Source organism: Cervus elaphus, chromosome 20, assembly GCF_910594005.1.
Source record: "Cervus elaphus chromosome 20, mCerEla1.1, whole genome shotgun sequence".
Taxonomy (NCBI): domain Eukaryota; kingdom Metazoa; phylum Chordata; class Mammalia; order Artiodactyla; family Cervidae; genus Cervus; species Cervus elaphus.
Genome location: NC_057834.1, coordinates 119,882,636 through 120,023,322, shown reverse-complemented (window position 1 = coordinate 120,023,322; position 140,687 = coordinate 119,882,636). Strand labels below are relative to the sequence as shown.

The following is a 140,687-nucleotide window of genomic DNA, read 5'->3' as shown; positions in this document are numbered from 1 at the left end:
AGAGAAGAGGGAGCCTCGGGGAGTGAGAAAGTGAGGAGGTTTTAAGTCAGTACTGGGGGAAAGGCTGAGAGATGGTGGGAAGAGGCCAGGAGCTTGTAGGGGATTTGGGGAGCGGTTGGAGGCAGGAACTGGTGGGAGGAAGGGGGCCCCCAACAGGTAACAACTCCAGCTAGGGGGAAGGACCCGGGCGCACGGCAAATAAGTGGGTGTGGGGGGGCACTTTGGGGGTGGTCAGGGATGGCCAGGAATACACAAGGGTATCTTTAGGCCGTGAGGGGGCAGTAGCCGGTCGTAGGGACGGAACAGAGCAGGTAGCTGCCCCGCGCTGGGGTAGGGGCGGGGGGCAGGGCTCTTTAAGCGGCGGCCGCGCTAATAACCTGTCCAGGAGATGGCTCGTGGCAAATTGCTTTGTTAGTCTTGTCAGCGCGGCCGGGGCCGCCGTCAGCGCGCGCCATGGATCAAGATGATGAATCGCCGCGGACCGCGCAGATGCGGGCGGCCCGCGGCCCTGCCCGGGGCTGGGGGTGGGAGTGGGAGGGCGATGGAGGGGGCCGCGGGGGGCCGGGCCGCAGCCATTAGCTCTCGAATTAGCTCTAAGCCGCCCACCACCTAGCCACTGCCCCCGGGGAGAGCCAGCCGTGGGGGCGGGAGCGGGCCAGGATGGGGAGTGGCACCGGCGCCCCCACCCTTCCTCCCCCCTCCAACCCCAAGCCGGGATCAGGCCTCCGACTTCCGACTCCCGGCAGGTCGGGAACGTAGACAGTGAATCTCCGGGAACCAGCGCGAGGCGGCCGGGTCTCCAGTCTCCCGGCTGAGCCTCCGACATCCCGGCCGGGTGTTACCGGAATTCAAGGGTCTCCTCTGCCCGTCTGGGGCGCCCAGAGGGTGACCGCACCCGGCATCTGCCCCCTCCCCTCTGGTGTTGTGAGTGGGGGTTTTCTTTCAGAATGTGTACACTTGCGGGGGCGAGGGAGTGGGGGGGGGGGCGGTTACGTTTGGCATCGCTACTCTAAACCGAGCCCAGAAAAGGCAGGGTTGGGGTCTGACCTGGAACTTCAGGAAAACCTCGGATCCAGACGTCTGGCACCCCGGGGGTGTCTGAGTTTCTAGGCCTCCCAGAAGCCCTGTGAGGACCCGCTTTTCCAAAGTTCTCAAGTTAACCCATCCCTGGCCTACCCATCACCATGGTCCAATTTAGGGACAACTCCTGGAACACCCATGCTCAAGGCTCACAAAGGCACAGTCTGCATCCATGTACTACATATTAATATTTAAACGTGTACACACATACATTACACACACATATAGGATTATGTAATGTAACCACAACATACAACTCACAGAATAATGAACACACAGAAACATACAAGCCTAACCCAAAATGCCCCTGCTGCCTCCCCTCCCAAGTCCCTGCACCCCAGGAAAGTCTTTTGGGGGCGGGTCCCCAGCCAGTCTGGGACACCTTCCTTTTAAGCCCTTTGAAGGTGTCAGCTGCAGCCCTGGGGCGGGTGGGTGGAGAGGCTCCAGGAACAGGCTAGAAAGGGAGGCCTTGAATCATTTCCACTTCTTAGCTCCTGTCTAGACGGTGGCATCTTAGGAATCATTTTGGTAAATCAGTAAAACCCACCCACATTGTGTCATGCCCAGCTCTCCATCGCCCCAGGCCTCCCCAAGGACACCTACCCTTTAGTCCCCCTACCCTGTTTTCCTCTCTGATTTTCTGTCCCGGCACAGGCCAGCTATTTTTGTGCCCCACCCCCCATAAGAATCCACCATCAACTCAGAGCTCAGCACTGTGTTACAGTGTCTCTGGAAGTGCACAGGGATGGAGTGTGACTGAGCAGCCCAGGGTGTCCCCGTGTGGGGAGGCCCAGAGTATATCATGAGACTCTAGGCATACTGGCCGCCCCGCCACCACCTCCAGACCTCCAGGACTGGGAGAGCTGATACTGGTGAGGGTCTGGGATACGAGCCAAGCAAGGGATCCCCCCAATAGGCTCAGAGGCAGTGTGGCAGGCAAGTCCCTTCAAAGAGCAGGCACCTAGGTGAGCCCTGTGACCCACCGGCTGGAGCCTTCCATAGCCCTCAGCTCACTAGCAGAACCTGTGCTATCCTCAACAGTCTGCTCCACGAGTCTGGGCCCAGCCCCACTTCAGACCCAGGCAGGGGTGGGGTTCTCAGTCCCAACCCAGTCTGCCCACCAAGTCCTCTCCCGTCTGGAGAGGGGAGGAATGGGTTGGAGTTGGGTCCCTGGGCAAAGAAAGATGATGCTCCCTCCTGCTGGAAGGGGAGCCCCAACTGAAACCAGGATTGCTTGGGGGGAGTGAGCTCAGCAACTCCCACCCGCCCCGGGAATACCAAGTAGGAATGACTAGGGGCAGGGAGGGACTCCACATCTGGGTTACCATGGGAGAGACTTTGGTGACCCCCTCCCCTTCATTTGTGTGTTTTTAAATGTGACTGTCTATGTGGGCACCTGTATCGAGGTCTGTGAGTGTAACTGAATGACTGGTGTGCATTGAGGGTGATCTGTGTGTGTGTCTGTGTGTGGAGGGCAGCCAGGTGGGGGCGCGGTGTCCTTCCCACCACTTCTCCAGCATGAGAAGCACGCCCCTGGCCGCCGTCCCATTCCCGATTCCCTAAGCCAAAAAGTCAGCCTGTGGTACCCTTCCTTTCCCTTCCCTTCCCTCTTCTCCCCTCTCCCTCACAGGGCCAGATCCCTGAAGGGAAATTAAAAGGTTATTTAAAGCCCCCGCCTCCACCTTTCTTGTCCCTTTAAATGGAGCCTAAACGGTTTTGCTTTGGCAGAAGAAATCTTTTCTGGAGCTTGGGGGTGGGGGTGGGGGATCCTGGTGGGAGAGAAGGGTCTAAGCGGCCTAATCCTCTTACCGCCTCCTCCTCTCCCCTCCCTTCAGAGGCCCACCGCTCCCCGCCCCCCTCTGAGACTCTCAGTCCCTAACTCTGCCTGGGGATGGACCCTCAAATCAGTCTGTGGCCCCTTCTGGCCCGCCTAGGCCAAAATTCCTGACCTCTTCCACCCAGGCCAGAACTCTAAAATCTACTGGCAGCATCTACTGCCAGTCAATACCTCCTGCATCTCCATGCCTTTGCCCCTAAGGAAGCAGCCAGCTCCCAGGAGCTAGACCCAGAAGCATCACTCACAGACCAGAGGGAATACCAGAGTCAGGGTCCAGCTGCCGTGCCCTGAGCGTCAGACCCTGGGCCTGCCCTGTGTCCATCCGGCACTCAGCCACCTGGATTCACAACCACGCTTGAGCTCACATCCGCACCAGGATTCTAATACACACAAAAGAACTGACAGCTGTGCGAGGCTCCACTGTTACTCCACGGTGGCCTTGTGGTCACAGGGGCATCGGTCACAAGGACACACTCCAAGTGTGACTTAGTCGCTGCCACTGTGCCCAAAGGCAGGCCACACAGAATCCACTGTACGGAGGCACACACAGCATACACCACCCCCCACCCTTGGCCAAGCACCTCGAAAGTCACCTCCACACACACAGTCTTAGTGCAGGTCCTTGCCGCTCCAACAGCACCAGCAGTGTAGGCGTTAACCTGCCCCTCGGGCACACCTTGCAGGAGGCCGGCCTTCCTCACTGCCAGGCCCCAGAGCCAGCTCCAGAACATGTCTTCCTGTGAACTGGTCCTGCGTGGAGGAAGTGAGGGGCGAGTAGGCACGGGAGGATCCCAGGCCCAAGGCGTTCCCCATATAGGCCAGGCACGGGGTGTCCCTTGCCCTTGAGACAGGTGGGTGAGCTTCGTGTGAAGCTGAGTCCCAGGCCAGCAGCCTCCCTAAAAGGCCTCCAACTGACAGATAGGTGACCAGTTGCTAGGAATGCAGTCCTGAGTATGGGCTGAAAGTGTGGGTGGTGAGCTCTGATCGCTGGTGGTGGGGTGGTGGCATGGCGGTGACAAGGCTGCGGGTAGTGTGGAGCTGATAGGGGGAGAGAGAAGTGTGTGGTGTATGCGCATGCATAGCTCGGGACCGATCCTGGAGAGATGGTGGGCGTGTGAGTCAGTCAGGGCACCCCCAGGCCATCACTTGCTGACCCTGTCTGGTGCCAAGTGTCCAGACGCGGGTGAGGCTTTTAAAGGGAGAAGGTTTCTTAAGACCCCCTCCTTGCCCTAGGGATTGGCCTACGGCTTCTGAAGACCCGAGGGAGACAGAGATCCGGGGACCGGGAGACGGAGATTCGGAGATTCGGAGGACGTGACCGACGAGGCTGGAGCCCACCGACCCACGACCCACGGACGGTCGGACCCCGGCAGCCTAGGCCGAGAGCCGCTCTGCAGCACCAGCGGGGCGGGGCGGGGGCGGGGGCGGGAGCGGCGCGTGATTGGCAGCCACCCGGGCCATTGGGGAGCGCGTGGGCCCGCGCGGGGCGCCCGGGAAACGCCGTTTAAAACTCCAGCCCCGACCAAGGCGCGCGTAGATGGCAGCGGCGACGGCGGCGAGGGCCGGGGAGACCAGGTGCGAGCGGGTACGGCCGGCGGGGCCGAGCTGGGAGGGGCGCCGGGACGGGGAGGACGCGGGCGGAGAACTCTGGGGACCGCCACCCCTCTAGTGGTCCTGCAGTCCCCGATCCGCCGGGAGGACCGGAAAGTTTGCTTGGGACCGGGGACTTGAGACGGACAAACAGACTGCGAAGGACAGAGAGGAAGGAGGGACAGGCCAGGGAGACAGAGGCAGGGAGAGATCGGGAGACGCGTAGGGTGAGACGGAGGGAGTGATACCTAGGGCTGACGACGGAGGCAGAGAGAGGGAACAGCCCAAGGAGCCAGACCGAAAGCAGAATTCGAAATTCCGAGGCAGAAAGAGGGAAAAGAGAGAGCCGTGGGCAGAAACGCGCGGAGGCCCAGACGGAAGCCGCGGCTCGCGGAGACGCAGGCACCCGCAGAGAACGCTTCGGATCCGTCACGGTTTTGCCTCATTTGGAAGATATTACTTCGCCCCTGAAAAAAAATAAATACAAAAAAGGTTTGGATATTAAGCGGAGACAAATCCTTCTCAGTTTGGAGGGGGGCGGGGAGGAGGTGGCCGGGGGTAATGCGGAGCAGATGCGGCCTCGGGGCGTCGCGGAGCCCGGGGCCGGGGCTGGGGAGGGGGCACGGCCCGCAGCCCAGGTCCCTGCCGGGAAAGCGCAGGGGTCGCCCCCATGCCTCCCCAGCTTCCGCATTCACGCCGCCCAGCGAACTGCCCGATGCCCCGGGCATTACCCGGGATCCTGCATCGGTCCGGGCTGCGCGGTCCCGGTACACACGCCACCCGCGGCGAGTGAGCCTTTTCTCTCCGGACTTCGATTCTGCAAGAATTCTCCGGTTGGGGGTGGTTCAGCGCTCAGCCAGCTTCTGTCCTCTTAAATGTAGCCTAGGGCTGGAGTCCCCCAGGTGGGTGTTTGGGGCGCAGCGGGCCTAGTCCCCCGGAATTCGTTTTGCCTCCCGCGGCCTCGACTGGAGTGCGTCGGGTGAGCTACGTGTGGAACGGCAGGCTGGGGCCAGCACCCGCAGCCTCTTTGTGGTGCTTCGGGTGAAGCGGTCAAGGGGCAGGGGGCATTGCCTGCCCAGGACTCTCCTCCCTGGGCCTCCCATGGCGGGTAGCTGTGACCCAGTTCTGGACGGGGACAGGCGGTTTCCCGGACTCTGCTAGCTGAACTTTCTCTTCCCTCGGGAGTTTCCGGGCTCTGCGCAGGGGCCGCTGCGGCCCTGGTGGTGCGCTTAGGGGGCCGAGCGGAATCTCTCCTCCTCTAAATTGTCCCCACATCTGGGACCCGAACTTGCCCTGATTCTGATGGTGGTGGTGGTGGTGGTTGTGTGTGTGTGTTCCTCAGGTTCCTTGTTCGTCCGATGGGGGAATCCCGCATTGGGGAGTGGGAGGAGGCCGAAATCTGCGCCCTTCCCACCCTTTGCTCGGGTTTCGAATCCCCCAAAGTAGGGAGCCAGTGGAGCCTCGAGCGCCGGTCCGCCCAGAGCATGGGACTATCTTTTTCGTTTTAGAAAAATTCTGCAGAGGCACGGGGTCTATCGGGCTAGTAGTGCTGGTTTTCTGAGGAGGCCCTGGGTTAAGGACGTCGGGGAGAGCGGAGGGGTTTACTGCCTCTATGGGCCTTTCGAGCTGGCCGTAGAGTGGCCCGGTTGGCATGTTTGCCCCGCAGCCGCGAAATTGCATAGGTTCCCAGTTTGCAGCCCTGACGGCCGGGTCACCCGGTGTCTTTCTTACTGGAGCTCTGGAGCCTATGCGCTGTAGCCGGGTTGGCTGGACCCAGCATCTTCCTAGGTTTTGTCGCCTATTAGTTTTAGGTGGAGTGGGCTGAAGAGTTGTTTTCAATTTTGCAGGGATTTGCATTTTACTTCTCTTCATCCTCAGTCTTCCCCCAAAGGAGAAGGCAGTCTGACCAAAGGGTCGGTGAATTTGGTTCCTACCTCCTCTCTCTGCAAACCAGCTGTGCTCATGTGCATGTAGGAGGTCAGAAAAAAAAAATCGAATTTGCTGCCCAGTGAGAGCAAATTTTCCGAATAATTGGCTCAAATCTCCGTGGCTGGGGCAGATACAGTCTCTGGACAAGAGGCAGGGATTCACTACTCCGATTGGGGGTAAACACCTTCCGTCACCCCCTCAGACATTATGGGCACCGAATCCTGCTGGAAAGGGGGAACTGTGCAGCCGCACAGACACTGCGGAGAAAGTGGAACAGAGGACAAAAGTGCATAGGAGAGGAAACCCGCCCTGGGCGAAGGCGGCTTCAAAGGTGAGCACCCGGGCCTCCACATGGGCCCCACCGGACCTCAGGCTGGCCAGTCAGCTTCGAGGGTGAAGGGTGAGTTTTGGGAGAATCCCTGCACTGGTGCCCACCACTTTCATACGCAGAATCCTGTGTAGTCTTGAAACTGTAGCCGTTTCTCTGATCCGATGCGAACATAACTGGCTTCGGAGACCTGGCCCCGTACATCCCGTCACACGACGCTTAGTGAATCTTTAAGAAACAAAAGCTTCCAGAGGAGCCTGAACTTACAGTTCTCTGGTCCTGTCAGGTCTGGAATGGAGGATCAGCCTACCACCCTTAAACCAATTGAGTTTGGTGGTTAGAGCACTCGGACTTGCCTGTAGGTTGCAGAACCTGAAGGAGGGGAAGAAACTCCCCCTCAATCTCTGAGCTAGTCCTGTACACACACTCACACATTTTGTAGCCATCCAGATGGACAGACACACAGGGACACACACACACATGTATAACTGACCACCACCCAGAGTCAAAGGCATGGGTTAGTGTTACCTGAACTAGGGGTGGCTAACAAGGACACACCCAGGTGAGAAGTCACGTAGGTAGAGAAACATACACATAGGACACACAGGTAAATCTGCTGGACACACACTCACAAAACTCCTTAGACAGACACTGCTGTGTGTATACAGGTTGAACTTACACGATCACTCAGGCATATCACACCAGACACTCCCAGGGCACCTATCTGAGGCCCAACAGCCCCCCTTCTCCCTTCAACCATTTCAGCCCATGGGCTTCAGTCCATAACTCCCATCCTCATTTCTGCTCCCCCCACCCCCATTCCCACCACTAGCCTGGGGACTCACCACTCTCTCCTCCTCTCACCCCTTCCAGGAAGTCTCTGGTCTTGGTGGAGCCAACCCCCACTTCCCCCAAGTTCCCAGTCCTCTCCCCCTCCTTTCCCCTCTCCTTCTCACAGTCCCGCTCGGCCGCCCTGTGGTGCCCATGTAAATGACAGCAATAAATATCTAATCAAGGCCCCGGGCGACGCCTCCCGCTGCCCGCCAAAGCCCATTACTGAGTAGGCGGGCGGGTTAGGGAGGGGTACTGGGGGGACCGTGAGAGGCAAGCTGAGCGTGTGGTCCGGTCTCGACCTTCGTCCTGCAGTGAGTACCCTAATCTCTGACCTTGGGCAGGTCATTGCTCCTCCCTCAGCCTCAGTTTCCCCTTGGGTAAGACGGGTGAGTTGGGTTCTCTGTTATCCTATTCTGCACCCCCGCCATCCAGCGAGCTGTCTTTCCACTTAGTCACCCCTCTGCTCTTCCGACAACTTATTTGACTTGGCCCAGTGCTGCCGGATGGGTGGACATTCCAGCTCGCACAGACCCAGGATCACAGCTCTGGCCCACCTGTTCTTCTGGCAGCGGCAGGGAAGAGTCCCCTGGATCTGGCGTCACTTGGCCAGAGTGCATTTTTCCCAGACAGAGTCACTACTTGCAAGTAGTTTACTGCTGCCACAGGCGCTGCTTCGGTGTGTTGCTAGGTCATTGGAGCCCACGGGGTCTGGAGGCCCCTTCCAGCTCCCACAGCTCTATGCATCAGGGTTGTCTGAGTCCCTGTGGCTGTGTGACCCTTTACCTACCTATCCATAGGTCTGTCTGTGCACAGAGTGGGATCCAGGGTCTCCAAGTCAGCAAGACACCCCACCAGTTGCCGGAGGCCCAGACCTGAGCTTGGAGCTGTGGCTCTGCGGAGACTCTGCAGTCTCTGTTTCCGGGTTGGCCAGGCCTGGGTCTCCATGATCCTGGAGCGACCCAACTCGTCCGTGCGGGACTCCAGACCCGGGGCAAACCAGGCGAGTAGGGCCAGCTCCTCTGTGCAGGTGAGACGCGGGAACGTGCTGGCGGCTGACTCGTGCGCCGCTCCACTCCGGGTCCGTCCTGGTCTCCTGGGTCTTCTCTGGCTTTCTAGCTGCATCTCTGCTGGAAAGGAAGTGGAGAATCAAGCAATTATCCCGCCAGTTCGGTTCCCAGGGCCTGCAGTCAGACCTCCCCTGAGCCAGCCTGTCCTCCAGAGCACACACTGGATGGGATTCGAGGAGAAACAAAAATTGGCCCTTTTCATCTTCCCGTCCTACCCCTGACGCATTTTGCTGCCTTAAAAAAAAAAAAAAAAATCTGCAGCCGCCTGATTTCTTTGCACCGTACCCCACCCCCAACATTAAGCACCTCAGAAAATCCGAGAATAGTAGGTGGAGGGGCCTCCCTCAGTCTCGGCCCATTAGCCTGCAGGGGGCTAATTACCCCAATTAGCGGCTGATTTATAATTAATGGCTCGGACCGAGGGATAATTGGATGTTAATGGATAACAGTTTGTGTAGGGAACTAAGCGCCTGGGCTCTTCCAGAGGGCCCCAGGGGTGGGGTCTGCCCTGAGACCCACCCAGAACTCTGGAGCTCTCCCTGATGGAGGTCTTTCCCTCCCCTCTCTGTCAACATCCCAAACCGAGAGGTGAGCATCTCCTTTCAGAAACTGAAGAGCTCTAGGGCTTGGAGATCTGACCCTGGCAAAGCCACACAGTCTGAAGCTCACCGTCTGAGGTCCTTGGCTCTAACTTTGGGGCCACTTTGGGGTCCCTCAGCTGAACTGGAAGGAGGATGCTGGAGATTTTGGACCCCAACAGCCCGTTCCCTCAGCACATGGATCAAGCAGTGTGGGGTTAACGGTAGCAATGTGCGAGTCATGGTGCTGGTATCAAATGCCGCTTGGGGAGCGGGGACATAGTCAGGATGGGAGCAATGGCCAGGGCTTGGTGTGGGACAGGATCAGGGCTCAGTCTGTGGCAAAATCAGGGCTGAAGCTATGGCCAGGAGGTGGCTTGGCTTCTGGTGGGGTCATGGGGTCGTCCATAGGAGTAGGGCAGTACAGGCAGGTGAGGAGGAGACTGGGGGCCTTAGCTCACTCAGTTCTGGGTTCTGCTGGCCTTCTCACATCTCCCAGAGCTGGTCTCCCCTCACCCAGGACTTTAGACCATCTGACCATTCTGCTAGAATTGGAGCCTCTGAAGCTGCTACTCCTTATATTACCCCAGAGTTTATACCTGACAAAGAGCGGCTCTATCTCTACTTGTGGGATGAATGCCTAATATTTTCCTTGCTGGGTGCTGAGTCCTGGCTCTGGAGCCAGACCCTACTTTGCAGGAGCCCCAGACTGGTGAGGTTAAGGGCTCTTGGTGAGCATGGAGTTCATGGGAGTTAGACTCCCTGGATTCCATCTTGGCTGAGCTGATTAGCTGTGTGGCTTTGGGCAAGTGACTTTATCTCTCTGGGTTCCTTGTCAGTCAAATGGGATGAGATTGTTGTGAGGAGTAAATGAGATGCTGCCTGTCAGGTCTCTCTCAGGATGGCTGGTGAAAAATAGTCATTATTAGATCTTGGGTGAAGGACAGGCAAATGGGCAGCTACAGTTTGGTGAGGTAATGCTACCATGGGAGTTCCAAGAAGTCACCTGACCCAGCCTGGCCCATCAAGGAGGGGCCTGGAGAAGAGGGTACCCAAGCCTAGTATGAGGAATCAGGAATTCTCCAGATAATGCTGGTGGAGGGACAGTGTTCCCAGAGGGGAAGGCAGTCACATGGTGACTTTGGGGAGCTGTGTCTCAGCGGGTGAGAGGGTGCTGGTACAGTGGGTTAGGAGGAAGCAAGAGTCGGGGAGTGGAAATGATGAATATGTGTGTCTCTAGACTGTGTCCTTGACTGTTTTCTGTGGTCTTGCTGGCAGTATTGAATCACTGAATTGTTGGTGCCCAGGCTCACCCTCCTGGGAAGGGTGGGGCATAGCTGGGGAGAATCTGGTGCCTGGCAAGGGGAGAGAAGCTGGTTCCTGGACTTTCTGCACCTTTGTATGCCTGATACTGACAGCGGAGATTTGGGAGGTTAGGGGGTTTGACAGTGACCTGAGAATGGATCCAAAAAATAAACAGCATCTAAGAGGGAGCAGCTGGGGGTATCCTCATCTCAGGTCTGCCCTTATCCCTGGCACCTGCAGAGTCCCTGGTCAGAGTAAGGCCAGGGTCTCGATGCTCCCTTAGAGCATATGCTCCCATTGCTGATTCCTGGCAACTCAGAAGAGGTGTGGGAATAGGGGTGCTTTCTGGTATGGCAGCTCATCCTTTCCAGTTCCCAAACAGATAAACCAAGGGTGACTTGGCTTCTTAGAGCCTCAATTCCTCATCTGTAAAGTGGGAATAATAATAGTGCTTCCCTTACAGAATTGGAATAAGAAATTCATGAGATTACCACTATTCAGTGTCTGGCATGTTCTGGGCAGAGAGTTTCTCTTAAAATCCTGTAAACTAACATAGTATTATAAAGCAACTGTAATTAATTAGTTTTTTTGGCTGTGGGGTGGCTTGCAGGAACAACTTAGTTCTCCAACCAAGAATTGAACCAGATCCTGGCAGCAAAAGTGTTGAGTCCTAACCAGGGATCACCAGGGAATTCCCAGCTATACTCTAAGAAAACTTTAAAAATTATTTATTTATTTGGCTGCATGGGTCTTAGTTGCGGCACACAGGATCTTCATCACAGAGCGTGGACTCACTAGTTGAGGCATGCAGGCTTAGTTTCTCCTTGGTACGTGGGATCTTAGTTCCCTGACTAGGGATCGAACCCATGTCCCCTGCATTGCCAGGCAGATTCTTAACCTCTGGACCATTAAGGAGGTCCCTAAAAAAATGTTTTGAATAAAAAAATAATCCTGGACCCACCAGCTCAGAGCTGGACAGCTTCTAGGTCATCTTCAGCTACCCCCACCCCAATACATACACATTCATGTGTGTGTGCACGTGCACACACACACACACACACACACACACACACACACACACACGAAGGACTCTCTCCTCCTCAGTATCCTCAGATGGCTGGATGGTCTTGGATTACACACTTCCCCTGACCAAGATTTCGGTCAATGTTGTGTCAGAAGAGGTCAGGGATGGCAGGTTCCTAGCCAAGGTTGCATAGCGGCCTGGGGTTGGGGCAGGAGCCCTGGTCTGGACCTCCTGAGTTTATGTGTTTATGTTTTTCTACCTGCCGAGCCACAGTCCTTTTGGTTTCCCAACTACTCAGTAGGGGGGACGGCTGCAGGGGCCTTTTCCCCGGAGGGTCTTGGGCGAGCCTCTGGGGCTGAAGGGGAGGCAGCATTTCTCAGGGCAGAAAGTCTAGGGCAGCAGGCCCCCTCCCACTGCCCTTGGCACCAGGGCTAGTCCTCACCAGGGCCTAGGTCTTGGCTACACTCTGGAAATCAGTACAGGTAGATCCTCTGCCACCTACCCCGTTAGTCACTACAGAGCCTCGGGCAGTGTCAGTTTTCTCATTCATACAGTGGTGATAAGTCCTATCTCGTAGGGTTGTGCTGAAGCTTGTTAATGTGAGCAGAAGAGGGTTTAGCTCAAGGTGAATGTTCAGTAAACGGTAGCTGTCATGGGTAGTGAGGTAATGTGTTTGACCACACTTGGAACAGAGAAGACAAGTCACTCAGAGAGTGCTGGTTCCTCCCCTCCTGCTTTCTTTCTTTTCCTTTAAACACAGTTGTTCTGCTTGGTTCTTCACTGTGTGTGGGAATGAGAAGAAATGGAGAGGGAATGAAAAGTTCAGAAAAAGAGAGGAAAGGTGAAGAGAGAAGGGACAGGCCTGTGGAGTGGCTGAGCTGGGTGCAGCTGAAGGGAGGGTCCACTTTGCTTTTAATCAAAGACGCCTTACGTGTGGTTTTTTAGCAGTGCTGCTGTTAATTTATAAAAAATGCCCCCTAATAAAATTCTGCTTGATTCTTCGATTGGCTGGGCATTAGGCCGCAGCCAGCAGCGACGTGGGGACATAACGGATGCATTTGCAGATTTGGAAAATTAAAGCCATCTATATGGCGCCTGTGGCGGGAGATCCGCCGATCTGCTTGCTTAATGAAATATAAAGATTCTTTTAACCAATGTAAGCACAATTCGACAGCTTGTGAAACACGGCCGCACCATGATGGATGGCTCTCCTGGCTCGCCAGGAATTGCGGGGCGGCACCTTTTAAATATATAATTGATTCTGTTTGGAGTGTGCAGTGGGCTGAGCCCACGCAGGGCCTGGCCTGGGGCCAGAGGTGCTGGGCCCCCTTTCGAGGCTCCAACTAGCCCTGCCGGACTCCAGCCTGGGCGGCTCTTGGCTTCCCCTTAGGACCCACAGCTCTCAGAACTGGGGGTGGATGGAGCTCCAGTTGCTGGGTCTGGCTGAGGACCCCAGGGGGGCAGGTCTGGGCTGCCCTATTGCTGGAAAAGTGCCTGCTGCACAGGGCTCCTCCAGTCCCAGACTCAGAGTCCTGAGGCGAGAGGAGGTGGTGGTACCAGGACCCCGAGGACCACACTGGGCTGTGCGGGCCCTGTGTCTTGGGCTGTGTGTCTTTCTCCTCTGTGCAGATTTATTCTTTACTAAGCACTGACCGTTTACCAGGCTCTGTGCTAGGTGCTGCGGAAACCCAAAATGGGTAAGGGAGATCTGTTTATTTTCTGTGTTGATCTGTCTTGCCGTCTGCATCAACTCCATCTCTGCTTTATTTCTTTCTCTTTGTTTTTCTCTCTCGTTCAGACCCTGTCCAGGGCCACATGACTTCTGAGGGTACATTTAGAGTATGTTCCTCTGGTCACACACACATGTTCACACACACCGGCCCACAGATATGCACACCCACATGAACATGTACATAACCACAGATGCCCACCTAAACACAGATGCCTGCGGTCACATGCCCGGTCACAGTCATGCTATGTACAAGCATGATCAGTGAGATGAGCTGTAAGCATGTGGCCTGGTGGTCCCATGTGTGTGCAGCTCAGATGGTAAGCAGCATCGTCAGCCAAGGGCCCCTCTGTGGCCTCAGAGGAGATCTGGGGCCCCGATGTCCACCTGGAGAAGGAAGAGAGCATGAAGGTGGGGAGAGAGGAGCTCAGCTGGGAGGATTCAGGCTGGCACGGCCTATCTTACAACATATACGCACGCTCACATGTGCACACGTGTGTGTATGAGCAACACCAGGGGGAGGTGCTTTTTCTCTGCTGTTGTCCTACTGCCTTGGACCAAACCAGAGATGCTAGACATCAGGGAATGGAACACGCTGGAGTAAGAGCCTGTGACTGGGGTTAGGAAATACTAGCTGGTGGGAAGAGCCTCACCTCACCTGTGGAAACCTGTTCCACCACCTCCTAGCTGCATGGCCCTTAACAAATTATCCAATCACTCTCACCTTTCGTTTCCACATCTGTGAGATGGGGGTAATAACAGCCCTTACTTCCTAGGGCATTGGGAGGATTGATGGGGATGTCTGATGTATCTGAGGCACTTAATAAATAGTTGTTATTATTAATTCATTCACCGGATCCTCATCTCCTGAGCTCTGCCTCTGTGCCAGACCCTGTGAGTGGGCTGAGGTGGGGAATCCAGAAAGGCATGAGTCACACTTTCTGCCCTCAAGGAGCTCAGCCTTGTGGGGGAGATAGAAGTGTCACACTACTCTGGTCCGGGGCTAGAACTGAGAAAATCCACATAAAGGCTTTGTGTGGTGCCTGTTCGGTGTGTCCAGTAAATGGCAGCTGCTGCTGCTGCTGTTACCATCCTTCCTGGGACCTGAGAATAGTTATGTGGAGCGTGAAGAGGAGAGAGATGCCTTCTCAGGGGCAGGTGGGGAAGGCCCGTCTTCTGAAGAGAAGGTGTCACTGGGGCTTTACCAGGTCCCGGGGGAGGAAGGGCAGTGACATCTCAGTCTGGAGGCCCAGTGGGAGCAAAGGCATGGAGCTGACAAGCCGGTAAGGGGAGGGCGTCAGGCTGGAGGGGAGAGGGAGGGGAGATGTCAGATTGGGAAGGTCCTGGAGGCCTCCAGAGGGCCAGCAGTTGAGGTCGGAGAGAGGCACTGCTCCTGGGTTCCGTTAATAAAGACTTGTCGTGCATCAAAAACTGTGGGATCAGCAATAATTAAGTCAATTAAAACGTCACTTACCACATTAACAGCAGCCAGTTTTAAGGCAACACAGCTCTTGAGTTTGGTGGGGGAGGGGCATTCCAGCCCGGCAGGGGGATGGGGGATGAATAAAATTACTTCTAAACCCTTGTTCCTCTTTCCCAGGTGGCCCTTGTGACATTTTGGAGACCAGCTCCGTTTCCACATCCCTGGAAACACAAAGATAACCCTCCCCCATCCCCACTCTCAAAAAAAAAAGAAAGGGGACTTCCTTAGTGGTCCAGTGGTTAGGAATCCACCTTGCAATGCAGGGGACTTGGCTTCCATCCCTCGTTGGGGAACTAACATCCCACAGGCTATGGGGCAACTAAGTCCGAGAGCCACACCCAACGCAGTCAAATAAATAATTATTTTTTTAAAAAGAGGAAAGAAGGAAAGAATATGAGTGTGAAGATCACCTGTAATCCCATCTGCTGACTCCCAGAGATGACTTCTGTTAGCTCTGTGTTACTTCCATATTTCTTTCCTCTGCATATTTATACATACATACATTACAGAAATGGGATCACCGCATGCATACTGTTACCTATTTCTTTCACTCAACAATATACTGTGAGCATCAGCATGTACAGATACACATCATTGTTTTAAACCGTGGCTCCGTCTTCTGTGGCGCTCGTGACTGTCTCCTCATTTACTGAACTAATCCTCTGTCTATGGACAGTGAGGATTCCAGTTGTTTGCCATCATAAGCAGAACCATCATAAATATTCTTATATCCATATCTCTGCATACTTGAAGGATAAATTTCTGGAAATGGAATTACTGAGTCCAGAGATGCTCTCTCTAAAAGCTTTTGATGCAGGGACGAAAGAGCTCTTTCGCCAGTGAGGTAGGAGAAGGACCATTTCCCACTCCCCTCAATAACCCTGCGTAATTGTTTTTCTTTGTATTTGCTAAACTGGTAAAAATTCTTATTTTATTGTTTCTATTTTTATTTCTTTGGTCACAAGGAAGGCTGAGCTCTTTTGTCACCTATCAGAAAGCTATTTTTCTCCCTTAATTAGTTGTCTCCTCATTTACTTAGCCTGTGTTTTATTTTTTATTTCGGTTGTGCTGGGTCTTTGTTGTGGTGTGTTGGCTTCTCTTATTTCAGAGCATGGGTTCCAGAGTGTATAGTCTCTGTAATTGCGGTCTAATTGCGGTATGTGAGCTTAGTTTCCCCAAAGCATGTGGGATCTTAGTTCCCCAACCAGGGATGGAACCTGAGTCCCCTACATCGGCAGGTGGATTCTTAATCACTGGACCGCCAGGGAAGTTCTTATCTCATCTTTTATTAAGGTGACCATCTTTTTGTTTCTATATAAGAGCTGTTTATATGTTATGGGTATTCTCTTTTGTTTTTAGTTGTGCTATTTATTTTTTGGTCAGATTTGCTATGTCATGTATGGCAAGTTCTCTCCCAGGTTTGTTGTTTGCCTTTTAGCTTTGTTTATGGTATATTCTGTCACACAAATGGTTAAACATTGTATTCTGTACCATAATTCTCTTCTCCTAGATCTCTGCCTTTGAGGTCATGTTTATGGTGCATGGAGTGGGATTCTGTGAGTAACTGTCATTGGTAGGTGTCTTGTGTGAGTGTCCACTCAGAAACCTATAAACCCAAACCTCAGCTCCCAACTTGTATATCCAGTTACCGATTTAACATTCTTTTTTTTTTTTTCTTTTCTTTTCTAGTGGTGCTGTGCAGTTTGTGAGATCTTAGTTTCCCAACTAGAGATTGAACCATGCCCCCTGCAATGGAAGCGCACAGTCTTAACCACTGGACCACCAGGGAACTGCCCTCAACCTAACATTCTTACTTGGAAGTTAGCCATATTTTATACCTATCATGTCCCCAAAAGGCTTCCCAGGTGGCTCAGTGGTAAAGAATCCACCTGCCAATGCAGGAGACATGCATTCTATCCCTGGTTCAGGAAGATTCCCCTGGAGAAGGAAATATCAACTCACTAAAGTATTCTTGCTTGGGAAATCACATGGACAGAGGGGCCTGGCTTGCTACAGCCTATGGGGTCACAAAAGAGTTAGACATGACTTGGCGACTAAACAGCAGCAGCAACGATGTCCCCCCAAGGCCTGGTTTCATTCTCCTCCTTCCCAGACCTGCTTCTCCCTGAGAGCTTGCAATTCGGGAAAAGATCCATCTTCACTCAGTTGTTGTTCAGTCACTCAGTCGTGTCCAACTCTTTGCCACCCCATGGAGTGCAGCATACCAGGCTTCCCTGTCCTTCACCAACTCCTGGAGCTTGCTCAAACTGATGTCCATTGAGTTGGTGATGCCATCCAACCGTCTCATCCTCTCTTGTCTCCTTGTTCTCCTGCCTTCAATCTTTCCCAGTATCAGGATCTTTTCCAGTGAGTTGGCTCTTTGCATCAGGTGGCTAAAGTATTGGAGTTTCAGCTTCAGCATCAGTCCTTCCAATGAATATTCAGGGCTTATTTCCTTTAGGAGGGACTGGCTTGATCTCCTTGCAGTCCAAGGGACTCTCAGGTGTCTTCTCCAACACCACAGTTCAAAAGCATCAGTTCTTCAGCACTCAGCCTTCTTTATGGTCCAACTCTTGTACCCATACATGACTACTGAAAAAACCATAGCTTTGACTTTTCAGACCTTTGTTGGCAAATTAATGCCTCTGCTTTTTAATATGCTGTCTGGGTTTGTCATAGGTTTTCCAAGGAGCAAGTGTCTTAATTTCATCTTCACTCAATAGCCCAGTCCACTTGAGTCATCTTTTTGCCCTCTTTTCCTCACATCTTAAAACTAACCTTTTAGCAGTCATGTCAATTCTGCCTTCATACCATATCCTGACTCTGACCACTTCTCCCCACCTCCACCCATCCTGCCCGAGTGGAAGGCCCTTTGGTTGCTGGGCTGGATTCTGCAGTGGCCTGGCCTTTCCACTTCTCTTCTTGACCCCTCTGCAGTTTGATCTCCATACAGCAGCAAAGTGAGCTTTTAACAACAAATCATGTTATTCAAGACTGTCCAGGAGCTTCCCATCATACTCACGATAAAACTCAAACTCCTTATTTGGGCCATGAAGCCCCCTGGGATCTGGCCCCTTCTCTCCCTCACACCTCGTCTCATCCACTTGACCCCCTCACCCTCTGAGCTCCAGCTACGCTGGTTTCCTTGCTGTTCCACACACACACCAAGTTGTTCATGCCTCAGGGACTTTGTCCTTGTTGTTCCTTTTACCTGGAAAGTCTCCCCCCACCCCAATAAGATTCATGTGGCTTATTTTGAATATCAGAGAGCCCTTTCCTGACCATACGTTCTAAAATAGCCTCACCTTTCCTCTTGATATGCTCTTCCTCTGCCCTGTTTTTCTTCAGAGTACTTATTCCTGTCTGACTTTATTATATAGGTTTATTGGTTTTATAACCTTCCCTGCTTGGGAGGTAAATTCCATGAAGGCAGGATTTCCCTGATGATCCAGTGTTAAGACTCTGCAGTTCCACTGCAGAGGACATGGATTCGATCCCTGGTCGGGGAACTAAGATCCTATATGCCTCTCAGTGTGGCCAAAAAAATTCCATGAAGGCAAGGACTTTGGTGCTTAGTAGGTGGGTGCTTAATGAGTCTCTGCTGAATGAATATGTGTAATATATGAATGTGTATGAGTGTCAGGTTTATGTGTAGATACATCTGCTATGTGGATAGGTATCTGTGAGAATGTCTATGTGTGGAACTGTGGGAATAATGACATTGCGTTTGTGATTGTTGATGAATTTGTGTGTGAGTATGACTACTTATGTGAAGAGTGTCTGCATATGTGTATCTGTGCATGAAATATGTGTGTGCATGTGTACGTGTGTGTGTGTGTGCTATGGATGTTTGGTGATATGTCCACTTCAGTGAGTGTAGGGAGCCAAAATACCTGGACATGGTCTTTCTTTTGTCAAATGGTCCATGTTCCAAAACTGACACTTCAGGCCAATATTTGGTGGGCATAAGGACTGGGAGGGTCTGGAGGAGCCCTGGGGCTGGTGGGGCCCTGGCAGCCTCGTGCCGATCTGAGCCACCTCAGCAGAAGGGATGTACTCTCTGATGTGCATTTTTTGGCAGCCAAAGAATGAGGCTGAAGGAGCAGCCTCATCTGTGGGGTGGAGGAGGCCCTGCGTGGTCTGTGTGGCTTCAACATGTCACTGCTCTTTCTCCAAGCCTCAGTAGACTCATCTGTAAATGGAGTTCACTTGCTCTAGGTCTGCTTGCTTCTTGGGCATATGGTGAGAATACAGGGAGGCAATGGCAGTGTGCATATGACAGTCATAGTAACCGTGTTCTTACAGCTGTGTGGCACATGAGGGTTGTAGTCCATTATCTCACCAGAGCAAATGCCTCACTGAGTCCAGTGACTGGAGTCACTCCAGTCCAGCTCTGGACTTGGCTCCCTGTGAGCCTCCTTGGCTTCTTGTTGAACAAATAATATGTGTGTGAGGTGCAAATTAGTAGGTGCCTGGGTGATTAATGAAGAGATGAAGAACGAAGATGGTGAATGAAGAATGAAGTAGTAAACAGATTGTTGAATCCCAGTGATTAACGTGTTTGAGCATACCCTATATACCAGACCCTGTTTATTGTAAAGGCTTCTCTTAATCCTTGCAACAACCCCATGAAATAAGTACTATTACTCAACCCATTTTGCAGATGGAGAAACTGAAGGTCAGGGAAGTTAAGTGACTTACTCAAAGCCAGAAAGCCTGCAGGTGGCAGGGTGGAGAGTCCAGCTCAGGCAATCTGACTCCAGAGCCCAGAGCATTAAGCCCTACACAAGTCCTGCTGCATGAATCAATGAATGAGTGGCTGAATGAATAAATAAATAGAGGCAGGAGCCCTCTTGCTCTTAGCTGTGGGCAAGGTGGGCCTCTTTCCCATGAGGTGGCAGAAGCTCAGGGGTGAGGTGGGCATCCAAGGTCTGGGCGAGGGGTGGTGTCTCCCCCAGGGTAGAGTGTGACCACATGGCTTCATGTCCCCTCCCTCTCGCCCGTCTGCAGGCACATGCCGTGATGCAGCACTACGGGGTGAATGGCTACTCGCTGCATGCCATGAACTCGCTCAGCGCCATGTACAACCTGCACCAGCAGGCAGCCCAGCAGGCCCAGCACGCCCCCGACTACCGGCCTTCGGTGCATGCGCTCACACTGGCCGAGCGCCTGGCTGGTAAGGGCCGTTTGTGGGGACGGGGGCTGCAGGGTGGAGGAGAGATCTGGGGGACAAGGCTCTGTTTGGAAGGTGAAGGCAGGAGGGAGCACTGGGAATGAAATTCAGGAGGACCCAGGTCACTTATGGCACAGGGAGATGTCAATTCAAAATCTGTGTGCATATCCAGAGCATCCATGTTTGCCAGGGGCCTGGGCCTGGCCTGTGCTTTCCTTCAGATTTCCTTCACAGCCCTCTGAGGGAGGGGCCCAATAGCCTCTCACGGTGGAGAGACCGAGGTGGGAGGTAAGGGACTAGCCCAGAGCCTTCCAGCTGGGAAGTGGCCAGAGTGCCCCGGGAGCCACTTCTGTAACAGCGCCCACATTTTGATCACTGATTGTGTGGCCAGGCACTGCATGAGTTGCTCTTTCTCTCTCTGTGCATTAAACCATTCAACTCCAGTAAAGGGAGGTTATTATCTCCATTGTATGGACAAGGAAACGGAGGCTCAGTGAGGCTAAATCTAGGCAGGGCTGGGGTGGGAGATTAGAATGGGACCTTATGGCTAAAAATCTGAGCTTTGAAGTCTCAGATTTGCCATCATTGTAGGGTGTGCCTGCTCTCCTCTCTTCTCTGAGCCTCAGCTTCCCCTTTATAAACAGGGAAGCTGGTGGGGCCCATTCCATAGGATGGTGTGGATGTTACTTGAGGTAACACATGTAGGGTATTCAGCAGGGACTGGTAGGTGCTCAGAGGAAATTATTATCCAGGTCCTATGGGAAGTGCCCATGAGGGAGCTACAGTCCCCCCGACTCCCATTCACCCGTGGTTGCTCTGCTGTGAGAGTGCCTCAGTGAACGTGGGAAGGATTTGATGGCTTGGGTGGGGAATGTGAGTTCCTGAGAGGTGAAGCCACCCACCCCATCCTGTCCCAGGCCAAACCTCAAGCAGCAGATGAACTGCTCTGGGCCTGTGCCAGATGGTCCTGGGAGAGCTTTAGGGTACTTCCAGGGATACCAGGTGCCCATATAGCCATGAGAGGGCACAGCAGAAAGAATGTGGCCAGGATCAAGTGGTGGGGCAGACCAGATAAGCGTGATCAGCTGGTGCGGTCAGGGAGGGCTTCCTGGAGAGCATGGGGCAGGAGCCCAGCCTTAAAAGGGCAAGGAAGAGGGACTAGCATGAGAAAGGCACAGAAATGCAATGAGCTGTGAGGCCTGGATAGGGGATCTGGCCTGACAAGGAGGGCAGGGCAGCCACTTCTACTACTTTAGACCTGCAAGGCTCTGGGAAGGGCTCAGAGGATGAAACCGAGCCCCTGGTCACTTTCTGTGGATGAGCATCAGTCTCCAGCGTGGCAATGTGTGTGCAGGCCTGCCCGGCTATGGCTGCTTCTCTGGTTTGGAGTGAGTTCCCTGTGCCCGGCCTGGTGGTGACATTATAGATCCTGACCATGTTCCAGGGCTCAGAGAGGAAAGATCAGGGACAGAGGAAGTGGAGTATTCAGTGCTCCCACCAACCCTCTAATCTTAAAGAAAGAGGCACACGAGCTCCAGGCGGGCCCTTGTATGAAGGCCTTGACTTCCAGGAGGTTTTGCTGATGGTGCAGACAGCCTGGTCTCCTAGGCGGCAACCCCCTGCCCTCACCTGCAGCTCCTGGAACCAGCAGCAGGATGCTGAGCTGTTGCTCCCGCACCCAGGGTTCCACTGAGAGGGGTTCTCTCCTTCCCCTTCCCCAGTGTAACCAGCATGAGCTTGGGGCTCAGCCCAGGTTGGGATTAGTGCTGGTTTGTGAGGGGTTCAGGGCTCCCTCTTTACATTGAAGACGGAGAAGCCCAAAGTCTGAGGCTTCCTGGAGACCCAGTTGCTCCTTCTTCCTCGTTTAGAGTGTTGTGTTGACTTTCCAGTCCCTGAAGTGAAGGTGGCCCTGTGCAAAGGCTGACGCAGCTTGGGTTCCTTTCAGCATAGATGGTCCAGGGCTTGCTTATGGGTGATGGGAGGCCGGGAAAGAGAAGTTAACTGTCCATCCTCCTGGGACTAGTCAAGCAGAAGAGCAGGAGTGTGAAAGTGAAAGTCGCTCAGTCATGTCATACTCTTTGCGACCCCATGGACGGTAGCCCACCAGGCTCCTCTGTCCATGGGATTCTCCAGGTAAGAATACTGGAGTGGGTTGCCATTTCCTTCTCCAGGGGATCTTCCCTACCCAGGGATCGAACCCAGGTCTCCTGCACTGCAGGCAGATACTTTACCAACTGAGCTATCAGGGAAGAGCAGGAGGGTAGACAGCAACCCCAGGCAGATATATATGCTGGGAGATTCCGTTCTCAGCACTTGGGCAGGACCGTGGAATCTGTTGTCTATCAGGCCTGTCTCCTCTCCTAGCCTGTGGTGGTGGTTGGTACCTGCTCTCTTTGTCCTTACCTCCTGGAGAAAGCAGCTAGAAGGGCCAAGACTGCACGCAACCAGCCTTTCTGAGGCTGCCAGCCCTGCCAGAGCCAGCCTTTCTGTTGAGGAGATATAAAACCAAGGTCTCAGGTCCTACCATCAGAGACTCATAGGCCAACTGGGATGATGAAATTCATAGCCAGAGGACATAGGATCAAGAGCCAGTGAATTCCATCTACTTAATCAGACTCCTGCTAACAAGACCTTGCAGATAGATCCCAAGCTCACAGCCTGGCTTCTTATGGTCAGGGCGGCATTCTGTTGGTATCCAGAATCTAAGGGTCATTGGCTCCTAGAACGTTTGTGACATGGACTTCCAAATTGACAGCATCATGTACTCTCAGAATGTTTTATCTTATTATTCTAGGACTTTATGGATTTTGGCTTCCCTGGTGGCTCAGAGGTTAAAGCGTCTTCCTCCAATGCGGGAGACCCGGGTTTGATCCCTGGGTTCGATCCCTGGGTAGGGAAGATCCCCTGGAGAAGGAAATGGCAACCCACTCCAGTATTCTTGCCTGGAGAATCCCATGGATGGAGGAGCCTGGTAGGCTACAGTCCATGGGGTCGCAAAGAGTTGGACACGACTGAGCTACTTCACTTTCACGTATGGATTTTAGGGTAAAGCCCGCCCGCCCACCCACCTCAAATAAGGAAGATCCCCCTCAGGCATATTCCTAACAGCCATTCTTAGAGATGAATTAGAGTTCAGTGGGCCTGATAGTGAAAGATAGTGTGGAGTGATCTTGAAAATCCAGCTACATGGAGAGGACATGGGTGATTTCCATGGGGAAGAGACCAGGGTCTAACTCTGGCAGGACCACAGTGGGTCAGAGCAGGGTAAGATTTAAAACCTATTTCCCATAATTAAATGGGCCCCCTCTCCTTGCCCTCCAACGGCTGTACATTTCAAGACATCATCTTGGAGGCCCGCTATGGCTCCCAGCACCGCAAACAGCGTCGCAGCCGCACGGCGTTCACAGCTCAGCAGCTCGAGGCCCTGGAAAAGACCTTCCAGAAGACTCACTATCCGGACGTGGTGATGCGTGAGAGGCTGGCCATGTGCACCAACCTGCCTGAGGCCCGGGTGCAGGTAGGGCCCAGCTAGACCTTGCAGACAAGCACCAGCCCATCAGTCTGGCTTCCCACTGTCCAGGAGCCAACATTTCACACTGCACCTGGTGTCTCCATGAATGACTGCAGTAACAGGAGGGGAGCTGGGGAAGGGATTGTGGGTGTGTGTTTCCCAGAGGGCGGGGTGATCTTATCCTGCACATCCCCTTGGGGAGCACCCTGCTCCACAACTCTACTGCATCCCCTCCCATTCCTGCTGCCCCTCTCCCCGTCCCTAGGTGTGGTTCAAGAACCGCAGGGCCAAGTTCCGGAAGAAGCAGCGCAGCCTGCAGAAAGAGCAGCTCCAGAAGCAGAAGGAGGCTGAGGGATCCCACGGGGAAGGCAAGACCGAGGCCCCAACCCCAGACACCCATCTGGAGACTGACCAGCCCCCCAACTTGCCCAGCAGCGACCCCCCTGCTGAGCTTCACCTGAGCCTGTCTGAGCAGTCGGCCAGTGAGTCGGCCCCCGAAGACCAGCTGGACCGGGAGGAAGACCCCCGGGCAGGGGCTGAGGATCCCAAGACCGAGAAGAGCCCTGGGGCTGAGAGCAAGGGGCTGGGCTGCAAGAGGGGCAGCCCCAAGGCAGGTGAGGTTTGGCAGGGGCTATGGGTGGTCTGGGGCCCCGCCTAGGGAGAATGGCCAGGTCTAGCCGCCCAGGGGCCTGGCTCTGCCAGGGGTGTCAGAGCAGAGATAGAGTTAACCCTGGACACGTGGCACTAGCCCTGACCCAGAGAAAGGACACGGCCATAGCAGGTTCGTGCCAGGTGATCCCCCTTTAGTCGCGGAATCCTGGCAAGGTCAAGGGAATTTGGCGGGGAGGGGCTGTGTGGCAGGGGAGGGATACTTGAAGAGCTTAGGGTAGAAGCTATTTATCAGTCCAGTATTTTAACAACAGTACAGATGTACCAGTGCATATTGGGTGAGTGCTATACGAGTACCAGAGATCCCCAAATGTAGCAGGCTCCCGGGCTGTGTTTTTTGAAGGAGCAGAACTCTGGCAGGAAGCATTATCTCAGTCACAAACCCTGCGTCCAGGCAGCGGGGGAACGGGGCTGTGAGCTGAGAGCTGGAGGGGAAGGGGAACCAAAGACAGGAGAGGGAAAGGGGAGGCAAACCCTTGGAAAGAACAGGAGTCTTGGGGTGGGACACTTCTGTACTACTGCTTATGGCTCAGCCATTCCCCATGTCAATCTGATTCTGTTGTAACGATTTTGAGAGTCAATAGAACTCTTTTGTTCCACCAAACCCAACAAACAACAAAAACCAAAACAGGAAAAGGATACTCCCTAAGACGTCAGATATGAGGGCCCTGGCAGAGCCCGGGCTGTCGGGAAGCTTGGGTCCCTCCCTCCCAGGATTCTGGGGACACCGTGGCTTCAGGGGACGCCCTGGCTGAGATGGGTGGGTATGATTTCAGCCACAGCTCGTCTTGTCTACAGCGCCAAGGGGGAGGCGAGGCCGAGGGGGAGCCCCTCCTGGCAGACCAGTGCCCTTGTCCTGAGTCCTCGGTTCGTGATTCTCTGCTTGCAGATTCCCCGGGCACCCTGGCCCTGACGCCTGCAGCCCCGGGGGCTGGCCTCCTGGGCCCCTCCCACTCCTACTCCTCCTCCCCGCTGAGCCTCTTCCGTCTGCAGGAGCAGTTCCGCCAGCACATGGCCGCCACCAACAACCTGGTGCACTACTCCTCCTTCGAAGTGGGGGGCCCGGCCCCCGCTGCCGCTGCAGCCGCCGCCGCCGCTGCTGTGCCCTACCTGGGCGTCAACGTGGCCCCGCTGGGCTCACTGCACTGCCAGTCCTACTACCAGTCGCTGTCAGCGGCCGCCGCTGCCCACCAGGGCATGTGGGGGTCCCCACTGCTGCCTGCGCCCCCTGCAGGCCTGGCACCTGCCTCGGCCGCCCTGAACAGTAAAACCACGAGCATCGAGAACCTGCGGCTTCGGGCCAAGCAGCATGCAGCATCCCTGGGACTTGATACGCTGCCTAACTGACTGCTGGCCTCCCGCTGCAGCCAGGGCTCTCAGGCGCCCCCAGCCCAGCCCCAGGTTCATCCCAACATGGCTCTCAGGGAGCTACCTCATGAGCCCAGGGATCCTGGGGCCTTGGAGTCCTGCTTCCTGTCCCCCCACCTCCCCAGCTCCAGCCCTCGGTGAAGCCCACACCTGCACCCTCTGCATGGCCCTGCTTGGATCTCACGGAGGCCAAATGGGGAGAAGGTGAGAGGCCAGTGCCCCCAGCTTTCCTTGGGGAGTGAGAGGTTCTCGCTGGCCAGACCCCTGCCTCAGTGTCGCCTCCTCCCATCCCCTGCTTCCTCCCCTAGTAAGTTGCTGTGTGGAACGTGAGATATAAATATAAATATATAAAGCTATATTTTCAGGCACCTGCCTGCCCCAGGCCCCCTGCCCTGCTCCATTGCTTCTCCACTGCCACCCCCCAGCTCTGCCTACAGCTTCTGCGTCTCTCTCTGGCCTTCCCTCTTCTCTCTGTCTCCCCTTTCCTCCTCCTCCTCTCCCCAGCCTCTGTCTTCTCCTCTCTGGATCTCCCCACCGTGTCCCTTCTTCCTGCCCCTGCTTTCTTTCTTGGGTGCTGGCTGTGTTGATGTAGACCGTTCCAAATTATGTTTTATTTGGGGTTATGGCTTTTCAGTTTTAGTCATTTTGGCTTCTTCCTGTTCCTCTCCTTTCTCTTCTTCCCAACCTCCTGGCTCCTCCCCGCCCGCACCCTCTTGAGGCAGCTTCTTCTTCCAGTAGAGGTGATACGGTCCGTAGCCACTGCAGTGGCAGGCAGGAGGGGGCCCTAGTTCCCACCCCCAACCCTGGCCTGTATCTAGAAAAGCATGTTCTCTGTCTTTTCTAGCTTTGAGACGCCCCCTCCCCATCCCCAGCCCAGATTGAGATGGAGGGGAGTGGAGGCAGGAGTCAGGCTGAAGCAGACGGTAGAAGGACAGCATCTCTGGCTGTAAAACCTCCAGGACTGGAGCCCGGGGCCAGCATTCATCCAGGGCTGACCACAGGGCTCTAGACCTCTCTCTGGTAAAACTTCCCTGGTTGGTGGGAGGCAGTAGGGCACAGGTGCTTTCAGAGAAGTGTCTTCGAGAAATAAGGTCTTCTGCCCCCAAGCCTGAGGTTCCACAGTTAGTGTCCGTGGCAGGGTGTGGCCGAGCCAGGAGGGAGGGTCCTCCACCTCCTGATCACACCATGTGGCAATGCAGAGTCTCAGGGCTTCAGCTGGCATCCTGCCTCAGAGCCCACTGTCGAAGTAAGGGCTTCCAGTGAGTCGCTGGCACAGAAAGGTGTATTCCTATTTGTGGCCAGGAACCCAGCTCAGCAAACTCCCTTTCAAAGCGGTATGACCTTGAGTCAGCCCATAGCCTCTGTGCCCACTCCCCACCTGGATTAGAGGGCCTGTAACACCCTATCCAGCTCTAACATTCCACACATCTGTGCTTTCAACCTTGCAGGGTAGAGGTTTTTAGTTAATCTAACAACCACCACAAAAAGGCTCTCACAAAGCAGTGTTTGAATTAGAGAATGATTGTTGCATGGCTGTGGAGCAAAGGGTATTGCAGGCACAAGCCTCTCCCTGGGCACGGCCTCTGGGTCTCAGTTTTCCCAGTAAGTGTAATGGGTCCCTTCGTGTTGAGACAATCTGGATTTGATCCTGCTTTTCTTGAGTATTAGTCCAGCCTCTGTGGGCACCCCATCTCCAAGCCTTCATGTAGGCTCAGGGCTCAGGGCAAGAGGAGAAAAATGGCTTGCACAGATTCTGGGTCATGATCCCCAGACCCAGCACTTTGTGGCTCACCACTAAGCTTCCACCCCCTGCTTAGAGAAGCTGCATCTGAAAACCAGGGTAAAGATACCTAAGGCTTGTCTCTCTCCCAGTAGGAGGAGAGGGGGGTCTACGGGTAGGACTGGTTTGCAGAGTAGTCGATGCCCATGATCTGTGGGGAGTTCTGGGCCAGGGCAAATGGAGAAGACTTTGAATGGGGAAAAAGTAAGGGGGATGGTAGCTTGGGCCAGAAAAGCTATTTGAACAAAGCAATGGAGTGAGGCTGTGTGGATGATGGGGAAATGGTGGCTGGCTTCATGAGAGGTGGGGCCAAGGTTCTTGAATCCAGGTTAAAGTCCTCACCTTGATGTGGCAGGGACAAAGGCAGGCAGGTGAGAGTTTCTGAACAGGGGGATTAATTGAACCAGGATTGGGTATCTGGGATATGGAAGGTGAATCTAACAGCCACCGGAGATCAGAGGAGAGACAGGCAGGGAGACAGGAAGGCAGAGAGAGCAACTCTAGGGGACAGAAGAGATTTCTGTTTTATCCTCTGGGATCAGAAAGTTCTGTTTCTGAAACGAAAGAGATCTCATCTAGCCCAGGCCTGAGGACTGAAGCTTTTTGCCTGTCCCTGGAGGCATATGACTATCAGTGCACCTAGGAATCCAGTAGCTCTAGACATGCCCACCTCCCCCAAGAAGCCTCCCCAGATTTCCCAAGGAGCAAGTCCACCCCGGAGTCATGTTCTGGCTCAGCCTAGCTTCCCTCAGAGCTTTTTCAAGCCTTCTTCATTCAATTCCACCAGCCCAGAGAAGGCAGGGAAAGTGTATGTGGTCCCCTTCCCCGGGCAGATCTCAACCTAGTTTAGGGGACCAGCCTCGGTGAACGAAAGCAGTTAGAGAGCAAGAGGGGAGCTTATGTGTAAGCAGCACCTGCGCCTCTTATGAGCTGGGGACTGTCCCACCTCACCAGAGACTGAGGCTGAAGCCTCTCCCAGAGCGGCCTGGTCACCTGCAGGTGGAGAGTCAGGCTCTGACTGTCCTTCCCAGGAAGGTCTCATTCCTCTCCTCTCCATCCCACTCGAGGCCTCTGTGTCCCTCCTCCTCACCTCCCCAGAGCATGGTCCATGGGCCTGGGTCCCCCACCCCGACTCCGCAGCAGCGGGTTGTACAGACTGCTTTCCAAACCAGCTGTTTTGTGACCTTTTGTGCTTAGAGGTCGTGCCAGCCCGTGGCAAAACCACTGTGTACTGTATTTATTTATTCTGTTAGTTGAGAAAACAAGACTCAAGTGCCCCCTCCCCTGCTCCACCCCCTGCGTAGTGCGGCATGACACTCTGTCCCGTGTACCCCTCTGTCTGTCTGTCTGACTTCCTGTGACGTTGTGACCTGTTCTTTGTCCTACTTGGCTAATAAACGAGAATCTGGCAGCACAGCCCACAGTCCAGGTTCATTTCCAGAGGGGCCCGCAGTGGACTGAGCAGGTGGTTCAGCGCTGTGGCCGGTAGGGGAGGGAGGCAGACCTGCCTCATGATTGGCCACTTCCTCCAGGGCCCTCACCTGTCTGGGGCTGGAGTGCCCTCTGGGGAGTCGCAGGGAGCAGAGGGACCTGGGCGGGGAAGGATTCCATCTCCTCTGGGTTGTTGGTCCTCATTCAAGCACCTGTGGTAGGGCAGCGGGGGGGCCAGGGCCACTAGGAGGGTTTCGGGGTGGTCTGGGGAATGGGTCTGTAGGATGGAGCAGACAGAGTTTCTGTGGGAACGACAGGAAGGCACACTAGATCTAAAGCCAGGGCTGTTCTCCAATGAGATGGGCAGCCTGTGCAGGTAGGGAGCTCTTTAGTCCTCGGAGGTGAGCAAGCAGAGGAGGAAGAAGGATCTGCTGTGGTGGCTGGATGGACTGGGGATTTGTGAAGGTCTTTCTTTTCAAGAAAAAAAAAAAACGACCAGCAATTTCCCCTACTTAGCCTTCATGGCTGTTCCCCAGGGTGTCGGCACAGGGCCCCTGAGCCGGAAGCAGTGTTGCAAGCTCAGGGTTGGGTTTGGGGGCGAGAATCCCCTCTGGGAGTTTCCTGGGAGGAGAACCCCAGGAGGGTTGAATGGTGTGCAGGAAGCTGCTTGCTGGGTTCGGTGGGGGTTGGGCGGGTGTAGGCGCTTCAGGCCACAGGGACCCACGGGGCCCTGGCCAGCCCCACCCCCCATTTCCCAGGTCACTGCTGGACCCTAGGAGGCACATTCCTCTCTCCCCAGTGGGGCTGAGGATTAGGGCGGGGATCACCCCCTTCACCTTGTCTTCCTACCTCCCTGGGAGGGGCTGGTGGATCAAATGTCTGCCCCAAATCTCCCACCGCCCCTCCCAGACCTGAGTATACACCTTCCCTGGTGGAGAGGGTGCCCCTGGACCTCTGCAGTTCAAATCATTCAAGCACTCAGCATTTACTGAGCACCTGCTGTATGCCTGGCCCTGTACTGGTATATAGAAACAAGTAAGGCAAAGTCCTCTCAAGACAGTACAAAACAGGGTGATATGGGGTTCAAAAAATAGAAAACTATGGGAGCACAGAGTTCCAGAAGTAGGGTTCCTGGCTTACTTAGCCCAGGGAGATCAGGAAGGCCCCTTGGGAGGGAGACTTTTGGGCTGAGTCCCATAGGTCCAGTGTTCACCAGGAGAGCAGGAGAGAAGAGAGTCCTGGGAGGCATAGCACCCTCAGAGCTGCAGGACCTGTGGCTGGTGAGTCCCAAGTGATGGGGGATCAAGGGCAAGGATGGGCTGGGTAGTGTCAGGGGCTGAGGAGGGAAAGGGAAGCTGGGAGCTGAAACTCAAGCTCCAGGGAGATTAGGAGCTGGGGGAGTGGGGGGGATCAGACTTGCATTTTAGGAAATTCTGGCCTCCCATACCTTTGCTGAATGGTGGTTTCAGAAGAGGCAGGGAGACCAGAGAGGAGGCCATTGTCACATCCTGATGAGAGGAGGGTGGCATCGGTGTGGACTAGGGGAGGAGGAGTGGGAGAAGGGGTCAGACTGATGAGAGATTTAGGAAGTAGAATTACCATGGGGACTACAGGCTTGGGAGGGGTCAAGGGTGCTCTGAGTCTCTGGTTTGGTGCAGGGGGAACCTTGGGCTGGGTTGAGGGGAATGAGCCTGAGCTCAGGCTGATCTTTGGGGTGTCTTTAATTTGTTCAAGGGAAGATATTGGGATGTACTGGATCAAGGTAGAAGACAGGGGCCTGTCTGCACTGTTTTAGATTTTAATCTATTTAATAAGTACTTACATGGCACTTTCTCTGTGACTGGCACCTCACAGATATTAAGTCACTTAATCCTCACATAACGCTATGTGGTAGGTATTACTGTTATCCCCATTTAATAGATAAAGAAACTGAGGCACAGAGAGGTTAAATAACTTGCCCATGACCACACAGCTAGTAATGGGCCAACCACGGTGTGAAAGCCTGGCTAACCTCAGAATCCACGTGCTTCACCTTGGCAGTTGTCAACAGAGATGGAGAATGAAGCCATGTCACTAAGTGAGCTCACACAGGGGACAGCGAGGATGGGACCTCAGAGAAACTGACTACAAAGCCAAAAAGATTCTGTTACAGAGCTGGGACAAGCTGCTCCCAGCTATTGTTGCCTTTGATCCTCAGTTTCCTCTTCTATTGACTGGGAATCATTAACCGTGTCCAGTCTGCTTCCAGGGAGGCTTGGGTGAGATGAAGGGAAGGGTCTGGAGGAGGTTGAGGGGCTGAGTGATCTGTGCCCAGCATGCAGTAGGTGCTCAGACAGCCCACAGTGGGCAAGATGAGAAAGGCAGGGTGCTCCCTGGAGTTTCTCCCTGAATCCTTATTTCCTTGGACCTTGGCCCATCTCCCTTCAGTCCAGGGTTCCCCCGGGGGCCTGTGGAAGGGGCACCATCTGAGAGGGTCCCGGAGAACCTCTTTAGGGTTGGGCCTGCCCCTCCCCCCTTTCCCACAGAGCTGCTGGACCTGGAGCCTCCCCTGGAGCCTCCCCTCCACCCATCCCTCATTCCCTTCTCCCTTCTGGGAAAGCCGATTAGGAGGCGGCCTCCTGCCCGCCCCCCTGACAAGTTTGTCTGAACTTCCAACAAAGGCCCTCAGAGGGCTGTGGAGGGAGGGCCCGCCACCAGGAACCTGACACCACTGGCCCAGCATCACCCCGGCAGCCTGGGAGGCGGCTGTGTGACTCTGCACACCGCCCGCCCCCCGCCCCACCCATGCAGGCAGGAATGTCTCCAGAGGGGACCCAGCTTCTCCAAGACCTGGGGGCTGGGGGACATCGCCACCTGGGACCCCCGTACGACAGGGACAGGGCCAACCCCAGGAGGGCAAGTGGGGCTCTTGCACACATTCTCATCCACAGTCATCCCCACACACTCCCATACTCCTCATGACACATGTACCCTCATCCCAACCCCTGCCATAACCACACACGGGACATGCTGACTTCTGCATCGCATCAATCTCAGGGTGTCTGTCTGTCTCTCCACCCCATACAAGTCCTCAGCCTCGCCGGGAGGCTGTACACCTGCCCCGCCCTGAAACGTGCATTCTTCCTGTCTCACTCACACTCCAGACAGCATCCCCCCAACACTGGGACAGCAGCTCCAACTTCCCCCACCAACACACAGGCCTCCCAGCTACGCTGCCAGCTTGGTGCCCGAGATTCTCCATGAGCTCTGCCCCAGGCCTGCTGAAGATGCTGCCCAGATGCCCACACGAGAGTCAGATCAGGGCCCGAGCTGCCATTCAACACCCATGTTCCCTGACCCCATACACCCATCCTCACACAACATCTCCTCTCTGGGGGACACTTTGGGAGACACACAGGCCCCTGAGGTTAAGCCCTGTATTGTTCTGATGTCTCCATTTCAAAATCTTTAACTTTTAAACAAAGGACCCTGAATTTTCATTTTGCCCTGGACTCGATCTACGGGGTCGCAAAGGGCCGGACACGACTGAGCATGCACACACACCACCAGTCATGTAGCTGCTCTCACTCCCTCACCTCAACCTCCCTGAGTTCTGACTCACCCAGCCCTTCTGTGGCTTTGGAAACTCAAGAGTCTCTGGAAAGATCTCAACTTCTCCCACCTGCCTGAATGCCTCCCCTTGATCTGACAGCCGAGTCTTCCCTGTCCACCCCCATCAGGCAGCTGGGTGTGATGGGTGAAGGGAGCTGCTGAGAGCATACTACGCTTCCATGCACCTCCTCCTAGTGCCATTGTGGGGCTCAATGTCCTAGTCTGTAAAATGGCCTAATGAGAACAGTGACTTCAAAAGACTTAAATAGCATCTGTGAAACATTGAGCACAAAGCCTGGCATTTATACTCGATAAATACTTATTACTGCTAAGGTTACACTACTATAAGTGTTGGTGAACAAAACTAGATCCAGCCTCCCTGGACCTATGAGGGTCTAGTGAGTAAAATAGAGATTACTTGAATAATCACACATATACAAAGGTGAAGGGGACGAGGAGCACAGGTTTCTAGTCTCATGGGGCTTACAGCTAAAAGGAGAGGCAATCCGAGGCAAGAATCAGGACTTGGTCTGGAACAAGGCCAGAAGTCTGAGGCTAGAATCAGGGATCAGCCTGGGGCACATCAGTTAGGAGCCAGAGCTAGGGCTCAGAATGGGGCCAGGGTCAAAGCTTTGTGTTTGGCTGGGATCAGGGATCATTCAGGGCAAGGGGTAGGGCTCAGTCCAGGGCAAGACACAGTTCAATTAGAGGTCAGAGTTGGGGCTCAGATTGGGGCCAGGGCAGATCTTAATTGGGGGCAGGGCTGAGTTGAGTCTGGGACTGGTACCAAGTCAGACAGACACTTCTAGCAGTCAGTCACTGTGGGGCTGTTTAATGAGCTGCAAGGAAATGGCAACCCACTCCAGTATTCTCGCCTGGAGAATCCCATGGACAGAGGAGCCTGGTGGGCTACAGTCCACGGGGTCGCATAGAGTCGGACACGACTGAGCAACTTAACTAACTAACTAACTAGGCTTCTGTGAACCTTTGTTTTATCATCTGTAAAATGGGGAGATCTCCATCTGCCCCTCGGCTCGTGGGAATCGAGTGAGCTAATAATGGAAGCGAAGGATTAAACCGCTGCCACGGCTGCTGATGACTCTAAGCCTGGTCCCCTGGGGCGCTCCTCCCCTTGCCAGGCTGGGGAGGTTGTGCCACCCTCAGCCACATCCCCAGCTGTGGGGAAACCACCACCCCAGCCTAGGATCCATTCCAAGAGGAGTCTGGATATTTCGCAAAGCCCTTTGAACAACAAAGGCCACAGGAGCGATATTTCCTCCTGGGGGCTGACTGCCCAGTGGCTCCTTTATCTTGGCAACCAGGCTTGAAGAGCCATTCTTGGAAAGAGCTCATGTGGGGCGTGTGCGAGTGCGTGTGAGTGTAAGCCTGTGCTCACAAAGCTGCTCTTTGTTGCCGTCCCCACCTGAGCGGCTGCAGACCTGGAAGCCTGGGTCCTTCAGAGGTTAACCTGTCCATCCCTCGCCTCTACACAGATGTGCTGGACAGCCAGGTGGGCGGGAACACTTTCTTTTTCACCTTAAGATTCTCCCGGAGGCGAGAACTCCAGGAAACAGGAGCCCTAGTGCCTCAGGAAGAAGGCAGGTTAGGGTGAGACAGATACTTGACAATATGGGAGAGATGAACAGGAGTTTCGGTTCTTTTAGCAGGTGCAGCACTTCCTTCGCCCTGGGGTCCGCCCCCAGCATACACAGCCCCTCTGGAGGCAGGGCCAGTAAGACGCCCGAGAGGTTTGTCTAATTCAGACTTACCTTCAGTAGGCTCTTGGTGAGCCACCTAGAGAAAGGCTGTCAGCCAGCAAGCCCTGACTTGCCTCTCAGACTGTGGGATATGAGAGAAGTCCCTCTCTGGGCCTCAGTCCCTGTGATGGCTTGGACTGTAGCCCCTGACGGGACTGGGTGGAAGCTCCAGGTACACAGGCAGGACCTGGAGTAGCTGGATCTGCAAAAGGAGTCTTTCTGTCTATTATCTCCTCTCCCTCTCTGCCGTTCCAGCTGCTAGGATCCTGCCAAGCCCAAGCAAATGGACAAGGGTAGGGTGGGGGTTGCCTACTTCAGGATCCGATGTGTGAATGGTCTGGGGATTCCTGCTACAGGTTCTCAGAAGAGACATCCTCAGGGGCCCTCCAGTCTAGTCACCATTCGGGCAGTCACTAAGACCCAGCCCCTGCCCACAAACCAGCAGGGACAAGGAGCTCATTACCTTGCAGGGCAGCCTGCCCCAGGTCTGACTGGGAAGTTTGTCCTCATTTGAGCTGAAGCCTGCCTCCTCCTCCTCAGGCCTGGCCTGGGGGAGGGTGGGAGTGGGGCACACAGAATATGTCTGTTCACAGTGTTCTGGGATGTCTGACCAAACTGGACTGTGTAGTACCTCCCACACTCGTGGGGCCCTTTCCCACCTGTCTGTTCTTGCTGTGAAAGTCTATTCACTCTTCAGAACCCACCACATGCATCCTCTCTGGGAAGCCTCGTGGGATCACTCCTTGCCCCCTCCCTCTCTTGACCTCTCTGGAGCACCAGGTAAATCCAGATGGAGCTCCCTGAGCAGGACCTAGGGGCATGGTCAGAACCAGATGCAGAGTCATTATGGAACCAGTACTGCACTGGTCTAACAGAACTGGAGGGGCAGCAAGAGGGGTGGGCTCTGCCTGGGATTCCAGAGGCCCAGTTCCTGTCTGGACTTGCTCTGGGGCCTTGGGCAAGCCCTGGCCTTTTCTGGGCCTCTGTTTCCTGTGCAGAGGTTGGAGGGTACTCTCTTCAGGCCACCTGCCTGCCTTGGATGGACTTGCTTTCTGAATGTCCTGCTGAGTGATTTTCACACCCCAGTTTCCTCAGCTGTTCCATCCAGGGCCTCTTCCCAGCCTGGACCACATACCCAGCTGTGGGTGCAGATGGTGCTTCAAGGCACTTTGGCAAAGGCCCAGCAGCTGCCCAAGGAAGTGGGATGTGTCCAGGGGTGGCACCCAAGGAGGAGTAAGCACCCTTGGGCCATGCAGGACCTCAACCTTCTTCTCCATTAAAAAAAAATACACCTTTCTTTTTTTCCTTTATTTTATTTTTGACTGCACTGGGCCTTTGTTGCTGCATGCTGGCTTTCTCTAGCTGTGGAGAGCAGGGGTTACTCTTTGTTGCAGTGCACAGGCTTCCCATTGTGGTGGCTTCTCTTGTTGCAGAGCACAGGCTCTACGCACATGGACTTCAGTAGTTGCAGCTTGTGGGTTCTAGAGTGTGGGCTCAGTAGTGGTGCATAGGCTTAGTGGCTCTGCGGCATGTGGGATCTTCCTGGACCAGGACTGAACCCGTGTCCTCTGCATTGGCAGGCAGATTTTTAACCATTGGACCACCAGGGAAGTTCCTTTCCTTCTTTAGAGATGAGACTGGCCCTGAGGCTGAGGCCATAGCCCAGCCTGTCTCTTCCCGAGGATGTGGCTCTTGTCTTGGCACAGGCTTTAGCTCTCTCCTCTCAGTCTTGAGCCCCAGTGTCCGACTTTAGGGGCTATCTGCCCCTAGTCTTTGTGAGGAGGATGGCAGGATCCTCAGTCAACTAATGTTTATTGAGCACCATCTATGTGCCAGACACAGCTTTGGGAACTGGAAATGCAGTGCTGAACAAGACAGCCCCTGATCCCAAGGCACTCAGTGTTGGTGGGAGACAGACAACAAACAGATGAAGCACTGCAACAAATACGTTTGGGGTACTGCTGAAAGGTCAAGAAGGACTCAAATAGGGAGTGGGATCAGGGTGCAACAGAGGAGAGAGATGGAAGGATCAGACCACGAGTGAGGCCAGAGAGGACCAGACATGTCAGATCAACATCCAGGTGGACAGCCGGTGAGTAAAGAGGCTGGCGCAGGCCTGGAGGCTCCAGTGAAGGCTCTGGGGGAGAAGGGGTGGGAGGGGGGTGGGATCTATTAAATAGCTGATGACTCCAGGCCCTAATCCTGTGCCAGGCCTAGGCGGGTAGTGTGTGTTGGGGGAGGGGAGCACCCCCGCTGGGGTGTAATTTCACGCTGAAGGGCCTGATGGGGCGTCCCAGGGACTGATCCTTTCTGGATCAGAAAACTCACTTCCCTTTGTCGCACGCAGGGCGATTAATGCCTTAACTCTTTGTGGGCTGGCCCAGGGCCAGCCCCGCCCCACGGCACCTCCAGCCCCTGGGGACCTACTTAGCCCAGAGCCCTTCCCTCCCTCCCTGCCAGCAGGACCTGGTCCTGTCTGCGGGGAGGGAGATGCTGTGACTGAGGAAAGCCAGGCAACAGATTCCCAAGCAGCTCGTCCACATCCCTGTTCCATTCAGTGCAGCTCACCAGGCCCTGCGCGCCCAGAGAAGTGAGCTCTCCATCTCTATCTGCAGGTTCTCTTATAGCTCAGTTCAAGTCCAGTCTCCCTCAGGAACCCAGGGTCTAGTCCACCCACCACCACAACCATCGCACGTGACATGAACAGGGACGCTCACTGTCTCCAAGGAGGTCTCCCCACTGGCAATAGGCAATACAGCCATAACTGCCTAGTACCACAGATCTCTGAGTGAGGAATGAAGACCCCCACCCCCGCTTCCCACCCTCTGACCCTGAGGTTCCCTGACCCTCACAGTCCATGACTCCAGTAGCACCTCAGACATAACCCTGGCCAGGTCACGACTGTCAGCCCCTGCCTTGCTGCCCTCTCTAGGCCCTCTTTTAACCTCATCTAGGTTCAAAGACCCACCAAAGAAGTTGTTGCACCTTCTTAGGCCCCTCCCTTCGCTCCTCCCAGCCTAACTGCCCCGCTTACCATCTGGAGTCAGGGAGACGGGCAGAGACCCGGGCTAGGCGTCCCCTAAGCTCCTGGGGTCTCTAAAACCCCAGCCCCATTAAAAGAAAGCCCCTAAATGTTATTTACACTTCGGAGTCTTAAAAACCATTAACAAAAGCCACTTAATTCAATTATCTTCCTGGCTGGCTCGGTTCTCAGCGCTGAGCCCGGGCCTCCCCTGGACGCCCCCTCCCTCGCCCTCCCCCTCACTGTCATTGTGTCGGGCTAATGAGGTAAACTGAAGCGAGCCCTGTCCCCCCTGACAGGTTTATGAGAATTTAATAAAGCGTGGCCGGGACCAAATGAGTTGCCTCAGCCTCGGAGAGCTCATTGTCTTCGGCGTCAGCGTTTTTTGACTCGAGCCGCCCCCGCCCCCGCCCCCGCCCCCGCTCCTGCCTGGCTCGGCCCCCAGCGCCCCCTACGCCTCCCCGCCCCAGTGCCTCCCCAGGTGAGCCGGGGGCGGGCCTGGCTGATGCCAGCCCGGCCTACAGGGGCAAGGCCCCAGGGCCCAGCCCTGACCTGGGCGGTGTGCCCAGGGGAGGACCTGCCTCCCCTCACACACACTGGGCCCCCAGAGTGCACAGGGATCGCTCGGACTCCTACTTCCTGCCTCTCAGCTCTTGTCTGACTGCCACTGCCCACCTGAGGCTGAGGCCTGGTGAGTGCCACCATGAGCACAATTCACTTTTTCTTGCTTGTCTGCAGGGATCAACCACAGTAAGGGGGCTTCTCTTCCTGTCAGGGTTCATGGTAGGGACACGGGACCCTCAGTCATGACCTGGTCACCTTCTCCCCTTTGTCCCTGAAAGGTAACAAGGGGTGGAGCACAGCCCAGTGAGTGGAAGGGACTTGCTTAGTTTTCTGCAGGAATCAGAAGTACAGATGGAAGGGGCACCCAGGCTGGAGGCCCCCAGACACACAGGAAGGCAGGCAGGCCCCACCTGGAGCTCCAAGCATACCTGGAGAAGGCCCAGCTGTCCTTTCCCCTTCACGTCCCTGACAGCCTAGAGCCAGCCTTTCTCTGTCTGGCCTCTCAGGGATGCAATGTCTAGGAGTTTCTGGACCATCCAAAGACCCAGAATTTCTTCTCTCCCCCTCAAAAGTGTTTCCAGAAGTTACTTCCTTCTGGGGCTAAAGCCTGACCTGAGAGCCTCATCTGGAAAGTCCTAAAGTCCATTGGGTATTTGGGAGCAAGTCATAGAGATCAAGGCTCAGTCTGTGACCATGATGAAAGCTCAGTCTTAGTTCAGGGTCAGCGTTCAGTTTGGGAACAGATTCAGGACTCTGTGACTAGCATCAGGTTCAGCCTGATACTAGAATCAGGGCTTAGTGTGTGGATCAAGGTCAGGGCTCAGTCTAGGACTGAATAAGAACTTACTGTTTGTCCACGATTAAGGTTTAGTCCGTACCCAGGTCAGGGTGCAATCTTTGATACATACAGGTCAGCACTGATCAGGATCCGTGTTCACTGTATGGATCAGGCAGGGTCAAGGCTCACAATGTGATCAGGATCAAGTTCAGGTCAGGACCTCCTATGGACCGGGGCACGGGGCTCAGTTGAAGGTCAGAGTGAGGACTGGGTCTAGGACCAGACCCAGGACTTACCTGTGTCCTTGATAAAGCGTAAGTCTGTGTCCAGTATGAGGCCTCCCTCTGTGATAAGGTCAGAATCCAGAGTTGGAGATGTTACTTAGTAAATTTGGGTGACTTTAACACCCATTCCTTCATGCACACCCAACTCTCTGCTCTCCGTCTCCTCAGGCCTGGCCTCACAGAAAAGGAAGTGGGAGAAGCTGTGCAGTCTGGCGGGACTGTCACCTCAGAAGAGGAAATGGGGGACGCTGTGCGGTCTGGCGGGACTGTCACCTCAGAAGAGGAAATGGGGGACGCTGTGCGGTCTGGCGGGACTGTCGCCTCAGAAGAGGAAATGGGGGACGCTGTGCGGTCTGGCGGGACTGTCGCCTCAGAAGAGGAAATGGGGGACGCTGTGCGGTCTGGCGGGACTGTCGCGGCAGAAGAGGAAATGGGGGACGCTGTGCGGTCTGATGGGACTGTCGCGGCAGAAGAGGAAATGGGGGACGCTGTGTGGTCTGGCGGGACTGTCGCCTCAGAAGAGGAAATGGGGACGCTGTGCGGTCTGGCGGGACTGTTGCGGCAGAAGAGGAAATGGGGACGCTGTTCGGTCTGGTGGGACTGTCGCGGCAGAAGAGGAAATGGGGGACGCTGTGCGGTCTGGTGGGACTGTCGCGGCAGAAGAGGAAATGGGGGACGCTGTGCGGTCTGGCGGGACTGTCGCCTCAGAAGAGGAAATGGGGACTCTGTGCGGTCTGGCGGGACTGTCGCCTCTGTCCCCTGTCATGTGCCCCGGGTGCCCTCTGGTGGCGCTCTCTGGCAGTGCTGGTTTTCTCAATCAGCCCACCTATCTGGCCACCTCCTCCTTAAGGGAGCCTGGGCCTCAGGTGCATCCATCAGTGTCTATCTGGCCGGCTCTATATTCCAGCCTCACTCCACCTCCCCACAATGCAGAAAATAGAAATTGGCCAGGGGACTCCCCCCCACACATAAGAACTTTTCTCCCTTCCTGTTCAGAATTGGGTATCTTCATAATTCGCTATTGCAGGAGGCCCAGAATCTTAGCTGTGTGATAACATTCACACCTTTTTACTCATTCAGTTGTTTGACAAATATTTATCAGGCACCTGCCTCATGCCAGGTAGGCACTGAGTGCATAGCTGTGAGCAAGCCAGAAGTCCCAACCTCTTGGAGCTCACCTTCTACTCATTTCTCCCTAATTCCCAACTCCTAGTGCACAGACCTCCCTGGAAAGGTGCTGGCAGAAGGTGAGATTCAGAACTAGGCAGCTTCAAGTCCCTACTCTGCCCTAGAGTCAGAGGTTGGACTACTCTAGGTTCTGGTCCCGTCTTCATCTCCCCTCACCCACCTCATCGGGATGCATGGCTTCACCACTGCCCACAGGTTAACAGCTTCATCTGCATCACGAGGGCTCTCCATCTGGACCTCGGGGGTGTTGCTCCAGCTCCTAGGGGACAGCTCCACTGGGTTAGCTGAACTTTCATCTGACCATAGCCCTTGCTTTATCCTCCACCACAGGCCCAGCTGCACAAACCAAAATTCTAGAACTTCCTCCCAGATTCCTCTCTCTTACTCCCTTAAATACTGATAGGGAGACCTCAAAAATAGGTGTAGAATCTGCCCAGCTCATAGCCACCACTCTGGTCCCCATCCCCAGCATTTCCCACTGAAGTGAGCTCCTAACCCGGCCTCTCTTTTCCCTCATGTCCCTCAACATTCTATTTTTCCACACAGCAGGCAGAGCGAGCTGTGCAGTCATAAATCAGATCACGTCATGTCCCTGCTTAAAACCCACCAGTGGTTCCCATCTCACGAGATTAAAACCCCAGCTCCTCGCCTTGGCTTCCTAGCTTTACAGGAGCAGAGCAATAACCCCCTCCCCACCTTCTCCAGCTTCATCTCCCACCCTTGTCTCCACATGCCAAATTTATTCTCACCTTAGGGTTGCACTGACCATTTCCTGAGCTTGAAATGTTCTTGTTCAAGACTTCCGTGTGGCTTTCAGAGCTCAACTGAAATGCTACCTCTCAGAGGAGACCTCTCCAGCCATCCAAGTCCCTCTGTCACTTCTTCCTATTGTGATTTGCTGCACAGCACTATCCACTAGCTAATGTTTTTGGTCTTGTGTGCTTTATGTATTTAATTCTTTAATTCTCCCCTAAGTAGAACGTGAGCTCCCCCAGAACTTGTTCACCAAGCTATGGGTCCATAGCGTGTACATGCTAAGTCACTTCAGTCACATCCAACTCTATGACCCTATGGACTGTTGCCCACCAGGCTCCTCTGTCTATGGGATTCTCCAGGCAAGAATGCTGGAGTGGGTTGCCATACACTTCTCTAGGGGATCTTCCCGACCCAGGTGTAAGATGTAAGATGTCTCTTACATCTCCTGCATTGGCAGGCAGATTCCTTACCACTAGTGCCACCTGGGAAGTCCATGGGTCCATAGTAGGACTCAGGAATTATTTGCTGAATTAATTAGTAAAAAAAAAAATGGTCCTAAGTGGCTGCCTTCATTTCTTCTAATAGGAGGAAAGGGAGAGGATCTGAATTTTCGGCCCTTAGTGGGCTCCTCTGACTTGGCCAGCAGTAGTTCTCTCTGTGGATGGGAGAGGGGCAGTGCCTTCATCCTAGGACCCCTGGGCAGCATCCCTTTGGGAGACGCCAGTCCCTGCTCAGATTCCTCAAGGTCAGGGAACTTGCTGTCTCTGTACTGTCAGAATCGCCTTCTCTCCTTCTGCAGAAACATACCCCCTATTGCCCTTCCCCTGGAGCCCCTCGCTGCCCTCAGGGCCTGGAACCTAACCCTTCTGAGGGCCCTGCAGGGGTGTGGGGACAGGGCAATCCTTCAGCTTCCTAGTGGGTGAAGACTGGGGCTGCCCTTGGGCCTTGCTGGCTCCTTGGTGGACATACTGCCCCAGAGGGCCCTGAAGAGATATCAGGGGAGGAGTCCTGGGGTGCAGCAGGCCTGGAGAGACACTGGGGGGGGCGTTCAGTATAGGGCTGACTGATTGGAGAGTGGGTCCTGGGGTGTGCCGATATCTCCTGGTGTGCCTGGGGAAGGGGAGGAGGCACAGATGGGACAAAGCATGGCCTTCAGTTGGTCGTGGCAATGGAAGGGAGACTCTTGAGGAGCCAGAGCCCTCCTCTGATGCCACCCTCCTCCTGCTCTGTTCACCATAGACCTGGGGCCCGCTGCTCTGAAACTTAGCACGTGAACCTGAGCTACTCTGAACCTTAACCTCACCCACCTCCCCAGCAGCCAGGCTCCCAGACAGGATCAAGAAGTCTTCCTGTAGAAGAGGAAGAAGCCCTGATGGTAACCCCAGGCCTCCACCGGCAGGAAGGAGAGGGATTTGGGCAGGGCCTGGCATTCCAGGGCTAGAATCTTGGGTGCCTCTTCCTAAGAAGGTGGCAGGAGAAGGGTGGTCCAAACCACACCTGAAGGTGGCATCAGTAGTGGCCCCACTCACCTCCCACTCTACCAAGGCAGCAGGTGGAGTCTGAGGCTGCCAGTGGACCAGAAGAGACAGGCCTGGAGCTGGGGAGGTGGTCTTCCTCACACATACACACACTTAGGTGGGAGGAAGTGCTCTGAGAAGGGGTTATGTTTCAGGGGTAGATGCTTCAAAGGTTAGGGCCATCAGCCCACGCTAATGAACAGAGATGATCTGCTCAGCACCCACTGAGAGGGAGTTGCTCTACTCCGGGTTCATGGGAGGGGAGCAAGGCAGCAAGGAGGTCAGAGGAAGAGAGCAAAGCCCCAGGGCTGGTGGGAAGTGCCTGGGTGGGGGCAGAAAAGCAGCAGAGCCCAGTCTGGAAAGAGAAGGGGAGGCTGATGAAGCCGAGGGTGGCTGGGCAGGGAGTCAGGGCCAGCCAGAGATGGTGGGCCACTGTGTGCCACCATCACTGGGCACTGCTTGCCTGGGTCCCTGCAGTGAGAGAGGGGCTGGCCCAGAGTTGCAGGGTCTTCTTCCCCGCCCCCAGCCCCCTTGTTTCTCTTGCAAGGCAGCCTGCATTCCTCCTCCAGATGCTCTCACCCACCTGGACAGTTCAGAGTCTGCAAGCCCAGCAGAGGCCATGAGAAAGGTATAGGCTTTGCAAGACCTGGGAAGCCCGTCTTCCCTCATCATCCCTGCTGGGTGACCTAGCCCTCAAGAACACCCCCCTCCACACATACACAGACACATACACAGACACACATACACGCGGGCGCACACGCTCCCACACAGGTGTGATGTCAGCCAGTGCCACCCAAAATACTCCCATGCTCCCCATCTCATCCACATGGCCAGGCCATCTCACCCATAGTCACACTCATATACTCATCTAGCACCCCCGCCCCCAATCTGACACTGTGTTTTCACAGTTGTTCACAGCCACACACAGTCTCAGACAGTCTTATGTTTACAGTCACACGCTCCTGGGGCTCTCTTCTAGGTCTCCAAGAGGAGCTGGTGCTGAGATGATGAAGCACCAGGCACTGGCTGGGAGGACTGCAGACTCCAGGGTTCAAGATCGGAGGTCTTGCAGTCAGGACTCGACTCCAAAGGTACTTTATTAAGGAGCAGAGCGAGGCACAGTGGGAATGCACAGTGAGGTTCAGGTGGAGACCTTCAGGGTGGGAGGAGGTCCTCTCTCCTCCCTATCTCCCCCAGCCCACCCTGTTCTGTATTAGCAGCTCAGCTCACTCAGGCTCCTCTTTCCATGGAATTCTCCAGTCAAGAATACTGGAGTGGGTAGCCATTCCCTTCTGCAGGGAATCTTACCTACCCAAGGATGGAACCTGGGTCTCCTGCATTGCAGGGTTCTTTACCATCTGTGCCACCAGCAGAAAGGATGGGAGTGTGCTCAACCCAGCTCTACCTTATGGATGATCTGGCTCAGATCAGATCCTTCCCTTCATTAATCCCAAACGGTCAGGTTGGGGTAGAGACATGGAGGAAAGGGAGGCGCGGGAGGGGAGCTCAAAGCCTTTCACAGCAGGCGGGCACAGGAGACGGCCCAGGCCGACCAGCGCGTCTCCCCGCTTCCTCCCACCCCTCCAGGGCCTTGCTGAGTTAACCCCCTCAGAGTGGCTCTGTTCACACTACCCAAATACCATGGGTGGCGGGTGGGGGAGGGGGAAGGTCCAGCAGCCCAGTTCCACGACATCTGGGGAGTGAGGTAAACTAGAACCCAGCAGACCGCACCCAAAGGGCCAAGGCATTGCCCCCTCCTTTGAGGGCTGTCAGTGCCCGGGCACCGTCATCACATTCCCCTCCCCACCTCGCCCCCGGAAGTTCCAGAGATGGGACAGAAGAGGCCACCTGTGCCCAGCCCCCAACCCGTAGGAAAAATTCCTTTTTCTTGTCTTTCTCCCCCTCCCTGTTTTTTCTTCAGTGGCACTGATGGGAGGGAACCGGGACAGGGGAAGTCGGGGTCGGCATCCTGGTTCCTTAGGGGGCGACGCCCTCCCGGGGCAGGTCGAGCCGGACCCCGTCGGCGCGCGGCGCGTAGACGGTAGCGGACGCGGGGGCGTCCAGGGTGAAGGGGCCGGGGCCCGGGCTGGAGCGGCCGGACGACGCGTCCGAGGCGGCGGGGCTAAGCTGCACGGCCGTGGTGTCCTGCGCCGTGCGCTCGCTGCTCTCCATCTCCAGCGCCACGCGCCCGCCGCCGCCCTGTCCGGGATCCCCAGCCGCTGCCGAGCGCGAACGGGGCGCGGGGCCGCGGCGGCGGCTACACACGCAGCAGGCCGCGAAGAAGCAGAGCGCCAGCACGAGCAGCGCCGGCCCCACAACGAGGGGCGCGTTGTGTCCGGGGACGAAGGAGGCGAAGGCTCCCACCAGCGTCACGTTCACGCCCGCCAGCAGCAAGCACAGGCCGCAGGCGCAGAACAGCGCCGTGGACGCCGGGCCGGGCAGCCGGTCCTGAGCGCGGCCCGCGGGCCCCCGGGCCGGGGGCCCCTGGCTCTTCTCTGGGGGCTGCATCGACCTGGGGACTCCGGGCACTCATTCAGCTTCCTCCTGCCGCTGGCCGCGGCCAGCCCACATGTCAGGGTCTCAGCTCACAGTCGTCCTGTGGGCAGAGGGCAACGGAGAGGTCAGCCGGGCATCTGGGCTTTCCACCCCACCCTCGGTTCTGCGGCTCCGTTCAGTGCCTGGGAGCGCAGAGGTAATGCCATCTTGGCTAGCCCCTGCCTCTGCCTCTGTGAGACTTTTTTTTTTTTTTGCCGCACCTCGAGGGCATGGGGAACTTCCCTGACCAGGGCTCGGGCCCCTTGCAGTGGAAGCCAGGAGTCTTAATCTCTGGATTGCCAGGAAAGTTCCCGCCTCTGCCTCTGGGAAGCAACAGCTCACCCCACGTGGGGAGAGTGGCTTCTCCACCTCCTCCCTGGATTTCCTCGTGGCAGATCTTGCTATCTTCTCTCTCTCCCCACTCCCTCTTGTCCTCCAGACAGGCGCAGACCCTCCACCTCCTCTCCTCCAAGAAGCCTTCTGGGGCTAATTAAGTGAGTGCTGTGCTTAGTCCCTCAGTCGTGTCCGACTCTTTGCGACCCCATGGACTGTTGCCCACCAGGCTCCCCTGTCCACGGGGATTCTCCAGGCAAGAATACTGGAGTGGGTTGTCATGCCCTCCACCAGGGGAATCTTCCCAACCCAGGGATCGAACCCAGACCTCCTGCATTGTGGGTGGATTCTTTACTCTCTGATCCATCAGGGAAACAATTAAATGAGTAAATAGCTATAAAGTGCTCAGCTCAGTGCCTAGGTGCTCATTACCTGGTGATCATGACCAGTAGTCCTAATCAAAGGGCAGGGGCAGCTCTTGGGATTTAGACAAATTCCTCCCCTGAGCAATAGAGGCCCTAGAAACCATCTGGTCTAGCCCCAGCTTGTCCAGAGGAAGAAACTGAAGCTCAGAGAGATCTATGGATTTACCCAATATCCAAGGCAAGGACCTTGTGACCTGCTTCCTGACCAGTGAGTGACCTTGTGACAGTGAGGAGCTCCTGAGGTTTTAGATGGCAACTGAGAAGGGACAGTCCCTACATGGGTTGGGCTAGAGCAAACCCAAGGCCCCAGGTCCTTCCTAGACTGGACATTCTACTAGATTCCAATCCTACCCCCATCAGTCCCCCAAGATCATACTGTTGACTCTAGACTTAAAAGCCCAATCACTGACTAGGATCCCCTTCTAGGATTTTCTTGTTGTAACTGGTTGTGGGATCTATTATTGGATTCTAGAATTCTGGGAATGCATACAGAAGCATCAGAGTCTGGGGAATTTAAGACATCTATTTGAGAATTCTGTTCTATAACATGGAATCACAGGTATTAAGGCCCTGGAGGACGAGATCATTGCCATGGAGCTGTGCTAGAATTGTGAAAAGTGTCAGAAGAGGGCTCTGAGTTGGAGTGGGAGGGGTGTAATCAGAGCCATGCTCCGCTGGGATGAGCATGCTGGATGCGTAACAGAGCATGACCTGGACACAGGGCCTCTCTGCTTTAGTGTTAACACCTATTGTTCTTACGCTAAATCATGTCTGAATCTTTTGTGACGCCGTGGACTATAGCCTGCCAGGCATCTCTGTCCATATGATTTTCCTGGCAAGAATACTGGAATGGGTTGCCATTTCCTTCTCCAGAGGGTCTTCCCAACCCAGGAATCGAACCTGTGTGTCCTGCGTTGGCAGGTGGGTTCTTTACTGCTGAGCCACCAGGGAAGCCCTGTGAGTGAAGTTGCTCAGTCGTGTCCGACTCTTTGCAGCTCCGTGGACTATAGCCTGCCAGGCATCTCTGTCCATATGATTTTCCAGGCAAGGATACTGGAGTGGGTTGCCATTTCCTTCTCCAGTTCACACCTGTAATTTGGGGCTATTATGAGAACCTACCTGATGACTAAATGCTTTAAGCTAAATCAAGTGCTTAGAACAATGAAGAACATAGTGAGAATTCCATATTAGTCACGTTGTTGTAGTGGTGGCTGATAGAGAAGAGGCTCTGAGACCTCAGATCTGGGGGGTTGGTCATGTCAAGTTTGGAATCCGAACAGTTTCCACCCTTCAGGTGGAAGGGCCTCAGGGACAGGCCCTGAATTGTCCTTCCTGAGTCCAAAGCCTGTACACAGTGGAGTTGGAGAGAATTTGATGACAGGGTGTGCAAAGGTGAGGACTAGTATACTAGTGAGGGACAGTTAGGGTTGTCACTCTGGGCCCAGGTGGGAATTAGCTTGGCCCAAGCAGGTCAGAGGGCCTGGAGGCCATTTCCAGGTCTGCCCAACCTGGTGACTCCAGGGCACCCTCTCCTGGCACCATGCTGTGAAGTGGCACCAGGGAAAGTAGCAGCTTTCCTGGGACTCCAGCCAGAAGCTCCTGGCTGACACACTACACTGGCAGGAATTCAGCACCCCCAAAATCCTGGTAAAGAAAGCATATGTTGACCCTTGAGGGCATCTACCGACCACAGATTCCTCGGGAAGCTCCCTGTTTGCACAAACCATCTGCTGTCTTTAATCTGTAGCTGTTGGTTCTGCCAGGCGGCAGTAGCAACTGCTGAAGGGGTACAACAATTTACAGTTTGCAAAGCATCTTCACATCCATGACATCACTGAAATACCCTTGCTTGATACTTATTAACAGCCACATCTTACAACTGAGGAATTGGAGGCTCAGAGAGGGAAGTCGATTTGTGTCTAGTGGCTAGACTAAAAGGACGATCAGAATCAGAGAACATATGGTCGGGTTCACACAGTAGGCAATCTTGTTTCATCTTTCTTTTTTTTTAAACCTTGGGGTTGATGTGGAGGTAAATCTCAACAGTTTCTTCCTGTTGCCCTCAGGGGGTGCTGTGAGATTCCCAAATTTCACCCCTTCCGCACCTCATCATTTTCTGACATTGTCCTTCTGTGGGAAAGGCTCTATCTGAGGCTGATGCAGGAAGCCCTTGAGGGAGGGATGGAGTCTAGCCCTTCAGCTCGCCTCACAACAGACTCTTGAAAGCTGACATTGGACAAGGGTAGGGAAGCCTGGGTGGTTAGAGGGTCCAAGGCTCTTGTTTCTTTTCTTTTACAGAGAAGACTCTTTATCTTTGGGTTTTGGCAGTTTTACTACGATGTGCCAAGGTGAAATTTTCTTTGTCTTTATCCTCTGTGGTCTTCCAGATGCTTCTACAGTCTGGCTTGATTTCTGCCTGTTTTGGAAAAATTTCAGCCATTATCTTTTCCTCTATTCTTTCTCTTCTCTCCTTCTGGAACCCTAATTGTGTATGTGTTCAACCATTTGGCATTTTCCCACACATCTCTTACACACTATTCTATATTTTCCAGTATTCTGCCCCCCCCCCCCATTCTCTCTGGCTATTAATTCTACCGATCTGTCATCCAGTTCACTAATCCTGTCTTCACTTGTGTCTTCTCTGCTGTAAAATCAATCTATTCAGTTCTTAATTTCAGTTGTTACAACTTTCTAGTTTTAGAATTGCCACTTGATTCTATTTCATAAGTTCCAGTTTTCTACTAAAAAACTTCCTCTTATGTATTTTCTTAAACGTATTAAACTCTTTGAAGTCCATGTCTGAAAACTCCAACATCCGGCTCTCTTGTTTCTATTATCTGTTTTATCGCTCTTGGTTTTGGGTCATTAAGTCTTATCTCCTGTAATGCTAGAAATTTTTTAATTAAATGCCCAACATTGTAGAGATAGCTTGAGCCCTGGGTAATACTATCTCCTTTTAGAGAAGATTTACTTTTGCTTCTGACAGACAGCTAAAGAAGGGACAGGCCATCTTAACCCAATCTGTTATTGCATTGACTTGGAGCTATATTTCAGTCTTCCTGAGTCTGGTCTATATCTGTTTAACCAGTATTCCTAGAAGATAGTCTTTTGGGCTCCCAATTAAAAACTGGAGGTGTTTAACAGGGCCTTTCACCTTTTCCAGCCCTAAATCCCAATTCTGACTTCCCAACTCCATGGTCGCCACTGCCCCCTACAAACTGGAAAATGCCTTAAGGAAAAAAGTGAAATAAAATATTACTTCTCTTTTCTTCAAGATCTTGGCCCCTCAAGTCCTTACTACCTTTACCAATTGCCTTGGTAGCCCTCCCATGCCTTTGAACAGATTTCTTAAATGTTTAATCCAGCCTTTTTAGTTATCCTCAGTGAGTGAGTTGGTCTGATACAGGCTAGTCTTTCTTAGCCATAAAAAAGTCTAGATGAGAATCTGAAATTAGCATTTTCAAATTGCTGACTAAGTTAGTTGTGTTATGTTGAGCACTTTGTAAAAACATCTACTTTAATTTTCACAGAATGAGATTAAGCATTACTGTCATATCCCCATTTTATATATGAGGATTTTAAGGTACAGAAAAATTCAAGTTTCCCAAGGCCATAAGTATCAGTGGAGGGGTCAGGATTTGAAAACTGGTGTCCTGATCCCAAAGCACAAGTTCTCAACCCAGTACAGTGCTAGGTTTGCTAAGTGCTTATTGAATGATTGAAGCACAGGGCACCGGCTTTATAAATAAGCTCCTGTAATTAGCAAGACAGCAGAGGACAGGGTGTGTTCTGTGTAATCTCTTAAGGAAGGTAAACTCACTTTGCTCTTTCCTTGGCTTGGTACACTCAGTTCAGTTCAGTCGCTCAGTCGTGTCTGACTCTTTGTGACCCCATGAACCGCAGCACGCCAGGTCTCCCTGTCCATCACCAACTCCTGGAGTTTACCCAAACTCATGTCCATTAAGTCGGTGATGCCATCCAACCATCTTCTCCTCTGTTGTCCCCTTCTCCTCCTGCTCTCAATCTTTCCCAGCATCAGGGTCTTTTCAAATGAGTCAGCTCTTTGCATCAGGTGGCCAAAGTTACTGGAGTTTCACCTTCAACATCAGTCCTTCCAATGAACACCCAGGACTGATCTCCTTTAGGATGGACTGGTTGGATCTCCTTGCAGTCCAAGGGACTCTCAAGAGTCTTCTCCAAACCACAGTTCAAAAGCATCAATTCTTCGGTGCTCAGCTTTCTTCACACTCCAACTCTCACATCCATACATGACCACTGGAAAAACCATAGCCTTGACTAGACGGACCTTTGTTGACAAAGTAATGTCTCTGCTTTTTACTGTGCAGAGTAAAAGTTATGTGAAGGTCATAACTTTCCATCAAAGGAGTAAGCATCTTTTAATTTCATGGCTCAGTTCAACTAAAACAAATACCTGCCCAAGATCTGAGCTTTCAGGGGCTAATTGCCAAGGAGTGATTCTTACCTGCTCCTAGGAGGCAGCACTAACTCTGGAAGACAGACTACTCCGAGTCTCCACCGTAGGCAGAGAACAGGCTACGGGCAGACGGGTGCTGGGCTCATTTCTGAAGTTGCCTGTGCTGTGCTGTGCTTAGTTGCTCAGTCCTGTCCAACTCTTTGTGACCCTGTGGACTGTAGTCTGCCAGGCTCCTCTGACCATGGGGATTCTCCAGGCAAGAATACTGGAGTGGGTTGCCATGCCCTCCTCTAGGGGATCTTCTTCTCAACCAAGGACTGAACCCAGGTCTCCTGTATTGCAGGCGGATTCTTTACCATCTGAGCCACCAGGGAAGCCCCCTGAAGTTGCCTCCACCCTGGCTAATTGGGATCTGGGGCACACAGGGGAGGTGTTGCAGTTGTTCAGCTGTTGCAATTCCATCTGCACTACCCTTTCTGTCTGGTGGACTGTAGCCCTCCAGGTGGGGCTGTTGGATGCTGTTTTGCAGTGGGTGCTCTGGTTTGCTCTGCTGTGGGTGTCACTGGTACTATTCACTAAATCGTCTTGATACTCTCCCCTCTGAACACATGTTATGATTGCATTTCCTGGCCAATTTGTGATTTCCTGGCCAATGTGTGATAGTCACATTCATCACTTCTAGGATTGTGCTTAGTTGCTCAGTCGTGTCTGACTCTGTGGCCCCATGGATTATAGCCCGCCAGGTTCCTCTGTCCATGGTATTTTTTAGGCAAGAATACTGGAGTGGGTTGCCATTCCCTTCTCTATGGAGTTTTTAAATTCAGAAGCAGGATCCTCCGAGTTTGCACCATTGCTATCTCTTCAAATATCCCTTCAAACTCTGTCTCATCCTGAGTCCAGTCCTTAACCCCATTGCCTGAGCAGGAGGGAAGGTCATCACTCTGAATCTTGAATTTTAGTGAGCACCCAAGCTGCTGAACCTATAGAAATCATCTTGTTCAATTCCATCATCTACAAAGTGGGGACCCTGAAGTTTGGAGTGAGGAAGATCATGGAGGGAGTCTGTGGCCAAGCCAGACCAGACCCTGGCCTTTTCCCACAAAGTCAGGGCTCTGACCCTTGCTGTTCGCTGTGCCTGACCCTGTTTAGGCAGCCAGACTGCCCCCTGTCCTACCTCGGCCTGGGAGACCATGTGGACTCTATTTGGGAGTCCAGGCCATAAACTCTATTTGGGGCAGAGGCAGATGCTAAGGACTGGGTCTCAGATGACCAGGGTTCTTGACTTTGGCCTGGTGGGGCAATGTGAGAGGGCCAGGGCCCCTCTCTGGGCCACAGCTATCTGAATGTAAAGGGAAAAGTTGAACCAGGTGATTGTCTCTGAATCCATCCTCCTGCTGCTAGTGGTTTGTGAGGGTGGGCATGAAACCTATTAAGAAATGACTGCCAATATGTTAAAAAAATCTAAAAAAAAAATGGTATATCCTTCTGAAATATGGCTATTCTTTGCTTTGGGATGTGATTAAGTCATTCCCCCTACCCTGCCCTGCAGAAGTAACCTGCTGCTTGACTGCCTGATGCTGGGGTGGGGGGTTCTGACTTTGGGGGAGGGGCACTCACATTGAATAGCGACTCAGTGCTAAGCCCTTTCCCACACTAACATGTTTAATCGTTACTATGACCCTGTGGGGCTTCCCTGGTGGCTCAGATGGTAAAGAATCAGCCTGGAATACAGGAGACCAGGGTTCAAGCCCTGAGTTGGTAAGAACAAACCCCTGGAGAAGAGAATGGCAGCCCACTCCAGTATTTTATGCTGGAGAATTCCATGGACAGAGGAGCCTCGTGGGCTACAGTCCATGGGATCACTAAGAGTTGGACACGACTGAGCGACTAAGCAACTAACACTACCATGACCCTACGAGCTGTTGCAGTCCTGAACCCAGTTCACCCAGTGAGAAACTGAGGCTGGGAGAGGAGAAGAACATGGTTTACTCAGTTGCAAAAGGTAAAACTGGGATTTGAACCCAGATCTGTCAGATTGAAAGTCATGTTGTTTTGCTACAGCAGACTTTCTGCTTACTGGAAGGTATAGAGGTGTTTGATTATTTAAAAAATTAGTAGTTGATTATTACTATCCAGCCAACAAGCTTGGGGCCCAAGGAGGGTGGTCCTCTTTTTGGTGGATGCAGAGCTCCTAGGGTGGGGGGCTCTGTCTGAAACCCCTTCAGGTCAGCCTGCCCCACCCAGTCCCTGAATCTGGGATGTCTGTGTTGTTCTAGAGCAGTTGCTTAACTGGGGGCAGCTGCCAGGTCTCCTGGTTCCAGGTTCCTGCTGCAAGGGCCCCAGAGCTTCCAGGTGAGCATGAGGGGGCTGGGGCTTTGGTCAAAGCATCAGGCGCTGGACCATGCCTGCTGTCCTCCATGTGAAACCAAGTGCCTCATTTGCTCAGTCTGAACCCCTTACTGTGAACCCTTCTGTTTCCCTGAGCTTTGGCCCTTCTGTTCCCCTTCAATCCCAGAAAGTCTGGGCCAGCTCCCTCCCCTGCCCTCCCCATTGTCCCCCTCCATCCCACCTCCATTCTCAGGGAGCCTCCCACATCACCATTACTCATTGCCGGCTTATTCACTACCCTGGAAACTCTCAGCTTCTGCCAACTGAATTCTGCCTCCTGGGAGCCCCCAAAGCTGTCACCACCCCCACCCTAGCCAGTCCCAGAGCTCCCATACACCCTGTCCAGGCAATAGACTCATGTTTGCGTGGACACACACACACACACACATACAAGCACAGAGGCTCACATGGATTCTCTGGAAACAAGAGAATGGAGAGAATGAAGTCTGGAGGTGTGGCTTCCCAGCTCCTGTGTCGTCAGACAGCTGCGGCCCTTGATCCTCATCCCTGAGTGCTTGTGCACATACATACACACAGGCATCACATGTGTACACTCAGTGGCTGGATATACCCAGAAACACACACACAGGTGCATTACACACAGAGCTGAAGACATAGGCCAACACATAGCCAGCCAGCCAGCCACTCTCCGTTGCCTGCCTATCTGGTGAGAGGAAGCTGCTGCCCAGCAGAGGCACCTCTGGAGACCTGTCTGCCCAGAAGCACGGAGATGGACAGCAGGCTGTCTGCAGAGGACTGCCCTTCCTGCCCACCTCCTTCCAAGGCTTTGGGATGTATGCTTGCTCTTCCAGTGCAAATCCCCTGAGGGGCTTCAGCATCCTTTGCACAACTGCCTCACCCTGCACCCTCCTAGAGCCTTGGCTCCTCCCCTCTAATTCCCAATTCCTCCCTTCCACCCCAGCTACCCTTCCCCTCATCACCCTTGGCATCTCCCTGAACCCTTTCACCTCTGAGAAACCCAGCCATCCCACTCTTGACTAAATTCTGTTGCTACCACCATAGAAACACCTGTACAGTACCTGCTATGTGCCAAACACTGGTTTAAGTCCTTTACATTGTTGTTGTTGTTCAGTTGCCCAGTCGTGTCCAGCTCTTTGCAGCCCCGTGGACTGCAGCATGCCAGGCCTTTTATATTATTAACTCATTTAAGCCCTGTGACAACCCTATAGATAGATGCTATTGCCATCTTCAGCTTTGGATGGGACAAAGAGGCTCAGAGAGGTGGAATCACTTGCCCAAGGTCACAGACATGGTGATAATAAGTGGCAGTGCTGGGACTCAAACCTAGGCTGTGTGGGGCTTCCCTGGTGGCCCAGTGGTAAAGAATCTGCTTGCCACTGCAGGAGACACAGGTTTGAGCCCTGATCCAGGAAGATCCCACATGCCACAGAGCAACCAAGCCCATGCACCACAGCTATTGAGCTCCAGAGCCCGCACCAAAGCTACTAAAGCCCTGTGCTCTGCGACAGGAGAAGCTGTCGCTATGAGAAGCCTGCACACTGCACCTAGAGAAAGCCTGCGCAGCAAGGACGACCCAGCACAGCCAGAAGTAATAAATAAAATTATATTAAAAAAAGTCTCAGGCTGTGTGTTTTCTATACCTGTGCTCCTCACCATGACTGCATAGCCTCCAGCTGTCACTGTGCTCTGATCTAAGGCCATCCGGGAACTCTGCTTCTTCTCCATAAGCCTCTTGTCTCTGCTTCTCTCTGCATCCACCTGAGGACCCACACTGCCTCACTTCACTTACCCTCTTGCAGTTTACCGTGTCTTGCAACTTGTTCCTTTGTCCTTCTGTCAAAGCTGCCAGAGATGCCTCAACTCCGTGTGGGTCCAGCTTTCTGCCTCCTCCACGTTTGTGCCCAAACTGTGAAGCTTCGTAGGTGAAAAGAAAATCGGCTCCTAGGCAGCAGGGCCTTTGTGCATCCCTGTCTTTGGTTTGACTCTGGCAGCCCTCAAGGCTCCCAGGGGACATCCCCCTTCTTCGTCAGAGTCCATCACCCCCTCACCATGCCTGCATCTCCTCCTGGAGGCACTAGAGCCTCTCCTTCTTGAAACCAAACAAAGCCCCCATCTTCCCCACATCTGCCTCGATTTAACCACGCTCCCCCTTCTTGAGAGTGCTGGCTACACCCCCACTTTACCTCCTTCTCAAAGGTCAATCCACTCCCATCTGGCTTCTGCGCCACCACGCTTGACTGCTGGCTCCAAGGCCACCAGCTGCCTCCTCGTTGCTGAATCCAGTGAAGATTGTTCGTGACCTCTCCACAGCTCTGGACCCGCTGAACCCTCCTCCCTGGAAACATTCTCCTCCTCTTGGAAACAGGCCTCTTAAACTTCATCCTCTCCCACAAAGCCCAGACTGACAGCCAGAGACCAGCTTCATCCTTGCTCCTCCTCCCCTCTTGTCCCACACCAGCCCTGCAGGCGCTTCCCTCCAGGGGTCTCTAGAGCCCACCTCTTCCTCTCTAGTCTCACTGCTACCCTACGCAGCTCTCCTCCCCTCCCCTCCCCTCCCCTCCCCAGGGAACCCCTCCTGGGCTTTCCCAGCCCTGGCTCCCTCTAGGCCACCCTCTCGATTTTGCTGGAGTGGAGCTGAACTCACCAGGTGTGGTCGGGTGACCATGCCGCTTCTGCTGCTTTACCTGGCTGACTCCAGTTCAGAGCGCAGCTGGGACGTCACTTCCTCCAGGAAACCTTCCTCTGCCTTGGTGATGGGGAACTCCTGTGTCCAGGTCTGCATTCCCCCAATGTTCTACCTTGAGGATCAGAGTTATATCCTCCTTCTTCACTGCCACATTCCCCCAGTCTCCCCAGGTGCCCAGGGAATGTTGGTGAAACAAATGGTTAAGGTCAGAGGGACCACTGTCACCTGCTTTTATCTGTCTTTTGATTTGGAGGTTTCTCAGTGCCCAGTTCTCTCTGATTCCCTCCTTACTTTCTTGGGAGGGTGCAGTGGGCAGCTGGGTGGGGACTGGAGGTGGATTCTAGGGCAGATTCTTACTGAGTTAAAGAGAAGGAGGGATCAGGGCAGAGCAGAGAGACCCAAGGCAGCCCCCCCATGATGTCTGACTCCCTTCTGTTTCCCCCTCTCTGTGGTTCTCATCTCTTTTCAGAGGACTGTGCTCAAGGTACAGGTCCTTGCCCTCTTGTTTGGTGCTCCTCAGTTCCTTCGGGGTTTAGGGCTGGATGGACTACCCCCTCTAGTTCTAAAGCTACCCTCCTCATCTTCTGCCCTCTCCTGCCCTCTTCTTGCCTTCCCACCAGCCTGCCCCAACACCTGTAGCTTGCACTTGCCTGAGCCAGTTCAGTGGACACTTCTTGGTTGGTTCTGCCTGGGGCCCCTCAAGGGAGGAAGGATCCCTAGAGAGCAGGGCAGCCACGGGGCGCCCACTTGATGGGGCTGGGTAGGGCAGTGGCCGCTGGCCCCCCTCACTCACCTGGTTGATTGCTTGCAGATCCCCGGCTTAGCAGGTGGGCGGGGGAAGGCGGGCGCCAGGGAGCAGCCCCCAGGGACTGGGAGGGGCCAGTGGCAGGCTTGCGGGCTGCGCAGGTTCTGAGCGCGCGTCTTTGCGGCTCCTCGGCTCCGTTTGACTCCCCCCGCGGATCGTCGTTCGCACCAAGTCTCCTCTCCTCTCCGGCTCCAGCTCCGCGCCGCCCTTCTCCCTTCCCGGTTTCTAGGTTTCACGCTTTTCAAGCGCCTGGCAGTGAACTCCCAGCCGCCCACACGCTTTCCAGTCTGGACTTCTGGAGTCCGGGATGGATACGTTGTCATTCACTCTGGAGTGAGGGGTGTGGGTCGCACTGCCTCTGTCTTCAGTCTCCCGGAGATTACCCTCCCTGGGTGGAGGAGGGGGATGGAACTGTGGGAGGAGGAAGATTTTTCCAGACATGAGTCTTATTTTCAGCACCCTTTCTCCAATCACCCTCCACCAATCCTGCACCCTAGAAAGAGGTGTGGTCCTGAGGCCCTTATACAGCTCCTGGTGGGATTTGTAAGGGTTTCTTAGAGGATGGAGGAGGGAGTGGGAGGAGGGAGTGCTGGGCACCAGCGCCTCCAGGCTGGACTGTGTTGGAAAGGACTGTGGGAGTCTGAGGTGCTGATTTTCCAGGATCTGGTGAGTTCAGCTGGAGGAGGATCTACAACCCCCTCTTCATTCATTCACTTATCCATTCATAAATCTGCCCTGTTGCGAATCACATGCCAGGCAACCTTCCTCCTGATAGTGGTTTGGGAGGGACCACTCTCCTTCCATATGCGGATGAAGAAACTGTGGCTCCAGGCTTCAGGCTGTGGTTCACCCCCTCTGCCCCTCACCCGGTGAGGGAGTGCACAGAACCAGGATGTGAGTATTATCACTAGACTCCAGTTCTCTGGGTTGACCCAGTGGGGATGTGACTTCCAGGGGGCTGCCTGGACCCAGTACCCCCCACCTTTGGTATATTCTCTGCACTTAGTCTGAGATTGGCCAGCACAGCCACTGCTGAGGTCAGAGTGAGGCTACTGGACAAAACTAATTTCATTTATTGAACAGACTGTTGAAAGACCTGGGTCCAAAGACCTGGCTTTGTCCCCTCACTCCCATGCTGAATGGAGGGTTCTGGATCTGCTCAGACGGAAGGGGGCGCTTTCTCCTCACACTGCCCACCACACCATCCCTGCCTGCTAGGCCCAACCTCACCTCCTTCCAAAGCATGCATGGGGAGAAGGCAGACTCCACATGGCCACTCCTGTGACCAGGTTGAGGGGGTGGGGGGAGATCAGCGGTCGGGGGTGGGTAGAGATGCAATTGGGGAGGAGGTATGCAGACACTCACCTGGACTGGGGGGAAGGGAGGACTCAGGAAGCCCGTAGCAGGGAAAGAGAAGAAACAGGCCCAGGCCTGGAGAACTCCCAGAGCTTCAAGAGTCCTTTGAGCCCCCACACAGCTCTTCCTCAATGGACCTAGCTCTCGCCTTTTCATGTGTTCACTTCTTAATTTATTGCACTCTGATCCCCAGCACTGCTCTGTATCTGGCCCTGTCAGGCATCTGGGATACCATAGGCCAGCCTGGGGGAGATCACGGGTGGGAAGGGTTGATGGTGGGTGAGGCGGGGACCACAATCCCCATGGCTCAGGCTCCCCCTTCCCCACTTCTACCCCATCTCCCCCGGGCATCTCTTTGGGGCGCTGCTGGTGAAGACTGAAGATGGACCGGAGGGAGGGTTTCCTTATTGATCAAGGAAACCAGACCTGATCACCAGACATGATGATGATGTTGAGGGGAAGGAGAAGGGGCAGGGAGCAGGCAGGAGGGACATGAAAAGGAGGGACATGGAAGGAGGGGAACGCTGACTTCCCTTGGGCTGGAGGAACCACACTCCGCAGCCCACCAGCATTTGGGAAGCTGGTTCTATCCATGGAGCTCTGTCCCATTGTGGTTGGGGCATTGGTCCCTGGGGTCTGTGCAGAAGGCAGCAGAGGGTAGAGCTTTGGGTAGGTAGAGAGAAGGAGCCTGAATGCGAGGCCTGGCTCCACAGTCTCTCACCATGGGACTCGATTCCTTTTCCTGCAGAGCCTCAGCTTTCCCATCTGTACAATTGGATGGTCTTTCCTCCTTCTGGTGTGGGTTTCTAACATCCACTGGGAACTTACCATGTGCCTGGCTGTCAGCTCCCTACTTTAATGAAGGGGGAAACAGAGGCCACTCAGAGTGCTATGGGCTGTGATGGAGCACAGAGAATCAGGGGAGTCTTCTAAGAGGAGGCGTCATCTGCAGTGATCCTTGGAGAATGAGACTCCTCATAGCTTGTCTTCTGCTTAGCAAACAGAACAAGAGCCGCGTGGAGCAGAAGTCTGCACAGAGGTCACCCTGAGGGCTCAGGCATGTGAGGGGCAGTGGGGCGGGGAGGAGCAGTGTTTTCTGCACAGTCACACACAGGCCAGGTCTGCCTGGCCCCAAACCCTGTGATTACGTGGAGCCTGAAATGGCTCTCCAGGGAAAGCCTAGGGAATTGTTTCTCCACCAAATTTAAGCTATTTAACATTTATTGAGCACTTACTGTCTACCCTTATGCTAACTGGAAAAAGGGCAATAAACAGTAGGTTTAAACAAAATTAGTAATTGTTTTGTGAAAAAGGGGATTTCAACCTGCCTGGAGGGTGTCAAGAGAGGGAGACAGAAGCTGGTGGAAGAGGACGTGGAGGGCATTGTGGTTGGGGGACACTTGGAAGGGGGCCTTCAAAGGTGGAGGTTTGATAGGCAGAAAGGCACGAGTCGGAGGCATCCAGAACACAAGCCAGGGCTTGGAAGCTCGGATACGTTTAGGTTGCTCAGGAGCAGTGAGAGGGTGGGGAGGAGAGGAAGGCTGGAGGTCTTGTCTGCAGTCAGATCCTGAAAAGCCTTAAACAGTGGAGTCAAACCCCAGGAGTCTCAGCACAGGGGTCAGCTCAGGAGCCGCCTCCTCCTGAAAGCCTCCAGGCCTTGCCTCCTGGGCTCTTGTCAAGTCAGTGACCATTTCATTTTTCCAGGCTCTGCCCCTTGTCTGGTTCACTGCTGCTCGGGGCCTGTCCCTGAGGAGTGGTTCAGAGCTTCTGATATTCAGAAGAGTCTGGTCCAGCCCCTCAATCCAGCCAGTGAATTCTTGAGGCCCAGGGCCAGGTCTTCGGGGCTGAGGGCTCAGAACCCGGCTGTGGTTCCTGAGGGCCTGTAGCTCACTTCCCTGGCCAGGCTGGAGCAAGGGACTGGGGCATCACTGGGCCCCACATTCCAGAGAAGCCGGTCAGTACATCAGAAAGGTGAGAAAGCTGAGCTGCCATCAGGAGAGAAGATCCAGGTCAAGAGCCTGAGACTAGAGACAGCTTGGTCCCAGCCCTGCCCGACGCAGGGATCCATTTCCAATGGCTCTGGCCGATGCAGGTCTGGCGTCTCCAGGAGCTGGTTCTTCTCAGGTTTGGATCCAGGCAGGCTCTGAGACTGGGGGAGCAGGGGAAAGGGGGCGCAGGGCAGGGGGCAACCCTTCAGCCTCTGCCTCAGCCCTCCCCAGTCCCCCGGCCCCCAGGCTTCAGCTTCTCCAGGGTTCTGCTCACTGTGGACAGGCTGCTACGGGCTCCTGTGGGAGAGACCAGGACAGGGTGGCTGAGTAGACAGATCCTGGGTCAGAGCCTCCCAGAGGGACCTGGGGTCAGAGGGGATAGAATGGGGAGGGAGGGACTCTCTGGGGGCAGCCTGGTTTAAAGAGACATGGATGGTCAGAGTGGCCCTTCAAGAGGAAAGCAACATGATGTGGGAGTTAGAGGCAGGACTGGGGGCTAATGGCCTGGTTTCTGGCCCCACCATTTCCCAGTTGAGTCTCATAACCTCCCTGGGCCTCAGGCAGTTCAGTTCAGTTCAGTTACTCAGTCGTGTCCGACTCTTTGCAACCCCATGTGCAGCATGCCAGGCCTCTCTGTCCATCACCAACTCCCGGAGCTTGTTCAAACTCATGTCCATCGAGTCGGTGATGCCATCCAACCATCTCATCCCCTGTCGTCCCCTTCTCCTCCTGCCTTCAATCTTTCCCAGTATCAGGGTCTTTCCAATGAGTCAGTTCTTTGCATCAGGTGGCCGAGGTATTGGAGTTTCAGCTTCAGCATCAGTCCTTCCAATGAATATTCAGGACTGATTTCCTTTAGGATGGACTGGTTTGATCTTTTTGCAGTCCTAGGGACTCTCAAGAGTCTTCTCCAACACCACAGTTCAAAAGCATCAATTCTTTGGGGCTCAGCTTTCTTTATAGTTCAACTCTCACATCCATACATGACTACTGGAAAAACCATAGCTTTGACTATATGGACCTTTGTCAGCAAAGTAATGTCTCTGGCTTTTTAATATGCTGTCTAGGTTGGTTATAACTTTTCTTCCAAGGCACAAATGTCTTTTAATTTCATGGCTGCAGTCACCATCTGCAGTGATTTTGGAGCCCCCCAAAATAGTCTCTAGCTATTTCCACTGTTTCCCCTTCTATTTGCCATGAAGTGATGGGTCCAGATGCCATGCTCTTATTTTTTTGAATGTTGAGTTTTAAGCCAACTTTTTCATTCTGCTCTTTCACTTTCATCAAGAGGTTCTTTAGTTCTTCGTAATGGTGGTGTCATCTGTGAATCTGAGGTTATTGATATTTCTCCCAGCAATCTTGATTCCAGCTTGTGCTGAAGCATGTTGCTTGAGTCAGGCATTTTGCATGAGGTATTTTGCTTATAAGTTAAATAAACAAAGTGACAATATACAGCTTTGATGTACTCTCACAATTTGAAACCAGTCTGTTGTTCCAAGTCTGGTTCTAACTGTTGCTTCTTGACCTGAATACAGATTTCTCAGGAGGCAGGTAAGGTGATCTGGTATTCCTGTGATCCGCACAGTCAAAGGCTTTGGCATAGTCAATAAAGCAGAAGTAGATGTCTTTCTGGAACTTTCTTGCTTTGTTAATGATCCAACGGATGTTGGCAATTTGGGCCTCAGTTGCCCCATATATAAAGTGGGGCTAATTACAGTACCTGCCCCATATGGCTGTTCTGAGAATGGAACAAATCAACATATGGAAAGTGCCTGGAACAGTGTCTGGGATGGAACCTTTTGCTGAGTGCTCAGTGTCCTACCATGGGCAGCAGACACCAGAGGTGGGGGTACCTTTGAAATACTCTTGCCCTGGAATTTTCCAGTGTGGCGGGATGGAGGAGGAGGGAGATGCCCAGTTTTGGGTACCAACTCTGAGAGTTGGATTCCACTATGGGAGAGGAGAGTGAGAAAATAACGGCATTGGGCTGGGGCAGTATGGTGCTATACTGGGCCTGACAGAGAAACCTTGGGGACCAGAGGGGCTGAGCTCCCCTGGGAGCAAGAAGCATTTTGACTAAGCTTGTGGAAGAACTATGCAACACTTCCACCTCCCTGTGCTTGGAGAAGCCCCCTTTGCACTTCCATCATGGTGGCTTCTCTGGGGCTGTGTCCCCAGAGGGGAAGATGGAAGATAGACTCTGGAATTTCTGGAACTTACCCTCTTTATTTCCATTGGTGCTGGATCTTCCCTCACCATGGTCTGCCCCTGGCTGGGGGTGGATTCTCAGGCTCCCTGTAGGATGAGAGCACCCCAAGCCTTGTGGTTACTGAGCCATTCTCAAATCAAGTCCAGCTCTGGGAAGGGAAGTCTTTCCTGTTGTCTACTCCCCATCCTGGCTGCTGTCTTTGCTCCACTACTTTCCTTTACGTCCCATGATCTGCACAGATTTGGGGAGGGGAGCGAAGGTGGAAGAAATGGGCCCTTGAAGGAGAAGACAGCAGATATTTAAGGAGGTAGGGGTCCTGGGGAGAACTGGGGATGAATGTGTAGGACTGACGGAGATGGGAGTACCTATGTGGGGAGCTGAGATGAGGTGGGGAGCTATCCAGGGTCCTGAGGTCTCAGGGCAGCTAGAGGGTCTTTATGGAAGCTCAGGGATGAAGTAGGGTTATCTGGAGATCTCCGAGGCTTTGGGGAAGGAGGAGAACTTATCAGGGGAGATGGGGGTTCTAGGTCCTCTGAGCCAGTTCATGGACTTAGTGGAAGGTTGGAGTCTGTGTGCAATCACAGAAATGACTACACAACACACACACTCATACACAGCATCTCTAACACACACAGCCAGTACAGTCACACATGTGGGCTTGGCTGCACTGCAGTGGGCTGCAGACTTACACACAGAGGGTCTCATGCAGTTCTTGGCGGAGGTGGGGACAGGGGAGAGGACTCACCTATCGTGGGCAGGATGTGGTCCAGGTTGAACCGAGACTTCAGGAAGGGGTAGGCCAAGATGAGGAGCCCTAAGAGGAGAGACACGGAGGGGTTCTGTGGTGAGGAGGGAGCCTGTTTAGGGTGAGCTGTATGAAGCTGTGGGCTCTGAGCCTGGGGCTGGGTTATGGGTGGGCATGGGAGGAGCATGAGTGGGCAGGGTTGGGACTGTGGGTGTGTGAATGTAGCCTGTGAATGTGTGCATCTGTTGGGGGGGCATTCCCCAACACCCAGCCCCAGGAGGGGGTGGGGAGCAGTGCCTTTGGGGGAAGGGGTTACAGGCTGTGAAGGCGCAGGTTCCTGGCTCCACCTGCCCAGGTGATGGCAGGCTGGGTTCTTCCTTCCTCTGAAGCTGGAAATGGGCCCATGGGCACGCTCAACTCTGGTTCCCCACCTTCCCCTGGAGACCCCAAGGGCAGGACTGGAGGCTCCTTAGGGAGCTGGGGAGAGGGTAGCAGAAGAAGGGGTCCTGCTCCGTCACTCCCAAGGGCTTGGCCCCTGGCCTGAGTTCACAGGTGCAGATGCCAGAGCCCACCGACCTGGTGCTTCTGGTTCTGCCCGGGGCCCAGGGTGGTGGAAGGGGTGAGGGATGGTACCCAGCACTACTGTGCGGATGTCAGTGGGCCTGGTCCGGACAGACAGATGCCTGGACAGACAGATCTGCTGCAGCAACATTCCAGGAAAGAAAAGGAAACCCTTGGTCTGAGCTGGGTCCTGTCGGGGCTCAAGCAGGGTGGGGGGTCCCACAGAGAACTCTGTCCTTCTCTACACACCTCCCACCAACTCATTCAGAACAAGCCTGTGAGTCCTAACGCTAACTCTAGAGTCCAGGGCTTGGGACTGGGGAGCCAGAGCGGGAGTGGCCCAAGAGCAGTGGTCACCAGCTCATGCCCACGCCTCCTCACCCCTGCAGTGTGCCGTGGGAATCTCACCCCAGCCTCCTTCTCCTTCCCAGTACCCCTGATGGCTGCCTTGCTCACATCTCCAACTTCCATCCTCCCCAACTGATTCCTGGTGGCCCAGCTCTTCCCTCCATTGCTTGCTTACCTGGCCATGGTCCCCTCACCCCGCCCCCCACCCCAGCTCCCTCTCTGAGCCCAGCACCTTCTCACCCAGACCAGCAGCTCCAATAAAGACCCCGCCCATGGCAGCTGCAGCTTTGGAGATGGAGACACCGATGATGATGCTGCCAGCCACCAGGCCGAGGGCCACGCAGGCCAGCTGCAGGCAGCGGAAGTCTCTGCTGCTGACGGGGATGTCCATGCAGGCCTACCCAGGGCACTGCCTCCACCAGCGGAGCCTGTCCCCGGAACAGCTCTGGAGGTCTCGGTCCTCTTGGATGTCTCCTTGCTGGAGCTCCACCTTCAGGAAGAAAGTCTCTGGGCAGTAAGATTCTGGGCTGCTAACCTTTGGGTTTATCTGCAACCCTATCCCACCACAGTCTCAGGGGCCCCACCTTGAGTGAAGATCTCTCCCAGATCACCCCAGCTTACTCTTCCTCCCTTATAGGCTCCTGAAGCTGGAAGCCACTCTCGGGATTCCTGACTGACCACACCCGGCCTTGGCTACCAGAGCTCTGGAGAGCTGGGCCTGTGCCCTGGGGGTTAGCCCCGCCAGCCTCCTCTTGGGAGAGCTCAGCCTGAGCTTCCCTGCCCAGGACATCCTGCCCCAGGTCCCTAGAGCCTGCTCAGGTGCCACTGAGCCTCAGCCTATTAAAGTTTAAAGCAAGTTGCAAAGGGGAGGGGGTCCAGAGGACCAAGCTTCCTCAGAGATGTAGGCAGCAGGAGGTGCTGAGTTATTCATGAGGTTGCAATGTGAGTTGCTGCCCACAGGCCCATGAGGGCAGTCAGCCAAGGTTCCACTGTGGGTCCTGGAAGGGGCCGGATGAGCCGGTGGCGTCATCTGGTGCTCGGCAGCCAGAGATGTGAGGACTCCCGGCCGCATGCTCAGGACCCACTCTGCTGCCCCTTTGGTTGGAGGTGAATCCAAGGTCCCTGCTTGGGCACTTGGAGATGGGAACCTGGAAGGAGACCTGGATGAGGCTCATGAGACAGACAGGAACAGCGACAGGGCCAGGAGGAGGAGAGGGGGAGGGTCCTTCCATGGCCATTCTCTACTTCCACCCTGGCCCCCTCTGGGCCCCAGGCAGGTGAGGATGGTCTCTTCTCCTCAAGTAGGCTCCTTTTCAGTTGCAGTGGGATGAGAAGGGGAGCCCCTCCAGCTACCCTGGGGTCCTTGGTCGGGGGGCTAACAGGGAGGAGCAGTGGCGGGGGCAGGATGGGAGGACACACATGCAGGCTAGGGGCCAGGGTTGGGAGGAGGGATTGGCAGGGGCCGGGTTATCAGCAGCCGGGATCAGGAGATTGGGACAAGGCTGGCGCCTCCTGACCTCCAGGCTGAGCTCTGTCCAGCCTGTCTGACCTACTTGCAGGATCCACCAAGTGAAGATCGGGCAGTGGTAACCCCTCCCCAGCCTGGCCCAGCCCTGTCCCGTACCCTGCACCAGCCCTCAGCACTAGTTGCATTCTCTGGCCCTTTGTGGATCACCACAGTCCCCGGGGTCCCATCACCAGCCCCAGTGGCCTCTCTTTGGGTCGCCTGTCTCTCCCCTCCATGTCTGCATCAGACATAGCCAGACCCAAGGTCTCTGGCCTCCTGCTGCCCCCACAGCCCCTGTCCACCTTCTCCTCTGTGGCCCTTCTGCTGAGTGTGTGCGTGGCTCCCGCTGCCTGGGGACCCCTCATCCTGTGGAACTCTGCTTGGGCAGCCCCAGCTCTGAGGAGCCACTCCTGATGGCAGCTGAGTGGTCATGTCACCACGCTGAAGTGCTGGCCACCTGCCCCTATTCTCTGTCTCCTCTGTAGACTGTGGGCCCCTTGAGGGCAGGTTCACGGACTGAGCGCCACTGTACGGCTAGAGGGCACGTGGTGTGGGCTTCCGGCTGCAAAGACGTTGCCCAGGGAGGGCTCGGGCCTGCCCAACCATCTCGGATTGATCGCGGGCGCCGTGGGAGCTCTGTCCCTAACTGGAGGCTTTCCTGGTGGGGATAGAAGCCTGGGAAGACCAAGGTCATCTGACTGAGCTTCAGCTGAGGGAAGGCCCCGCCAGGAAGCTGGAGTGAGACCTCGGCAGGGCAGGTGTGAACTCAAAGGTGTGGGGAAAGGAGGGTTGACCACAGAACACCAAAGGGCCCCTGAGCTGTGTTCCTGGCCCTCATTGGGGAAGCCCCTGGGGGTGGGCGTCTCCAGCCACAGCTGCAGCTGCCAGCATCCCCTGTCCCTTTCACCAGGATGAGGTCTGATTACTCTTCTAATTAGTCATCAAATGACAGCCGGGTCTGTCACACGTAATTGATCCCCCACTGACTAGTTTTAGAAAGAGCCATCAAAATAATCGTCCATGGAAACGTGTTCCTGAGACATCAAGCTTTGGGAACCCGAGCACCCCCTCCAACGCCCTTGGCCTCCATTAAGTGTTTTCATAACTCTGGCTGGGCGAGGCCTGTCCGGCTCTTCTCCCGTTGTCAGGCTGAGGGTGATGTGTGCACGCCATCAGCAAGACAGCACTCTGGTTCCACATTCTGAGGTGGGAACCTCACACTGTGGGCCTCACCTTGCTCATCTGGTGAATGGGGATGAGGATGGCAGGGGAGTCAGGGGTGCCTGTTCATTGTGAGTTTCCGATTGCAGAACACTCTGATCTCTAAAAACTGGAGACAAGTTCTAAATTAGAGATTTTCTTTGACATTGTAAATTCCTCTGGGCAGAGAGGCAGAGCAGAGACTGTGGAGGAGAGACACATCGAGCCATCCTCAGTTACAAGATCATAGAACTTCCCAGCTCCTTTCCAGAACAGATGGGGACACCGAGACATGGGGAGGTGGAAGGACAGCCCGAGTCCGCGATGGATTCCGGCGTCCAGCTTCCCCGCTCAGTTGGGAAAGAGGCCAGCACATTTCTAAACTGTCTTCTCTGAGGTGGGAGGAACTGGCAACCCCACCATCAGAGGGAGATATTGTGTTCAGAAGAATCAGGCCAAGTCCTGCACGGTTCCCTCATGACAGGAGTGTCACTAAAGGCCACTGCAAATTTGTGACATCTCCTCTTCTGTTTATTCACACTGTTCCTGGGGTTCTCAAGGCAAGAATGCTGAAGTGGTTTGCTATTCTCTTCTCCAGGATTGATTACAAATGGAGACAGGGAGACTTGCCAATTTTTTCCTGTAGCAATTTTAGCCGTACCAGCCCTGAAAAAGCAAATGTATGCTTGCCCTTGGGTGGTGCTATCACAGGTAAATGAGATGGAAGCCCAAGGCTCTAGAGACTGACCACCCCACATTTCCCCACCCCCAAGCTCAGAGCCCCCCGTCCCCCCGCTGAAGCCTGGGTCCTCCAGGCCCCTGGATCCAGAGTGTGGCTGGGCCTTGGGTCACCACTGAATTCTGTCAGAAAATCTCTTCTTCTCATCTGGAGGCTAGGGTTGGAGGGGGCCTGCCTCTGCTCTTTCCTCCCCGGAAGCAGGAAGTCCAAGAGTGGCATGGGGTGGGGAGGAAGGGTGGGTGAAAAGACCTCAGCTTGGTTTAGTTCTGTTTATTTTCCTTGAGGGCTGGGGACCCTGGAAAGGAGTGTGATTAATTCACCGATCCCCTGGGGGATGGGCAGCTTTCCCGGACTGTTCAGAAGCTGAAGTCAGGGAAGCGGCTTCCAAGGCAACTGCTACCATGGCAACAAGTGCCAGCCGTTGGGGGGACCTTGCTTCTCACTGCTCCCCTCAGACCTCAGCAGCTGGAGCAGCTGGCATGGGACCAAGGCACTGCTGATCGCTGAGCTGGATCTGGTGAGGGGCAGTCAGCCAGGAGGGAAGAGGGGCCTTCAGAGCTCAGGCAGGTGGACCCTTGGAGGGAGAAAGACTCCAGCACTGTCCCTGACCCCCCATGGAGCTCAGACAGGAGTGCTCAGTGTCCTTGAGAATCAGGAAGGGCTGGAGCTGAGGCCTGCCAGCCTGGGTCTGGGGCATTCCCACCCTCTTCTAAGGGCAGCTAGCACATGAGCATAAAGCTGGGACACTGGCTGCCACAGTTCCAGGTTCCAGAGCCTCACTTAGCATGTCTGCCTTGGCCCAGCACAGCCAGGCACAGGGCCTGGTCCCCAGAAAGGGCGGGAGACTTCCCAAGGTCACCAGTGAAACAGTGACAAAGACTAGAACCCAGGGCCCCTGGCCCCCAACCTGGCTCTTCCCCTGGCAAAACAGCTGCCCTTTGGGGACAGGGACCCTGGCTCAGAGGGACAGAGCAGAGTGTCAGCAGAAGAATCCCACAAAGGGCCAGAGGTCAGCCCCATGTGGAAAACCCAGACCCACCTCCACCCACACAAGACGCTTACCTCATCTTCATCACTGGGGCCCAGTTGAGCAATTCTGGCCCAGGAGACAATAATAACTACAACTATCACAGCTAACAGGCTTCCCTGGTGGCTCAGAGGTAAAGAATCCGCCTGCCAATGCAGGAGACGCGGCTTCAATCCCTGCATTGGGAAAATCCCCTGGAGAAGGAAATGGCAACCCACTGCAGTACCCCTGCCTGGGAAATCCATGGAGAGAGGATCCTGGTGGGCTACAGTCCATGAGGTTGCAAAAGAGTTGAACACAACTTATCGACTGAACAACAATCACAGCTAATATTTACTGAGCACTTACTATGTATGCTTGGAACTGCTCTAAATACATTTATTAATTTGTAACTTCACAACAGCACCATGAGATAAACATTAGCTTCCCCAGTTTCTGGTTTAAGAAACTGAGACTCTTGGAGAATTAAGTAACTTGCCCAAGGCCAGTAAGTGAAACAGCTGGGATTTGAACCCAGGCAGCACAGCTCTGGGCATCAGGTCTGTGGGAAAAATTCCACTTCTACCTTCCTAGCTCTACAGCCGTGGGCAAGCTGGTTTTTTTTTTTCCTTTCTCTGCTTGGTTTTTCATGTTAAGTGCCATAAAATAGCACCTTAACTCATATGACTGCTGTGAGAATTAAATGAGATGCCTGTGAGCTTCTCAGAAAGTACTCAGTAAGTGCATGATAATGCCAGCAAAACCAAAGTAGGCACAGTGGTTGAGAGCGCAGAGCCATGGACAAGAGAGACCTTGCCAGGTGCACCCAGTGGGTAGGATGGGGGAATACTTGGTCCAGGAAGCTCCTGTAAGTCACACCCTGCTGGGCCAACCTGGAGGACTGACCAGGGTGGGGTTGGAGTCTAGACACAAGACTCACACCCTGGTTCCAAGTCCCCTGGGACAGGGAGACTTAGGGTCAAAAGGCTCAGAGTCTGCAGGCCTGTTTATCCAGCCCATCCCACATTGGGTAGACGAAGGGATGCAAGGATGGCAAGGGTTCCTGAAAGGAAATGACCATCATCAGAAAATACATCCTCATCACCATGGAGGGTTCACAGTGCGGAACAGCTGGCAGCCTGGCCCATGACCCGCTCCCACAGCGAAGAGCCCTGCACCCTGTTTCGGCTCTCTACTCTCCCAGGGAGAAAAGCTGGCGGCAGAGCCCAGTCGACTGCCCTGACACTCGGACCTCCCTCTGCCGCCTCCTTAGGAATTTCATTTTTTGAAAATTTGTACCTTTAAATGTTTAAAAAAAAATTTAAAATCATTTATTTGGCTGGGTCAGGTTTTCACTGCATCATGCGGAGCTTTTGCTGTGGCACATGGACTCGCTAGCTGTGGCACACGGTCAGGAGCACCTGGGCTCAGTAGTTGCAGCAGGTAGGCTTAGTTGCTCTTCGGCATGTGGGGTCTTAGTTCCCCGACTAGGGAGCAAATTCACACCCTCTGCATTGCAAGGCAGATTCTCAACCACTGGACCACCGGAGAAGTTCCTTCTTGGGAATTTCTAAAGGCCCTTCCCAAACAGCCCTCTGAGTCTGGTTCTGAGGATTACTAGGGCAACGGGCATGGAAGCCCTCTGCTTGACAAACATATGGATGGAGGTGCTGTTTTTCTTGGTTGCCAACTCTGGGAGGACAAACAGTCCTGGGCACACAATGGAGCCTCGAGGAAGGCTCAGTGCTGCTTCAGACAGAGGGGACTCGGCTCTGCTTGGGTGGGTGGGCTGGGTTGGGGACAGGGTACACCTGTTGAAGTGCTCTTTGAGGTTAGCTTGCGTGAAGGCTGCTGACATGGCCTCTTCCACCTGATGGGAGATCCTAAAAGGCAGAGGCTGCTTCCTACTTCTCTCTGGGTCCTGGCACAGAGTAAGAGATTGACAGATGGTGGGTGAATTTCATTTCCTCACCTAAAAAAGAGAAGCAATGACCTCTCCTTCACCTTGTGTCATGGATCCGATGAAGTGCTGTATTTAGAGGTCTTGACAAGAGGCACCCCACCCCCCCGGCTAGACTCAGCCCCTCTCCAGAATGCCTGTCTCTTCTTCAGGACTGCAGGTGAAGAAAGGACTGCCAGGAAGACACCAGAATTGAAGACAGTTTTATTAAAATAAGTGCAATGTGTCCTTGCACCCTATAAACATCTGACATATGCAAATCGATTTTCTTGGGTAACTAAGCAGCTCAGCTATCTGATGCGGGATATGCCTCTGTGCTCACCAGCAGCGGAGACCACATGGGTCCAACCAGGGTGGCTGGGCAGCCTCCAGACTCGCATCACATCAGGCATAGAGCTCCTCACTGCCCCAGACCTGCACTGCCCTCCATAACAGGCCCGAGGGAGGAAGCAGCAGACACACTGGCCTCTAAGTCACTCATCGTCTGAACAGCTTAAAACCAGTTAAGAGTAACAGAAATAGCTGATTAACATCTTCCAAATGCACGGACATTCAGGAGAGAAGTGGGAGCCCTAAGAGCTCTGGAAAGTCCATGGGCTCATAGGGGGAGTTAAAAGTCTCCTCTCTGCTGGAAGAGTGTGGTTAAAAAAAAAACAACCCCCCCCGCCTGCATCTTTAAAAACAAAATAATACTGACTTTAGCAGCAATCCCAAACAAGGAAGAGGATGATAAATGAGGGACACATTTCGGTCACGGCAAAGAAAGATTATGTGCTTCTCTGCGCTATCGACTGGAAGACTGATCTGGCTTCCTGAATTGAGGGGATGGCTCCGCTTAGCCATGGGGGAGGACGTCCGGAGGACACAGGAAGGTGGAAGGACCGCCAGAGGCAGGTGACAGTGTGAGGAGAGGGAAGAGCCTCTGTCAATGGACGCTTCTCAAGGCTGGTTCCCTGAAGGCCGCAGCCCCAGCCCTACAGCTGCCTGGTGGTGAGAGTGGGCTGGATCCTCCATCCACGGGCAGGCGGGTGAGCAGGTGGGCAGGAGCCCAGTAAAGAGACGTCCCTGCCGCAGGCCATTATGCAAAGTGACAAGTGATTGCTTTCCTTTTCAAAGACGACCCTCCCCCGCCCTTTGGAAAAAGCTTTTTCCTTGAGGACTCTGGGGACAGGAGGATGAGAGCCTTCGTGGAGAAGGCCTGGAAGGAGCTGCAGAGCAGGCCCCTCACAGGTTTCCAGGGTGGCAGGGCTTGGACAGGCCTGGGGCCCAGAGTGGGTCAGGGCGCTGGCGTTGTGGGTGTCGGGCTGGGCGGTGCATCTCCACTGCGACCTGCCTGGGCCAGCGCCCTCCGTCGGGCCAGGCGGGACTTGGAGGGAGGGGAGAGCTTCACAGAGCAGAGGCCCTCAGCCAGCGCCTCAGACTCCTCGGCCAGCTTGTTCTGCTCGTTCTCCTCGTGCTGAGACAGCTGGCGGTTAAGGGCGATTGCCTCGGCTGCGAAGAGCGTCAGGTCCATTGTGCTGCTATTCCTGCAGGGATGAGGGAGGGGAGCACAGAAGAGAGGAAGGCAGGGTTCAGCAGGGTCCGCTGGCCAGCTCCCTCCCACACCAGCTGCTGCGGTTCTGTGCTCCCACTGGACTTTTCCAAGCTGGCACAGGTTGCTCTCCCCATAGAGGTTCTTGCATGGGTTTAGAATCTGACTCACTGGGGCTAGAAAGGCTTTGAGCCTCAAGGACAGCCTCTGGACTTAAGAGTTGGGACAAATGCTCCCTTCTATCCAGAGCCCCCTCTTCTGAGCTCTCAGGGCTCTGCACACAGCTCCACCAGAGGAAGGGCCACGACACATGAAACTCACCCACATACATCCCTCTCTGTCAGGATGGGGGGCTCCAAGAGCAGGGGCTGTGCCTTTACGTCTGAGTCCCAGAACCCAGCTCTGGGTTTGCTGAATCAGTATTCTAAGGTGGACCTGAGGTTTGGAGCCTCAAAGATTCTGGATGCAGCTCTAGAGTCAGGGAGGAACCCAAGTTGGACTCAAATGATTTGTGATTATAAAGTGTAAGCCTTCCCTGTTTAATTCTGGGAAACTGGCCAGGAGGTTGGCTCCCAGAGTCTTTAGACCTGGCTCTTGAGGAATAGGGAGTGCTCACTGGGAACACGACCTGGTATTAAAAGGCACTAGAGTCAAACAGATCTGGTTCAAAGTCTCACTCCCTAGGCTACTGGGTGTATGCATGTGTGCTCAGTCGTGTCTGACTCTTTGCAGCACTATGGACTGCACCCTTAAGTTACCTTCTATTCCTCAGTTTTCTCATCCATAAAATGGAGCAATAGGAACATCCCTCTTTTAAATTTATTGTAAAGCTTACGGGATACAACACATGCAAAGCTCTTAGTACGAAACCTGGTGGGTGGTATTTCTTATACAGTGACTGTTATTACTGTCTGTCTAGTAGTGTATATGACTCTTGGTCCCTCCACCTTTCAGGGCCCGGATTTCTGCTCCTTTTAACAACCCCCTGCAGCAGGAGGGAACCTTGGTGTGCTTTGGGCTGTAAATAGTGATTTCCAGCTACGATTCATGAAGATCCACAAAACAGGTTTTTCTTCTGCAAACAGCCTAGAGAGGGATCTTAAAGATGCTGGGGCAGGGGAAACCAGGTGGAAGAAGAGAAGAGAGGGAGCAGATTTACTGTAGAGAGAGACAAGGAAGAGAAGCTGGGAGAGGGAGGCCAGACATCTGAGCTTAGAGATGGGCTCCATGTCCCCCACCTTGGCCCCAGCATGGCTGAGAGCTTGAAGGGAAAGTTAAAGCCAAATGAGGATGGGAGGTGAGTGTGACAGGAGCATTTACCTCTGGAGGACTTGCGGCGTGGGGAGTCCCCTTTCTGGAGCTTGCTAGAACGGGAAGGACAGATGTGTGGGTAAGTGCTGCCCCCTCTTTCAAGAGCAGCCCCTACCCAAGCCAGCAGAGGGGGCAGCTTACTAGAGGTTCGGGCCCAGCACACGGACTTGCCAGGCATGCCGAGAGTCAGACCTTTCAAGGAGACAGCAAGCAAGGCACAGCACCCAACCCAGCTGCCTCTGTGTGGAGAGCCCTCTCTCTCTCCCTGGTGAAGTCCTAATCACCTTCCGAGACCCCATCTCCAGGGTCACGTCCCCGTGAGACATTCCCCTCATCCTACTGCCCCCCAAGCCCTGTCCCAAGCAGAGGTGGGTGCTTGTCCTGTGGTGCGGAGCACTTTAGATAAGCATTTGCCATCCTATCCTCATGTCCCCTTGGCTCCCTCTCCCCATCAGAACATGAAGACAGGACCCTGGTCCTGCTCCTCCCACTACTGCCAGAGCCTGTCATGCGGCAGATGCTCAGTATAGACAGAAGCTCTTGGGTGGCCGGGAATCAGCCACTTGGAGACTCATGGATTGGGTCCCTACTTGTAACTGGGGCTGGCAACCAGATCCAGTGTCAAGGGCCTGGCAGATCAACGAAACAGTAAGATCACAGGAGGTCTGGCAGACCCCTTGGAGGGACAGGGTGTGCTATCTTGATTAACTGAGGAGGATGCTTAAAAATGTTTTTGAGTGAAAACTTGGATCCTTCCTTGGGGAAAACAGCAGCATGTACCTTTCAGGAAAGCTGCAGCCAGACCCCAGCACCAGGAGGAGAAGTTATGAGCCCCCACTGCAGCTGCACAGCCAGCAGGGTGGCTGGGCCTTGCTTCTGCACACTCCCAGGTGGTGGCATTTCTGTTAAGTAGTGGTGCTCCCATCCAGGCTGCTCCCTGGGCTGTGTGCCTCTGCCAAGGGTGGGAGGCATGCGGTGAATCTCCCAGAGGCCTCTGTCCATTCCAGAGACACATGGGTCACCCAGGGGCTTAGTTTGTGGCCAAGGTTAGATCCAAGTCAGTGATCTCTGTAAGGGGTCAGCATGGGGTGAGGTCAGAGGTCAGTCAGTTCTCTATGCACAGGGGATGAAGCTGCCATCCGACTCCCCTCAGCAGAGGTCAGCCACTGGGATGTGAGAGCTTCCTCATGGTTTTGCTGCAGGCCTGAAGAGGTAGATGCCCTCTCTCCCCGCTGGGTAACTCACCCCCTGCACCCACGGGTGCTGCAGAACTTGGGCAGCGCTCAGTCTCTGCTTTGCATCTCGGACCAGGAGCTTGGAGATGAGGTCTTTGGCCTCGCTGGAGATGTGAGCCCAGTCCTTGTCAGGAAACTCATACTTGCCTTTCTGTATGCTCTCAAACAGCTTGTTCTAGGTAAAGAAGATTCCTCCTGAGGCCACACCAGCCAGGGGATGGGCAGGGTGTGCCTGTCATGGTCTGATCACATGGATCCAATTGCCCTCAGCTGCAGGTGCAGCTGGTGGCCTGGGTATTTTCCAGACCAGGGCTCCTTCCCCAACCCCTACCCTCCCCTGAATTGTTAAACTGCACAGAACACCCTGGGTGGGTGGGATGACTATGCTACTTGGACGGCCAGGTAGGTGACCAGTGAGGAACGAGCAACGAGAGAATAACGCCCAATTCCTTAGCCCTTCATCCAGATGCCTGGGCTCATCTCCCCCCACCATCATCTTTATCCATCCTCCTCCTCCCTCGACATATGCAGCTGTTACAAACCTCCTGTCTTCATTCGTCCTGTTCCTTCTACTTGCATTTCATGCTTCTCCTCCCCTGGGGCCATACTCTGCCTCTAAGACTCACTCAGCTCAGGAGTGATCTTCTCTAACAACCTCCCCTGAACTCCTCAATGGCTGAGGGCTTGATTATCTCCATCTTACCTGGTGGCTGCCCTTGGCCAGAGAGGGACAAGATACGATCCACCCCCTTCCAGATCAGGCACAATCACCGAGCCCTGTCCTGCTTGGCCTCCCACAACCACCTGACCCCGCAGTGGGCCCTGGGCTCACCTGGCACACTGTGCAGACCTCTCCCCGGTCCCAGCCACAGTCGGCCCCACAGTGACCCACAAAGGGCGGGTAGCCACTCAGCATGATGTAGAGGACCACGCCCAGGCTCCACAGGTCACAGCGCTTGTCGTAAAAAGTGGCCTCGTCCGTGAAGACCTCCACCACCTCGGGGGCCATGTATTCTGCAGAGCCGCACTGTGGGGGCCAGACATGGGAAAGGGGGAATGGCAGAGAAGAGAGAGGCTCAGTCCAGGGAGAGGACTATAATGGGACTTGAGTGAGAGGATGGAGTTGCAGAGGAAGAAGCTCTCAAGAAAGTCAGCCAGAGAGCTTGCTAGGTGCCACCAAGGCACTTAGAAAAGCTGGGTCACTGGATATTTGTAACCTGAGTCTCAGCATTCTCCGTGATTCACAGCCCAGTTAGTTCCAGGTCACCCCTCTGATCTCAGGTCTTTCTGCAGTACGCAGAGACCCCTGGTCAAGAAGCTCCAGGCATCTCTCCCTGCCCTGGCTCTCTGCACACAGTCACACAGTGAGCAGGTACTTCCATGTCCCAGGAGCACAGCTCTCGGAGGACAGACAATTCCACAAAGCAAGGATTTCTTAAAGTGAAGTCCTGCCAAGCCTCTCTGCTAGCTCTGAGCATGGAAGTAAAAGAATTTAGAATTAAGATACCATCAAAGCTAGGAGAGCTCTTAGAACAAAGCCAGTCTCCTCAGGTCTCCCATTTATGGAGGTGAAACCAAGGACTAGAATGGGACGGGGGTTTTGTTTAAGCATATAAGTAGCAAACAAGGACAAGAAACCAGGATTCCTTCCTCCCATCCTTGCACAGAAGGCTGCTGATAAAAACAAAATATATTCCTTTTACTCCCCTCTTCATTATTCCAGGCTCACTGGGAGACAACCCTCCTCCCAACTCCCACCATACAAAACTAATTTGGTGGGAAGATGGCGAGTGCAGAAAGGACATTTTCTTTGTTATTGGCAATTAGAGTTAATGACTTTGAAAACAGGGTACCTCAGTGTGGTAGAAGCTAACACAGAAACATCTCTAATAATGTTGCTTAGGATGAGACACAGGCATATTTAATCGCAAGTCTTAAAAAAACGTTATTAGGAAAACTCACTTATGAAGCATGCAGATCTCAAAAGAATTATATAATAATTAAGAGCATAGCCAGTATGTATAAGAGATGTCTGAGGAAGAAATAGCTTCCAGCAGCCCATCTGGGCAGGAAATGGGAAGTGAGAGAAGCAACAGGATAACTTGGCCAGGCTTACGTGCAGAGAGTCTGGACCTCTCAGTTCTCATCACACCACAGAGACATTCCCCATCCTCACCACAAAGTGGACGTGCCCCAACTCTGCCATGGGAATGGGAGCTGTCCACACGCCCATGAGCAAAAGGGTGGGTCTGGGAGTAGTGCCTGTTACCTGGGACAGGGGTCAGGACTCGGCCAGTTCTTATAGATACAGCCTGTCTCCTCATTAGCAGTGGACCCACCCCAAACTAAAAGCTCCAGTGTCAGATTCATTGAGTAGGGGAGGGGTGGGCGGTTGGGGGCGGTTATCAAGACAAGAAGTGAGGCTAAACAACTCAGGCAGCAGTAGATACACTTGGTTTCCCTTCCTCAGCCCTCAGACCTCAGTCTCCAGAGCTTTGGGGACAGGAGCGCAGGAGAGGGCACAGGTGCCCGGCCATACATACTGGAGTAGTCAGCTCTGGTGTGGTTATGGGGGTGCAGGAGTTGTTCAATTTCACCCCACTGCCCAAGTCAAAGTCACAGATCTTCACCGGAGACACCTGAAAAGGAAAGCAGGAAGCAAAGTTACAAAGAGGAGCAACTGAAGGGCACGAGGAGACAACATGACTGTGTGGGTACACAGTCACGTGGCCGCCACGCTGAAGCCCAGCTTTACCTGGTGGTCATTTTCCCCTCCTTGAGTGAACCAGAAATCACCTGAGGATCTGTCCTAAGGTGTCCTCTTCCCTGTGCTCTTTCCTTATTTCCTGAGAGGGGAAAATGTGTGTACTACCTGGGGTCAGACTGTTGTGAACTTGGTAGAAGACAAGGAGCAAACCTATGGATTTCCTACCAACAGGGCAGGTTGCAACTCAAAAGTTTAGAGAACTTAGTATGTATTCCCTAAGTATGAACTACCCTTTGTAGCTCATTCACTGCAGGGCAAAGGAGTTTTGCACAAAACCCCTGACCACTTCAGGTGGCTTGGGGTGACTGACCAGGTTTTGCTCGCTTGGGGCTTTGTCGGTTTAAGCACTCAAAGTTCTATGTTCCAGGAAAAATCCCTCAGGCTGGGAGGGCTGGTCATTCTGGGCAGCAGCAATGTAGCAGCCCGGCTCCCCTGGACTAGACACTGCACCTGAGACCGCAAACAGCACAGACCATCTCTGGAGCCACGTGGGAGGCCGCTGTGCACACAGGTGGTGTGAGAATGGTCTGCGAGGTGGAAGTAGCACAGCGAGTGAGTCAGAGTGCCGGTCCTCTCTCACTATTTGCCTGCCGCACCTCCTACCTCTCTTTTCTCCCTCCCTTCCTTTGCTCTCCCTTATAGTCTACCTTTTCTCATTTCCTTTTCACTTAGCTTCTCTTGTGGTTAAAATAGTGGGTTGGCCACCAAGTTCATTTGGGTTAAATGAATTTCGTGGCCAACCCAATATATATAACATAAATTTTAACTATTTTTAAGTTTACAATTCAGTAGCATTAATTATACTCATACTGTTGTGCAACCATTACCAGTGTCTTTCCACAACCATCACATCACCTCAAACTGAAACTCTGTACCCATTAAGCAATAACTCATTCCCCTTCTCTCCAGCCCTAGTAACATTTAATCTACTTTCTGTCTCTATGAATTTGCCTATTCCAGATATTTCATTAAATGGAATCACACAAAATTTGTCCTTTTGTGTCCGGATGGTTCATCCAAGTGGTAGCACGTGTCAGAATATCATTCTGTTTTATGGGTGAACAATATTCCAATTGTACAGATATACCACATTTTGTTCACCCATTCATCTGTTGGATTGTTTCCAGCTCTGGCTATTGTGATTAGTGCTGCTATGAACACTGGTGTTCAAGCCTCTGTTTTCAACCCTTTTGGGTATATACACAGGTGTGAAATTGCTGAATGTTATGGTAATGCTATGCTTAGCTTTTTGAGGAACTGGTGTTTTTCACAGTGGTTGAACCATTTTACACTCTCACCAGCAATGGGCAAGAGTTCCAATTTCCCTATATCCTCATCAATATCAGGTAAGGCTTTATGGGGGTCCTTGCTGCAGCAAGGGGGAGCAAAAACAAACAACAAATTCCCTTGTTTACTCACCCCCAATGGCATGGTGAGCTTGTTCCTTAATGGGGTGAAGGTAGGGGTGTGTCCAGGAGTTAGGCAGGAGAGGTGGCTTAAGTGGTTTTGTTCACCTCTTAGGTGGCATCTCATCAACACTTTTTATTTTCTGTTTTTTGTATTATAACCATCCTAGTAGATGTGAGGTGGTATCTCACTGTGGTTTTGATTTGCATTTCCCTGATGACTAAGGATGCTGACCATCTTTTCTTACTGGCCATTTGTATACCTTCTTGGAGAAATGTTTTTCAAGTTCCTTGCTCATTTTTTAATTACACTGTCTTTTTGATCTATTTTGGATATTAAATCCTTATCAGATATGTGATCTGCAATATTTTCTTCCATTCATGGATTGTTTTTTCACTTTCTTGATGATGTCATTTGACCCTTAGTTCTCTTTTAATTTTCATTTGTCAACCATATAAAGGGTTGGCAACAAACCTGTGTCATGAAGATCAAATGAAACAAAGGACACAAAAGTACACTGTAAATCAGAGGCGCTATGACAGAGTAGTTCAGAGCACCAGTCCAGGGTCAGACTACCTTAGTTTTAATCTCTGAAGGTGTTAGTTACTTAGTCATGTCTGACCCTTTGTGACCCTACGGACTGTAGCTCACTAGGCTCCTCTGTCCACTGAATTTTCCAGGCAAGCATACTGGAGTGGGTTGCCATTCCCTTCTCCAAGTTTTAATCTCTGCTACTTATCAACTGAGTGACTTTGGGCAATTTCTTAATCTATCTAAACTTCTGTTTCCTCATCTCCATAAAATGAAAATAATAGTATCTACCTCATGAGATTTTATAAAAATTAGATAAAATAAGTGTAAGTGCCTGGTACAATGTAAGTGCTCAAAAAATGTTAAAACATAATTATTAATATTAACCATAATGATAATCATGATAAATTATAGTTTTATGCCAGAGCCATGGACAGGAAGCCACAAGCTCTTATTTGAGTGAATATATTTCTATTTCCCACAAAAGCATTGTAGTAGCAGGCTGATTTACATGTTCCCTCACAGTCACTCCTTATTTATGAGCTCTTGCCTAATCCAAACCAAGAGAGGTGTATCATGCATATGTACATGTATACACACAGAGCTAGGAATGTGGGCCATCAAAATAACCTATGCCTAAACCCTCCTAACAAATAATCTGTCAAATTCACATATGCTTATGGAAATGCAAACAGATTTATTTCCATTTACTAACGGATTAAGATAAAGATTAAAATAGGCTGCATTTGGGGACTTCCTTGGTGGTCCAGTGGTTAAGAATCTGCCTGCAAATGAACATGGTATCAATCCCTGGTCCACAAACTAAGATCCCATGTGCACTGGGGCGACTAAGCCCACGCTCAGCACTACCAAGCCTGGGAGCCACAACGAAGACCCAGCGCAGCCAGAAACAGATAAATCAATCCAACGGCTTAAAACATAGGCTGCATTTGTTCAACACCAAGTATAAATGCCTTCTTTTTAATGGGTACCTTTGGAAATAAAAATGGAAGCACAAACCCTTTTTAAGAACTTGCTTCCCAACATATTAAAAAAATCATACACCATGACCAAGTGGGCTTTATCCCAGGAATGCAAGGATTCTTTAATATCCGCAAATCAATCAATGTAATACACCACATTAACAAATTGAAAGATAAAAACCATATGATTATCTCAATAGATGCAGAGAAAGCCTTTGACAAAATTCAACACTCATTTATGATTAAAACTCTCCAAAAAGCAGGAATAGAAGGAACATACCTCAACATAATAAAAGCTATATATGACAAACCCACAGCAAGCATCACCCTCAATGGTGAAAAATTGAAAGCATTCCCCCTGAAATCAGGAACAAGACAAGGGTGCCCACTCTCACCACTACTATTCAACATAGTGTTGGAAGTTTTGGCCACAGCAATCAGAGCAGAAAAAGAAGTAAAAGGAATCCAGATAGGAAAAGAAGAAGTGAAACTCTCACTGTTTGCAGATGACATGATCCTCTACATAGAAAACACTAAAGACTCTTCCAGAAAATTACTAGAGCTAATCAATGAATATAGTAAAGTTGCAGGATATAAAATTAACACACAGAAATCCCTTGCATTCCTATATACTAACAATGAAAAAACAGAAAGAGAAATTAAGGAAACAATTCCATTCACCATTGCAACAAAAAGAATAAAATACTTAGGAGTATATCTACCTAAAGAAACAAAAGACCTATACATAGAAAACTATAAAACACTGATGAAAGAAATCAAAGAGGACACAAACAGATGGAGAAACATACCGTGTTCATGGATTGGAAGAATCAATATTGTCAAAACGGCTATTCTACCCAAAGCAATCTATAGATTCAATGCAATTCCTATCAAGCTACCAACGGTATTTTTCACAGAACTAGACCAAAGAATTTCACAATTTGTATGGAAATACAAAAAACCTCGAATAGCCAAAGTAATCTTGAGAAAGAAGAATGGAACTGGAGGAATCAACCTGTCTGACTTCAGACTCTACTACAAAGCCACAGTCATCAAGACAGTATGGTACTGGCACAAAGACAGAAATATAGATCAATGGAACAGAATAGAAAGCCCAGAGATAAATCCACGAACTTATGGACATCTTATCTTTGACAAAGGAGGCAAGGATATACAATGGAAAAAAGACAACCTCTTTAACAAGTGGTGCTGGGAAAACTGGTCAACCACTTGTAAAAGAATGAAACTAGAACACTTTCTAACACCATACACAAAAATAAACTCAAAATGGATTAAAGATCTAAATGTAAGACCAGAAACTATAAGACTCCTAGAGGAGAACATAGGCAAAACACTCTCCGACATAAATCACAGCAAGATCCTCTATGACCCACCTCCCAGAATATTGGAAATAAAAGCAAAAATAAACAAATGGGACCTAATGAAACTTAAAAGCTTTTGCACTACAAAGGAAACTATAAGTAAGGTGAAAAGACAGCCCTCCGATTGGGAGAAAATAATAGCAAATGAAGAAACAGACAAAGGATTAATCTCAAAAATATATAAGCAACTCCTGCAGCTCAATTCCAGAAAAATAAATGACCTAATCAAAAAATGGGCCAAAGAACTAAACAGACATTTCTCCAAAGAAGACATACAGATGGCTAACAAACACATGAAAAGATGCTCAACATCACTCATTATTAGAGAAATGCAAATCAAAACCACAATGAGGTACCATTACATGCCAGTCAGGATGGCTGCTATCCAAAAGTCTACAAGCAATAACTGCTGGAGAGGGTGTGGAGAAAAGGGAACCCTCTTACACTGTTGGTGGTAATGCAAACTAGTACAGCCGCTATGGAAAACAGTGCGGAGATTTCTTAAAAAACTGGAAATAGAACTGCCATATGACCCAGCAATCCCACTTTTGGGCATACACACTGAGGAAACCAGATCTGAAAGAGACACGTGCACCCCAATGTTCATCGCAGCACTGTTTATAATAGCCAGGACATGGAAGCAACCTAGATGCCCATCAGCAGATGAATGGATAAGGAAGCTGTGGTACATATACACCATGGAATATTACTCAGCCGTTAAAAAGAATTCATTTGAATCAGTCCTAATGAGATGGATGAAACTGGAGCCCATTATACAGAGTGAAGTAAGCCAGAAAGATAAAGAACATTACAGCATACTAACACATATATATGGAATTTAGAAAGATGGTAACGATAACCCTATATGCAAAACAGAAAAAGAGACACAGAAATACAGAACAGACTTTTGAACTCTGTGGGAGAAGGTGAGGGTGGGATGTTTCAAAAGAACAGCATGTATACTATCTATGATGAAACAGATCACCAGCCCAGGTGGGATGCATGAGACAAGTGCTCGGGCCTGGTGCACTGGGAAGACCCAGAGGAATCGGGTGGAGAGGGAGGTGGGAGGGGGGATCGGGATGGGGAATACGTGTAAATCTATGGCTGATTCATATCAATGTATGACAAAACCTACTGAAATGTTGTGAAGTAATTAGCCTCCAACTAATAAAAAAAAAAAAAAAAAAAAAAAGAACTTGCTTCCCAACTATAGCTTGTAGTGGTAGACAATAGTAGGCACACATACTGTAACATAAACATCATTCACAAGCAGAGATTTGCTTGATGTAAGATCAAATTGTTGTTTGACTCACACCTACTGTTCTAAAAGTAGGTGCACTGGGCTAGAAAACAATCACTGTGTGCAGGTCTCATATATTTTACAAACTCTCAGGTTTATGACAATCCGCTCATAAAGAACACAGAAGGGCCCAGGACTAGCCCTGTCTGGGATGTAGAAACACTACACATTAGGATAACACTCTTATGTGTCTGTAACAGTCAGTTCAATTGGGGCTGAGAGAGCCGCTGATGATTTACACTGAAAGTAAGCATGGCTTCCCTGTGTCTGTGTCAACTGTGACACCCCAAATCAGGCCCCAGGTACCTTTTCTGGAGATTCACACAGTATATTTTCTGGCTTCAGATCTCGATGAGCAATGCCTGAAATGACAAAGAACAAAGAAATGGTTAACATATACACACAATTATCAAACACTCCACACACAATTAATTTTTTCCAAATGCTGTTGTTCACAGATTAATTCCCAATTATGGTACATTAAAAAATCAACGAGCTACAGGAGGCAGAAGTAACCAGAGACACAAACAGAAAGCACAGTTGATTCTGCAAGTTCTTCTGAAGCAGAAGCTTTAGAAGTCTGGCAGGGATAAGAAGGGCTAAATGAATCCCAGCAAGCCCACCTCTCAGCACTGCACTGCCAACCCAGAGTAAGCAGCCTAATACAAACCAGAGCAAAGAGCCCTCTGAACAGCCCCGCTTGGAACAGAAATGAAGAAATAATTAGTGTCTTGTTTAAGAGCATCTCAGGGGGCTGGAACTGCTTTACCTCATTTCTTCTTGTGTGGCCAACTTAAAAAAAAAAAAAGATTCCTTCAGTAGGACTCCCTGAATGTTCAGAGGATTGAGTTAGTTAACAAATCTCCCAAAGCTTGTCTCCCTTCTCACTTGCTCACCATGTATAAGACAGTCCTATCAGAAGGTCAGCAAGGACTACTTTGGCCCAACGGTGCTGTTCTTAAGAACCTCCCCTGTATTTTGGGCTTCCCTGGTGGCTCAGTGGAAAGAATCCGCCTGCCAATGCAGCAGACGTGGGTTCAATCCCTGGATCGGCAAGATTCCCCCTGGAGAAGGAAACAACTCATTCCAGTATTCCTGCCTGAATAAGACCATGGACAGAGGAGCCTAGTGGGCTAGTCCATGGGGTCAAAAAGGAGTAGGACGCAACTTAGGGACTAAACAACAACAATCCCTGCATTTTGGTCAGACCTTCTTGAGGGAGACTGCAGATACCAGCTTACCCCATGAGACATTAAAAGCTGCTGACTTGGCCAATAAGACATCTGGGGGTAAACCATCTTTTAACCAAAAACACTGACAAAGACTCATGGCCATGGTGTTCTAGTGGTGGACACAGAAACCTCCCATTCCTTTTTCCTCCTGCAGAGTGTATGGTGCAGAGATAGAAAGGCTGTAAAATAGAGTAAAAGTTTAACAGCTACTGCTTGGAAGTACTGGGAAGCAGCAGAGGATTCATGGAATAATGGAGAACAGCAGACTCCGCTTCACTATACCTCCCTTGCTGATCAACTTTGCCGGCAGCCCTCTGGCTCACCGGCAGAAGGCAGAGGCCCAGCCCACCAGACGCTCTTCACTAGGGAGGAAGAACCTGAGCTCCAGCAGGCTAAGTAACTTCATCAGTCACCTAATTGAATGAGAACCCAGAGCAACTCAGTCCAGGCTGCACAAATTGAGCCAGGCTGCAGCTTGCTGCACTAAAAGTGAAAGATATTTTCCATTACAGCAAGTGCTCCCACAGAAGGATCACAAGCCACACATGCAGCCTTACTCTCCAAATAGATGCCCATGGCCCCGTCGTCCCCTGGCCTGAGAACTAAGAGTCAGCCATAATAATAGGCCTGCCTCGGTGAGCACACCGGCCATCGAGCTGCTTCAGTTCATTTCCCAGAGGTTGAGCTGCACTGTGTCCAGTATTTAAAAGTATGGAACTTGTTTCAGGCTGACCCATTCTAGCCCAATTCATCTTTCAGGTGTGAAGTTATTTAGAAAACAGCCAAGTTCAGCTGCAAATCGTTTTTCATCCCCTCCAACTTCTAGTCACATGGGCAGCTGGCCATCTAGATGTTAACCAGCTCACTTCAGAATTCCTAAGACACCACCAGCCTCTGGTCCCTGTAGTGCATTCTGGTGAAAATAAATAAATAAATAAGAAATAAAACCACCTTTACTCCCCTCCAACGTATGGATCTTGTAAAAAGCGTGACCCAGTTTTGCAATCTACCGAGGCTGCTTGGGGAGCAGTTGTAAATCTCTGTCAGGCAGGTGTTACATACATGCATCCCAGCTTTCAGAAACAGAACTACAGCTATTCATCATGCTGTGCAAAGTACAGACGCCCCCTTCTAGGAATTTTCATCCCATGTGCAAGTCAGGCCCCCAGCGTGGGCATGGAGTAGTTTCCTCAGGCCCTGGAGGAAGCGAGGCGGATTGGTGAGCCTCCCCTCCTGCACACGCCTCACCAGCTGCACTGTATTGCTGGCACAAAGCAGGATGCAGGAGCATCATGCCTGCAAGTGGACCTGAGCGCTCCTGACCAGCGAGGCTGGCCAATGTCACAGAAGTGAAAGGAGCGGAACTAAACCTCAAAGTATGTGCTCCACTCCCACCCCAAGAAGGCAGGACATTTTTCTTTAAGGGAATTAGTATAAGGATGCCTGCTTGGTTGGGGTGCAGGGTAGAGGAAATATTTTTGAAGAACTACTAAGTGCCAGGCACTGTGCTCCACTATTACATGTGTATAACACACACACAATTATGTAAGCGAATTGATACATATAAAAGACCTTGGACAGTGCCTGGCACATAACAAGTGCTACATAAAGTGTTAGCTACTGTTGGTGACGTCATTATGACCTCTCTTAATTCTCACCACAACTCTAGGAGGGAGCCAATGGTACTGGGAAAGCACATAGCTGGCAAAAAAAGGTGAAGCCAGAATTCATTTTTGCTATGGTACTGCTGTTAGGCAAATTTTAAAATGTATGTGATAGTAAACATATTACCAGAAATGTGAAAACATATAATGTGCAAAAATATTTAACTGACTACAGAAGTTCTAGATAAGGAACCATACACTGAAGTGTAATTCAAACAATAGTAGCCTGCTATTTACCATCACAATCAATGTTCAACAGATACCTCCAACTTACCATGTTAATAAAAAAATGCATTTCCCATTTATTGTGAACAAGATATAAACTACACATATACTACCATGCCAATTTTGAAAAGAGAGATACAGGTGATATATTTTTAAAACACTAGACTGAATAATACCCAAATATTCATCCTAGAATCTAGGTTATATTATGCATGGTTTTTGTATTCTTCATTAGTAAAGGAAAAGATCATTCACATACACACACTCAGACATCCCTTGTTCAACATGAAATCTATTTTTCCCCTCCTTGCTCTTTTTCCTGTATCCCTAGCCTGCTTAATAGTTCCACAACCACCTGCCATCCGCATCAGAAGTATAGGAGCCACCCTGGCCTGGCCCCTCACCATCCTGGGTGTGCCTGCTAGCTGCACCAGCTCCCAGCCTTCTACCTGGTCTGTCCCTCTCCCTTGGCCCTCAGAGGCGACCAGCCAAACCCACCCACTAAGGCCAAGGCCTGGCTCACCCTTGGTGTGCAGGAAGTCAAGGGCGGCAGCGACATCCTGCACCACTCGGCTGGCTTCTCGCTCATTGAAGTGCTTCTGCTTCTGGATGTGGGCCAAGATGGAGCCTGAAGAGCAGAAGGGGCAGAGAGGACTGTCTTTTCAGGCTCTAGTAAGAGTAGTAACTTCTCAGAGGCCAAGTTTTCAAAAGTTTCAGGTGGGGACACAGGCTTACTCATCACTGAATGTCCAGCACCAGTGTGGTATCTGGCATAGACCAGGTACCAGCACAAAACTGGACTGAAAAGAACTGGACAGCTATCTTCTGCACCTGTCTATGAGTGCAGAAGGGCAGATGTGGGATAGATCTGGCTTCTGAAATCGAAAGGAACTAAAAGTGACTCCACCTGGGGCTGGGGGCCTCTCTAGAGGAACTTTTCCTCCCTTGCATCTGAGCTCAGGTCCAAACAAGAGCACAGGCTTTCAGGTGGAAATGCCACACCTCTACTGGTTGTGTAAAGGTCTAGAAAAAGGGAAAAAACTGCTTTCTCTCCTGAAATTTCCCATTTATTATTATTATTATTATTGTTGCTGTTATTTTGTTGGCAATGGCTAATATTTATTGAGTAGTTGCTCTGTACCAAGCACTACGTGGTATTTTTAAAATAGATTATCTTATCCTCACTGCAACTGGACGTAATGTACAAAACAGGGTAATCCTCACTAACCTGAAGCCAAGAAAGGTTAAGCAACTTGTTCCAGATCACGTATCAGTAAATGGAGACGTCATCAGGAATCGAGCCCAGTAAGTCTGGCCCTGGAGCCTGTGCAGACCTCTCCTCAGCAGGGCTTGTGGTTTGACTGCTTTGGGGGATAGGATTCTCTGAGCCAACCACTCTTTTTTACCCACTGAGTCTGGCCTCAGTAGAGTGACATGGCTACAGATAAACCCGGCTGCATCAGGCATCTCAGAACAGGTAATTCACAGGGCTAGTGTTGCTTGGTGAAGCGGGGCGCACACAGGCATAAGCATATGGCTTGGTTCCATGTGGTCTGTGCTCACCACTGGAAGCCAGAATTTCGGGCCTGAAGGTGTCATCTCTGTGCCCCACAAATGGCACATGTTTACTTATTACCTCTGGCTTTTGACATGGGAAGAGTATGAAAGATCTTTCACTTGCCAGAGTAAACAAAGGATCCCAATACACTGTGGAACATTTTGAGAAAACTGGCTCTATGTTAAGTCTTGGGCTTGCTCAAGTCTTGTTTCCAAATTTGTTAAAAGGGAAGGTGAAGAGTACATGTCTACAATAGCCCCCAGTACACCCAATTGTTTTAATAATATTAACATCTGACATTTATTAAGCCTTTAGTGCTCACTGGGCACTGAGCTAAGCATTTCACATGAATTATCTCATTTAATCTTGACAGTGTTCCAAAGAGGTAGGAGCTGTCATTTCCCCTATTTACAGATTACAGAGAGTACCATTTGGAAAGGTTAGATGACTTGCTCAAGGTCACACAGCTAGTAAGAGATGGAGCTCCCTTAACCACCTAGGCCCTCCCTGTGTAGAACTCCACTTGGCTCCAGACAACCTCCTTAATCTTCACCTTGCAAATGTGACCTAGGGATGGGCGAGTGATAGGGAGGGAAGGGGCTTCTCTATGTCAGAAAGGCAACTTAAATATATATTCCAGCGATCATGTGTGTGGGTGATGGCAGAAGCAGTGGTGGTCAAGAATGGCATCTTTCCACCTGCAGGACGGCACTTCTCAGGCCTCCTTTCTATCCTGGTCTGTGTCCTAAACAGTGCATCCCTCCTCTCCTCTGTGAGCCTTTTTGGACTTCGCAGTGTGTGTAAGAGCTTCTGCCCCACAATTAATTCCATTAAATAGTGAATATGTCAAAACAATGGATTGATAAATCAATGATGAAATATATCTATATATGAGCCCTATTATAATGAGAAGGCATTTATAGAGTGCACACACCAATGACATTCTAAGTCCTGCAAAATGCTAATTATCATCCTTCCCTCCGGCCTTCCTTCTCCCAAATCAAGGGCAGTTTTAAGTCCTTCATCCTTTTTATTAGTTTGACTCATTTTAGAAGTCTCTGGGATTCATGATGGATGATCACTACCCTGGGTCTTAATCAGAAGTCCGAACACACGCTCAACAGTTAAGTACCTCCTTGCAATTTCTCAAAGACCAAGTAAAACCTTGTGTCGTCTTCAAAGAACTCAATCAGCTCCAAAATGTGCCTTAAATAGGGAAAAATAGGAGGAAAAGAAAAAAGGGAAAATGGTGTTATATACTGAAGCTCACTTATAAATAGACCAAAAAAAAAACAGATACTCTGTAACGGGCAGAAATCAACTTGAAATCAGAATGCTTATTAAAGACCCAGGTTTAAGAGGTAGCCAACGGTGTTAGCAAGATTCAGGTCACCTTATCTTTCCATAATGTTCAGTCTCTGGTGTTTTCACCAAGTCTGTGCTGTCAAACCCCAACCCTAAAACCCACTAGGTAGAGTTATAAAAAAAGTCCCGGTCACATTAAACTGAATAAAATCTGCAGCCGACTGGAAGCAATTGCGGCTAATAACACTGAATAGTAGGTGTGTGTCCTGGAGGCAAGCAGCAAATAATTACTTGCCCTCCCTCTTGCCCATAAATCACGGGGCAGTATTTACATTGCCTGGAGAAAATGGAAACATCTGTCAAATAGACTTGGGGCCTAACGTGGGCACCGCTAGACCCTAACTGCTAAGCACTACTTAATGAAACGGCCGCATTCCCTGCCACCATAGCACTTGTGGCCTTCCCCGGTGAGCACTCTCTGTCTGCCTGAGCATTACTGCGCTCTGCCAACAAGGTCGTCTTGTAACTCAGTAGGGAAGCCACCAGCCTGGATATCAGAGGTGTTGGGGGCTTTTTTCTTTTAAAGAATGAAATAAACCAAGTAGAGTCTGTAATGCTGAACTCAGAAGCTGCAGGGCTGAAAATAAAAATCTGTCTCTCATAAAAAAATGCTGACCACTTTGGGACAGACATCGGGCTTTTACTAGCAAAAAGGCGTCTGAATAAGATGGCCAAAATGGCCTAATTTGAAAGAAGATTGTAGAGGCAGTGCCTGGAGTTAAATCAACAGCAGCCCCCTTCTTCCAAGCTTAATGACAAAGCCATCAATACTGGCCACTGGCTCCCTGCTGACCCTGCCATGACAGGAGAGAGCGGGAAGCGGAGTCTTAGAGGTGACCCTGATTTAAAGCCACAGTGGGAGAGCCACTCATTCGGAGTTGGTGGTAAGCAGAATAAGATGGGGCTAGACACTACCTTGGCCCAGTTATCAAGCAAAGAGTTTTAAACAAGGTTTCAGGACCCTTAGTAGTGGCTGAAAGTCGAAGTTGCTCAGTTGTGTCCAACTCTTTGCAACCCCATGGACTGTATAGTCCATGGAATTCTCTAGGCCAGAATACTGGAGTGGGTAACCTTTTCCTTCTCCAGGGGATCTTCCCAACCCAGGGATTGAACCCACGTCTCCTGCATTGCAGGTGGATTCTTTACCAGTTGAATCACAAGGAAAGCCCAAGAATACTGGAGTGGGTAGCCTATCCCTTCTCCAGAGGATCTTCCCGACCCAGGAACTGAACTGGGGTCTCCTGCATTGTAGGTGGATTCTTTACCAACTGAGCTATGAGGGAAGGCCTAGTAGCAGCTGCACATATGTAAATATGCCAGAAACAGAAAACAGCACAAATAGTCTCCATAGCATCATCATCCTCATCTATTTACTAAAGCAGGTCCCTATAGATTTCTACTTGGCAACACTCAACCTACTTTCTACAGGTGCTTGCAAGAAATAAAACCTATTTTTTTCCAAGCAGCCACTGATTCAGATTGCTTGCTCTTCTAACTTGTCTAAATTCCTGGTATGTACAGTATTTCAGCCTACACAGAAGACAGCTTCTTTGCTGCTGCTGCTTCTCTCTGTCTCTCTCTTTTAAAAATTGTAAGATGGAAGGAGTTATATACAGATGTGGGGAAGGAGCAAGAGCTAACTGCTGGGGTTGTGAGATGGTGAGAAATAACTTCCTTTTCTGTAGCCAACCATCCCTCACTCCCAGAGAATCAGCAAGTCACCCAACACTATACTCACTTGTTTCCTTGACACTGATAGAGCGTCTCCACCTCCCGAAATACCCTACTCCGACTGTGTCCTGCATGTTTTTCGATGATCTGTGTGAAAAATAAAACCTGTCATATACACCCACCTGGTCAAAACACTCCCAACAGGTGCCCTCTGGCAGAGTGCAAGGCCAATTCAGCCGAAATCCAGCGTCAAGCAAAAGTCTGGAGTAGGCCATGGTGACGCAGGCACTGTGCTTCTGTCAGCAAAGCAACAGACTGGCCCCAGGACCTTCCAGCCCACCTGTTTGACTCTGGCCAAGTACATCGCCATCGAAGCCTGTGAGGGTGCTACCCCAGCAGCCCAGGGGAGACTGAGGCAGCCAGCAAGACAAAGAACCAGCTCTACCAAGCTCCTACTCTGAAGGCATCTCTCTCTGCCTTAAGGCTAAGAACTTACACACTCTACTGAAGGATCTTCTAGTGCTGGAGGAAGAGCAAGGGGATAAGGGATACAGTGAGGAGGCAATAAAGCTCCAAGGCCCAGCTCAGATGCCGCTTCTGCAATTCTTCTGAGAACTTACCCTTTGGCAGGGACTATATGAAGTCATTTAGGTACACAATCTCAGTTAATCCTTACAACACAATCCCGAAAGAACAGGCAGAGGTAAAGCATTTTGCTCACAGCTCTGCTAAGTGGCAGGGCTGCTGTTCAAGCCCACAGCTGCTTCTAAAGCCCTCACTGTCCAATATCCGCTTATATCCTACACAACTTTGCTCAGAGAACCCGGAGGTTCTGTCTCTCCAATGATGCTGTGAGCTGCTCCCCCTCCCCACCTATACCTGGAGATGCTTGGCAAGTATTGACTGAAGGAATGGGCCAGCCAACAGATGAGCAGGTGAGTTATGTGGGGACTGGCTGACTCTGCACATCTCTACAGACCCATCCAGAGCCCCAAACCGCTGCAGGTAGAGCCTTCGAGGAAGTCCTCTGCAGAGCTGTTACTGCCTGACAGTCCCATGTGTGGGGTGGGCAGACATCTGGGTCCTTCATCCCAAGACTGTCACCGAAGACACTTCAAACGTCTCCAACATGTAGCAGCACACACATCTACAACCAAGTGTAATTTTCTAAACAAGTCCAAGTTGGTTAGTAGACCACTGGACTCCCGTTCTGAGCTGGCAGAGAGGCGTGGTTCTGGGGCACAGAAGCTATTCAGCTTGTTCGTTCATCAAGCAGATCAAAGTTAGAAAGAAATTCCTAGCAGGCAACTATCCCGCATAGTTGGATGGCATGATTTTCTCTGAGGAGGCAAAGAGCTCTTGCTACCAGAGATCATAGGGGTGTGCAAAACATGGAAAACTATGAGGAGTTACAAGGGAGGCTCAAGTCCAGATTATCTTGAAATTCCATTCCAAGAGTAAGACTCTAGGATTCATCAGTTGGATGGCTGTTGTGCAAAGCCCTAATAAAATCAAGTATAGTGGAGCCAGGCTGGAGAAGTAGCCCACATCTGGGGCACTTTCAAAGAACAGGAGAGACATGAGACATGGGCAGCGTTGTTCCTTTATTGGACTGGAATCTGGTGGTCCGGAGTCAATGATGAGAGAGTGAAAGAAGGAAAGAGTCTAATATTCCCTGGGTTACGCAGCCAGCTTTCGCAGTCCAGGGAATCAGCCAGAAATATATATATACATATATATGTATGTATATATATATAGAGAGAGAGAGAGAAAGAAAGAAAGAAAGAAAGAAAGAAAGACACAGGGACCCAAGCTCTGATGGAGCAAAGGTGTTTTAATCAACATGGTGTGGGCATATATACTATCTTACAAGGTAGTTATTCTCAGCAAAGACAAAGATTAAAATTCCAGACTTACAAAACATAAGGCGATCCCTATTAAAGAGAGAGAGTTGTAAACAATCACTTTTTACTGTATGGTTCATAAGAAGGAAGAGGGTACTTATCACCATATTGAACAACTAACGAAGGAAATGCCTGGATTCCTCAGCCCTGGGAAAGGCTTGTCTCTCCTCTTAATTCCTGAATATTCAGGAATTAATAAGGACCAGAGGATTCCTGACAGGTCCAAAACAGCACACAGGAAGCCTCCTGCTAAATGCTTCCTGACAGGGCAGCATGGCTGAAACCGAAGCATTGCCACGCCCAGGTCTGGTATTTGCCCAAAGATGCCAGGGAGCCTGGAGGAAGGGCAGCCTCGAAGAAGTAGTTCTGTCATCCACAAATGTATTAAATATTTGACAATCCATTTAAATTTACCCACTTAGGCATATTTTTTTTTAAATTACTTGGAATTTATACTGATCTGTTTAGAACAAGGAATCAAGATAATGCTTTTGCTATCACATGAAGCAACACTCCAGCAAAAAGGGCTGTGGCTTAGCAAAAGTGTTCTCCTTTATAAATCCATCTGGGACTATGACCATTTGGTTAAAAGGAGAAACATATCTTTCAGAAGCCAGTTTGGCTGGGTTTACCCATTTGAAGCAGCGATGAGACCTGCTGGCTCAGGTAGATGTCTTGAAAACTTTGGTGGGTACCAGAATCACCTGGAGGGTTCAAATTAATGTTGCTGGGGCCTGCCCCGAGTTTCTGATTCAGCAGGTCTAGGACAGAGTCAGATAATGTGTGTCTCTAACAAGTTCCCAGATCATCAAGTTGTGCTGATGCTAATAATGCAGGGACCACACTTTGAGAACCACTGCTTTAGATCCAACCCTTCTTTCATGTAGTATCAGCAAACAGAAGAGCAGAGGGGCAAGGTAAGCCACTCCGAGGTCATGTAGATGGAAAATACTTCTCCTGCCCCAAAGCTGAGCACTCAGTCCTTGTCAACACACTGCTGTACATCACTTGTGCAGGTAGGTATTATCTTCCTTCTAGAAATGTGAGAACTGACACTCAAAGAGGTTCAGCGACTTGTCCCAAGTCAAACAGTAGTAATTTGTCAAAAAAGAGATTCAGATAGGCCTTCTAATTCCAAATCTGACTGTTTTCTGAAGCTGACTTCATTCACCAGAGGCACTGCCCTAAGCACTTTACACATATTAACTTATTTAAACCTCACAACAATACCACATAGGTTCTATTATTACACTCATTATACAGATGAAGAAACTGAAGGACAGAAAGGTTAAGTAACTTGTCCAATGTTACACAGCAAGTAAGTAGAGAAATCACCGAATTTAGTGAATACAGCTTTGGAGCTCCCATTCTTATTAAGCCACTATGCTGTGAAATGTAAAATGTATCTGGTTTAGGACAAGCTGGGACTCACTATCTGCAAAGTAAAGCCTGGCATCTAGATGAGACACTCACTTTGACAGCATACTCGTTGCCATTCTGCAGGCTCACGGCAACTTGAACTTTGGCATTGGCTCCCTCTCCCAGCAGTTCAGAGGTCAGCTTGTATACATCTAGAGGTAAAATGGAGGAGAAGCATAACAAGATGAGTCACCCCTCTGCAGAGAAGGAAAGAAGAGCCGTGTCACTTGACTTCCCCAGTCTGACAGCACAGGTGCTCAAGGACCTGGCAGTGCTCATTGATGAGAAAGGCCACTAATGTTCCCGACTGCCTTGGGACTCAGCTTCACGACAAGCAGGTCTCATCGCAGGATCTTGCTCCTGAGATGAGGTCAGTGAAGGGGGTTCAATTCTGCACATGCTTCCCAAGCACCTACTGTGTGCCAGACAACTTGTCAGACTCACAACAGGGACACAGTGAGGAATAAAATATAGTCCCTGGCCTTTGAGAGTCACAGTCTGCTGGGGAACACAGACAGGTTTGTACACAAGTGACCCCAGAATAAACCAGAGAGGGATAAAACACAGTAAGAAAAAAAAGAGCAGGGGAAGGGAGAGGTTAAATCTGCTCAGTGGATCTGGGGGATCCTCACAGAAGAGATGTGATCTGAATGGACATCATTCATTCACTCACTCATTTGTTGAGCACCTACTCCATAACCAGTTCTGTACTAGGAACTGGTGATACAAAGGGGAATAAAGCACTGTTTTATTTTATGCCACACATAGTGGAAGTCACTGGAGATTTCTGAGAAGTTTCCAGCAGTTGCCCACAGGAAACAGGAGAGAGAAGTAAGATGCAAACGGATGCCTCGAGGTTTTTAGAGTGCTGAGTCAGAGCGATTCTAACACAGCAGTAGCCCTGGGTCGAAAGTATATTTAGGTGATCTCCCAGGCTCACAAAGAGCACAAGCTCTCTGAACACCTTCCAAAGGAAGCCACAGCTCCATCAAGGCCTCTGCTGAGCTGACCTCTTCCTCCCTTGGCTACTAGTCTTCAGCTTTTTCCTTTAAAGGTAGCCTAGTGTTAAAACCCGCAGAATACTGTTAACCATGAAATTAGATTTTATCACTTAGTTATGAGAAACTCCATAATTGCACAAGTCATCTGTGAATAACAGGAAATACTCTCTTGTTCATTGAAAGAGAAAGGCCTGTTGATTTGGAAACTATTCTAAAACCCTTGGGACTTTTGTTCATTCCCCACCCTCACCCCCTCTGCTATACACACACATCTATTGTTAAACACAAACAGACAAAACCTTACACAAAGCACCTTCTTGGTTCCATCACTGTTTGGTCTTACAGCTGTTCGTATTTTAAATGATGTGCTTCTCTCACAATGGATACTTGGATAGTAGCCTCTGCACATGTCAGGACAGATTGGTGGCTGGAAGTCCAATATTCCTGACTTATAAAGGGTTTGTTTTAGGACCACTCTACAAAACAATCAATTCACTAGTATGTCTGCAGTTCTGGAAAGAGGGACCATACAGTGAAGCTATTTCAAGTCTCACAATGAAAGAAACAAAAGTAGATGCTGGGGGTTACTCCGTCATTCCTTGGTTACTCCTAGGAATAGCGACTGAGACTTGCAGGTGTGTCCAATGAGTCACTTTATCCCATCCAGTGCCCAGTGATAACAGGACCAGCTCTGAGCCTGGTGCCTCACACACAGTGTTCAAAATGTTTGATGACCTGATCAAGTCCCCTGAATACAACATGCACTCTTCGAATGGAGTCAGAGTCATCCAGCACAAACAGCTGCAATCTCTAGGAGCTTAATTCTCTACTGATAGGTTTAAGTTTCTTTCTTTTTTTTTTTTGTCTGGCCATGCCACATGGCTTGCAAGATCTTAGTTCCCCAACTAGGGATGGAACTCAGGCCATAGCAGTGAAAGCGTGGAGTCCTAACCACTGGACTGCCAGGGAACTACCTAGAAGATTTACATTTCATTTGTAGCCACGGCCTTTGATGTTTCATCTTCCTCTGCCATTGTTGTTCTACCTCTCAGCAGCTCCTCCAAGACTACCTGAGGGAAAGATCACAGATGAAAAATACCAGGCAATCTTGCTCCATATGCGACTGTGACAGGCTGCCTTTCTATTTCCTGATGAAGCGCTCAGACCATTCAGAGGAGGCCTGTGCATCATCTGGGAGTTTTTCCCATCCTGGTGATCTCTCTCTGTCACCCCCTTTCTATAAACCATCTCATCTTCACCTTTTTTTTTTTAAATTTTCTCAGCTTAAAACTGTATTAGTCAGCTAGAGCTGCCATGTCAAGATACCACCGACTGGGAGGCTTAAACCATAGAAGTGTATTTTCGCACAGTTCTGGAGGCCACAAGTCCAAGACTCAAGGTGCTGTCAGATTTGGTGTCTATGATGCTTACAGATGCCGCCTTCTTGCTGTGTCCTCACGTGTGTCCTCTATGCTCATGTCTCTCATTCCTATCTTTCATGCCTATCACATGGAAAAACATGAAGTTGGCTCTAAGATCTATACTCAGGGCTACCAGGATGCTGGCATGCTTGGGGAGTCACCGATCCAGTTCTAAGAGACCAAAGAGAGTGACCAACCTTCAAACTTTCCCGGCAAGGAATCAGTGGCCCGGGCCTTCCGCTTCTTCTTCTTCCTCTTGTCACTCTCTGCAATGGGAACTGGTTCACTGCTACCCATCTCTGGGAGAAGAGAGGAGATGGAAGGGAAGTATCACTGGACTGATCAAGCTATAAGTTCACCCAGAAGAAAGAAGAGGGGGGAAACCCAGGAGCTTTACACTCATGGCTTTTAAATATCTATGAGGACTATTGATCTGTTTTGACCCAGGAGGCAAAACTAAAGGCGAACCATTATAGGAGATCATTAACTGTGGAAAGGAACTCAGACAGATGGGCTAGATTAAAAGAGGATAGCAGAAGCCTGCTGTAATCAAGCTCATTAGCACATGGATTTAGATGTGCCCCCAAACTGAACAATGAATCCATAGCAGAATCCTACCTGTGACATCTTCCAGCCTCAGCACCAGAAAGGTAGGAGCCAGGGAGCTAAGCAGAAAGGGAGACGGGTTTGGGAGGGCAGTCCATACAAATAAAGTGACATGCTCAGTAACGTCCCTGTGGATGCGCAAAGGATTCAAAAGGCCCTCAGTGGAGACTGCTTCTGTGAAGGTACAACAGGGCAGGGGTTTGGTTTGAGGGTGGCCCTAAATTCCTTCATGTCCAATAGCATAGACTTGAGAGTCTGTGAGGCCCGGGGCACACTCTCCCTCCTTAGCTCCTTATTTGACAGAATGCAGGTAGGGTCCATTTAGAAGTCTGCTGTTGACAGGTCTATGCTAAGTTGCTGGATTCAGTCATTTTACAAAAACATTATTATCTCTCCTCAGAAGGCACCTGGCTCTCCACCTTAAAGGGAGGATTTGTGAGGCAGACATTTAGACACTGGACAGGAAAGGGTAGGGTCAGAGAAAATAAAGCAGGAGACTGAGAGGGTGAAAGAGAAAAGGAGGAATAATGAACCAGTGGCCAATCATAGTCCTGTTTCTAAGACACTCTAGTAAGGGCCTTCCCCTGTTAAAGATAAATTACTTATAGAACATGTCATGCCCTTGATCCAGAGTGGAGCCTTAATACTCTTTGCCTGCAGTTAAAAATAATAAGATTTCTCTGAAGTCTCTGGGTCTAAATCCCCACCAGGGTGATTAAACCTTTACATCCTTCTAAAATAGAGGCACTCGAGTGCTGATGGGGTATACAATGTGAAAGACTTTTAGACCAACCTTCAGTAAACACAGGCTTGGGTTGCTGGATTTCTTTTTTTTTCCCTGAGATTTTGAAATGGAAGCTGGCTCTTTGCCCACTGAGGGGAAAGGCCCACTCTCTTCTCAGAGGACCCCAGCTGAACATGATCAGAAAAACGGCAAGTCTGCTCAGGAAGATTGATTAGAGCCTAAGCATAGCTACTGTACACTGTTCTCAGAAGCAAGTATGCGACGGCCATTAGGAGAAAGCACACAGAACAATGGCACGTTTCAATAGCACATCCAGAAAACCCTGGTTAAGCAGCCAAGTGTCTGACAGCTCAATGGAAGCGCATTCTTCCTTCCATTTTTAGGATCTGATGACAGCAGACTTTCATTTACATTTTAGAGTACAGATAAACACGTGAAGAAAAGGAATCCACAGAGAATCTCAAACTACTACTCTAGCTGACAGCTTCAAGCACAAATGTATCTGGGGACTGCAACATGCTATGAATCCAAAGAATTGAACTTAAATATTAGCACCCCAAGGTCCACCCTCCCAAAGGGAAACTAAAAGGAAAAGAGCTACCCAACAGAGTGAAAATTCTACAGAAATAAGACACAGGGTCACTTATCTTCAGGCCCCCAGGAAGGGGGCACCGGCCAATGGGACAGCAGGCTGAGGAGGGACCACTGCCCCTCTTGCCCTGCCCTTGTGTGCAGTTAGTGGCAAGCCCCCTCCCACCCCGCCCCAATCTATTTTCTCACTAGCACTATGAGCCAAGTGCAGAGTGGACAGATCTGGGATTCACTTCTCTTTTTCCTTACCCTGTCCACACTCTGAAGGAGGGCTGAAGGACAAGCAAAACAGCCCAAAGGCAGCAATGGAGAGGCGCAGCAAGAGAGCTGGTGGTGTGATGGTTCACGGGGGATGCTCAGACATACTTATGACTCTAGCTAGAAACCCCCGTTAGCCGCGATTTATACTTGGTTTTCACCACAGCAGGGCTGAGGGAGCCTCTCGTGGAAGCAGCATACCTCTGAGCACTGCCACACATGCGATATTAGATTTTATGGCTTCGCACACAAAAAGATAGAGTACCTGGTCTATTCTGCATGGATTCCAATGGAAGAGGGTATGCCAGAAGGGACAGATGGTTAAGACTTTCCTTGGAAACAGAACTTGTTGAAGGAGAGTTGTTTTTGAAACTAGGAAGAAAAAAATGTAGGAAGGCAGTGAAGTGAAAAAACATATTTAACTTCCCTGTTTACAGTGGGGGGTGGGTGGGGCAGGAAGTGGGATGGAGATGTATCATCATCTTACCAAAGGTCTAAAAGCTCTTTACCTGGAGCCTGTCCACACACTCTCTTGGGACCTTAGTTTATTATGTGTGTAATCATTTGATAAAGGCTTCCTCAGGGTGCGAGGCTCCACAATCAAGCTGGTCCTTGGCTCACCTCCTTCCCTTGGCCTAAGAACTCCTCTCAGCCATCAAAGCCCAGTTCAAAAGTCTCCCCTCTCTTATAATAAGTTAAGGTTTTCACAAATACTTTGGAAATCTTTGCAAATAGATTGTGTTACTGTATAGAACTCAAATAGGGTCCCCCATCCACTGCTTCCAAACACCCTGCTAGCAGCTAATACTAGAGCACTGGTTCTATTTGGCCTTGAGCTCTCGCCAACATCCTAAAGGCCAGGGCTGTCTTCACCTGCTCACCCCTGTGTCTTCTAAGTAAATCATGGTGCAGTGTCAGATGTATACCTGGCATCAGAAAATGTATACTGAAATAAAAATTATATAAGAGGACACACATCCTTGGGCTTAGGTGCAGGCCTGTCACCAGGCCCTCTAAGTACCAAGTGCACACACTGAAAGAAATATAGGGACACCTTTGCCCTGCAGGCAGCACAGAGTAAGGCTTCACTCACTGAATCCCTGAAACACTCCCTCTCAATAAAGCCCCCGACTGAAAGGTCCTTAACTTTCTAGCAAGAAGCCTCGTCTCTGCTATAGGATCAGATGATGTGCCTGCTGTTTCAGAGGGAGTGAGCACTTCCTTCACGTCTGAAGACAGACCTCAGCTAGCACTTCACTGCCTCCAGCCCTTGCTTTCCTCCTGGGCAAGGCTTAGGGGTCCACTACTCGTGAATCAGTAGAGGTGGAGCTGGTGAGGATGCACACCGCTGACAGGAAAGGCGTGTGGGCTTGGTGTCGGGAGACTCAGTGATGGTTCAGTTCAGGTATTACCAGATGTAGCACCAAGACCAAGTTACTTTGCCTCTTAAAAGTATCAGTTTCCTCATCTACAGATTAGGTTTAAAAATAATACCTGCAATAATACCTGCCCTTTCCAGCAATGCTGTGAAGACCCAGTGTTTTACATAATATAGAAGTGCTTCAAAAAACATGTGTATGCTTAAGTCTGTATGCACAAACACAGAGGAGAAAGACTAAACAGAAATATATAAAAATGTAAAAAAAAAAAATATATATATATATATATATATAAATGTTAAACTATTACAATCTGAAAGAGTGTTGATTATGCACCAAGCACAGGTATTTTACAAACATTATCTCTAATTCTCACAATAATCGCCAAAGGTAAGTACTTCGCCATATTTCAAGTGAGGAAACTGAGGTTAAATTGTCAGAGGTTAAACTATCTGTGTGTGTTAGTTGCTCAGTTGTGTCTGACTCTTTGCGACTCTATAAGCCTGCCAGGGTTCTCTGTCCATGGGATTCTCCAGGCAAGAATACTGGAGTGGGTTGCCATTCCCTTCTCCAGGGGGTCTTTTCAACCCAGGGTTTGAACCCAGGTCTCCTGCATTGTGGGCAGATTCTTTACCATCTGAGCCATGAGGGAAGCTAAATTATCTACTGAATGCCAAACATCTAGTTAGTTGTTTAACTGGAATTCAAACTCAATGCTGCCCTTTCAAGTCCAGGTTATGTCTAGTCTACAGTAGTTTTCTCTGTGTGATGGGGAGGTTTTCTTCTTTATATTTTTCAGTATTCTCCAAATGGTATACAATGATGTTTACTACTTTATTTAGTGCTATTACTGTTTCAGTCAAGTTTTTATTTTTCAACAAAATATACAATAATATTTCTCTAACATACATCTGAATTTAGTCTTTACAGCTTTACAAATTATATCTAGATTTCTTTATATCAAAATTCAACATTCAGTTCAGTTCAGTTGCTCAGTCGTGTCCGACTCTTTGCGACCCCATGAATCGCAGCACACCAGGCCTCCCTGTCTATCACCAACTCCTGGAGTTTACTTAAACTCATGTCCATTAAGTCGGTGATGCCATCCAACCATCTTCTCCTCTGTTGTCCCCTTCTCCTCCTGCCCTTAATCCCTCCCAGCATCAGGGTCTTTTCTAATGAGTCAACTCTTTGCATGAGGTGGCCAAAGTATTGGAGTTTCAGCTTCAGCATCAGTCCTTCCAGTGAACACCCAGGACTGATCTCCTTTAGGATGGACTGGTTGGATCTCCTTGCAGTCCAAGGGACTCTCAAGAGTCTTCTCCAACACCACAGTTCAAAAGCATCAATTTTTCGGCCCTCAGCTTTCTTCACACTCCAACTCTCAGATCCATACATGACCACCGGAAAAACCATAGCCTTGACCAGACGAACCTTTGTTGGCAAAGTAATGTCTCTGCTTTTTAATATGCTATCTAGGTTGGTCATAACTTTCCTTCCAAGGAGTAAGCATCGTTTTTATTTCATGGCTGCAAGCACCATCTGCAGTGATTTTGGAGCCCAAAAAAATAAAGTCTGACACTGTTTCCACTGTCTCCCCATCTATTTCCCATGAGGTGATGGGACCAGATGCCATGATCTTAGTTTTCTGAATGTTAAGCTTTAAGCCAACTTTTTCACTTTCCTCTTTCACTTTCATCCAGAGGCTTTTTAGTTCCTCTTCACTCTCTGCCATAAGGGTGGTGTCACGTGCAAATCTGAGGTTATTGATATTTCTCCCAGCAATCTTAATTCCAGCTTGTGCTTCTTCCAGCCCAGTGTTTCTCATGATGTACTCTGCATAGAAGTTAAATAAGCAGGGTGACAATATACAGCCTTGACCTACTCCTTTTCCTATTTGGAACCAGTCTGTTGTTCCATGTTCAGTTCTAACTGTTGCTTCCTGACCTGCATACAGGTTTCTCAAGAGGCAGGTCAGGTGGTCTGGTATTCCCATCTCTTTCAGAATTTTCCAGTTTATTGTGATCCATACAGTTGAAGGCTCTGGCGTAGTCAATAAAGCAGAAATAGATGTTTTTCTGGAACTCTCTTTCTTTTTCGATGATCCAGCGGATATTGGCAATTTGATCTCTGATTCCTCTGCCTTTTCTAAAACCAGCTTGAACATCTGGAAGTTCTTGGTTCACGTATTGCTGAAGCCTGGCTTAGAGAATTTTGAGCATTACTTTACTAGCGTGTGAGATGAGTGCAATTGTGTGGTAGTTTGAGCATTCTTTGGGATTGCCTTTCTTAGGGATTGGAATGAAAATGGACCTTTTCCAGTCCTGTGGCCACTGCTGAGTTTTCCAGATTTGCTGGCATATTGAGTGCAGCACTTTAACAGCATCATCTTTCAGGATTTGAAATAGCTCAACTGGAATTCCATCACATCCACTAGCTTTGTTCGTAGTGATGCTTTCTAAGGCCCACTTGACTTCACATTCCAGGATGTCTGGCTCTAGGTCAGTGATCACATCATTGTGATTATCTGGGTCGTGAAGACTTTTTTTGTACAGTTCTTCTGTGTATTCTTGCCACCTCTTCTAAATATCTTCTGCTTCTGTTAGGTCCATACCATTTCTGTCCTTTATTGAGCCCATCTTTGCATGAAATGTTCCCTTGGTATCTCTAATTTTCTTGAAGAGATCTCGTCTTTCCCATTCTGTTGTTTCCCTCTATTTCTTTGCATTGATCGCTGAGGAAGGCTTTCTTATCTCTCCTGGCTATTCTTTGGAACTCTGCATTTAAATGGATATCTCTTTCCTTTTCTCCTTTGCTTTTTGCTTCTCTTCTTTTCACAGCTATTTGTAAGGCCTCCTCAGACAACCATTTTGCCTTTTTGCATTTCTTTTCGGTGGAGAAAAAAACATTTCAGGAATTCTGGTGCCTTGAATATATCATTTTTATAATTATGAAAAACAACAAATACCATTTTAATTTTTATCTTTATAAATACTATTTTTTAAAAGGAAACACTTTGTGAAACAAAGCTCCAAAATAATGCACTGAACACTTGTGTCTGAGATACATCCTTTTAAGTCCTGGCTCTTCACACTGTGAGAGCTTTAGTAAATTGCGTAGCTTCTCTGAAGATCAGTTTCTTCATATACAAAACAAGGTCAGAGTAAGGCCCCCAGCTCCCTACATCAACAAGGCTTTTGTGAGGATCAAATGAAAAACGAGAAGTGAAAGCACTGCTGACTTATTCATTCAACAAATACTATATTTATTGGGCACCTACTCGCTGTCCAGTGCTAGACAGCGAGAACACAAGAGAAGACAGTCTCTACCCTGATGGAACTGAAATCCACTGGAATTTAAAACCATTTCAATTCAGTGAGATAAGTACTATGACAGGGGAGTACCAGGTGCTGTGGAGCAAAAGACAGGCATTTAACTCAGTTTGGTCACTAGAGGAAGGGACAGCTAAGCTGACACCTGAAGGATGAACAGGAACCAGCCAGGTGGGGGCTGGGGAGAGAGACAGAGGAGGCGCATGTGCTAAGGCCTGCAGAAGAGTGGAGTGGCCGGCTAGTGCCACTGCAAGTTGTTCAGGCTGGATGGAGTGTAGAGGACGTGGGGAAGTGGTGATAAGTTAGTTGAAGGGGTGAGCAGATGCAGATCATATGCAGTCTCACCATCATAGTATCATCACCATCACCAGTTTATGTGTTTCTATTCCTTGGCATAACCTTATCTTGCTTTCTCCATTAAAGTAAGAGGAGGGATGCATAGTCTCCTTTCTTTGTAAAACACATTATCAAGTGAAAGTGTAGTAGGTGTTGAAGATAGGATCCAACCACTAACCTGGTTCCTGCATGTGGAGAGGGCCCATAGAACTCACCGAGCACAAATGGGTTGAGGGGTCTTACCTCGTTGGATTACAAGAGCTACAGATATTCCTGACATGCAAGTACCCATCCACTGTTCAGCCCACAAACTGACCTCAAGGCCCAGCTTCTGAAAGAACTGTGTCATTTCTCCACAAAGTCTTAGGAGCCACACTACCCCCAAAGGCACCAGATCTGTTCTCCACCTTTTAGTAGAGCTTAGAGAGAACTAACCAGCACGAACATCTGGTACGTCACACCAAAGATGATCATTCTTCCGGCTAAGTCGTCTTGGCAAACAGATCATGCTCCTCTCCCAGCTACCCTAGAATTCTTGTTAAGGTCTATAATTCACTTTCCAACCTGTGAGAGTTGCTCCCTTAGTCACTGGAGCTTTCTAGAGAACGAATAGTGGTGACAGGAAGCTGCTGAGGATAATTATCAATTCAACTGTCTTCTCAGTCATCAGCTGGCTAAGGGACCCTAAACAAATGGAGAACTAAGAAAATGAAAGGAAACTGAGGAAATGAAAGGAAGGGTGATGGACACTCCTAAGGAAGAGGCTGAGACTAAGGAATCTGGGCAGAGGATGAGGCAGGGAGGAGGAGCTGGGGGAGACTGGCCTGGAACATTTACTTCTCTGAAGTAGTAGAAATAGTAGCAGTAGTAGTACACATACCACACTGACTTGATGCTTACCACACTCCAGGCAAAGTTCTAAGCATTTTACAAAAACCACAGTTTACATAAACTGACTTACTCAGGCGTTAGAACTCTATAAGGTTAGTATAATTATTATACACATTTTATTAGATGAAGAAACTGGGTACAAACAGATTAAGTAATCTGCCACAATCATACTGCTAGTAAGTGGCAGAGCTGGGATTTAAATCTAGAGAGTCTGGCTCAGAATTCAAGCTTTTAACTTCCACAGTATATTTAAACATGAATGCTGAATGGCAGAAGGGGACAGGCAGCCAGAGTTAGCCAGGTACCAGACAAGAACGTTTTATCTAGAAACCTTAGCATGGAGCCTCCCCTCCGACGTGCTGTGAGCTACTGATCCTCTCACCAGCTGAACAACATCACTTTCTCTGTGTACTATGATGTCAAAAATATTGGGCGGCTCTAGCTTACATAAACAGAGAAGGCAATGGCACCCCACTCCATGGGGTTACTAAGAGTCGGACATGACTAAGCAAATTTACTTTCACTTTTCACTTTCATGCATTGGAGAAGGAAATGGCAATCCACTCCAGTGTTCTTGCCTGGAGAATCCCAGGGACAGGGGAGCCTGGTTGGCTGATGTCTATGGGGTCATACAGAGTCGGACATGACTGAAGTGACTTAGCAGCAGCAGCTTACATAAAACAAGGTCACGACTTACCACATTTTCACTATTAATCTAAAATCTAATTATGCAGAAATTTCCTCTCCCTTGCTCTGAGGCAGTTTTGTATTTTGTGTTTTGGCCTGTTACCAGATGAGTTACCAGCCAGCCCAACTACATTATTCCATGGCAGTTCTGGTATCAGGACAAGGCTACTGTATTCTTCTGTCTGACTGATTAGTTGGTTGATTTGGTTTCTGGTGGTATTATTACTATGGAGGGGACAAGATCAAGGAAAGGGCACACTCAAATGGAAGCTAGTCAAATTTAACACACACCTTGAGAAATCAGTTTGTCCTGATTAAAGGACGGCCTGTGAGTGTGATTCCAAGGGTCTACAGTATTTCACAGGTTTGCCCCAGAGTCCAGGGTGCAGCAAGGCTGGGTAGCATTATGCAGACTGCAGCCTACCACTCAACTACAATGAGGACCACTAAGCTGCCAGTGGGGTGATGATTCACAACAGGCCTCAAACAGGGTGGGGATGGTAAGATTCCCAGGGGCAAAAGGTCTAGTTTCAGGACCATCTTCTTCCTCTGTTCTGATTCTGGGCTCATGTGTAGCCTTCAGAGCTGTCACTGCATCACCTGGTAAAAGGAATGAGAAGAGGAAAGGTGCAGGGGACAAAGGGAATGTGTACTTAAGAAATGGTAAACAGGAAAACAAAACTACCATATGATCATACCTGGGTATTTTTCTGAAGAAAATGAAAACAATAACCTGAAAAGATACCTGCTCCCTCATGCCCACAGCAGCATTATTTACAATAGCCAAGATATGGAAACAATCTAAGTATCCACTGATGGATAGGTAGATAAAAGAGCATGAGATACACACACACATACATATATACATACAATGGAATAGTATTCAGCCATAAAAAAGAATGACATCTTGCAATCTGCAATGATACGGATGGTCCTTGAGGGTATTAGGCTAAGTGAAATAAGTCAGACAGAGAAAGACAAATACTATATGATCAGTGAATGTAACTTATATGTGAAATCTTAAAAAAGAGAACAGACTGGTCATTGCTGGAGGTGGCAAGTAAAGGGTGGGTGAAATTGGGGGTAAAAGGAATCAAAAGGTACAAAATTCTAGTTATAAAACAATTAAGTCATGGGATAGAATGTACTGCATGGCAATTATAAGGGCTTCCCTGGTGGCTCAGTCGGTAAACAGTCTGCCTGCAATGCTGAAGAGCTGAGTTCTATCCCTGGGTTGGGAAGATCCCCTGGAGAAGGAAATGGCAGCCCATTCCAGTAGTCTTGCCTGGAGAATTCTATGGACAGAGGAGCCTGGTAGGCTACGGTACATGGGGTCACAAAGAGTTGGATACAACTGAGTGACTAACAGACAACACAGGACAACTATACTTAATAATACTGTATGGTATATTTGAAAGTTGCTAAGAGTAGACCTTTAAAATTCTCATCACACACAAAAACTCTGTAACTGTGTACAGTGATAGATGTTAATGAGACTTACTGTGGTGATCATTTCATAAATATCAAATCATTATGTTGTACACCTGAAACTAATAAAATGTTGTATGTTGATTATGCCTCAATTAAAAAAAAAAAAAAAGAAATAGCAAGCAGGAGTAAAGGACTGGATTTGTGTGAGCAGGACAGTATAAAAAGCCGAAGTCAGCTCACCCAAGCTTACTAATACAGCCCACAAGGCTCTTCAACATCTGATGCCCATCTACTTTCCAGCCTCACCAACCTTTAGTCATTTATTCTTTCAAGAAAAAAATGAAAAGAGTGGCTAGTTCAGCTTGCAATTCACAAACAATCTCACAAGCGCTTTTCCTCAATACAAGTGCTGTGCTTTGATATACACCAGGAGTGCTTTGAACATTTTCACTGTGTCATATGGAATATTAAAAAGTTGTGTACTCAAGGAAATTCAGTAAAATTAATGATTTCTACTGTTTCATCAAGGACAGATTTAAGTGAAAACGGCATTTAAAAAAAAGCTCTAAGTGTGTAGTGGTAAAGAAAACAATGGGTCCTTGGCTAAGAGGAGACTCTGCCTTGGGCCCGCTGGTGTAATAAACTGCACTCCACTATCTGCATTGTCCTTCTGAGTGAGTTTGTTTCCAGGAAAGCATGGCTATAACATTTGGTGCATTGGCCGGGAAACTCCTCACTTTGAGGAGACAGGTCTCATCTGAGGCCACCCCGAGGCTTTGTAGCTTGAATCTCCTAGAGGGGGGAAGGCGCCTCGCCCCTCTGGAAGGATTCTGCTTCTCAACGCCCGGACCTTTCATGTCAGCAGGTAGTGGATGGCAGCAGGGGAACTGAGCGCTCAGTTAAAGTTGCAGGTATTGTCCCTTGATCCATCACACCAGAGCAAAGAAGGCATACCACGCTGACCCGGAGGACGCCGAGTGGACCACCCAGAAGGACCCCACCAACCCACGGGAAACCAAGATCATTCTGAGGAGGAAGAAGAAAACTAGGTCCCAGACGAGCCCTCTACAGGATGGAGCTGGGTAAACGACTCCTGCTGCTCGGCCTCACCAATGCAATTCTGAACTTGGGTATGTGGGGCTATGCCCCTGTCAGTAATAGACAGACTCCCCTGGTGGGTATCATCACTCCGTTATGGGGACTTTAACAACAGAAAGGAACTTTCCTGTCTCTCACCAACCATAACCTTTCTTTGCCCTCTGGTGTTAGAAGAAGCCATCAATGGGCCAGGGACATAGGGTTACATTTAACATGAACACCAGCCTTATGGAGATAACAAAGGCTTATACCTCATATATGAGAATTAAGGAGGAAAAGGGCTCCCTTACAAAAGGGGGACAGGCCACCCGGTGCCTTGAGCAATACTACCAGGTCTGGGATGAATATTTCTGGATGACTCCTGAGAAAGGACAGTTGATTGCCCCTGCTACTATTTGCTGGGAACAAAAAGAACAGAAAGTTGGATTTGGAGACCATCCCCTAGACCCAAAAGAATTGTTATTTGTGCCCTGAACAAAGTAAACAAATCTTGGAAGTTACCTATCACCCCAATCAGTCTGCTCAGTGGCTCGGTTCCGACTGGAAATATAATCCTGGAATCCGCTGGGTAGCCCCCAATGGGACCCAGTGGCTCTGTGGGCTTAACTTATGGCCATGGTTCCCAGTTGGCTGGGTGCGGCGTTGCACATTAGGATTTGCTTTCGCCCATGGCAGAATTAAGCCTAGCCTATACCAGCCTCCAGTAAACCTGCCTTATCTGCATGCAAGATGGACACGATCTGTGTTCCAATGGTATGACTATGTTGCTGCCTTGTTTATCATACTGCTTTGTGGGCCCTGCTTCCTACAATGCCTCGTGAATTTTGTAACCCAGAGGTTGATAGCATTCTCTCATGTGGGTGGCAGGAGGGCTAAGGTACAATATATCTCAATAAATGATGCTCGTTATGGAAACTAAGAGCATCAAGAGGGGGGAATGAAGAAGGAATTCATAGGGCCTGGACTCCATCTCAGGCCTGTCTGTGCTGATCGTGCACGGCCACCTCTCCAGTGGACTCTGAACTCTGTGCTTAGCGCCTGTGGGAATGACAATGGAAGGATAAGACCCCCCTCTGGGCAGGGGAATGTTGAAGAAGAGAAAACAGACACTAATCACCCCTGCCTCCGGACACTATCTATCAGAATGTAAGCACAGGCTTATCGGTTATTAACTATTTGGAATGTAACTGCGGGCTTATTGATTATTGTCTGTTTGAACACATAACACGTGAATGATGGGGTTATTGTAGTTGTATTTACCCTTCCTTTGTTTATGTAAGTCTCAAGGTAGTGGGTTTGGACGCGTACACATGGGGTATAAAAGATTTTCACAAATGCTGGTCGGGGTCCTTGGCTAAGAGGAGACTCTGCCTTGGGCCCGCCGGTGTAATAAACTGCACTCCGCTAAAAAAAAAAAAAGAAAAAAGAAAACAATGACTGTGAGTACAGTTCAGTGCCACTGCCAGGATTTGGGCTAAGGCACCAGTAGTTTGCCTGTTGTTGCTCTGCAACAACAAACAGCATCTTGGCACTATTATTATGAAAACAGCTTTGACCTTGTAGATACCCTGAAAGGTTTTCAAGGCTCCCCAGGGTCTGCAGAGCACATCTGTGAACCACTGTTCTAGGCAATGGGGAGGGATTGGCCACCCCTGGAGCTGTGCTGTAGGGCAGGGGTCCCCAACCTCCAGGCCTTCTGTTAGATAAGTGGCAGCATTGGATTAGAAATAAAGTGCACAACAGATGTGCAATGCACCTGAATCATCGCTAAACCACCCCCCAACCCCCAGTCCACAAAAAAATTGTCTTCTGAGAAATCAGTCCCTGGTGCCAAAAAGGCTGGGGACTGCTGCTTTAGGGCCATCAAACTGGCTGTGACAGCAGAACAAACTGTAGGCTGGAGAGGGGACTGGAGGGCAGAGTGAGGCTGTGGCAACCTGGAGGAAAACAGGGAAGGTGTGTAGCTGACAGGGAAGGTGTGTGGGGACAGAAAGGAAGAAAAAGAGATGAGGCGTGTTATGGGGAGAGGGAATGAAGCCACAGAGGCAAAGCTGATCCTGATTCTGCCCAGTGACTGGAGATGGAGGTGGAGTCAAAGACCACTACCGTCCTTGAAGGAAGGCATGGGGCCTAATTTCTCTCCATCCCCACTGCCTTGTATGGAACTAGGCACAGAGGGTTACCTCAATATATGTTACCTAATGAAAGTCAGGTAACGTAGGAACAGCAGTACCATCAAAGAAGGGGGGAATCCACCAAGGGCAGCTCGTTGGGGATGGAAAGCAAGGGAAGTCTGTGTCCCTGGCAAGCTTCAGCCAAAGGAGGGTGACATAGCAGCAAAGGAGGAAAACTCACAAATCAGGCTAAAGCCATTCTCACCTAGCTCACAGCTAAACCAATCAGCAAATGAGGCACTGTTATAAGTGTGAGGCATGATGAGACCTCAGGTCAGCATGTGATACAGAACCCTTCAAAAAGTCCTCAGATATGTTACATTTATTTTAAAAACCTGAAAAGATACATTTCAAAACATTATTAACAGCAGTTACTTGGGAAGAACGAAATTAAGTGGGTTCAGAATTTTATTTTTTATAGTTCTGTCGTATTTGATTTCATTTTGTTATGATACAGTTGTTTTACCTTTAGGGAATAAATGTTTTATTTACTGCATGGTTTTCCTTATGACCCTCTCTGCCATTTTCTTCTTGTGCTTCTCCCTGCTTAGTAACTGTCTTAAGTGTGCCAAGGAGCCCAGCTGATCCCAGTTGCCCAATTGAACACTGAAGTTTCTCTGCTTACTCCTTCCTCTGGCAATATCAGATACAGGTCTACACCGCTTATGGAAAGTTTGCTTTATGCCACTTTGCTTTTATGAAAGACCTTTGTTAGTATGTACCCATTTTCAAGAAATACTAAGAGGGTTTTCCTTTTTATGAGAAAGGATGAAAAGTGAAAATGTAGTTCAGCACATCCTAAATGTTATAGTGGCAGCATGCACCGTGAGCAGTGAGAGTGGTACCACTGAACTCCTTCCCTAGGCACTACACTCAGCATCTAGCTGATGGAGCTTGGAACTCCATCTGTGAGCATCTGTGCTTGATCTCCATTTATTTTGTGCATCCATTAGCAAGATGTGTCCTAAGATAATTGCTTTACACCATTATGGCTTAAGGAAGGTTTCACCAGAAGGTTCTACTTTCAGATAGCGGGGAAATCTGTCATTTCAACCTGATGCAAGTGTTAAGTAAGGGACTTCCCTGGAGGCCCGGTGGTTAAGATTGAGTTTCCAATGCAGGGGACACAGGTTCGATCACTGGTTGGGGAACTAGGATCCTAAGAACCATCTGGTGTGGCCAAAAGGTAACAAATTTTTTTCTAAAGTTAAGTAAAATGGGCATCCAATCTTACCTATAGGTCTGCCCAACTCTGTGAAGAGAATCCTCTGTAAACTTGAAACTTCAAACACAGTAATGCTTCTGTCAGGGGGCTGCTGTTTTCCAGCTACAGGAAAGGTTTCAATGGCCTCTGTGCACAACAGATATTATTCAGTTCTCCATCAGCCTCTGCTTCATCATATCTGGCATGAAAATCTTCAGAAAGCAGAAATGGACAGGATGTAAAAATACTGACTTAATGTTCAGAGAAGATAAAGATCAACCTGTATTCCCTAAATCTATGTGTTATACCAGTAAGTAGGTAATCACAAGGCAATCATAGATTTCCCCAGTCTTTAAAATCAGGCATTGGAGCGTTTAAAATGTTGACACAAAGCTTTGACTTAACAAGTGTCTGGGTTAAAGTTTTCAAATTATGCTTCCACTGCGGCATTCCAGACCCCAAAAGAAGTAACTGGACCCGGATAACAGATATGGACACCTTTGTTCTCTGAAGAATCTCACGCAGAAGGTAAAGGCTGCCACTGCTCTGTTGTCCACTTATTTAGAGATGAATGAATTCTGGGTCCATCTCCCAGTGGTCAGGTCTAAGACTCACAGTGGGGAGGCAAGAGTCAGAAAGGAAAAGTAGATGCTGAGAACAGCAGGTGGCCTGAACAGGAACAAGGTTTTCTGCCAATTGCCTAACTATTGCTGGTTTTCCATCTGATGACTTCATTTTCCAAACGTCCACTGCTATTTTTAATCTCATGGCTCCACTTATCAGCTGCCAATGTTGATTTGTCAATTTCTCTATGCAGTGAGTATGTACTTCCCCTTTTCCCAACAGAAAAGCTCTGAAAATGTAGTTTAAATCCGAATTCTAGGCCCTCATGCTAACATTTCTAAAGTGTTTCCTAACTGGAAGCCGGATGTGTTTCATCATTACCTCAAATCACATGTCCCAAACTGGACTTGTCCCCAACCCCCAGCTACCACCTCCTTCCTCCTTTCTCTTTTTCTCTATCACATTATCACCCTGCCAGTCACTCAGCCACAGAGCCTTTAAATCATTTCTAATGTTGCTTTCTCTTCCAACCTCATAAGCTCCAACTATTACTACAGTCAGGCTCTCCTTCAGCCTGGTATGTAGTTCCTTGAAAAATAACACCCATTCATCCTTCCAGGCCCATTATAAATTACTGAGAGCAGTCCCACAAATTACAGGAATAGTCCCTGACTTTTTTTCTACTTCATCCAACATTGAATTGAAAGCACATCTACTATTGTAATACTTAGAGTCGGCTCCCTTCATGCACACGTGGCTCTCCCATGAGGCCTTAAGCTCCTCAAAGGCAAGGACGTATCTTTTTCATCTTTGTATTTTCAGCATCTAATGTAGTATCTGGCACAAAAAAAGGGCTCCAGTTAATATCTGAATGAATTATTTCATCCATAAAATATTTCTTTATTGTTCAGAAGAGAACATTAACACATAGAATAATCCTTCCTATTGTGCATTTTATTCCCAAACAAATCTCTGTGGCCCACTATTTCCAAGGTCTACGAAAGCTCAGGTTATGTTCCCTCTCCCTGTGGCCACAATGCTTCCAGGGATAACCTTGAACACTCTTGACTTTTAACTCTTTGCTTTCAGTCTTGCCATAGGTTTGAATATCTTGGTCCCTTCTTGTTGCCTATAGCAGGGGTTGGCAATTTTTCTCTGTAAAGGGCCAGAGTCAATATTTTATACTCAGTGTGTCACATGGCCTCGTCACAAAAACTACTCAATTTTGCCTTTGCAGAGCAAAAGCAGCCAGAGATGATATGAAAATGAATGAGTGTGGCTATATTTCAGTTTATTTATAGATGCTGAAGTTTTAATTTTGTATGATTTTTTGTGTCACAAAATATTAATTTTCTCTTGAACTTTTTTCTAGCCATTTAAAAATGTAAATGGCTTGCAGTCTAGACAAAAACAAGTGGTGAACCAGATAAGGACTGTAGGCCATAGTTTGCCAATCCAGCTTTCCTTTCCTCACCAACTCCATCTTTCTACACACAAACACACACACACATTTCTGTTCATTTCTACCTCTAGTAGACCTACAGTAAAAACAGTCTTCACAATTTCTTTATGGACTTTTATTTTATTCTGTTTGGAGCCACTCCAGGGCTGGGGGGAGAGAAAGTGAGTGGGCTTTTGAGTCATTAGGGCCTAGATTCAGAATCTAGCCTTATCGTGTAATAATGAGGTAACCCTGGACATAATATTTAACTTCTCTGTGTTTCACTGTCATCATCTATCAAAAGGGAGCAATAACATCTACGTGACAGGGATTTTGTGAGAATGAGCTAATCTGAATCAAGTTCATGGCACAATGCCTGGTTTATATTATGCCCTCAATAAATCATAATTATTACTCTAGCTTGGGATACGGCTTCCTCAGATCAGCTGTGACTATGGAAAGCAACCCAGCCACTCTGTAAACCACAACTGGGCAGCAGAAGAGAACAAATGGAGAGAAGAGTAGAAAGGCAGAGACAGAATTTGGAGGTTTTCAGACACATGACCCAGGATTCTGAGTGCCTGGTTGGCCCTGATTCCTTCTGACACCTTTCCAAATTCTAGTGGGCCTCTTTTCCTCCTCAGAAAGAACTTTTGACTCTCACACTACCTGAATCTTCTTAGCATTCCATACGAAATACCCAGAAGAGCCCTGGAACCCTCACCTCATTCCCGCACCTCTTCCTGGTATACAGCTGGGAAAGGGTAAAATCTCACAGACTGGTCTGCCATCAGATCTTATACAGGTGAAGCACTCAGCTCTCTCTCAATTATTCATGAATTTTCTGCTGTACAAGGAATGAATTTTTTTCAGAGTTCAAGAACTAGTCTTTCTATAGAAGCTTTAGAGAAAAAAAAACAAGTACACAAATAAGACATTTCCTCCCATAAAACATCAGTAGGGGGGCAGATAAGACAGATAAGCTTGTGGTATCTCTGTCCTTGATCTGAAAAGCCAGATTTGAGCCTGGTACTTCCCTATTCCAACACTTCTAATGGGTATCTACTGCCTCTGGAATGACCAAGGTCCCATGCTGTCACTCAGGGCCTCCACAATCTTGCCCTAGCCCACCCCTCCGGCATTATATCTTACCACTCCTCTATAGAAGTCCTGATCTATAGTCCAGGCAAAATGGACAGTTTCTACCTAACTTCACTGAACAATTTCCAGCTTCCTACACTTGTGCATAACTCAATCACAGTACCTGTAGCATTTTATTGCACATCTCCCCCTAGACTGTGAGCTAGCCACAGGGCAGAGACTGTGTCTGATTCACCTCTGGGTCCCCTATCCGTAGCACAGTGTCTGACATGGGGCAAACATTCAATAAATTTTAATGAATGAATGAAAACATGTGAAGTTATTTTGCTCTTAAACTGTTTTAGTTGGACTTCTATTAGCAGACTAAGCACAGTTTGGGTCACTGTCAAGAAGGAGAAAGACCTAAGAGAAAGAAAATCATGACCAATGTGATCCAAGCAACGGAAAATATGTTTTAAGAGTGAAGTAAAAGAAAACATGGCTGTTTAACCTCCAGAAGAGAAGATGAGGCTCAATTTGATTCTGGTTTTAGGTCTACAAAAGGTTCTCATGAGAAAATCTTGATCTCATGCTCCCTTATAATCAGAGGGAACTTTTCCATATTCATGGAAAGTGGAAAAAGAAGAAACAGCTTAAGTTCAGGCTAGAGAGGCTTAAGTTGGAGAGAAAGAAGAACCAAATCAGGCAGCATTTTTCAAAATACATTATTACTGTACTTTTTGGCAAGTGAATTGAAGGGGTTTGGCTGAGTACTGTTTTTTTTGGGCCATGCTACGCAATTTGTGCGATTTTAGTAATCTGACCAGGGATTGAACCCTCGTCCTCGGCAGTGAGAACACAGAGTCCTCTGGACCGCCAGGGGATTCCTGGTAGGCATTTTTGTTGAAGCCTGTGCAAAAGGAAATAAATATGCAGCTCTGTTCCTATTTGCTGTGGAGATCAGGTGAGACTGGTAAAAGTCAGGTAAGACTTCTCTAATGAGTCACCGACTTTTTTTTTTTTTTTTTTAGCCACTGAGTTTTAATTGACCCTTTTCCTACTGGCAGTTTTTGTCATATCATCTTTTGCAGTCCTGTGATGGAACAATCTAGTACAGGCATACCTCAGAGATACTGCATGTTTGGTTCCAGATCACCTAAATAATCAAGTCACATAAATTCTTCAGTTTTTTGGTGCATGTAAAAGTCATATCTATACTATATGGTAGTCTATTAAGTAGGCAATAGCATTATGTCTTAAAAAAATGTACATACCTTAATTAGAATTAATCATTAAATCAAATTAATATTATTAAAAATTAAAAATAATAAAATACACTTATTGCTAAAAAATGTTAACCATCATCTGACAATACATAGTTGCCACAAACCTTTAATATGTAAGAAATGCAATATTTTTGAAGTGCAATAAAATGAGGTATGACTATGTTTCAAATTTTCTTGATGGGACAATGGAAAAGAAAGAGAAGGCAATGATATCAGAGTAAGACAGCAGGGAAATGGTCATAAAAATATACCTTCTATAAAACCAATACTTAATTGGATATCAATAATAATTATCAATAGTATTACTATTGGGACTTTCCTGGTGGTTCAGTGGCTAAGACTCCATGCTCCCAATGCATGAGGTCCTGGTTCCACTCCTGGTCAGGGAACTAGATCCTGCATGCCACAACTAAAGAGCTCGTGTGCTGCAACATAATGTTCCCATTCTCCAACTTTCTTTACCTCCTTTTGGAAGACAGAATAAACAGAGCCCCAGTCACAGCATTTGGAGTCTTGCAGTATAATGAAAAGAACACAGGTCTCTGAATCCAACACTAATAGGTTTGGACCAAGCTCTGTCACTTATGAGCTACATGACTTTGGGAAAATCACTCTAATCTTTCTGAGGTCCAATTTCTTCATCTTTAAATTGGGGTTAAATATCCCCATGTTACAGGATTCTGAGGATTAAATAAATTATAGTGTGTAACACATCTGATATACTCAGCCACAAAGCAGAGTAGAGACTAGATAAACATCAGTGTTCTTCTCTTCACACCTCTATACATTATGGCCACAATTCATCATTTCAGTTTATTTCCCTTCCTCACCAAATCCACTCCTCTCCCTCTACTTCATCCCCACCTTTAGACCACTGCCCAAGCTGTTCCTTCTCACTGGAATGAACCTCCTTCAAGGCCTAGCATAAATTTTCCAACCTTCAGGAATCCTTGCTGAACCCCCTTTGGTCATGTTGGGATTGATTTCTCCCACTTTGTTTACATTCTTCACTACATTTACTAGAGTCAACCTGATTTCAGTTATTTATGTACTTATCTGTCTTGCCAACTACACGGGAGGGAGAAGGCTCTGAGAAGACAATTACTTATAGGAGGGCAGGAAATGTGTTGCTCTCTTCTGTGTGTATTTCTCAATACCAGGGTCCTGTATGTAGAAAGAGCTCAATGTGTGTTTTTTGAATTGAATCTTGCCACCATGGTTTTTCCAGTAGTCATGTATGGATGTGTGAGTTGGACTATAAAGCTGAGCACCGAAGAATTGATTCTTTTGAACTGTGGTGTTGGAGAAAACTCTTGAGAGTCCCTTGGACTGCAAGGAGATCCAACCAGTCCATCGTAAAGGAGATCAGTCCTGGGTGTTCATTGGAAGGACTGATGCTGAAGCTGAAACTCCAATACTTTGGCCACCTGATGCAAAGAACTGACTCATCTGAGAAGACCCTGATGCTGGGAAAGACTGAAGGCAGAAGGAGAAGGGGACGACAGAGGATGAGATGGCTGGATGGCATCACTGACTCAATGGACACAAGTCTGGGAGTTGCTGATGCACAGGGAGGCCTGGCGTGCTGCAGACCATGGGGTCGCAAAGAGTCAGACACGACTGAGCAACTGGACTGAACTGAATCACTGACTGAGAAACTTTACGGAAAGCTCCTGGACTGAGTTTCTAAAATTCTGCTCTCACTGCCTGACTTGTAACACGCAATTTTTAAAGTATACTAATATTCCTAAACTAAGAGCCACCAATACTCATGCAGTTTGCTTCATTCTATCACCACTCTTTCAACACACTCTGGACTCGTCTAAAGGTATTTCTTCAGGATACAGGAAGACATGGCTGGGAGGACATCACTCCCTCATGGAGGTAGGTGACCCTGAAGAACTGTTTCTACCCCACTGGTTAGAACGACAGCCATTGAAACCATATTAAAAAGCAAACAGTATTCCAGGCCAGAATACTGGAGTGGGTAGCCTTTCCCTTCTCCAGGCAATCTTCTCAACCCAGGGATTGAACCCAGGTCTCCCACATTATGGGCAGATTCTTTACCAGCTGAGCCACAAGGGAAGCCCAAGAATACTGCAGTGGATAGCCTATGCCTTCTCCAGCGGATCTTCCCGACCCAGGAATCGAACCAGGGTCTCCTGCCTTGCAGGCAGATTCTTTACCAATTGATTTTCAGGGAAGCCCATAAAGCAAACATGTAGAACCCAAAAGTAGATCTGAATGATTTCTAGCTGCCTCCGTTCCCAAGTCTGTAGAATACATAGTTTTGACATGTCACATATAAAGCACTTAAAACAGTATATGCCACATAAGAAGTACTCAATAAATGTTCAATATTTTCTTATAAAGTAGCAGACTGGAAGAAAACAGAGTCAGAATCTTTCACTTTTCATATTATTTCTACCACTGACTCAAGTCTTGTCCAGTCTTGTCCCTTCCCCTCTGTGGGCCTCTTCTCATCTGTAAAATCGAAGAAGAACCAGATGTTGTCCAAACTCACTGTGCCTTCAATGAGGTATATTTCTCTACAATCACCAAAGAGCCTTCCTGTTCCAGATGGTGAAGCTGCTGGCAAGGAAAAATTGTAGCTGCTGGTTCCCAGAGGAGAGGGGCCAAGGCAAGGTCAGGACAATTGATTGGTAAACCACCTGTGCACCTTCCCCTGTGTGAACTATAACACATTCAGTGCAGGTTCCTGAACAGAACATCACCTCCTTGCCAACAGAACTCACAGCAAAGGCAAGGCAAGAGGCTGAAAACAATAGTAGCAATGACAGATTCTGCCTTGTGCAGGATTCCTGCACTTTCTTACCTTTGATGCCTACAATTAGGGCACCATCAATCTAAACTAGGACTCTCCTTAGGCACAAAAAGAAGGAAGAATACAAAGGCCCACTCTGAACCTGAAAGCTCATAAAACAAAGACCAAAGCGAGTATATAAAAATGTCACTGACTCATCTGACTGCACACACTGCAGAGGCCTACTATGTGCCAGGCAGAGGAGGGATGAAATAGGCATGGTCCCTTTCCACCAATGTACTCAGAGCACATCTTGGGGGACATATTCCAAGGCATACTGTAATCAGAGCTATATTCAAGGTGTAGCTTCTGCTACAGAAGATGGGAAGGGGCAACTAATACAGTAGTGGGGATCAGAGAAGCTTCAATGGCAGGTTACAGGAGACACAGGCCTTGAAAGATGGAGGTGGGGACTCTAGGAAGAGTGAATAAAGGAACATGCAAGGGAGTACTTGAGGAAATTAAAAAAAAAAAAAAGTTTATTTTGCCTGGGCCATAGGGTGCAGGTTTGAGAGAACAAAGGGAAACAGGGCAGGAGAGAGATTTGGGAACAGATTATAGAGGGGCCTTTCCATGAGGTCAAGGAGCCCAAACTCCATAAGGTAGGCAACAAGGCCAACCAAGGTTTCTGAGCAGAGGTATGTTGAGAACATTTCTCAGGAAGATCACATGGGCACCCGTGAAAAGGTAAAAGGAACCAAGTTACTAAATTACTATAGGATCTTCATAAGTTTGTGCCAGAATCCAACAGCTCCTGTTCACAGAACTCACTGCCCAGGTTCAGCTTCATGCAATCCGAGTTTAAGAGGTGCTCCCATGCTAGGCCCTATAAACATCAAAATCTGCTAGCAAAATAGGCCTCCCAAAGTCAAGAAACCAAGTAGCACTATGGATCACAGAAAGGGAAAAGCTGATGTGGAAGAAGTTGGGGAGAGATCACCAAAATCTCCAGCTGCCCCAGCTCCACATTAAAAAACAAAACAAAACACCAACCCTCTTTACATTACTTCCAGCCGAAGCTTCTTTAGAGGGGCTGAAGCTAAGGATAGTGGGGCTGAAAGAACTTGGGTCAATGGCTGAGGATCCAGTGAAATAACAGACATGAATTGTCGAGCACAGTGCTGGGCATAGGAGGACTGGTCAACAAACACTGACCCAACCTGCAAGGTCAGCTCCACGTGTAAATCCCACTGAGGCTTCAAAACCTAGGCCACTTTAACTCTTCCCCCAAGGCCTTTCTAACATCCAAAATGACCTAATTCCTAGAAATCACACTCATTTCATGCACAAAATATTCAGCACCCAATTCATGACACGTGTCACACTAAAAGACTGCAACTCACCTTCACAATGACCCTCCTGTGCCCTTTTAATACAAGAGAAGCTAAAGCTCTGGGTGGGAAAACAACTTGCACAGCTACTTAGTGGCAGATACAGTCTGTCTCCTTAGGGAGTTAGTTTCCAGGCCACCTGTCAGATGGTCAGTGGCAGATCAGAGGCCCGCGTGGTGAAGGCGCACAGCTACTTAAGTGGCAGAGGTGAGATCTGAACCCAGGTCTGCCTGACCCAAACTCGAGTATTTCCAACATTTCAATCCTGTCACCCACGCTGGCCTCTGATCTGCCACTGACCATCTGACAAGGTAGCCTGGAAACTCCCTAAGGAGACAGATTGTATCCCATACTATTTTCTCTCCTCACAGGACAGCGACCCACACACGTCAGGAACTTTGAAGTGAAAACAGTTCACTTTAAAATAATGGAGTACACAGATATGAAACATTCCTCACATGAAAAACTATTCATGACGTTGGACTGCCTGAGCCTTGAGCCCAGCCACATAGCCTGATACGTACCGAGTCTCAAACCGGCCCCTGGCTAAACTCCGACCTCGGACACCTGTCACAACCCAAGCCCCGAACCCAGGCGCCGGCTGAGCCCGGACTGGAGACACACGATGCGCCCAGAGCTCGTCCCAGACGGAGCCCCAAGGACGGTCTTAAAGAAGCTGCTCCTTCAGCTGTCCGCCCCCTCCTGCCAGACCGGCCCGCAACAGAATAGAATCTGGTCGTGACCTCGGGCCGTTCCGAAAGCCCCAACAGCTCCTTCCCAGGAACAGGACTCATTCATGGGCCGCACCCCCTCCCCCGTGGGCGCCCCATTTTACTCGCAGAGGTATCTCGCTGTCTGGGCTTTACCTCAGCTGACTCCTGGAGGGACAGGTCGCTCGCACTCCACCTACAGAACGCTCCCCAGAGAACGCGGAAGAGGCAGTACTAGCCCGGAGGGGCGGGCCCGACCTAAGAGAGGCGTGAGGGGCGGAGCTGCGCCTGCGTCCTGTTAGCTACGCGCTGGAAAAGGGTGGGGACGTACTAAGTAAACTGCGCAGGCGTGATGGAAGAGGGGCGGGGCGATTGCTGGGGTAGGGGGCGGGGCTTGGCGCCTTCTGAAGCTACCTTTTCGGACTGGAGGTCAGGAGTCCTGGGAAGTGCCTGGAAGGAGGAGGCCGGGCAAGGAGCAGGTATAATTATATTTACCGAGCGCTTCTGCATGCTTGGGAGGAATATTTTGAATGCTGCCAGTCTTTTTAAAAACGAGAACGAATTCTGTAAAATTTCTTAAAAGGTTTGGGTGCTTGGAAATTTCTTAAAGAGATGGGAATACCAGACCACCCTACCTGCCTCCTGAAAAATCTGTAAGTCAAGTAGCAACAGTTAGAACGAGGACAGACATGGAACAACGGACTGGTTCCAAATTGTGAAAGCAGTACGTCGTGGCTATATATTGTCATCCTGCTTATTTAACTTATATGCAGAGTACATCATGTGAAATGCTGGGCTGGATGAAGCACAGGCTGGGAGAAATATCAATAACCTGAGATATGCAGATGACACCACACTTATAGCAGAAAGTCAAGAGGAACTAAAAAGCCTCTTGAATAAAGTGAAAGAGGAGAGTGAAAAAGCTGGCTTAAAACTCAACATTCAAAAAACAAAGATCATGGCATCTGGTCCCATCATTTAATGGCAAATGGATGGGGAAATGATGGAAACAGTGACAGACTTTATTTTCTTCGGCTCCAAAATCACTGCAGATGGTGACTGCAGCCATGAAATTAAAAGACACTTGCTCCATGGAAGAAAAGCTATGACCAACCTAGACAGCCTGTTAAAGAGCAGACACATTACTTTCCTGATGAAGGTTCATCTAGTCAAAGCTATGGTTTTTCCAGTAGTCATGTATGGATGTGAGAGTTGGACCATAAAGAAAGCTGAGAGCTGAAGAATTGATGCTTTTGAACTGTGGTGTTGGAGAAGACTCTTGAGAGTGTCTTGGACTGCAGGGAGATCCAACCAGTCCATCCTAAAGAAAATCAATCCTGAATATTCGTTGGAAAGACTGATGCTGAAGCTGAAGCTCTGGTACTTTGGGCACCTGATGTGAAGAACTGACTAACTGGAAAAGACCCTGATGCTGGAAAAGATTGAAGGTGGGAGGAGAAGGGGACGACACAGGATGAGATTGTTGGATGCCATCACTGACTCAATGGACATGAGTTTGAGCAAGCTCCAGGAGTTGGTGGACAAGGAAGCCTGGCATGCTGCAGTCCATGGGGTTGCAAAGAGTTGGACACAACTGAGCAATTGAACTGAACTGAACTGAATATCTCAATAGCCAGATGATCTTGTCACTCAGGCTTAGGTTCCAACAGAGGTTCTTAAAATTGCTGTGTGCCCCACATGGCAACCAAGTTCAGTTATACAGAGATGAGGGTTCCAGGGGCTCAGAGGAGGAAAGTCTTAAGGAAAGTCTCCCCACATAAGATGGAGTTCCAGCCATGCCTATGGCTCCCTTCACCATACACTCCACACAACTCCTGGGAGGTGGGGCAGTGGGAGTACCAGCAGGAAACAACCTCCAAAAGGCTGCAGTGTTCATGAGGGTCAAGGATGCTGGGGTATCCTTTACTCAGCAGGTGAATGCTCTGCTCCAGGGTGGGGCAAATGGCTTGATTCCCTATTCCCTGCTCCAAATATTTTTATGGCTCCTGAGCCAACAGGAAAACAAAGCCTTCTGCAGCCTGACTGCCTTTCTACATTCAATACACTGCCTCTTCCCAGATCCTCTCTTGCCAAAGTTTGCCCTATGGGGGGCTCTTTTCTTCGTGTAGCTGAGGCCCCAGCTCTCTCTTTTATCTTCTTTCTCTGTCGTCGTCTTCTCCAAGCATCCCTCTCTGAATTTCTCAAAGTAGTTTCGTGAGGGCTTTCTGATGTATTCAGACATTGTCATGTAAGGTACAGGTCTTGGCCACACAGTTCTGAGATAAATCTACCTTTATATGGTGTATTCCAGAACAACTGTGACCCCAGAGCCTGAAGTTTCTGAGTCTAGTAATTGAGGAAGTAGTGAGTGACCTGTCATAGGAGGTGTGCAAGCAAAGCCACCTTATAGAATGCTGGACTGGGGCCTCCTCTGGTAAGCCAGAAGGGGCTGCAGAGTGGAGGCCTTAGACGCCTACAGCAACGAAAGGAGGGACACTGGGCATCAGGAAGGTAGCCAGGCAACAAATGATTCAACAAGCTATTACATGTCAAGCATTTAGAGTTCTACCTAACACAGGTTGTGTGCTCAGTCGCTCAGTCATGTCTGACTCTTTGCAACCCCATGGACTGTAGCCCGCCAGGCTCCTCTGCCCATGGGATTTTCCAGGCAAGAATACTGGAGTGGGTTGCCATTCCCTTCTCCAGGGGAATCTTCCTGACCCAGGGATGGAACCCATGTCTGCTGAGTCTCCTGCATTGGCAGGTGGACTCTTTACCACTGAGCCACCTGGGAAGCCCATACCTAACACATAGTATTTGTTACTATTGTGAATGATCCAAACTGAGTAACCAGGAGTTTAGAAATCAGTAAGTCCCTTACTCCCACACCTGATCATGAAGGAGATGGGGGAAACTGAGGTTCAGAGGAGAAAGGAATGTGCCAGAGTATTTTGAGGGCTGGGCTGAGACTCGCACCCAGGTCTCTGCCTCCTAGGAGAGCCACTGCATAAAGCCAGGTTGTCTCCTTCTCAGGGAGAAAGAAGAGCTCTAGGTGGGTCTTTGCTGACTCTTTAAGAACCAAGCTGTTTTTCAACTCTTTATCTAGGCAGTTGGGGTAAGGGGCTGTGGAATGATAGCAGGACCTGAGCTAAGAGCGTCAGCTGTCCCTGGGGAATAAACTCAGGAGTCAGCCTATGTCTTGCCACCCCCACCTGAAGCTCTAACCAGCACCCAACAAACAGCCTTAAGAACTTCTTCTGCTCTGATTAGGATTAGGGCTGTATTTCTGTCCTGTCCCTTAACCCATTAGCTCCAATAAACCACCCAGATTAATAGGATGGGTAAGAGTGACCAGTGACAGGCACCCTGAGCTGAAACAATGACTCTCCAAAGAGACTGAGTTCCCCGAAGGTAAGGCCCAGCCCTCTCCACTCTAAGGTTTCTAGCCTAGCCCAGGAATTCTAGGTCCTGAATTCTCAGAGCCCTGGGAAAAGCTCAGTGTCTCCACCCTGGAAAGCTGGGCCAGACATGACTACACCAGCCAGCCCTTCACAAGGCCCAGGATCTCAGGACACAAAGCCCTCTCTGCCCCATTCTGGCCCAGTTCCTTCCACAGCCTGCCCAGGAGCCATGTGGCACCCTGACAACAGTTTCCCACCAGGCCCTTTAGTTTGCCTCCTTTATTTTACCAAAAATAACAAAGATAAATTTTCCCCCTGTTTCACAAAAAATAGATTGTCCCCATTCCGCTCCCCCCCCTTCATAATCAGCACTGGCAGTAGCCTAGACTCCAACTCCCAATACACAGTCCTCTTTGGGAGAATCTTTGACTACCCCCCAACCCCGGACCCCCAGCCCCATGCCAGAATTTCTGGCAAAGCTGCTGAGCCAGTGTTTCCCTTGGGAATTTCTGGAGGCAGCTGTCCCAGGTCCAGCTGGCTCACCCCAGGAGACCCATCTGCTTCCCCAGGGATCTGGCAGCTGCAGGGCCATGGAGAGGGGCATGATTTTGGAGGCTTGGCTCAGCAGACAACCCCAGCAGACCACAGGGGTGGTGGGGTACTCTGGCATCAGGCTAGCAATCCTTGCTCGAAGCAAAAAACAGCTGTGTTCTGGAGAGAGCTGTCAAAGACTCTTTTGGAGTGCCTCTCATCTCCCTGTGTGGCAATCCAGAGGCCTGGGGTGAAAGTCAGAACCCCTGGTTTCTACTCCAGCTCCACAAAAGCTTTGCTGGGAGGCCTTGGACAATTTCTCCCACATCTCTTCTGGCTTCAGTTTTCTCCTGTGTCCACGGATGTTTCTGTAAGCGAGACTGGATGATCCTGATTCCTTCTGGTTCTCCATCCTGGCCCCCCAGCCCACTGTCTCCAGGAGAGGAGGGCCCTGTCCCTGCCTCAGTTTTCTCACTTGTATGTCTGGGTGCAGGGCTGGACATGGAGGTGCTGAGTAGTAAGAGCTGAATGACCATGCCAGTTTCTCTGTGGGTAGCTTTGCTCTGAAATCCAACCAGCTGGAATGTCTCAGTGATGGTTGGGAAGGAGGCAGGTACTTGCAGGATGGGGGCTCTCCAAGCCTGGAAGAGTCTGTTCACAGCTGTGTGGTCCTCAATATCCCAGATGGGAGATAAAGCTCTGGAGTTTCCCAGTTCAAGTTCATTAGCTCTGTGAGTTAGAGGATTATCTTCTACTGGGTTTCAGATCCTCACAACCACATCTGGAGATTTGGGGAGCTAGATTGGTGTGTATGATTCCTGATTTAAGGACAGAGGACCTTTGTGGACATGAGAGATCACCCCTGATGCCTAGGAGGCTGTTTATAACTAGGCCTTCCTGGAGGCAGAGGGATGAGGGAAATGATAGCGCATGAGCATCTCTGGCTGAGCAAATCCGAACCCGTGTTGATGGTGGGCCAAGATTTTAGGTACTCAGGATAGGGCTCCCCTTCCTAACTCCTACCAGCTCCCCAGAAGTCATGCTGATGGAAAATGGTGGCTTGGAAGGTTCAAATATGGAGCTACATCTACAACCACAGTTTGTGCATTTAACACACAAAGGTCAGGCACACCAAATGGGGTGACTGACTTGTCATCATTCCTAAGTGGTCATGGTCTGAAGGCCCTAGTCCCTACTTCCTTCCATCTATCCATCCATTTACCTAACATTTATGGAGGGCCCATGTGCCAGGAAGGGTCTAAGGCAGCTTGCTCTCACAGACACACCCCATAGTCAATATCATACATATACATACTCATCTCATCTGTGTCCACTCACAGACCAGCTGCTCATGCTCTTGCACCTTTCTTGCTATCACTTCAGCCATATCCACACTCCCCAAACAGGCTTGGGAAGCACCATGGAAGGGTCAAGTGTCAGAGCAGAAACCCTCTAGACTTCATGCTGCGGGGTTAGCTCCTCCTTTCCTCCTGTCTGCCTGCCTTTAAGCTCTTCCTTTCTCTACTCCCAAGCAGTCAGGAGGACATGTGGGCAGATTCCTGAGAACCAGAAGTTCAGGGACTTTGGATGTGTGGAGGGGCTCCAGGGCCTTAAGGTCCCTCTGCCACCAGACTTCTGAGGGTCCCCTCCCCTGGACACTCTGTGTTTAGATGGTCCATCTGACAGTCAACAAGGTCCAGGTCTGGGCTCAGTGACAAATCCGCTCTGTCATCTCCCTCTGCAGAGACACAAGGTGGGGAGGAGTCAGTCAGAGCTCAGTGTACCAGGCAGCCCCTTCCCAAACTTCAGGCCCTGGCAACTCTTCTGCCTGAGCCTGGCCCCTGCCTGCCACCACCACCCCCCAACTCCAGGATGCAGACCTGTGTCTGTAAACTGATACTTGAATGAATTCGCTATTAAAGTACAAAATCCACTATTAAATGAGTTGTGGTCCCCTAATATATCCACTTGGGTATTGGATTTTCTTAAAGCACGGAGCCTTTGGATCTGAAAACTCACAGAGGCTAGCCCTGATAGGGGAGGGCAGTGGGGGCTTAGCCTCACCAGTGGCTCCAGCTCCCGCTGGTCCACCAGGCTGAACTCGCGGATGAAGTAATAGAAATGCTTGTAGCAGGTATTGACATGCGCCTCGGCCCCCATGCTGAGGATGCTGTCGAAGTGGTGGATGTAGACATGTACAAAGACGCGGAAGAGGCGGGTCAGGATCTTGGTGCAGACCTGCTGGAAGTTCTTGGGGAAGGGAACTCCTAGGGGGTGGGATGGGCAGATAAATACAAGACATCAGCAACCTTTTGATGAAATTCTGCCCAACCCTGCCCTTCCCCCACACCGCCCAGGATGGCCTCTTTCCCTAGCATACTTCCCTGTGGGAAACAGAGATCAAGGTTTGCTTTCTCCCATACTTCCCTTTTTAATGAAGCACAAAGCTCACTGTGCCTCTCCGCTGCTGAAATACAAATCATCTTCCAATTTCCCCATCACCCTGAACAGGACTCTATAGCCTTGTTGGATCACTGACCAACCCTGCTGAGACTATGATGGAAGTTATGCCACAATTCTCTCCAGAAGCATATGCATCTGTAGGTGCTTACACACAACACTGTTGGATGCAATTCCAAGGGGAGTTTATCAATATCTGGGGCCCACTTTTTTTTGGGGGGGGCCATTTTTAAAAGTATGGGGCTTCAGGATTGAATCCTGTCTTCCCAGCATGGTAGCTGCTCAAAGCCTTTCATAATCTGATCCTGACTTGCCCCTCCAACCCACCTGACTTCTTCCCCTTTGCAACATCCACACAGCGGGCCCCAGACCCCAATCCTGAGAATTCCTAAATCTTCAAGAATGAATTTGGATATTTCTCAGTCCTTCAAACATTCAATAACACTTGCAAGAACCTTCCATCTGTGAGCCAGGCTTTGTGCTGGGTCCTCTGCACCTTTAGCCTGGTATGCTAATGGATATGGCAGCCACTCTAGATTTGATAAAACAGAGGTGCATAAACATGGAACCACTTGCCCAAGGCCACATAACTATTAATTAGTATAGACTGGAGGCGGGATTCAAGCCCTTTTTGCACTGCATCGAAGCACCCCTCAAATAAATGCTATAGACCCTGCCAGCAAGAAAGCCAAGGACTTTCTCTGTGAAAAAGGCACAATTTCTGTACCATCTCCCATGCTCACAGTTGAATTTGAGGCTACACCCTCTTCTCTGCTGTGGCAGAGTCATCCCAGGGTTAAGGCACAGGCATCTGGGATCTCACAGGCCTGGGGGTGAAAACTAAAAGGGAACAAGAGCTCAGACACAGGCCCACACTGACTCACCCTACTCCATGAGGCCCTTCCCCTTCCTCAGTGCTCTCGGGTGGGGCTGAGCCCTGTCTCCCTGTGAGCTCTTCCAGGCCCAGCCCAGGTCCCTCAGACTTGTCCTGCCCATCTAGACTCGGGGTCCTGGGTCCCACAAGACCTGAGCAAGTTCTGAGTACCTCCTGATTCAGTGCATTGTCCGTCTCTCCACCTGTTTCTTCTCTTGTGAAATGAAGATACCTGGGTTGCATATAATAGTGCAGGAAAGGGCAGGCCACCAAATGGGGAGGGGTGTGGGTGGTGATTTGTGACTCAAGGCCCTCAGCATTCAGACTTCTCCCCTCTGGGCCTGACCACCCTGGCCCGCCCATCTCTGATTCCCATAACCTTAACAAAGATGCACAGGAGGCCAGGTAGGGCGGGCTGCAGTGATGAACATAAGGTCATGCCAGCTTAGCTTCTAAGCCAACGCCCCCTCCGGCTGCCCTTGAGTGAGGAAGCAGGGCCAGGATGACGTCACTCATCTCCCCTTTCCACCCTCACTCTTCCAGGCCGCCCAGCTGAGCTAAGACAAGGCTCCTTGACTGGCTTGAAATGGAAAAATTCTTCCCTTAAGGCCCACTGCAGTGGAGATGCTCTCTGGCCCCCAGTCCTGATCCCCTTTCCTTTCCTGGGGCCAGGAGTCAGAAAAGACTCCCAAGCGGCAGCAAGTCAGATTAGCCCAAACAGGGTGACTTGCTAGGAGCACCTTGAGGCACTTGTTCTGGAAGATTCTGAGAATCATCATGGTCTTGTCTGGGTGGTCCCTGGAGGGACACTCAAGCTTCAGACAAAAAGAGGCCCCAGAGAAAACAAAACAAAACAACAACAAAAAAGGAGCCTGACCTGCCTGCCAGGCGAGACTCACCTACGCGCGTGGGAAAGACATCCTCATCGTTGATGAGGCCTTCGATCCAGTCCATGAGCAGCGCCATGTAGCGCGGCGCTGAGAGCTTGGCCGGCCGCCGGTACTGGCGCTCGTCCTGCCAGCGGTACTCGTAGCGAGGCCCACCGGCCATGACTGGGCAGCTGGTCTCGCTGCAGCGCTCGGCCATGGTGCCGTAGATGAGGTTTATGCGGTTGAAGAAGTCCACCACGTGCACGGCGATCCAGTCATCTATGTTCTCGCCCGGCGGCAGCCTCACCACGCTGCGCAGGTCCAGGCCGGACTTGAGAGACGCCTGCGCCTTCTTGTACAGCTCAAAGCGCTGCGTGCCTGGCTCAAAGCGCTTCCGCGGCCTGAACGTCTTGTCCTTGGAGAACACCTGCTTCAGGCACAGTGCCATGGCCAGGCTGGGCCAAGGGGCCAAGGGCAGGACCTGCGGATGCCCTGCCAGGGCCAAGGGCAGAGGGGAGCACGGTGGTCAGGTCCTTACCAAATGGACTTGATTTCCGCCACATCATTGCCCTCTCACCTCTTGACTTTTGGCCTGGAGTTCTCAGCCTGGAATCTAAAGCCTCCTCATCCCTTCAATTCAGTATCCTGCCCTATTGCTAGCTCCCCTGGTTCCCCCTGCCAAGCTTTTCACAGCCCTCCCACCTCTTTTCTTTCCTCTCCACTTTCATTGTGTCTTAGAGAGGGCTGGGCCTAGGCTCCAAACAGGTGCTCCTCAGACTTGCTGTGGACTATTAGAGAGTTGGCAGAGGCTCCTGCAGGAGGCAGGGGCCTGGGTGAAATGATCTCTGGGGATCTCACAGGCCAGTTGGTACAGCGTGGGACAGCCTGCCGGCATTGTGCTGAGGGTAGAGGGGGGAGCCCCCACCCTCGGCTTCCTCTGGGATATCCCGTAGTCCATCCGGCCACCGGGGATTCCCAGGGAGCAGGAGGGACTTTTCTACCAAAAATGTCCTTTCCTTTTACTACCCTGAAAGGAAAGAGCTCTCAGATGGCCAGCTGGGTGGCCTCTGAATGTGACTGCAGGCACCGGAGGAGAGGGGGAGGGTGGCAGGTCTAGAAGGGCACCACTTCCTCCAACAGTGGCTGGAGATCTTTGCTCCCAAGCCTGCCTCTCCAGCCTGAAACCCAACCAGAACAAGCCACTGGCCCCTCCCACTGCACCTGACATTCGGTAGACATTCCTAGAGCTCCTACTATGTGCCTGGCCCTCACTGGGAGGCAGGAAAATGCAGTCACATCATCCAGTTGGGACCATCCAGAATTCAGAATTTGCTTTGCTTCTTAGAATTGAAGGATCTCAGACTCAGAACAGCCTTTGGGGACGATGATAAGAGCCCTAGGCTTTGAGACAGGAGACCTGGGTTCTAGTGTCGTCCACCATTGCTGGGTGACTCCTGCAGCAGGCGGGATTCGGCCCATGCAGTTTCCCGGGTCACTCACAGGCCAAGTTCCTGGAACTTCTAGAGTAATCACCTCATTTTCCCTGAGTGCTTGTGCTCTTGGGAAATGCAGGGACCCAGGTACCCACTGGAATTTAGCCACATGAACCCTGATCCTGACCCCAGACCGAGCACTAAGGCTGAGAATAGGCTAAGCACTCAGCTGCTCCAGGCTGAACTCTGACCTGGCCTTGACCCTGGTCAATTTAAGGCCTGAACTCTTAACCCTAGACTAAGGCTTGAAAACAGCCACAAAGCCTGGCCTTGACCTCAGAGCTGACACTGTAGTATTTTCATTTCTCACACCTCTAGTAATACTGGGTCAGGTTTGGGGAAAGGAGGGTGGGAGCAAGGTGACAACTGGGTGTAACCAAAGGCACATGTGGGTTGTCATGTCAGACAACAAGTCAAGCTAGTGGAGAAGTGTGAAACAAGGATTCCTCCCTGTACACATAACACACAGGCCAGGAGGGGAGAAGTCAAGTAAAATGAAAGGAATTTGGAGAGTACGGGCAGGTCTCCCCGCAGGATCTTGTCATCTTGAAAAAAACCTCCAAGATGTGGCAGGTCATCCATCTGCTACCCCTCAACTTCTCACCCAAAGAAGTCCTCAGTGTGGGACCCAAGCTTCCTGACCCTAGAGGAGATTTCCACACTTCACATGCCCCTGCATCTAAATTCTGCTTAGGGAACTTCCCTGGCCATCCAGTGGTTAAGACTCTGCGTTTTCAATGCAAGGGGCATGGGTTTGATCCCTGGTCAGGGAATTAAGATCCTATACATTACGTGGCATGGCCACGAAATTAAAAAAAAAAAAAGAAAAGAAACTCACATTATTCTTAGGGCAGGAGCTTCCAAAATCACACTACAATTAGTTGGTTCCCTGGGCTCTCCACCTTTGCACAGCCACCCTCACCGACAGCTACCAACAAACCTACCCTGGCATTCAACATCTCATCCTAGTTTTCTTGCCCCACTTCCCTAGAGCAACCACTCTGGGCTTCTTCCTGATCCATGGACAGCCCCCCAACTCCTGCTTCTGTATGTTTTCTTACACTGGTCCCTGGGCTTGACTCCCACTGTCAAGTTGAACACTACCTCCTCCCATAGCCTCCTCTACTGCACCCAGATTTCTTTGTCCTCGGGTGGAGACTACTCTTTGGTCATTTTGTCCTCCACCAGCTTCACCTCCCAGCCTAGGTCAGGCCTGGTACATACTGGATGCTCAGGCTTTGTGGAAAGCTCAAAAGCAAGAATCACCGAGTTGAAATAGTCCTGAGAAATCAATTGGCCTCACTTACTTCTTGAATGGATGAGGAAACTGAGGCCCCGGAAGAGGACTTCAGGAGCCCGGGTTCATTCAGCACGTCACAAGCAGGGCATCTCCAATGGCACAATGGGACACTGGGATAAGCTGGGGCATGACAACTGGTCAAGGGCCATTTTCCTGCCCTAGCTGCTTGCAACTGGTCTGGTGGAGATAAGGAGAGAGGCGGGGAGTGAAGGAAAAGGGGAAGCATCTTCCCATCCACTAGACCAACTTAATTCCTGTTCCCCCAACACACTGTGCCTCCCCCACACTCCACAGCAACTTGGGTGTCCTAACCAGTGAGCTAGGGTCCCACCTTCTTGCTGCAGAATGTCAACGCCTGGGTCTTTCCCCGGGGAAATGAAAGCTTTTGAGGGAGGGAACATGGATAGATGCCCTTGTATCCGGGCCACTTGTCTGTTTTCACTTCCCACTCTCATTCCTTTAGTGAGTCTCTTATCTCACAGAATCTCTGTCCCCTCACTGGAACCATGGCTATTCCCCTTCTTGGCCCCTGTTTCCTAACTCTGGACGTCCTTTCATTCCTAAAGTGGCCAGTGATGGCTCGCTCCCTGGGTGGGCATCTGCATTTCCCAAATAAAGGCCACAGAGGAGCTCTGCCTGCTTCTGACACTCAGCCCCCTGCCTGGGCCACACCTGCCACTCCTCGAGTCCTGACTCAGGAGCCTGGCCCCAGCTGGAAACCAGAATCCAGCCTAGAGTAGACCGATGTGTGTTAGCGGGGTGGGGGTGGGCGGGAGCGCTGAGAGCAGAAATCCAAGATAAAAGTCGAGACGAGGACTCCCAGCTCCTCCCCGTGGCGCTCGGCCACCCACGACCACTCCTCGACCTCTCCCAGAACACCTGACGCCCCCGTCTCCCTAGCCCAGCAGCCAGGACAGATGGGCCGTAGGACCCAGAGGAGCAGGCCTGAAATTTCCGCCTGCGAAGACACGCCCTCTTCAACCGACGCGCCCCCACCCCACCCTGACTTTCCAGCTCCGAGTCCCGGACCCCGGAACCAGGGTTGTGGGCAGTCTGCTCCGGGCGCAGGTCGCCTGGGGACGGTGCCAGGCCGGGACAGCCGAAGAAATGAAAGTGGAAGAGAGGCTGGGTTGTGTGCGCGGCGGGGCGCGGGGGGAACTCACTCACGGGGTCCGCCGGGTGGGTTAGCGCGAGTCCTCTCTGGTCGCGGAGTCACATCCCCAGCGCGTGGTTCTCTCCTTTGCAGGTTCCCGGCGGTGCCGGTCTTCTCGCTTGTCCGCCTGCCTGCCCTGCTGAGCCCGCTGTCGCCCTCCGCCCCCAAGGCGACGCCTGCTCCGCCCAGGCCCTCTCGGCCCCGCCACGCTGCGGCCAAGGGGCGGGGAAGGGGCGGGGAGAGAGGACCCCCCTCCCAATACCTTCGCCTTTCCGGAAAGTCCATATCGCTCCCCCAGCTTCCCAGGGCCAAAGGACTTGGAGCTGGTTCTCTTAGGAGGGTCAAGGAGGCAGCCTCAGTTTCCTTGACTGTAAAATGGGGACAAACCCATTTTATACAGCTCTGTCTGGAGCTGGATAATGGTGGTTTCCTTGCCCTCCTAGAATCGTCAGTGTTTCCCTTGTCGCTGAGCTCAATTAGAGATCAGATCTGCCATCCACTCCCATACCCTCAGCTTCTGGCAGAGTGCCTGGCACATAGCAGGCACTTAATACCCATTTGCTGATTGAATGAACGACCGCCTTGGGAACCATTACCTCAGCACTCAAAGGACTGGCTCCCAAGAGTGCTCAGATCAGACTTTCACCTCACTCACCAGGGCTGGGGTTTTGGCTCAGGCTGGGCAGATTCTCCTCACTCCTGGGCCAAATCATCCCATTTCCACCCTTTCCCCTCACTCACCCACATTTTTGTTCCAGCTATTTCCACTTTAGAACATCTCTTTTCCCTCCTTTCTTCTAATCAGATCCAAACCCTTCAAGACCTGTTTTGCTTTCCCTATTTTTCTACCTGGGTTCTTTCCCCCTGAGGGCAAACACATACCCTGCAGAAGCACTGAATGTGCACTGTGGGTCCCAGGCCCAGGGACCAGTTGGCAGGCTCTGCCCTGGGATGGGAGGGAAGGGTGGCAGCCTTCTACGGTAGGAGGGCCAAGGCAGACAGATGGGCTGCAGAAGTTACTCTGGAGGGGTGCTGGAGGTGAGCAGGTGGGGAGAGTGGCAGGAGGCATTTACATGGCCCAGATACCCCACTGGGCTCCTCTTGTGTCTGGAACGTCTGCTTGCTGGATGGCATGAGAACACACTGGAGTCTTAAAAATGAACTAAAGATTCATTTTATGTTGAATACCTATTTTTGCCCCAGTCTAAAGCTGCCACTCTCTCCCCCCCACCCCAATATCTGAGTCTTAACTCTGCCCCAGATCCTCTATAAGCGAACATTTGCATGTTCTAGTGTATACAGAAGGAATTCAAACCTAGTCCTTCATTTGTTTGATATCATGATTAATACCCTTTACTGAGTATGACTTTGTGTACCGAGAATGGGGAGATCAGGTGATGGAGCTGACCCAGTGGTGAACTTAGGTGCTGATGGGTCAGCCCGGGGTGGGGTGGGGGACCAACACACAGAGATAACACAAGATCAGAGCTGAGCCATCCAGGTGTGAGAACTTGGTTATGGACTGACAGTGAGCACTTGGTAAGCGTGGCGTTACCAGCAGGAAACACATGGAATACCCAAAGTGGGTGCTCCGAGGAGAGTTTAAAGAAAGCAGTATTTAGAGCCATAGTCATGGTGTAGGAAAACCACAAGGATTGCGTATCACAAAAGGATTAGCAGCCATTTGCTGTCCGCCCAAGGCTGGAGGGGTGCTGGGAGGGAGAGGTAAAAGTGGGAGCCATGAGGATGGCACTACTGACCAGATTTGTGGCCTGAGCTCCACCGGCACACCCTGCCTACAGCAAATCATACTGTGAAGGACTGGGGGTAAAAAGGGGCCTCACTGCCCTCCATCTGATTTCTGGGAAGGTTTCCCCATTGTCCAAATCCTACCAGAAGCCAAGGACAAGGGAACCAGTTGATGTAGCCCATAGAGGTCAGCCTCCTGGGACCCAGAGCTGGGAGGAGGAGGGTGGGGAGTGCAGAAGATTCTTGGCATGTTGGGCTCAGGGACTTTGACTTTACAAAGGAAATAGAAACTGCTTGTGCTTTCCTTATCATTCAGTTCTAAATATTTCATAATTTCATTGTCATTTCCTCTTTAACCCATGGATGATTTAGAAGTGTGTTTTTTAGCTTCTCAACCTATGGGAGGTTTATATTTTTCTTGTTGACTTCTAATTATATTTCACTGTGGTCAGAGATCATGGTCTGTAAGATTCTTTGGAATGTGATGTGACTCTCTCTGTGGCTTTATACATGGTCATTTGCTGTACCTCTGAATTGGGTTTTATGAGATAGGCAGGAGTTTGCTTGGTAAAGAGTGAAAAGCACAGAATCTTACATTGTGGGAAATTTAGATGATCCATTTTGAAGAAACTTCAGAAGCTCCCAGCTTATCCACAGAGCCCCTGGGTGTCTGCTTCAATACAAACCAACAGGCTGGCATGTGGGATGGGAGGCATGTGGAAGGATTGGGAGAAGCCAGAGACAGCCCAGATTCTGCAAACACCTGTACACCCTTCCTGTTGCTCTCAGTCTGGGCTCAAGACACTGTATTCTTCTAGGAGGTCCTGTTGAGGCTGAGAAGACTCAGACCTTGGAGAACAAGGTCCTGGCTTTACCTTGTATTAGCTGTGTGTCCTTGGGGTACTCCAGCCCTCTTTGATGGCATGCTGAAACACCACAGCACTACATATTGATACAGGACAGGCACAGTTTCCTGACACTGTGTCCTGAGTATGACAAGTCCTCACATAAGGCCATCTCTGAAGCTTGGCAGGAGTCAGCAAGGACCTAGTTGAGGAAATATCCTCTTCCACTGCATGGCCCAGGCTTCTCAATGGGAGAATCAAGTGACGTGGTAATCAAGTGGCCTGGAGTGGTATCCAGACCTGGGCTCCTGCCCTGCTGTATGTCTCTGGGAAAGGCTCTGCCCCTCTCTGGGCCTCAGCTTTCCCCCATCTTCCAGCCACAAAAGCATCTTCCAGACATACCTTTCCAAGTGCCTTATCAAGACCAGCTTCCTATTCCTGCCTCTGTGGGCCTGTACCCAGTGACTCTGTTGATACAGAGTGACCTCTTCATGGGAATCCCCAGCCTGTTCTATGCCAGGAAATGATTCCCCCACCAACACCACACTCCTCCAAGAATGAGCAATAGTATCCCCAGTTCACCCCACCAGGCATCTGGCTGTTCCTGTAGCCTAATGGACCTCACCGTCTCCTCACTAGCCCGAGAAAATGTTTCTATTTCAGTTTCTGTCCCTCTCTGCCCAGAAGGCAGAATCTCCCATCCTGGGTCTTTACTCCCGGCACATTGAGGAAAAAGCAAAGGACATTCTTATGGTGTGTGTGTGCATGCTAAGTCGCTACAGTTGTGTCCGACTCTTTGCGAACCTATGGACCATAGTCTGCCAGGCTCCTCTATCCATGGGTTTCTCCAGCCAAGAATACTGGAGTGGATTACCATGCCCTCCTCCAGGGGATCTTCCTGACCCAGGGATCGAAACCACGTCTCTTATGTCTACCCGCACTGGAAGGCAGGTTCTTTACCACTAGTGCCCCTTGGAAAGCCCACCTCTCATGGCAGTAAGAGGAATTATGGTTGGACTTTCTTTAGTTTGAGGAAGACAAGGTTCAAGGGAATATGATAGGGGAAGCTAAGGTTGAGAAGCATGTACATCAAAATTCTGTGTGACCTCTCTGAGCCTATTTCTGCTTCTCTGGTGGCTCAGTGGTAAAGAATCCACTTGCAATGCAAGAGCAGAAGCCTAGGGTGCATAGGGGCCTTAGGACAATTTCACAGCTCCCTCCCTGCCCCCCTGAACCTGACTTCCAACATGGCCCTGCTAGGCATTGCCCCATCCTCCAGCTGCACACCCTCCAGTCACTTGGGTTAGTTCTCAGCTCAGGAGTGTTTCAGGAGTGGAGGTGATATTTGGGGTTGGGGGGGAGATTCACCAGTATCCCAGGCTCAGTCTTCCATAGAGCCCACCACGAAGCTGGCACAGGAAGTTCTGTCCAACCCGATCTGATCCTCTGCCACAGTGGAGCCTCACATTGAGCCTCCAAAGCTGCCTGCCTGGAGTACGATGCCAGTTCAAGGCCCTTCTCCTACAGGAAAGCCTCCTCCACCTGCGCCAGTCCCCATGGCATTTTCTTCCTTCCTCCACAGCATCCTTTCTCCAAGTGTGTTCAGTAACACCTGCCTCAGAGTTGCCAGTGGGGATGGGGGTTCCTTACAAAAAACCCATCTGATTCTGACCAGGAATCTAACTGTCAGTTATAGGAAGGACTGGGAATAGAGGAACAAGTGAAATGACACTGGGGGGTTGAAATCAGCAAAATCCAGAATGAGGAAAATTCTATAAGACAGATTCTCAATAAATAAATGGCAAGAAAACAAGAGATGAGTGGGGAACCTCTTAGTTAAAAGTGACACTATGGAGTACTACTCAGCAATAAAAATAAATCAACTATTGATTTTTGTGACAACTTGGATGTTTTCAAGGGCATTATGCTGAGTGAAAAATTCAGTCTTAGGGAATTCTCTTGTGGTACAATGGTTAGGACTTGGCACTTTCACTGCCACCTGGGTTCAATCCGTGGTCTGGGAACTAAAATCCCAAAAGCTGAACAGCACTGCAAAAAAAAAAAAAAAAAATTCTAAAAAAAAAAACACTTCACTCTTAAAAGGTAACATACTAAATTATTTAATTTATATAAATTCTCAAAATAACAAAATTATAGTGATGGAGATCAGATCAGTGGTTGCCAGGAATTAGAGTTGGGGAGAAACATGTGATTATAAAGACATAGCACATAAACCATACGAAAACAATATGAAAAAGAAAGTGTGTATATATATATATATATGACTGAATCACATATTAACACAATGCTGCATTGCAAATCACTATACTTTAATAAAGTAAATTTAAAAAAAGATGTAACATGAAGAACTTTCTCTGGGTGACAGTTCTGTATCCAGACAATGGTTCCACAAACCTATGCATATGATAAAATTTCATAGACTCATATACACAAAAGGAAACAAATGAAAAATGAGTGCATATGAAAACTGGTAAAATCCAAATAAAGTATATACTTTTAATAGTATTGTTCTAATGCCAGTTTCCTGGTTTTGACAATTCTCCTATGGCTATGTAACATGTTATTATTAAGGGAAGCTGGGCAAAGGGTACACGGGAATTCTGTATCAGTTTCGCAACTCCTGTGTGTGTCTAAAATTATTAAAAAATAAAAGGTAAAAAAACAGACTTAAAAAAGACATATCCAGTTACAAGGTATGGATCTTATTTGGAGCCTAATTTGAACAAGCCAACTATAAATAGAAAAGTTGTAGGATTAACAGATACAAGCTACTATATGTAAAATAGATAAATATCAAGGACTTTTATTCTGTATCAGTTTTTTGTGCTATGTTCTGTGCTATATTCCCTGTATAGCACAGGGAACTATATTCAATATCTTCTAATAACCTATAATGGAAAAGAAATTGAAAAAAAAAAGAAAAAAGAAAAGAAGCTGGAAAAAAAATATATATCTGAATCACTTTACTATACGCCTAAAACTGGCACAACATGGTAAATCAACTGTACTTAAATTTTTAAAAAAACACAAAAAAATAGGTAATCTATAATGAAATTCATCATTAATGGATCTAGGGTGAAAATCAAATTATTATCTCCATAGGTGTCAGAAAAACATTTGATAAAATCAACACTCTTGATTTTTAAAAGTAACTCTGTAAGATAGAAGTCAAGTTCACTTTTCCTAATGTGAAAAAATATATCTTTTTTAGATCCAAATGGAATAGTTAGGGAACTAATATTATTTTTTTCAACACTGGTAATTGTGAAGCAGGAATTCAGGCATTATTTCTACTAAAGTCACAAGACAAGGATGCCCATGTCATCACTGTTACTTAACATTATATAGCTGATACAATTAGGTAAGAGAAAGACATTAGAAGTTTAAAAGTTGACAAGGAAGAAGGAAAACGTCTATTATTTGCAGACAATATGGTTGTTTCTCTAGAAAACCCAAGAAGTCAACTAAAATTTTTGCTATAAACAGTAGGAGAAGTCAGTAAGGCAGAAGAGTACAAAAATATACATAAATTAAAAGCTTTTTTATATTAAAAATATAGCTAGCTAGAAAATGTAATGGAAAAAGAAAAGTCCCACTTACAATGTGAACAAAAATGATAAAATAACTAATAATAACTCTAACAAGAGATGCAAACCTATATGAAAAAACTTTAAGACAACACTGATGGATACACTCAGGTAGTTCAGTGGTTAAGAATCTGCCTGCCAATGCAGGAGACTCAGGAAACGCGGGTTTGATCCCTGAATTGAGAAGGTGCCCTGGAAGAGGAAATGGCAACCAGCTCCACTGTTCTTGCCTGAAAAATCCCATGGACAGAGGAACATGGTGGGCTACAGTCCATGGGGTCACAAAGAGTCGGACGAGATTGAGTGACTGAGCACACATGCATGATGGATACAAAATAAGATAAGCAAATGGAAAGATTTGCATTTTCAGATAGACATACTTGTCTTTATTAAAGATACTGATTTCCCCTATGTTAATGAATAAATTTAATCTGATTTCAGTAAATATAGTGTTAAAAAATGTTATGAGACAATTGGGGAAATTTGAATATGGTTGCACTTTTGATAATATTAAGGAATTATTGTTATTTTAGGAATTTTTTTAAGTACTTATATTTTAGAAATATAAACATAAGCAGTATGGATGAAACAGTATGATGTCCAGGATTTAGAGGGAAAGTGGGTGGGGATATAAATGAAACCAGAATGCCATGTGTTGAAATTTTTCTATGTTGGGTCACAGGAACTTGGGTTCATGATATTATTGGCTCAGTGTTTGACATTTCAACAATAAAATGTTTAAAAATGAACCACACTAGATTTCTTGACAGAAACTAATCAGGCCAGGAGAGAGTGGGATGATATATTCAAAGTGCTGGAAGAAAAACTTCCAACCAAGAATCTTTACTTAGAAAAGTTGTTTCTCTGAAATGAAGTGAACAAACAAAAGCTGAGGATGTTCATCGCCACTAGACCAGCCTTACAAGACATTCTAAAAGGAGATCTTCAAGCTGAAAAGGACACTAATTAGTAACATGAAAACATATGAAAATATAAAACACATGGTAAAATTCTGCGGTCAACTCAGGTTTGTTGAGTTGAGCACCAGAAGTTAGACTGAAGAAAGAGTGTGTCTGACCAGCCCAACCTCAAGACTTTCAAACCTAAATTGCAAAGGAATGCAATACATTCAGAGTCTACAAAACCAGAGATGATGAGGAAACTAACATTATAAGAGATTGGACAACCATTTCTATCATCACTTTGAGGCAAAACATCATCAGATTAAGGAAATGAAAGTTGAAATGTATTTGTTTCATCACTGTTTGAATGATATCATCTTATTAGCTAGTGCTGGTTAAGTTTGCTGTCCCCATCAGGTTGGTTAGTTTCTGCCTGTTTATTCTTACAAAAATCACAGCTCTTCTGTTTCTTCAGACATCCTGCAATCTCACTGGGATGCTCATAAAACCTAATATAAATCTAAAAGAGAAGTTTATAAAATCCATAGAATGAAAAAAGGCAAAAGAATATGTTCCTGGGTAGGTCTGACACTTTCTGTTCCATGTCCTGGGTAAAATACAGGGTGATTTCTCTTCACATGAGCATGCATGTGTCTCTGTGCATAAACCACAGAGAGCAACATAATCCATTAAACTAAAAAAAAAAAAAGATGAACCACACTAAAAGTAGATATCTGTGTCCTTCTCATAGAGATTTTGTTTAAGTGTCTCTGGGATGGGCCCATGAATCTGATGTTTAGCAAGCTCCCCAGTGATATTTATGTAGAAGACTAAGGTTTGAGAACCTCTGCTATGGACTGAATGCTTGTGTCCCCTCAAATTCATGTGCTGATAGACCTAACCCACAATGTGATGATATTTGGAGATGAGGCCTTTGTGAAGTGAAGTGATGAAGCCATAACATTGGAGCCCTCATAAATGGGATTAGCGCCCATATAAGAGACCCCAGAGAATTCCCTTGTCCCTTCCACTATGTGAGGACACAGTGAGATGACAACTGTTTATGAACCAGGAAGCAGGTCCTCACCAGGCACTGAATCTGTGGATGCCTTTCTTTTGGACTTCCCTCCAGAACTATGAAGAATAAATTTCTGTTGCTTATAAACCACCCAGCAGTCTGCCTGCAACATGGGAGACCTAGGTTAGATCCTTGGGTTGGGAAGATCCCCTGGAGAAGGGAACAGCTACCCATTCCAGTAGTCTATCTTAGAGAATTCCATGGACTGTATAGTCCATGGGGTGGCAATGAGTCAGACACGACTGAGCAACTTTCACTTTCACATAAACCACTTGGTCTATGGTATTCTATTCTACTAGCCTAATGGGCTAAGACAACCTCTTTCTGTTCCCCATACTACTTGTGGGGTGGGGTAAAAATGGGGGACCTTCAAGAGAGCTGAGGTGATGTCTTCTAGTAATAACAGTGGTGAATTAGTATAGTTTTAACATCTTATAGAGACAGCATGGAGCATTGGAGATAGTACGTCTATTTCATTCATTCATTCTTTCCATAAATATGTACTGGGGGCTCATTAGATGGCAGGCTCTGTACTGGGGTCAGCTGCAGATCTTGCTCTTGATTTGTGGGTGATGACAAAGTCTCAGTCTTCCCAGGAATGTCCACAAGGCCCAGGTGTCCTACTTCGTAACTCATAAGACTGAGGCTGCCGAAGATGCTTAGCAAGCAGCAGCTCAGAGGGTGGCTCTTAAAGGGGGAGGGCGCTGGCTATTGGTCTAATCTCCACAGAGCATGAGAAAACTGAGACGAAGGGAGCAAAAGGGACCGGCCCAAAGATATTAATACATACTGAGGATGTGGACATCATGAACCTTCTCTACACCTGTGCTGGAGATGCTTTTTCTCATTTCTTCCTCTCATCAACTCTGGAAAGGAGGGAGATTTGTCTTTCTGTAGCTGTTTTGTCCTTCCCTCCAGAGGGAGGGAGGGAGGGGCATGAAATAGGAAGACACAATTCCCCCAAATGGGGAAGAAAACGCTGGATGTGTTAGGATGACACCCCAAACTCTGCCCCGGGGCTCTGTCTGGGAGAACCCCTTGGTGAAACATCCTGGTTTCATTTCCTGGAAGTGAGAAAATGGTGTCCTCCCACTTCCAGGAAGCTGAAATTCAGGCAGTGAGCAGCAACTTCTTCTTGGTGGAGACCTACACCGCACCCCGTGGA

The 140,687-nt window shown here is 50.1% G+C and overlaps 5 protein-coding genes, 1 non-coding gene and 1 pseudogene across 16 annotated transcripts; 2 read left to right on the top strand and 5 right to left on the bottom strand.

The window, feature by feature from the left end:
• The first annotated feature begins 4,450 nt into the window (after window positions 1–4,450).
• On the top strand, window positions 4,451–26,004 carry DMBX1 (diencephalon/mesencephalon homeobox 1). 2 transcript variants are annotated; one of them, XM_043877842.1, is made up of 5 exons: window positions 4,451–4,492; window positions 19,795–19,960; window positions 23,296–23,474; window positions 23,734–24,082; window positions 25,027–26,004. In XM_043877842.1, exons 2-5 carry the CDS (start codon window positions 19,807–19,809, stop codon window positions 25,482–25,484), a joined length of 1,140 nt encoding a protein of 379 aa, XP_043733777.1. In that variant the 5' UTR covers window positions 4,451–4,492; window positions 19,795–19,806; the 3' UTR covers window positions 25,485–26,004. The 2 variants fall into 2 exon arrangements, with proteins under 2 accessions (XP_043733777.1, XP_043733778.1); XM_043877843.1 differs by lacking the exon at window positions 4,451–4,492 and having other exon boundaries at window positions 19,802–19,958; window positions 23,279–23,474; window positions 25,027–25,613.
• TRNAC-GCA lies at window positions 22,135–22,206 on the bottom strand. Its single transcript has one exon. It is a non-coding gene; the product is annotated as a tRNA-Cys (tRNA).
• Window positions 26,005–44,150: 18,146 nt separating the features above from the next.
• TMEM275 (transmembrane protein 275) lies at window positions 44,151–44,681 on the bottom strand. The gene has a single exon (XM_043877295.1). The coding sequence runs from the start codon at window positions 44,679–44,681 to the stop codon at window positions 44,151–44,153; it is 531 nt and encodes a 176-aa protein (XP_043733230.1).
• A 14,461-nt stretch (window positions 44,682–59,142) lies between these two features.
• On the bottom strand, window positions 59,143–67,628 carry KNCN (kinocilin). Its single transcript, XM_043878561.1, has 5 exons — window positions 67,478–67,628; window positions 63,210–63,459; window positions 62,061–62,129; window positions 61,327–61,401; window positions 59,143–59,403 (listed from the first exon to the last, which is right to left on the bottom strand). The coding sequence occupies exons 2-5, from the start codon at window positions 63,358–63,360 to the stop codon at window positions 59,324–59,326; spliced, it is 375 nt and encodes a 124-aa protein (XP_043734496.1). The 5' UTR covers window positions 63,361–63,459; window positions 67,478–67,628; the 3' UTR covers window positions 59,143–59,323.
• A 1,939-nt stretch (window positions 67,629–69,567) lies between these two features.
• Window positions 69,568–119,570, bottom strand: MKNK1 (MAPK interacting serine/threonine kinase 1). 7 transcript variants are annotated; one of them, XM_043876566.1, is made up of 14 exons: window positions 119,416–119,570; window positions 110,054–110,235; window positions 97,757–97,863; window positions 95,489–95,590; window positions 92,924–93,021; window positions 89,614–89,693; window positions 87,643–87,716; window positions 85,476–85,580; window positions 82,138–82,193; window positions 76,002–76,097; window positions 74,291–74,485; window positions 73,469–73,633; window positions 72,233–72,276; window positions 69,568–70,907 (listed from the first exon to the last, which is right to left on the bottom strand). In XM_043876566.1, the coding sequence occupies exons 3-14, from the start codon at window positions 97,770–97,772 to the stop codon at window positions 70,658–70,660; spliced, it is 1,281 nt and encodes a 426-aa protein (XP_043732501.1). In that variant the 5' UTR covers window positions 97,773–97,863; window positions 110,054–110,235; window positions 119,416–119,570; the 3' UTR covers window positions 69,568–70,657. The 7 variants fall into 7 exon arrangements, with proteins under 7 accessions (XP_043732501.1, XP_043732503.1, XP_043732502.1 ...); XM_043876568.1 differs by lacking the exon at window positions 97,757–97,863; XM_043876567.1 differs by lacking the exon at window positions 110,054–110,235 and having other exon boundaries at window positions 119,416–119,519.
• Window positions 106,620–107,420, top strand: LOC122676948 (annotated as a pseudogene).
• A 3,354-nt stretch (window positions 119,571–122,924) lies between the features above and the next one.
• Window positions 122,925–131,556, bottom strand: MOB3C (MOB kinase activator 3C). Of its 4 annotated transcripts, none has more exons than XM_043877691.1 (5): window positions 131,355–131,493; window positions 130,195–130,364; window positions 127,425–127,886; window positions 125,256–125,458; window positions 122,925–124,929 (listed from the first exon to the last, which is right to left on the bottom strand). In XM_043877691.1, exons 3-5 carry the CDS (start codon window positions 127,840–127,842, stop codon window positions 124,900–124,902), a joined length of 651 nt encoding a protein of 216 aa, XP_043733626.1. In that variant the 5' UTR covers window positions 127,843–127,886; window positions 130,195–130,364; window positions 131,355–131,493; the 3' UTR covers window positions 122,925–124,899. The 4 variants fall into 4 exon arrangements, with proteins under 4 accessions (XP_043733626.1, XP_043733627.1, XP_043733625.1 ...); XM_043877692.1 differs by having other exon boundaries at window positions 131,351–131,489; XM_043877690.1 differs by lacking the exon at window positions 130,195–130,364 and having other exon boundaries at window positions 131,355–131,556.
• Window positions 131,557–140,687: the final 9,131 nt, after the last annotated feature.

Coding starts and splice junctions, on each gene's coding strand:
- DMBX1 (XM_043877843.1), top strand. CDS start 19,807: ATGCAGCACTACGGGGTGAATGGCTACTCGCTGCATGCCATGAACTCG. Junction 19,959..23,278: donor ACACTGGCCGAGCGCCTGGC/TGGTAAGGGCCG, acceptor CTTGCCCTCCAA/CGGCTGTACATTTCAAGACA. Junction 24,083..25,026: donor GAGGGGCAGCCCCAAGGCAG/GTGAGGTTTGGC, acceptor CTCTGCTTGCAG/ATTCCCCGGGCACCCTGGCC.
- TMEM275 (XM_043877295.1), bottom strand. CDS start 44,681: ATGCAGCCCCCAGAGAAGAGCCAGGGGCCCCCGGCCCGGGGGCCCGCG.
- KNCN (XM_043878561.1), bottom strand. CDS start 63,360: ATGGACATCCCCGTCAGCAGCAGAGACTTCCGCTGCCTGCAGCTGGCC. Junction 62,130..63,209: donor TATTGGAGCTGCTGGTCTGG/GTGAGAAGGTGC, acceptor CTCTCCTCTTAG/GGCTCCTCATCTTGGCCTAC. Junction 59,404..61,326: donor CACCAATGGAAATAAAGAGG/GTAAGTTCCAGA, acceptor TCTCTCCCACAG/GAGCCCGTAGCAGCCTGTCC.
- MKNK1 (XM_043876566.1), bottom strand. Junction 74,486..76,001: donor CACCAGAGCTGACTACTCCA/GTATGTATGGCC, acceptor TGGCCCCCACAG/TGCGGCTCTGCAGAATACAT. Junction 72,277..73,468: donor AGCACCCGTGGGTGCAGGGG/GTGAGTTACCCA, acceptor TTCCCGTTCTAG/CAAGCTCCAGAAAGGGGACT.
- MOB3C (XM_043877690.1), bottom strand. CDS start 127,842: ATGGCACTGTGCCTGAAGCAGGTGTTCTCCAAGGACAAGACGTTCAGG. Junction 125,459..127,424: donor TGTCTTTCCCACGCGCGTAG/GTGAGTCTCGCC, acceptor CCCACCCCCTAG/GAGTTCCCTTCCCCAAGAAC. Junction 124,930..125,255: donor AGCGGGAGCTGGAGCCACTG/GTGAGGCTAAGC, acceptor GTGTCTCTGCAG/AGGGAGATGACAGAGCGGAT.